Genomic DNA, 119444 nt, shown 5'->3' on the forward strand with positions numbered 1-119444 from the left:
CTCTGCCTCCCGGGTTCACGCCATTCTCCTGCCTCAGCCTCCCAAGTAGCTGGGACTACAGGTGCCCACCACCACGCCCAGCTAATTGTTTTGTATTTTTAGTAGAGACAGGGTTTCACTGTGTTAGCCAGGATGATCTCGATCTCCTGACCTCATGATTCACCCGCCTCAGCCTCCCAAAGTGCTGGGATTACAGGCGTGAGCCACCGTGCCCAGCCTCTTTTCTTTTCTTTTTCTGTTTTTTTTCTTTTCTTTCTTTTTGTCTCTCTTTCTTTCTTTTTTCTTTTCTTTCCTTCTGTCTTTCTCTCTCTCTCTGTCTGTCTCCCTCCCTTCTTTCCTCCTTCCTTTTTTCTTTCTCTTGAGACAGGGTCTCCTTCTGTCACCCAGGCTGGAGGACAGTGGTGCCATGATAGCTCACTGCAACCTCTAATCCCTGGGTTCAGGCAATCTTCTTGCTTCAGCCTCCTCAGGAGCTGGGACCACAAGTGCGCTCCACCATGCCTAGCTAATTTAAAACAATTTTGGGGGCCAGGCATGGTGGCTCATGCCTGTAATCTCAGAAATTTAGGAGGCCAAGGTGGGAGGATCGTTTGAGGCCAGGAGTGTGAGACCAGCCTGGCCAACATGGCGAAACTCTGTCCCTACTAAAAAAAATACAAAAATTAGCTTTTTTGTATTTGTATAAAATACAAAAATACAAAAAAATACAAAAATGATGGCTTATGCCTGTAATCCCAGCTACTCCAGAGGCTGAGGCAGGAGAATCACTTGAATCTAGGACGTGGAGGCTACAGTGAACTGAGATCGAGCCACTGCACTCCAGCCTGGGGGACAGAGCGAGACTCCATCTCAAAAAAAAAAAAATTGGGCCGGGCATGGTGGCTCACGCCTATAATCTCAACATTTTGTGAGGCTGAGGTGGGTGGATCACTTGAGGTCAGGAGTTCGAAACCAGCCTGACCAACACGGTGAAAGCCCATCTGTATGAAAAATAGAAAAATTAGGACAGCGAATGGCTCACGCCTGTAATCCCAGCACTTTGGGGGGCCGAGGGTGGTTCACCAGAGATCAGGAATTTGAGACCAGCCTGACCAACATGGTGAAAGCCTGCGTCTACTAAAAATACAAAAAAATTAGCTGGGTGTGGTGGTGGGCGCCTGTAATTCCAGCTACTCAGGAGGCTGAGGCATGAAAATTGCTTGAACCCAGGAGGTGGAGGTTGCAGTGAGCTGAGATAGTGCCACTACTCTCTAGCCTGGGTGACAGAATGAGACTTTGTCTCAAAAAAAAAAAAGAACAGTTTTTGTAATATGGTATCTTGCTATGTTGCTCAGGCTGATCTTGAACTTCTGGCCTCAGGTGATCCTCTCACCTTAGTCCCCTGAGGCACTGGGATGACAGGTGTGAGCTACTGCAGAATGTTTAAAGGAAACAACCAACTATTTTCCAAAGCAGTTGCTCTATTTTGCATTTCCACCGGCAATGTCTGAGATTTCCAACTGCTCCACATTTCTGTGACACTCGATAGGGTCAGTCTTTTTAATTTTAGTCATTTGAGTGGGTGTGCAGTGACATTTCATTGAGGTTTCGTTTGTATTTCCCTAATGACTAATAGTGTTGAGCACTTTTTCACAGGCTTCCTGGCCATTCACATTTCTTCTTCTTCTTCTTTTTTTTTTTTTTTCTTTTTTTGAGATGGAGTCTCACTTTTGTCGTCCAGGCTGGAGTGCAATGGCGCAGTCTCGGTTCCCTACAACCTCTCCCTCCCGGGTTCAAGCAATTCTCCTGCCTCAGCCTCCCAAGTAGCTGGGATTACAGATGCCTGCCACCGTGCCTGGCTAATTTCTGTATTTTTAGTAGAGATGGGGTTCCACCATGTTGGCCATACTGGTCTTGAACTGATCTCAGGTGATCTGCCCGCCTTGGCCTCCCAAAGTGCTGGGATTACAGGCATGAGCCACTGCGCTGGCCTCTTCTTTTTTTTTTTAAATGGAGTCTTGCTCTGTCACCCAGGCTGGAGTGCAGCGGTGCAATCTTGGTTCACTGCAACCTCTGTCTCCTGGGTTCAAGGGATTCTCCTGCTTCAGCCTGCAGAGTAGACGGAATTGCAGGAACCTGCCACGGCACCCAGATAATTTTTGTGTTTTTAAAAGAGATGTACTTTCACTATATTTGTCAGGCTGGTCTCGAACTCCTTACCTCAGGTGATCTGCCCACCTCGGCCTCCCAAAGTGCTGGGATTATAGGAGTGAACCATCGCGCCTGGCCTTCATGTCTTGTCTTTAGTGAAGTGTCTGTTCAAATCTTTTGGTCATTTAAAAAATTAGGCTATTTGTCTGCTTTTTAAATTTAATTAATTAATTAATTTTTTTTTCTCTTTTGAGACAGGGTCTCACTCTGTGGCCCAGGTTGGACTGCCGTGGCGCAATCAAAGCTCACTGTAGCTTCTGCCTCCCCAGGCTCAGGTGATCCTTCCACCTCAGCCTCCCGAGTAGCTAGGACTACAGGTGGGTGCCACCATGCTGGGCTAATTTTTGTATTTTTTGAAGAGATGGGATTTTGCCCTGTTGCTCAGGCTGGTCTCGAACTTCTGGGCTCAAGCAATTCACCTGCCTTGGCTTCCCAAAGTGCTGGGATTTACAGGCTTGAGCCGTCACGCCTGGCCCCCAGGCTGGTCTTGAAATCCTGAGGTCAAGTAATATGCCTGCCTTGGTGTCCCAAAGTGTTGGCATGACAGGCATGAGCCACCATGCCTGGCCTATTTTTAAAAATAGAGTTAGAGCTGTGAACAGTGGCTCACGCCTGTAATCGCAGTACTTTGGGAGGCTGAGGCAGGCGGATCATCTGAGGTTGCGAGTTCGAGACCAACCTGACCAACATGGAGAAACCCTGTCTCTACTAAAAATACAAAATTAGCCAGGCATGGAGGTGCATGCCTGTAATCCCAGCTACTTGGGAGGCTGAGGCAGGAGAATTGTTTGAACCCGGGAGGTGGAGGTTGCGGTGAGCGGAGATCGTGCCACTGCACTCCAGCCTGGGCAACAAGAGTGAAACTCCGTCTCAAAAAAAAAAAAAAGTAGAATTAGAGACAGGGTCTTGTTATGTTGCCAGGCTGGTTTTGAACTCCTAGCCTCAAGTGATCCTTCTGCCTTGGTCTCTATTAATCTGATGTTTTACAAAGCGTCCAGCTGCTTTGAGGAGGACAGGCTGTGGAGGGGCCAGTGTGGAAGCTGGAGAGTGGGGAGGGACTGTAGCTTCCACAGAAGTGAGCTGGTCACAGGCCGACACACTGCCTGGTTTCTGGGAAAGTCAGCGTCGGCTTCCCCAGCTCTTGGCCTGCTGCCTGGAGAGGCTGAGACACTCCTCTCTTGCTCTTGTGTGGAGGCCGTCAGCTCAGCTTCCAGGAGTCTGGCACTGTCTCGAGGCAGCGCCTTGTCGCTTGGTGCCCTGAATCTCAGCTTCTTTCTTCATCCAAAGAGGGAGGGATTTTTATTTCGTTTTGTTTTATTTTGAGACGGAGTCTTGTTCTGTTGCCCAGGCTTGAGCACAGTGATGCGATCTCAGCTCACTGCAACCTCTGCCTCCCAGGTTCAAGCGATCCTCCTGCCTCAGCCTCCTGAGTAGCTGGAATTACACACGTGTACCACCATGGCTGGCTAATTTTTGTATTTTTTAGTAAGGACGGAGTTTCACCATGTTGGCCAGGCTGCTCTCAACCTCCTGACCTCAAGTGATCCACTCGCCTCAGTCTCCCAAAGTGCTGGGATTACAGGTGTGAACTACTATGTCCAGCCAAAGAGTTTTATCCGTCCCGTAGCCCAGAGGCCAGCCCAGACCTGCCACCTGTGGTCTGCATCAGCACAGTTGTATTGGTTGCTAAAATGTCGAAATACTCCACTTCTGGTTAGTAAAGAGCCCACGTAGCCCACAGATGTCTGCTACCACCGAGTCCACTCCTTGGGGACCCCTTGGACTTTCCCACATCTCAGCAACTAAAGGTGGGGCTCTAGGACCCTGACTCCAGCCCCTATGGCCACATCTGTGTGACTGGATGGTGCTTGGGGAATATCTTCTGGGGACAGCCCAGGCCTGGCTGAAGTGGGGAGGATGAGACTAGGAGGCTGATGCTGAAGGATTGAGGGAGGATTTTTTTTTTTTTTTTTTGAGACAAAATCTCACTCTTGTCATCCAGGCTGGAGTGCAGTGGCGCGATCTTGGCTCACTGCAACCTCTGCCTCCTGGATTCAAGCGATTCTCCTGCCTCAACCTCCCGAGTAGCTGGGATTACAGGCACCTGCCACCACATCCAGCTAATTTTTGTATTTTTAGTAGAGACAGGGTTTCACCATTGTTGGCCAGGCTGGTCTCGAACTCCTGACCTCAGGTGATCCACCTGCGTCGGCCTCCCAAAGTGCTAGGATTACAGGCATGAGCCACTGCACCTGGCCAAGGGAGGATTCTTATCAAAGTGAGCCCGGAACTCTAGACTTTTAGCAGTGGAACATATCCAAATCACACAGTACCGAAGTATGTTTGCAGCAGTGAATCCATAGGAGTCTGTAGCAACCTCAATCCTTGCCTTCTCAAAAATGAATTTTTGTTTTGTTTTGTTTTTTGTTTTTTTGAGACGGAGTCTGACTCTGTCGCCCAGGCTGGAGTGTGCAGTGGTGTGATCTCGGCTCATGCAAGCTCCGCCTCCTGGGTTCATGCCATTTTCCTGCCTCAGCCTCCCAGGTAGCTGGGATTACAGGTGCCTACCACCATACCCGGCTAATTTTTTGTATTTTAAGTAGAGATGGGGTTTCACCATATTAGCCAGGATGGTCTCGATCTCCTGACCTCGTGATCCACCCATCCCGGCCTCCCAAAGTGCTGGGATTACAGGCTTGAGCCAGCGCGCCCGGCCGAGACGGGGTTTCTCAATATTGATCAGGCTGGTCTTGAACTGCTGACCTCAGGTGATCCACCCACCTCGGTCTCCCAAAGTATTGGATTACAGTTGTGATCCACCGTGCCTGGCCCTTTATTATTAATGTTATTATTATCGTCATTATTATTATTTTGAGACAAAGTCTTGCTCTGTCGCTCAGGCTGGAGTGCAGTGGCGCAATCTCAGCTTGCTGTAACCTCCGCCTCCCAGGTGTAAGCTATTGTTTTGACTCAGCCTCCTGAGTAGCTGGGTCTACAGGAGCCTGCCACCACACTCAGCTAAATTTTTTTATTTTCAGTAGAGACGGGGTTTCACCGTGTTAGCCAGGATGGTCTCGATCTCCTGACCTCATGATCCGCCTGCCTCAGCCTCCCAAAGTGCTGGGATTACAGGCGTGAGCCACCGTGACCAGCCTGATTTTTGTATTTTTAGTAGAGACGGGGTTTCACCATGTTGGCCAGGCTGGTCTTGAACTCAACCAGGCGTTATGCTAATAGACCTCACAATATCCTCACAAATATCCCAGCAGCCTGGCCTCCCTGCTCCAGTCCCTGCCTCCACAGTCTGCTCCCCACCTGCAGCCGGAGGGAACCGTGAACCCCTGAGTCAGGTCAGGGCCCTCTTGGCTCAGAGCCCTGCTCTGGTCTCCGACTGCCCCCTCGCCCACTCTGCTCCAACACCTTGGGTGGCCTGGTGTGCCCAGGAGGACGTACAGGGTCTGTTCCCTCCATGCTCGCTCTGGACACAATGGGAGAGGCTTGGGTTTTTCAGGGACGGGACTCAGACAGGCCTGAACAGTGGTGACTGTGGCCTAAGCTGGGACCTGACCCTCCTCCAGGCTCCAAATATCCTCCCCTCCCCTCCCCCACGGGCCGCTGGGCATCTGCCCTGTGACCAAAATCCAGTTTCCCCTTTTTTCTCCTGGGCCCAGGCCCAAGGAGCGGTGGATGTGACGTGTGGATGGGGGAGGGAGGCTTCCTGCAGCTGTCTCATCTCCCAGCACCCTAACCTCAGGTTCCTCCTGCCCCAGCCCCAGGCTCCAGCTGGGGGCTAGAAGTCCCCGTCTCCTTGGGGTGGCCTCCCTCGGGCCTTGCTCCGAGCCACTTCCTCATTCAGCAGGAGAGCCAGCCACCTGCCTCTCCCCAAGCCGCCAGCCACGCCTCTGTGTCTGTGCCACTGCCTTACTCTCACCTTCTTTCTCAGCTTTGCCGCTGTTTTCTCCTTTCCCATCTTTCATCTTTCCCCCCTACCCCGACTCTCCCCTAGTCAAAAACCCGCTTTTGGGTCTTGGGTTCCATTTCCACCTTGATTTGCTGTGCAGCCTTAGGCAAGTGTCTCTACCTCTCTGAACAATGGGGATGATAAGAGCATGTGCCCCAGAAGGGCATTGCGGGGACTGAATGATTTAGTGCTTGGGACAGAGTGCCTGCATGTCATTAGTGCCCACATGCTGATGGCTCTTTTAATATCCTTTAAACAGCACAAGGTTCTGATTAAATGATAATCATCATAGCTGATGCTTTAAAAAAACTGATGAGTGTCAGACCCTGTTCTAGGAAGTTTAATTCATTTAATCCCCACAACTGTAAAAAGTAGGTCCCGTTTTACTCCCAATTTTACAGATGAAGAAACTGAGGCTCAGGAAGGTTGGGGCTGGGTGCGGTCGCTCACACTTGGAATCCTAGCACTTTGGGATGCCAAGGTGGGTGGATCACCTGAGGTCAGGAGTTTGAGACCAGCTGGCCAACATGGTGAAACCCTGTCTCTACTTAAAAAAAAAAAAAAAAAAAATATATATATATATATATATACACACACACACATATATTAGCTGGGCGTGGTGGCAGACGCCTATAATCACAGCTACTTGGGAGGCTAAGGCAGGAGAATCACTTGAACCCAGGAGGCAGAGCTTGCAGTGAGCCGAGACCGTGCCATTGCACTCCAGCCTAGGCAAAGAGAGGAAAACTGCATCTCAAAAAAAAAAAAAAAAAAAAAAAAAAAAGATGGAGTGACTTGCTCGAGGTTGCCCAGCCAGGTAGAGGCAGAGCTGGTTTCAATCGGCCAGAGGAGGGTCATGACACTGACTCTCCTGTTAAGACGATGTCTGACCCCTGATGGGGATGGAAATGAAGTTTGTACTTCATGTACCCCTTGCCCTTCACGTCCAGTTGTTGGGGGGCTGTGACATGGCCCCTGGGTGTCTGGGCCTGATTCTTTCTTGGGTGTTGTTTCTGTCTCTCCTCCCCTGTCCCCTCCTCCCTCCTGCCACCACCCGCCTCAGACTTCCTCCTTCACTTGCTTGGACGCTGCGCCACATCCCACCGGCCCTTACACTGTGGTGTCCAGCAGCATCCGGCTTCATGGGGGGCCTTGAACCCTGCAGCAGGCTCCTGCTCCTGCCCCTCCTGCTGGCTGTAGGTGGTGAGTTGGGGGCTTCCGCACCTGCCTCCCGGGTCCCTGGGCTCAGCTTGGGGCAGGGCAGGGAGCGGGGTGAAACGAGAGAACGAAAAGTGGGTGTTGGGATGGGAGCAGGTCCCCAGCTTCCCAAAGCCTGGGGGTTTCTCCCAGAGCTGGAGCTCCCAAGTTTCGTCATCCGCTACAAGCAGTGGGGAAGAGACATCTAAGGGTGTTGCCACAGGACACATTGTGCAGAAGTAACACACATAGTCCAGTGGCCCAGACGCCAGCCCTCTGAGTCCCGCCAGACACACTCTCCCCCTTGCTAACCTCCTGGCTGTCAGGATCCACCCTCCCCAGCTTCTAAACGTGCCTCCTTGACTCCCATCATAACTCTGTGCCTCAGTTTACCTTCTTTTTCCTCCTTAGGTCTCCATCCTGTCCAGGCCCAGGCCCAGAGCGGTAGGCCTAGACCCAGCGGTCCCTCTCCCTTCCTCCCAAAGACCTCCCTGTCTCCGTCCCTCCCTCACTGTTTCCAAACCTCCCTGCCTCTGACACCCTCCCCACAGTTCCCAGCGCACACTGACCTCCCCTGGCCCCTGTGCTGCAGATTGCAGTTGCTCTACGGTGAGCCCGGGCGTGCTGGCAGGCATCGTGCTGGGGGACCTGGTGCTGACAGTGCTCATCGCCCTGGCTGTGTACTTCCTGGGCCGGCTGGTCCCTCGGGGGCGAGGGGCTGCGGAGGGTGAGTGGGGCTAGCAGGGGACATCCTGAGGACTTGCCTAGATGGGGGTGGGCAGCTGGGTAAGCTCCCAGATCTCAAACACCCAAAGGGATGGTAATGGAGGTGCTGATTTGGAAATGACAAAACACCCTCAACTCACCACTCTGCCTGTGTCTGCACCTCACAACACCCCTCACCTCCAGGGGCGACCCGGAAACAGCGTATCACTGAGACGGAGTCGCCTTATCAGGTGAGAAAACCAGACTGTCCTCCTCACATTTCACTCCTGTCTGGGGATATCTGCCCAATACTCCTTCATGCCATCAGAGGGACTTCAAAGCCACTCTCCCTGAAGCACCCCCAAACCTTGAGGGCACATGGGACATCTGTCCAAAACTGACAAGCTTATGGTCAACTTAAAATGTGTGAAGAGGGGCTGGGCACAGTGACTCAAGCCTGTAATCCCAGCACTTTGGGAGGCTGAGGCGGGTGGATCACTTGAGGTCAGGAGTTCGAGACCACCATAGTGAGACCCTGTCTCTACTAAAAATACAAAATTAGCTGGGCATGGTAACGCATGCCTGTAATCCCAGATACTTGGGAGGCTGAGGCAGGAGAATCCTTTGACCCGGGAGGCGGAGGTTGCAGTGAGCCAAGATCACGCAATTGCACTCCAGCCTGGGCAACAAGGGGGAAACTCTGTCTGGAAAAAAAAAAAAAAAAAAAAAAAAAAGGTGTCTTTACCTTTGTAAAGCACTTGCCAGAAGTCAGGCCAGGACTTTTCTGGAAGAAACCCAGCCCTAGGACGACTGATTTCTGGGAGATGCTCTCAGTAGGGCAGAGAATATCATTCAGCCCTACTTTGGTAACTCTAAAGGGAGGAGTCCTACAATTTCTTTTTGGGGTTTGAGGACCCTGCATCCCTTTGAGAAACTAAGAAAATCTAGAATCCTCAGAAAAATCCACACAAAAAATACAGAATTGTGTATATAATCTGAGAGCAGTGTAAGTGTTTTCTATAATTAAAAAAAAGTTTTTTTGGCCAGGCATAGTAACGCACACCTGTAATCCCAGCACTTTAGGAGGCTGAGGCAGGTGGATCACGAGGTCAGGAGTTCAAGACCAGCCTGGCCAACATGGTGAAACCCCATCTCTACTAAAAATACAAAAATTAGCCAGGCACCTGTAATTCTAGCTTCTCGGGAGGCTGAGGCAAGAGAATCGCTTGAATCCGAGGATTGGAGGTTGCAGTGGGCCGAGATTATGCCACTGCACTCCAGCCTGGGAGACAGTGAGACTCCGTCTCAAAAAGAAAGAAAAAAAAAAAAAAAAAAAAAAAGACAGGGATCTCACTATGTTGCCCAGGCTGGTCTCAAACTCCTGGTCTCAAGTGATCCTCCCACCTCAGCCTCCAAAAATCTTGGGATTACAGGCACAAGCAAACGTGCTGGTTGAGTATTCTTGAAGTTCTTCGTTCTTTCTTTTCTTTAATTTTTTTTTTTTTCTTGAGATGGAGTCTCACTCTGTAACTCAGGCTGGAGTGCAATGGTGTTGTCTCAGCTCACTGCAACCTCCACCTCCCAGGTTCAATCGATTCTCCTGCCTCAGCCTCTTGAGTAGCTGGAACTACAGGCACATGCCACCACACCCAGCTAATTTTTGTATTTTTAGTAGAGATGGGGTTTCACTATGTTGGCCAGGCTGGTCTCAATCTCCTGACCTCGTGATCCACCCACCTTGGCTTCCCAAAGTGCTGGGTTTACAGGCGTGAGCCACCGCACCCGACCTTAATTTTTTTTTTTTTTAAAGTAGAGATAGGTTCTCACTATGTTGCCCAGGCTGGTCTCAAACTCCTGGGCTCAAGAGATCCTGTTACCTCGGTCTCCCAAAGTGCTGGGATTATAGGCATGAGTCACCATGCCTGGCTGAAGCTCTTTTTAAAAACTATGGTGTATACAAGAGAATCTAGTCATCTATGCTCCTCTCTGTCAATGTTCCTTTTTAACCCTTTAGGGGGTCATGAGATCCTCTAAGACCCCTCCCCTGAAAATGCATGCCCAGACTAGTCATTATATATAATTTTAGGGTTTCTGTGTGAGGCTTGCCCCTGGGGGCCACTTAGATCCTCTCCCCACCCCAAGTGTGAACCCCGCTGTGTGGAGTCTGATGTATTGTCTGCAACCAGCTTTGCCTATTCACCTCACTTGTGGATAAAGTTTCTTTGTGAAGTCTAAGAATCTCAGGTTTGGCTCTGTGATATCCAGAAGACCGAGGGGCTTTTCCAGTTACTGGTGGCAGTGAAATTTTAGGGCAAAGCATTACCCTTTGTATTCATGTATTCATTCCCTCTGTGGATGTGTCCAGCACCTATAAGTGCTCGATGCTGGGGACACAATGACAGAGTTTATGTCATAGTTAAGACAAATGAACTAGTTGAATAGTTGAAGCAAATGAACTAATACAATAATTTTGGGAGGCGCAGTAAAGGAAATAAACAGGCTTTTGTGACAGTGACTGGAGTGTGGGGGGAAGAAACTACAGAGGGGAAATTGAGAAATGCCTCTCTGAGGAGGTGACGTGAACTGAGACTTGAAGGGAGAGGAGATCTAGGGGAACAGAGTTTCAGGTGGCGGGAACAGCACATGCAGGGGCCCTGAGGCCAGGGCGCACTGATGAGGCAGAGGAGAAGGGGGGAACATTGAATGTGCTTGAATAAAATCCAGATCTCTTCCATGGCTATAAAGCTGAAGAAGCTGCCAGGGGCCTTGTAGGCCACTGGGAGAAGGCTGAAGGCTGGATTTTATTTGGTGGGTCCCTTCCACTGATGGCCCGCATCCTTTTAGGAGCTCCAGGGTCAGAGGTCAGATGTCTACAGCGACCTCAACACACAGAGGCCATATTACAAATGAGCCTGAATCATGACAGTAAGCAACCTGATACCTGGATCCAGCCATTCCTGAAGCCCACCCTGCACCTCATTCCAACTCCTACCGTGATACAGACCCACAGAGTACCATCCCTGAGAGACCAGACCTCTCCCCAATACTGCCCTCAAATAAACATGAAGCACAAAAACATTATGCCAGATCCTTGGGCTGATGGGATGGGGGACATGTGGGGGTCCCGAGGGGGCCTTGGATCCAGAAACAGTTCATGGGAGGGAGGCTTTGGGAACGCTGGGGTTCTTTGAGGAAGAATACAACTACAGGTGTTTCAATTGTTTTATTACAATCCAAAAGTTTGGGCGGGGGTTTCCTGTGGCACCACACATCATCCAGGAGGAGAGGGTCGGAAGTCAAAGGTCCAAGGTGCAGGAGGGTCAGCCCCTGCCCGGCATGTTGATGTAGACTCTGCCATCTTCTGGGGGTAGGGGAAAGAAAGCATGAAGCCTGACCACCCACATCTCCACTTCCCTGGGGACCCCCTGCTTCAGGGGTTTCCTCAGGGGTTCCCCCGGGCTCCTCCCCCAGGGTTTCCCCAGCACCTCCTCCAGGGCTTCCCCAAGGGCCCCCTCCCTGGGACCCCCCTCCCTAGGGACACCATGCACCCTCCAGGCCCCGCCCATCCCTGCCCTCACCTTGGGCGGGGCTGCGGCGTGGGCGTGCGCACAGGAACACCGCCCCCACGATGAGCAGCGACGCCACCGCATCCGCCGCCACGAGGCCTGCCAGGAGCGGCAGAGAGAGGGACCCACATCCGGAACAGGAGCCTGGAGAGCGGGGGCCGGAACAGGGAGACAATCAGGCTCTGCGTCCTGGGGCTGTGCTTTGGCCACAGGGAGACAGGCAGTCCCCTGTGAGGGGTGGGTCCCAGGTTCCCTAGGGTTGCGCTTGGGGAATGAAACAGGAGATAGAGATGCGGAGAGGCTGGGTGTCCCAGGGCCCTCGGGGCTGTGCGGCGGGCACACGGGGGACTCCTGAACAGAGGCTGGGGGTCGCTGATTCTGGGACTTGGAGAAGGACACGGATTGTCTGATTTGGGGATGGGAGGTGGGATGGTGACCTGGAGAGCCACTGGGGTGTTCTGGGAGCCTCTGGCCAAGCTTCTGGGATGGAAGTGATACCTGAAGTGCCAGGGTAAAAGGCAGGGAGTGATCTCTCACCTGGGGTCATCTGAGCTGCAGCCACTGTGGAAAGAGAAAGAAGGCAGATGAGGATGGAGAGAAGGTCCACAGAACAGAATGCTCAGTCCGTCGCGGTGGCTTATGCCTGTCATCCCAGCACTTTGGGAGGCGGAGGCAGAAAGATCACTGGAGCCCAGGATTTCGAGACCAGCCTGGACAACATAGTGAGACCCCGTCTCTACCAGAAATACAAAAATTAGCTGAAGGTGTTGGTTCGCACCTGTAATCCCAGTTACTCGGGAAGTTGAGGTGGGAGGATCACCTGAGCCCAGGAAGTCAAGGCTGCAGTGAGCCATGATTGCGCCACTGCACTCCAGCTTGGACAACAGAGCAAGACCCCATCTCAAAACAAACAAACCAAAAAATACGGTGTACAGAAGGAAAGGTAGTGTCCTGAGAAGTAATCTCCATGTTGGAGAGATGCAACAGGGCCACATGGGAAGGGGACTCCCAGAGACATGGAGAGTGACAAGAAATTGGAAGTGGCAGCAGAGACCCAGCCACGAGAAGGGGATGCTAACAGGCAGCCCCTCCAGAACTCCCTGCCTTACCTCCTCCCGACCCCAAGGACCCAGGCCCTGAAGCCAAATGGATCTCCCAGAAGGGAAGGGGTGCAGGGAAAAGAACCCCACTTTCAGCACCCGTCCCTACAGACGTCACCCAAGCACCCATCTCACAAACACTCTGCCTACCATCCCCTGTAACCACTGGCTTCACCTGGGAGCAAAAGCAGGAAGAGGATGTGACCCGGATGGATCATGGTGGGCTGGGGTCTGGCAGGGGTCTGGTAGAGGACTGTGGTCCAGAGAAGTCCCGAGGAACTGTGGGGGAGCAGAGAAGTAGCAATAGCGGATGTCACCCTGCTGGTGTCAAGGCCATCTGCTTCCTGTGTCTGTTGAGGGGGTGTCTCCGTTATTGCCTTTGGTGAACTGACTCAGGGGGAGGGTCAGAGAGACCAGGGAGGCTGCTGGCCTGGCCAAGTGGGAATGACAGGTGGCCAGCGGTGCAGGCTAGGGAGATCTGGAAATATTTTGGAGGTACGGCCAACAAAATTTGCTGATGAAATGGATGTGGGTGTGTTTGAGAGGGATCCTAGACAGCCAAGCCTTCTGGCGTGAAAAGCTGAGAAGATGGGAGTGTCTGCTGGCAGAGATGAAAGGTGGGGAAGTGGGTTTGCGGGGAAAGTGACGAGGTTTGGACACACGGAGTTGGAAATGCCTGATAATCTCCCTGTGGAGATGCTGAATGACCTCACTGCATTTAGGAGTTCAGGGGATAAGGCTGGTCTGGAGATGTAAATTTGGGGGTTGATGGCTTATGGATGCTACTTAAAGCCACAAGACTGGGTGAGATCACCAAGGAAGTGAGTGTAGACAGGATTCTGCCCCCATCCCAACACACACTGAATGCGGGAAGAGGAGGAACTTTGCCAGGGAAATGGAGAAAGAGGGAGTAAGGGAGGGGACACCGGAGAGCTTGGCATCTTGAAAGCAGGGGAGAGGCCACTGTGGTGGCTCATGCCTGTAATCCCAGCACTTTGGCAGGCCAAGGCAGGAGGATCACCTGAGGTCAGGAGTTCAAGCCAACATGGTGAAACCCCATCTCTACAAAAATACAAAAATTACCCGGGCATGGTGTCGGGCTCCTGTAATCCCAGCTACTTGGGAGACTGAAGCAGGTGGAGGTTGCACTGAGCTGAGATCTCACCACTTTGCCACTGCACTCCAGCCTAGGTGACAGAGTGAGACCCTGTCTCCAAAAAAAGAAAGAAAAAGAAAAGAAAAGCAAGCAAGCAAGCAGGGGAGAAATAGGGCCAATGTGGTCAGTGCTGCGAAAGGTCACCAAGTGAAACTGACAGTGGCCTCCCACTGGAATGTCAGCTCCAGGGCTGGGAATTCCTGTCTACTTATTTCACAGTACCCAGCAAAATGCCTCCTCTGCTGCAATGAATTATTTTAAATGATGGATGAGTAAATGAAACCAGACCTCTGAAAAGGGTAATGTAGAGGAGAGGAAGAAATTGAGCCACACCCTATACCCTTACCCACAGGCCCTTTCTCTGGGAGTCTAGACCCCTAGTCCTCCCCTCCCTCTGGACCCAGTAATATTCTCCCTGCCCCCACCCCTATCTCCATTCCCACTCCTACCCCTACCTCCATGGGCAGGACCCAGGAGACAAAGCCCAGCACCCCCTTAGACAGACTCAGAAATCTAGGCCCCAGCCAGGCACCATGGCTCAAGCCTGTAATCCCAGCACTTTGGGAGGTCAAGGCAGGTGGGTCACCTGAGGTCAGCAGTTCGAGACCAGCCTGGCCAAATGGTGAAACCCTGTCTCTCCTAAAAATACAAAAATTAGTCAGGCGTGGTGTCCGGCGCCTGTAGTGTCAGCTACTCGGGAGGCTGAGGCAAGAGAATCACTAGAATTCGGGAGGCAGAGGTTGCAGAGATCGCGCCATTGCACTCCAGCTTGGGTGACAGAGACTCCTTCTCAAAAACAACAAAAAAAAAAAAAAAAGAAAAAAAGAAAAGAAATCCAGGCCCCCCCAGTATCCCCCTCCTCTTGGAGCCCAGTACCCTCGGCTCCTTCAGACCAAAGATCTGGACCCCAGCTCCTCCTTCCCCAGGGACCTAGTAGTCCGCCTCCCAAGTCCACCCTGCCCATTCAGGGACTGCGTTCGCCGGAGCGCGACCCGGGGACTCCCAGGCTTGTGGGCGGGCCCTGCCCAGGACTGGGCGGTGCCAGAACCCCTAGTTTAAAAACTCGCGGGTACCGGACCTAAGATCGGGGACCCGGCGGCGGCTCCGCGGGGGAAACAGCGAGGCTGGCGCAGCGCCGAGGCCGCGGCCCTGGGGGCCCGCAATCCACGCCAAGGAATCCCCGAGGTAATGGGTGCGGGTAGGGCGCGCTCTGCCCCCTAAGAGAGTGAGGGACTGAGGATGGAAAGACTCCCGAGGCCCTGAGGGACGGAGCTGGAGCGTCAGTCCTGTGTCCCGAGAGTGAGGGTCCTAGGTGTTTGGAGGAGGAGGGGATCGTGGGTCGTGACGGAGGGGCGGCTGGGATCCCGGACTTCTGGGTCCTGGGGGTGCAGGGGTCTGGGGATCTAGGATCGCGGTGCCCCGAGGGTGAAAGGGCTGGGAGGCTGGACCCCTAGGTCCTTGGAGGTGCCAGGGGTTGCTGGCAGCCGAGACTCCTAACCCTAGAAGGAGGGACTGGGCTGAGTGCTGGGGGGCGTGGTTGCTTAAAATCGGCGCGGGTCTCGGTGGGGAAGGGTCCGGAGCCTGGCCTCAGGGGTCTACGCTGGCGGTGACCCTGCCTCTGCCCCGCCCTGGGATTTCCGGATCGCCACCCGTGCGGGGCTGAGCAGGAATTCCCCTTGCGCGGGGATTCCACGAGCGCCACGCTCGGCCGCGCACCCCGCCTCGGAGCAGGACACCTGGGGCACAGGCCTAGGGGGAAGGGGAGGATGGAAGATTCCCTTGCGTGAGCGCCGTGGCGTCATTGCGCCGCGTCCGGGCGGTTTCCGAGCCGCCTCCTCCCGCCTCCGCCCGCAGCAATCCCCGCTTAACCCTTCCTCCGCCGGAACCCAGGCTCGGAAGGGTGAGGGTTGGCTTTCTGGGTCGTGAGAAGGAGTTTGGCAACCGGGGCTCCCAGGTCCTCGAGAGGAAAGAACTGAGGGTCCAGACTCCTGGGGCCTGAAAACGAGACTGTATGGATGGGACTTTTTTTTTTTTTTTTTTAGTGGAGTCTCTCTCTGTCGCCCAGGCTGGAGTGCAGTGGCGCGATCTCTGCCCACTGCAACCTCAACCAACGCCTCCCGGGTTCAAGTGATTCCCCTCCCTCAGCCTCCCAAGTAGCTGCAATTACAGGCGCCTGCTACCACGCCCGGCTAATTTTTATATTTTTAGTAGAGACGGGGTTTCACCATGTTGGTCAGGATGGTCTCGAACTCCTGACCTCAGGTGATCCAACCGCCTTGGCCTCCCAAAGTGTTGGGATTACAGGCGTGAGCCACCGCTCCCAGCCCGGGGTGATGCCTTTGACTTCTCGAGGAGGGGCACTGGGGACTCCTGATTTCCGAGTCAGGTTCTAGGGCAAAAAAATGTTGGGAACCTGGATGTGCATCTAGGGAGTGATGCCTGGCGCCCGCCCCCCACCAACCCGCTGACTTCAAAACTGGGATATCTGGGGGTGGAATTTTTTTACGGAAGTTGGGTAGTTGCTGCAGAGGGGTGCCCTCCTCCCCCTTCCTCACTTTCCGCGACGCTGGTGGAAAGTTGGGTCAGAGGGAAAGTGCGGAGCAAAAGGAAGGAAACGGCGGAGGCGGATGCCCCACCCCAAATCTTCTAATGGCTTTGGAGGAGTCAGGCGGCATCTATGTGCCAGTTTTTCCACGCGGGAGGGCGAGGAGGGTGCTCAAACCCACTCCCCCCGCGCCACCCCCGCCGCATTTAGGTGACTTAAGGACCCTTGATGACTTCTCCCCCACCCCCCGCCCTCTCCCGCACAGTGAGCAGGGGTGAGCGCAGTCACTGCCCAACGCAAACCGTGAAGAAGCTTCTGGAAGAGCAGAGGCGCCGCCAGCAGCAGCAGCCGGACGCTGGCGGGGTGCAGGTGAGGCCAGGGAGCCACAGCTCTCAGGAGGCCCCATGCTGTCCCGTAGGGACTCAGCGGCTTGCCGGGGGCACTCGGGGCTGATGAGAGGGGTGGTCCTGACCGAAATGTCCTGTAGATCCGAGACAGACCCGGAGGAATCTGCCAGATAGTCACCTGGATTCCTTTTTGCTTTTGTCTCTGCAGGGACAATTTCTCCCTCCCCCAGAGCAGCCCCTGACCCCATCTGTGAATGAGGCTGTGACTGGTAAGTTCTCTGGGCTCCCAGCCTCCCCATCCCCCTTCCCTAAGGGACTCAGACATCCCAGCTCTCAGAACTTTGGGACACCTAGGAGTCAGGCCCTCATTCTTCCCTTCTTTTTTTTTTTTTTTTTTTTTTTGAGACAGGATCTCACTCTCTTGCCCTGGCACTGGATGGAGTGCAGTGGCACTACCTGGCTCACTGCAGCCTCAACCTTCTGGGCTCGAGTGATCCTCCCGCCTCAGCCTCCCAAGTAGCTGGGACCACAGGCAATGCCACCTTGCTCGGCTAATTTTTTAAATTTTTGTAGAAACGGGGTCTGGCTATGTTGCCCAGGCTGGTAGGCCCTCATTCTTGCTGGAACTCAGTAGCAGTCTGATTTCCTAGGTTCTCTGAGTCCAGTAGTCTATGCATATAGTCCTACAGAACCCCAGGGCCCAGGCTCCAGCCTTTTTAGTGCCCCAGGAGTCCAGGCCCTCGATTCCTCAGTGTCCTAGGAATCCAGATCCCAGGCACTTGGTGTCCCAGAAGTACTAATTCTCAGTACCTTGGGAGACACCAGGCCCTCTACCCCTGGACATGAAGTCCCCAACTCTGGTAACCAGACCTGCCCCTGCCCCTCCTCTTACACGCAGGCCACCCTCCCTTCCCAGCACACTCGGAGACTGTGGGTTCTGGACTTAGCAGCCTGGGTCTCCCCATGGGCTTTCCAGACTGGGACCCCAACACGCATGCTGCCTACACAGACAGCCCCTACTCTTGCCCTGCTTCTGCTGCCGAAAGTTTCCTGCCTCCTGACTTCTACCCACCCTCGGACCCAGGGCAGCCGTGCCCATTTCCCCAGGGCATGGAGGTGAGATACAGAGTGGGTACAGGATGCTGAAGGGCCCCTAAAAATTTGCATTTGCACTCCTGCAGTATTCTGAGATGTCTGGAGCTCAGTTACGATCCACTTTTCCAGGCCGGGTGTGGTGGCTCATGCCTGTAATCCCAGCACTTTGGGAGGCTAAGGCAGGCGGATCACTTGAGGTCAGGCGTTTGAGACCAGCCTGGCCAACATGGTGAAACCCAAAATACAAAAATTAGCTGGGTGTGGTGGCGCGCGCCTGTAATCCTAGCTACTCGGGAGGCTGAGGCAGGGGAATTGCTTGAACCCAGGAGGTAGAGGTTGCAGTGAGTGGAGATTGCACCGATGCACTCCAGCCTGGGTGACAAAGCAAGACTCTGTCTCCGGAAAAAAAAAAAAAAAATCCCCTTTTCCAGATGGGCAAAACTGAGGCCTAAAGGTCGAAAGTCACTTGGCATAGATGGGATACCCAGGGGCTCTGCAGGCAGGTGTGTGTGTGGTGGCTTGGGATGGGAAAGTTCTCAGCTGACTGGCTCTCCCCACCACCTGCACCCTTCAGGACCCCCCGGACACCCGGTTCTATGCAGAATCTTCCCTACCACAGGCAGGACCCTGGAGAGTTTCTACACTCCCTTCGGGACCCCCACAGTTCCCTGCTGTGGTCCCTGGACCATCGCTGGAGGCGGCCCGAGCTCACATACTGGCTTTGGGGCCACAGCAGCTGCTGGCCCAGGATGAGGAGGGGGACACGTGAGTATAGGGGATGGGGTTGTCTGCAGACTCTTGGCTTGGCGGGGGCTGTTCTCACGCCTGTCCCCTGTCTGTCCTCAGGCTCCTTCACCTGTTTGCGGCTCGGGGGCTGCGCTGGGCGGCGTATGCTGCAGCTGAGGTGCTCCAGGTGTACCGGCGTCTTGACATTCGTGAGCATAAGGGCAAGGTGAGGCCTGGGGCCTGAACTCTCCTGGGTTCAGGGGAGGAGGGAGCCTGGGGCCTGGACCCCTGGATTCTAGAGAAGAGGGGAATCAGGGGTTAGCTCCTGGGGCTGAGGGGAGACGGGGCTGGGAGCCTGGTTTTCCGACAGGAGGGAGCCAGGAGCCCAGCCTGACCTCTCCTGTGACTTGCAGACCCCTCTCCTGGTGGCGGCTGCTGCCAACCAGCCCCTGATTGTGGAGGATCTGCTGAACCTGGGAGCAGAGCCCAACGCCACTGACCATCAGGGACGTTCGGTCTTGCACGTGGCCGCTACCTACGGGCTCCCAGGAGTTCTCTTGGTACGGCCAACTGGCAGGCAGGGGTTCGTCTGGGGGGTAGACTGGTTGCCCGGATTTTGGCTTCCAGGGTCAGGAGGCCAGGGGATAACCTTACCCAGCACTCTGTCTTCTCTTCCTCCCAGGCTGTGCTTAACTCCGGGGTCCAGGTTGACCTGGAAGCCAGAGACTTCGAGGGTAAGTTGGGTGTAGGCAGGGCTGGTGTGGTTGGTATGACTGGGCGAGGTGGGTGCAGCAGATGCAGGTCCCTCACTGTCTCCATTCTGCAGGCCTCACCCCGCTCCACACGGCCATCCTGGCCCTTAACGTTGCTATGCGCCCTTCTGACCTCTGCCCCCGGGTGCTGAGCACGCAGGCCCGAGACAGACTGGATTGTGTCCACATGTTGCTGCAAATGGGTGCTAATCACACCAGCCAGGTGAGCTGGGATGTGGGCGGTCGGTCCCTGGGAGATTGTGTGGAATGTCCGGGAGCGCCAGACAAATGCTGACTTTGCCTCTTCCTTGCTGCATGCCCTTGAACATGTTACTTCACTTCTCTGTGCCTTGGTGGTTTTTTGTTTGTTTGTTTGTTTGTTTGTTTTGAGATGGAGTTTTGCTGTTGTTGCCCTGACTGGAGTGCAGTGATGTGATCTCAGCTCACTGCAACCTCCGCTTTCCGGGTTCAAGTGATTCTCCTGCCTCAGCCTCCCGAGTAGCTGGGATTACAGGCATGAGCCACCATGCTTGGCTAATTTTTTGTATATTTAGTAGAGATGGGGTTTCTCCATGTTGGTCCTGCTGGTCTTGAACTCCTGACCTCAGGTGATCCACCTACATTGGCCTCCCAAAGTGCTGGGATTATAGGCGTGAGCCACCACACCCGGCAGGGTTTTGTTGTTGTTGTTGTTGTTGTTGTTGTTATTGTTTGTTTGTTTTGTTTGTTTTTTGAGACAGGGTCTCACTCTGTCATCCAGGCTAGAGTGCAGTGGTGCAATCTCATCTCACAGCCACCTCTGTCTCCTAGATTCAAATGATTCTCCTGCCTTAGCCTCCTGGGTAGCTGGGACTGTAGGCGCATGCCACCATGCCCGGCAATTTTTTTTTTGTTTGTATTTTAGTAGAGGTGCGCTTTCATCGTGTTGGCCAGGCTGGTCTCAAACTCCTGACCTCAAATGATCCTCCCACCTTGGCCTCCCAAAGTGCTGGGATTACAGGCGTGAGCCACCTTGCCCGGCCCCTAGTCGTTAACTGGGAATAATAATACTGATCTTAGGGTATGTTATCAAGCACTTACTATTCATTTATCAAGCACTGAGTTTCAGATTAGCTTATTGAAATATCACAAACACCCTTTGACATGTGTAGTCTTTCTATTTTCTCTATTTTACTGATAAGGAAACTGAGGCACGGGAAATCAAAAATCTTTTTTTTTCTTTTTGAGACAGAGTTTTGCTCTTGTCGCCCAGGCTGGAGTGCAATGGTGCAACCTCGGCTCACTGCAACCTCCGCCTCCTGGGTTCAAGCGATTCTCCTGTCTCAGCCTCCCGAGTAGCTGGGATTACAGGTTCCCACCACCACGCCCAGCTAATTTTGTATTTTTAGTAGAGACAGGGTTTCTCCATGTTGGCCAGGCTGGTCTTGAACTCCCGACCTCAGGTGATCTTCCTGCCTTGGCCTCCCAAAGTGCTGGGATTACAAGCGTGAGCCACTGCACCTGGCCTCAAAAATCTTTTTGAGACAGGGTCTCACTCTGTCACTCAGGCTGGAGTGCAGTGGCATGATCACAGCTTATTGTAGCCTTGACCTTGTGAACTTAAGTGATCCTCCCACCTCAGCCTCCCAAGTAACTGTGATCACAAGCATGCACCACCACCCCTGGCTGCTTTTTTGTAGAGGTAAGGTCTAACTATGTTGGCCAGGCAGGTCTCAAACTCCTGAGCTCAAGCAATCCTTCCACCTCTGCCTCTGAAAGTGCTGGGATTACAGTTGTGAGCCACTGCACCCAACCTAAAAAATCTTACAGCTTGTGAGTGTCAGAGAGGGGATTAGAACCCAGGTAGTCTGACTTTAGAACGTAGCTTTTAATTATGTTCTATTCCTTTCTTGTGACAGTAGCTCCTTCATAGGCTGGCTGAGATAATTAAACATCCACAAAAAATGTTTATTTATTTATTGAGATGGAATCTCACTCTGTCACCCAAGCTGGAGTGCAGTGGTGTGATCTCAGCTCACTGCAACCTCTGCCTCCCGGGTTCAAGCGATGCTTCTGCCTCAGCCTCCTGAGTAGCTGGGACTACAGTCATGCACCACCACGCCCGGCCGATTTTTTTGTATTTTTAGTGGAGACGGGGTTTCACTATGTTGGCCAGGCTGGTCTCGAACTCCTGACCTCAGGTGATCCGCCCACCTTGGCCTCCCAAAGTGCTAGGATTACAGGCGTGAGCCACCATGCCCAGCCAAAAAATGTTTTTTTAGTTAAAGAATATTGAACACCAATAAAATATAGAAAATCGTAGAATGAACTCCTTGTGTCCAACATCAGTGACCAGCGACTCATGGCCAGTCTTGCCCCCATCCACTCTCTCACTGTCATGTGATTTTTTTTTTTTTTTTTTTTTTACGGATCTCGCTCTGTCACCCAGGCTGGAGTGCAGTGGCGTGATCTCAGCTCACTGCAAGCTCTACCTCCAGGGTTCACACCATTCTCCTGCCTCAGCCCCCCGAGTAGCTGGGACTACAGGCACCCGCCACCATGCCCAGCTAATTTTTTGCATTTTTAGTAGAGATGGGGTTTCACCGTGTTAGCCAGGATGGTCTCAATCTCCTGGCCTCGTGATCCGCCCGCCTTGGCTTCCCAAAGTGCTGGGATTACAGGCATGAGCCACCACGCCCGGCCTCTCACTTTCATGTGATTTTTAAGCAAATTCAAACACATATTTTTTTCAATAAATCTTTGTATATCTTTAAAGAATAGCGGTGTTTAGCAGAGTTAGCTAGACGGTGGGGATGGACTGTAGGAAGGACGGGCATGGCTGAGTAGAGATAAGGCATTATTGGCGGGGTCTGGAAATGAATGATGGCAATCTAGGCTCTTAACGGTTGCAAAGTAGAGCTAAGTGATCATTTGGGCAATACAGAGAAGGTGGAATTGATACTTTGGTAATTCATTCCTTTCTTCACTCAGAATTTTGGACACATATGATGTGGCTACCAGTGTGCTGTGATGGGGCGTAAAGTTGCTTTTTGTTTGTTTTTTAGAGACAGGGTCTGGCTTTGTCACCCAGGCTGGAGTGCCATGGTGCTATCACAAATCACTGAAACCTCGACCTCCCGGCCTCAAGCATTCCTCCCACCTCAGCCTCCCAAGTAGCTGGGACTACAGGCGTGAGCCACCTCACCCAGCTAATTGTGTTCTATTTTTTGTATAGATGGGGTCTTGCTATGTTGTCCAGGCTGGTCTCGAACTCCTGGGCCCAAGTGACCCCCCAGCCTTGGCCTCCCAAGTGCTGGGATTACAGGTGTGAGCTGCTGTGCCCAGCTACCTATAATGTTTTAATAAGAAAAGACCACTCTCTTGTACTTTTAGACATTACAATTTAATCGAAAAGAGAGGAGATGATAAGTAAACAAAGAACGGAACATAATTACAAATCGGGATGAGAGCTGCCTCGGAAATATAGGAGCTCCTAGACAATGAAAAGACTGGCTTTATGTTGGATGCGGAGCTCACGATGAAGGTCGTTCTGAGGAAATTACATTTAAGTTGAGTGAGAGATGATGAAGAGGAAGAATTAACTGTGTGGTAGGGTTCTGGGAGAACTCAGAAATCAGGGAGTATTTCTCTGAAAACAGGACAAATAAATTTTTCTTTCTTTTTTTTTTTTTGAGATGGAGTCTCGCTGTCACCCAGGCTGGAGTGCAGTGGTGCAGTCTCGGCTCACTGCAGCCTTCCGGGTTCAGGTGATTCTCCTGCCTCAGCCTCCCGAGTAGCTGGGACTACAGGCGTGTGCTATCACACCCCTCTAAGTTTTGTATTTTTAGTAATAATAACAAATAAATTTAAAAAAAAATAAAGATGGCTGGGTGCGGTGGCTCATGCCTGTAATCCAAGCACTTTAGGAGGCCCAGGTGAGTGGATTGCTCGAGCTCAGGAGTTCGAGACCAGCCTCGGCAACATAGGGAGACCGCATCTCTACAAAAAAATACAAAAATTAGCTGGGCTTGATGGCGCGTGCCTGTGGTCCCAGGTACTCAGGAGGCTGAGGTGGGAGGATCACCTGAACCTGGGGAGGTCAAGGCTGCAGTGAGCCATGGTGTTGCCACTGCACTCCAGCCTAGGCGACAGAGCAAGACCCTGTCTCTCAACAACAACAACAATAGTAATAATAATAATAAAAGATAAGAACTCTTTCCCTGTAATCCCAGTGCTTGGGGAGCCTAAGGTGGGAGGATCACTCGAGCCCAGTAAGTTGAGGCTGCAGTGAGTCATGGTCACACCACTGCACTCCAGCCTGGGCAACAGAGCGAGACCCTGTCTCAAAAAACAAACAAAAAAAATAACTTTTGTATTTTGAGACGGAGTCTCGCTCTGTTGCCCAGACTGGAGTGCAATGGTGTGATATTGGCTCACTGCAACCTCTGCCTCCCACGTTCAAGCTATTCCTGTGCCTCAGCCTCCCAAGTAGGTGGGATTATAGGCACGTGCCACCACGCCTGGCTAATTTTTGTAATTTTACTAGAGACGGTTTCACCATGTTGGCCAGGCTGGTCTCAAACTCTTGACCTCAAGTGATCCGCCTGCCTCGGCCTCCCAAAGTGCTGGGGTTACAGGCACGAGCCCCTGTGCCCTTCAAAAAAACAGGAACTTTTTAAACCTCAGTATCATTACTCTGTCTTTAAAAAATTAAAGATTTTCTTGCAATACCAAATGTCCTGGCTGTAGTCAAATTTGCTTTTGCCTATAAAATGATAATTTTTTTCATTAAAAAACAAATCAAGATCCAAGTAAGCAAACATATTATGATGTTACATCTTTTCAAATCACTCTTAATCTAGAGTTTTGGTTTTGTCTTTGTTTTTTGGATGAGCAAACTAGGTGGTTTTGCCCTGTTATCAGCACATAAAATGTTTAACATTCATTATCATTTGCAAACTCCTTAAAGACACATAAAAAGGTTTCATTTTAGAAAATGTCTTTTATTTTCCCCCAAATATGACGGGAACAGCTCAATATTGTGGTGCAGTATTGCAATATTAGCTAGTCCACTGATTAATGCTGCCAACTCCTGTGCTTGTAGATAAAGTACAGTCTGTGTGGGTCGGGATGCAGTTTAATGTGTTGAATGGAGGGCAGGTAGCCAAGGCAGTTGCTTTGAAGAACTGGAAAAGGAATCTTTTTCCCAGACACTGGTGTGAAAATTGTCATAAGAAATGTACAGTTCTGGGAGGTGTATGGTGTGAATAGTACACCCTGAGATGGGTGTTGTGCAGTGCACAAGACATACAACTGAATAAGGCACTCTTGGTGGGGCTTGCAGAGGAGGGCCAGCATCCTATTTACTTATTTATTTATTTATTTATTTATTTTGAGATAGAGTGTCACTCTGTCACCCATGCTGGAGTGTAGTGGCATGGTCATGGCCCACTGCAGCCTTGAACTCCTAGGCTCAAATGATCCTCCTGCCTCAGCCTCCCAAGCAGCTGGGGCTACAGGTGCGCACCAGCACACTTGGCTAATTTTTCTATTTTTTGTAGAGATGAGGTCTTGCTGTGTTGTCCAGGCTGGTCTCCAGTTCCTGGCCTCAAGTGGTCCTCCTTCTTCAGCCTCTCAAAGTGCTAGGATTACAGGTGTGAACCACTGCACTCTGCCAAGGATCAGGGTGTCTAAAGGCTCCTGGATTCAGTGGGAAGGTGTGTGGGTGTGAGGCTGGCCCTGACCTCTGCCATTCCCCTCCCACTAGGAGATCAAGAGCAACAAGACAGTTCTGCACTTGGCCGTGCAGGCTGCCAACCCCACTGTGGTTCAGCTGCTGCTGGAGCTGCCCCGGGGAGACCTGCGGACCTTTGTCAACATGAAGGTGGGAGCTGGGGCTGGGAAGTACAGTTTGTGTGGGTTACAGTAGAGGGGCAATGGGATGTTAGGGGTCCTGGGGGCTGTGGACATGGAGGGGACGATGTGTGGGATTTGCAGGGGAACGTGTAGGAAGCAGACATAGATTGCCCCGGAACGTGTAGGCCATGGACACAGGGTTGCGTGCAGCGTGGCTGTGGCTGGGGGAGATCTGGGATGTGAAAGGACAAGTACAGGACGTGGACAAGGCAGAAATTGAAGTGCAGTTTAGAGGCCTGGGCCAGCCAAGCCCAGATCCCCATCAGCCCTCCCCTTACTTTTCCAGGCCCACGGGAACACAGCCCTCCACATGGCGGCTGCCCTGCCCCCTGGGCCAGCCCAGGAGGCCATCGTGCGGCACCTGTTGGCAGCTGGGGCGGACCCCACACTGCGCAACCTGGAGAACGAGCAGCCCGTTCACCTGCTGCGGCCCGGGCCGGGCCCTGAGGGGGTGAGTAAGCACTGAGCCTGCCTATAGAGTGGCCTCTGAGCTCTCGGGCACAGGATGACCTCCCTGCCCCACCCAATGCTCACTTTCAGAGAATGACTTCTAATCTCGGAAGGTGACTTCAGCCCTCAGGCAACTCTGACTCTATAATGTGCCTCTGACCTCAGTGTTTCATCCCTTACTCCAGAATGGTGACTTCTCTGATCTCTACCCCAACCCTGACCTCACAGTGTGACCTGTATTCCCAATCCTGAATCTTGCTTGACCTCAAGGTGTGACCTTTGATCCCCAAGTGTGACCTCCTACCCCCTTCCCCTTAACCTTGGCTCCTGACCTCAGATGTGACTTTTGGCCTCTTACCTGTTCCCTTCAATTCCCTCTCATTGCTCACCCTCAGGTGGGAATCCCTAGCCAGTAGCCCCTTTCCCTTCACTGAAGTTCTGCTTCCTGACCCTTCCTCAGTGTATGAACCCAGGGCTTGACCTTCTGCCCACATCTTTATTTTTATTTTTATTTATTTATTTATTTTGAGGCAGTGTCTTGCTCTGTTGCCTAGGCTGGAGTGCAGTGGCATGATCACAGCTCACTGCAGCCTCGAGCTCCTGGGCTCAAGGGATCCTCCCACCTCAGCCTCTCTAGTTGCTGGTACTACAGGCAGGCAACACCACACCCAGCTAATTTTGTTTTTTTTTTGAGATGGGATCTCACATGTTGTCCAGGCTGGTCTCAAACTCCTGGCCTCAATTGATCCTCCCACCTTGGCCTCCCAGTGTTGGGATCACAGGCATGAACTATCACTCCCAGCCTCCTTCCCTAATTTTTTTTTTTTTTTTGGCGACAGAGTCTTGCTTTGTCACCCAGGCTGGAGTGCAGTGGTGCAATTTTAGCTCACTGCAAGCTCTGCCTCCCAGGTTCACGTGATTCTCCTGCCTCAGCCTCCCAAGTTGGGACTAAAGGCACACGCGCCACCATGCCTGGCTAATTTTTGTGTCTTTGGTAGAGGCGGGGTTTCACCATGGTGGCCGGGCTGGTCTTGAACTCCTGACCTCAGGTGATTTGCCCACCTTAGCCCCACAAAGTGCTGGGATTACAGACGTGAGCCACTGCACCTGGCTCTTCCAAAGTCTTGACTCTGGACCCCTGACCTGCAAATCCAACGGGCCCCACTCAACCTCTCTTCTCTAACCCCTCCCTCTGCATGGCGTGCCTTCCCCACCTCTGCTTCCAACCTGACAGACTTCTCTCCCTCTTTTGCCTTGTCTACAGCTCCGGCAGCTGTTGAAGAGAAGCCGTGTGGCGCCGCCAGGCCTGTCCTCTTAGGACTCAAACCCAGACCCTGGACTGATTTTCCAGTCCCCACCGTCCTGCGGGACAGCCAGCGTATGCTAATGTTGCAAAACCATGATAATGTATGTGGAATATCCTGCCATTGGGGTCTTACATTAAAACCCCAGAATGGCTGCAGAGGGGTGAACAGGCCCCAATATTTGGGGTGCTGTGATACCCCTCTTCTACCCACAAGGAGCCCTCTTGATGATTTCTGTGAAATCGAGGCCCCTTGTTTGTTTCTGTGAAACACCCTGCACCCTTAGTCCTTTCCCCGCTGAGATCCTTCGGGTTCTCTCCCATAACTCAGCTCTTCGTTCCCAGAAACCCAAATGTAATCCCCCTACGTGGTGCTTGGGGCATCTCAGTACCATCTCAGTAAAGCTCCTACGATGGCCTCCTCGCCCTCCCCAGGACCCAAACCCTTTGGGTCCTCACCCTGAGAGAGGAGGGACCCTCTGAGATCAGGGACCCTTAGGTCCCACTGCTCTCTGATTCAGAACTCAGCTGGGCCCCGCTCCAGACCCCAGCATTCCTGGTCACTCCCTCCCTAATCTGAGCATCTCTCAAGCTCTTTATTAAACTCAATTTGGGTTAGGTTTGGTGGTTCATGCCTATAATCCTAACACTCTGGGAGGCCGAGGCGGGTGGATCAGTTGAGGTCAGGAGTTTGAGACCAGCCTGGCCAACATGGTGAAACCCTGTCTCCACTAAAAATACAAAAAAAATCAGCTGGACATGGTGGTGTGCACCTGTAGTCCCAGCTACTTGGGAGGCTGAGGCAGGAGAATTGCTTGAACCCAGGAGGTGGAGGTTGCAGTGAGCCAAGATTGTACCACTGCACTCCAGCCTGGGTGACAAAGCAAAATTCTGTCTCAAAAAAAAAAAAATTAAAATGAAATAAAAATAAACTCAATTTGGACTAGAACCATTGTTGTCTGATCTCTGGTACAGGAGAGTGGCTGTGATGCCCACCGAGGGGTCATATTGGGATGAATGTGCCTGAGGAGGGAGGATGTAGCAGCCACCATGGGTGCCAGGTCCATATCCCATCACCCTCACCCTGGTGACACAAGTAGGACTGGCCTTTGGGAGGCCAAGGTGTGAGGATCACTTGAGGCCAGGAGTTTGAGACCAGCCTAGGTGTCAGCCCCAAAATATTGCCTTCGGGCAATCTCAGACCACTGGTGCAGCTCTGCCCTGGGTATGGGTGTGGCAAGTGTTGAAAGCCAGGGGGTCCGTGCCCACTTCCCACTCCAGCAGCCCTCGGCCAGTTACCGATAGGAGATGGTCCCCCACCTGTCTGTTGGGCTAACTTGGAAATGCATGGCCTATGCGGGCTCCAGAGTTCCCCAGTGGATGAATCCCCAGTTCCCCACAGTGGTTTGGGCTTGATAAAATACCCTTTATCATCTGCTGTCTTCTCTGTGTCTCTTCTCGCCTCCCCTACCAATGTTCTCCATCCCTTCCAACTTTCCCTCCAGTCCTTCCCTCCACAGCTGCTTTTGGAGAAACCCAAATTAAGACCTCCACAAAACCCCATTCTCAGCCAGGTGCAGTGGCTCACACTTAAAATCGCAGCACTTTGGGAGGCCAAGGCGGGGAGATCACCTGAGTTCAGGAGTTTGAGACCATCCTGGCCAACATGGCAAAAACCCATCTCTACTAAAAATACAAAAATTAGCCAGGCGTGTTGGCATGTGCCTGTAATCCCAGCTACTCAGGAGGCTGAGGCATGAGAATCGCTTGAACCTGGGAGGCAGAGGTTGCAGTGAGCTGAGATTACGCCACTGTACTCCAATCTGGGCAACAGAGCAAGACTGTCTCAAAAAAAAGAAACAAACAAAAAAACCCAAGACTGGGCGCTGTGGCTCACGCCTGTAATCCCTGCACTTTGGGAGGCCAAGGTAGGTGGACCACCTGAGGTCAGGAGTTTGAGACCAGCCTGGCCAACATGATGAAACCCTGTCTCTACTAAAAGTACAAAAGATTAGCCAGGGGTGGTGGCGGGCGCCTGTAACCCCAACTACTCAGGAGGCTGAGGCAGGAGAATCTCTTGAACCCAGGAAGCAGAGGTTTCAGTGAGCCAAGATCGTGCGACTGCACTCCAATCTGGGCAACAAGAGCAAAACTCTGTCTTAAAAACAAAACAAAACAAAACAAAACAAACAAAAACAAAAAAACCCCAAAGCCCCAAACCCCATTCTCATACCCGCTCCACAGCCTCTACTCTGGCTTCTGCTATATAATCGCCCAAAGAGCCCCCATCCCAGAAAGCCCTCGAACCCATCATGGCCTCCGCAGCTAGGAACCTTTCACGAACCACAAACCGGATGTACGTATTAGCACACTCCAGAGCTCTGGCCAGTGTCTCCACCCTAAAACTTAAGGCTTAAACCAACACCCTTTTAATTGTTTCTTTTCTTTTTTCTTCTTTTTTGAGATCGGAGACGGAGTCTCTCTCTTGCCAGGCTGGAATGCAGTGGCGCGATCTCCTCTCGCTGCAACCTCCGCCTCCTGGGTTCAAGTGATTCTCCTGCCTCTGCCTGCCGAGTAGCTGGGATTACAGGCACCCGCCACCACGTCTGGCTAATTTTTGAATTTGTTTAGTAGAGATGGGGTTCCAGCATGTTGGCCAGGCTGGTCTCTAACTCCTGACCTCAAGTGATCCGCCCACCTCGGCCTCCTGAAGTGCTGGGATTACAGGTGTGAACCATCGCACCCAGCCCCTCTTAATTGTTTCTGACTGAAATCTAGGCCGGGTTCAGCTGGCTGTTTTGCTGTCTCCCTTTTGTTCCTTATGTGGATGCAGTCAACCTGAGGCCCAACTGGCCTGGAAATCCACGATGCCTTCACTTACGTGCCTGATAGCTCAGCGGAGATACTGGAGCTTCCAGGAGTGGCCAAGAGTTTCTCCATGCAGTCCAGGAGGGCAGGTGGATCTCTTCACTTCAGGTAGTGGCTCAGTTCTCCAAGAGGGAGAGGTTCAAGGAAACAAGCTCCTGCTTGTATCATGCTCGTTGACATGTCATTGATCCCAGATCAGTGTGGGAGGCATTACACAAGCGTCTGAATATTGGGAGACAGAGTTATCTGGGGGCTGGGCAAGGTGCCTCACTCCTGTAATCCCAGCACTCTGGGAGGCCGAGGTGGGGGGATCACCTGAGGTCAGGGGTTGGAGACCAGCCTGGTCAACATGGTGAAACCCTGTCTCTACTAAAAATACAAATTAGCTGGGCATGGTGGCCGGTGCCTGTAGTCCCAGCTAGTTGGGAGGCTGAGGCAGGAGAATTGCTTGAACTTGGAGATGGATGTTGCAGTAAGGTGAGATCACACCACCGAACTCCAGCCTGGGCAACAGAGCAAGACTCCTCTGAAAGAAAGAAACAAGGAAGGGAGGAAGCGAGGAAAAGAGGGAGGGAGGGAGGGAGGGAAGGAGTCATCAGGAGCTCCTGATGTTAGGTTTCCCATATCAGCTGTCTTATACCAGCAGGTATGTGCCCTCATATGTATTCACACATTGGCAGCGGGTCTAGGAAAATTTCCTACAAATATGCAGTATTTCGTTGATTCTAAGAAGAACTTAATTGAGATGGACGTGGTGGCTCATGCCTGTAATTCCAGCACTTTTGGAGGCAGAGGTGGGAGGATCACTTGAGCCTAGGAATTTGAGACCAGCAACCTAGTGAGACACACTCTACCAAAATAAACAAACAAAAACAAATTAGCTGTGTGTGGTGGTGCACACTTGTAGTTCCAGCTACTTTGGAGGCTGAGGCAGGAGGCTCACTTGAGCCCAGGAGTTTTATGCTGCAGTGAACCATGATTGCAGCACTGCACTCCAGCGTGGGAGACAGCAAGACCCTGTCTCTAAAGTAAGTAAATAAATAATAATAATAAAATAAAAAATTCCGAAGGACTTAATTGGGATAATCTTATAGTCAATTGTGTGACATAGTTTATACTTTGCCTTTTTTTCCCTTTTGTGGTACCTAAAATAATGCTATTTTTTATCACTGATGGCATCTGAGGTTTTGTTGACATATAAGATGTATATCTCAATTTGTATTGTTATGGAGTGTATGGTTGTGTCCCTCTAAAATTCATTTGTTGAAACCATAAGCCCCAGTGGGGTAGTATTTGGAGATGGGCCTTTGGGAGGTAGTTAGGTCATGAGGGTGGAACCCTCATGAATGGAACTAATGTCCTTGTTAGAAGAGACGGGAGAGTCCAGGCGTGATGGCTCACGCCTGTAATCCCAGCACTTTGGGAGGCCGAGGCAGATGGATCACCTGAGGTCCAGAGTTGGAGACCAGCCTGACCAACATGGAGAAACTCTGTCTCTACTAAAAATACATATTAGCTGGGCATGGTGGCGCATGCCTGTAATCCCAGCTACTCGGGAGGCTGAGGCAGGAAAATCGCTTGAACCTGAGAGATGGAGGTTGCAGTGACCCGAGATTGTGCTATTGCACTGCAGCCTGGGCAACAAGAATGAAACTCCATCTCAAAAAACAAAAACAACAACAAAAACAAAAACGAAAACAAAAAAGCAAAAAAGAAGAGACAGGAGTCAGCTTGCTTCTCTGCTGTCTATTCTGCCATATGAAGATGCAGTAAGAGGATGGCCATCGTGGGCAGGGCACGCTGGCTCATGCCTGTAATCCCAGCGTTTTGGGATGCCGGGATGGGAGAATAGCTTGAGCTCAGGAGTTTGAGACCAGCGTGTGCAGTATGGTGAAACCCTGTCTCTATTTAAAAAAAAAAAAAAAAAAAAAAAAGCCAGGTGTAATGGTGCACACCTGTGGTCCCAGCTACTTGAGAAAGTAAGGCAGGAGAATTGCCTGAGCCTGGGAGATCAAGGCTGCAGTGAGCTATGATTGCACCACTGCACTCCAGCCAGGTGACAGAACAAGACCTTGTCAAAAAAAAAAAAAAAAAAAAAAAGAAGAAGAAGAAAGAAAACCATCTGCAAACCAGGAAGAGAGCCCTCATCAGACTTTGGAGCTGCTGGCACCTTGATCTTGGACTTCTCAGCCTCTAGCACTTGTGAGAAATGAATGTGTATTGTTTAAGCCACCCAGCCCACAGTATTCTATAACCCAAACTAAGATGCATATCAACACACACACGTGCACACACCCACCCCACTAACATGATAAAATGTCCCTCAGAAACTTTGTATATATATATACATTTTTTTTTAATAAGAACAGGGTCTCACTCTGTTGCTCAGGCTGGAGTACAGTGGTGCAATGTCAGCTCACTGCAGCCTCCACCTCCTGCCTGGACTCAAGTGATCCTCCTGCCTCAGCCTTCTGAGAAGCTGGGACCATAGGTGTGTGCCACCACACCCGGCTAATTTTTTTCATTTTTATTTTTGTAGATACAGGGTCTCACTATGTTGCCCAGGCTGGTCTTGAACTCCTGGGCTCAAGGAATCCTCCCACCTCAGCCTCCCAAAGTGCTGGGATTACAGGCATGAGCAACTGCATCTGGCCATATATACTTATTATTATTATTTTGAGACCGGGTCTTAATCTGTCACCCTTGGCTTTCTGCAGCCTCTACCTCTTAGGCTCAAGCAATTCTCCCACTTCAGCCTCCTGAGTAGCTGGAACTACAGGCACTCACCACCATGCCTGGCTAATTTTTTTTTTTCCTTTTTTTTCTTTTCTTTTTTCTCTTCTTTTTTTTTAGACACTGTGTCTCACTATGTTGCCCAGGCTGGTCTTGAGCTCCTGGACTCAAGTGATCCTTCCACCTCAGTCTCCCAAATTGCTGAGATTACAGGCATGAGCCACTGCACATGGTAAAACCTGAATTATTATAAGAAAAATTGGCTGGGCCCGGTGGTTCATGCCTGTAATCTCAACACTTTGAGAGTCCAAGGCAGGTGGATCATCTGAGGTCAAGAGTTCAAGATCAGCATGGCCAACATGGTGAAACCTCGTCTCTACTAAAAATACCAAAATTAGCCAGGCATGGTGGCAGGTGCCTGTAATCCCAGTTACTTGGGAGGCTGAGGCAGGAGAATCATTTGAACCTGGGAGGTGGAGGCTGCTGTGAGCCAAGATCGCACCACTGCACTCCAGCCTGACAAGACTCTGTCTAAAAAAAAAAAAATTTAAAAATTAAAAAAAGAAGAATTACCAAGATCATCTTCAGTGGGAAAAGAATGGTTTAGGGGTGCAAGAACATCAGATAAGTAACAGCAAAATTATTTTTCCTGCTGTAATTTGAATAACAACATTTTAAAATGAAATACTCTAAGTATTACCGTTAAACTTTACACACTGACCATATTGAGCAAAACTGCCTTACTTTTCCTGTTTTACCTGCTTGGAGCTCCTTACTTACTGTTAGCCTGTTGATCACTCTTCGTTGTGAAAACACAAAGGCAGCTTTCAATCCCTGTGGTGCCTGTGGTGTTAGTGATAGATTTCCGCTGGGCTCATCCAAATATAACCAAAGATATAACCAGTATCAGAATGATTGTGCAAACTGACTTCTCTACAGAAACTGGCATTGCGTCCAACTTAACATGTTAAGCGTCTTCTCTTAACATCTAACAGGTGTATATTTAATATACACGAGCTATATTTACAGTTATATATTATGAAGAACCACAGCTAACTCACAGGCCCTTTGGGAGAATTAGAAATAGATGCTCCCTCCCCAAACCATCTGTCAGAAAATCGTGCGAGATACTGACATTAGAACATGACACTTTACTGCCATCTGCTGGGAAGCTGTGGTAAAAAAGCAAATCTACAATGGGAGGTGAATGGTATCACTTGGATTTTATTTATTTATTTATTTATTTATTTATTTATTTATAGACAGAGTCTCTCTATGTTGCCCAGGCTGAAGTGCAGTGGGTATTCACAGGTGCTATCCCACCACTGATCAGCATGAGAATCTTGACCTATGTTTCCTGGGCCTGTTCCCATTCCCAGGAAGTCATCATATTGATGCTGAACTTAGTGTGGACAGCCAATTGGCATAGTGCACTACAATCCGGAAGCCCTGGGCTCAAGCAATCCTTTTGCCTCAGCCTCCCAGGTAGCTGGGACTACAGCAATGTGCCACTGTGCCCAGCCACGTGGAATTTTGAAGCGCACAATCGGAACACCATATGGGGCAACCTTGGAGTATTAAACAGGAGGTTAGCAAACTGGCCAGGAGAGTGGATGCCGGAACCAGGCTTCTTGGGTTGAATTGTTAGCTCTGACTCTTCCTAGATGATGACATAGAGCATGTGATGTAACGACTCTCAGTCTCATTTCCTAATCTGTAGATAAGAATAGTCATAGTAGCGACTCCATTAGATGGAAATGTGAACTCCGAATATCTGAGACAGGTCTCAATGAATTCATAAAGTTTATTTTGCCAAAGTTGAGGATGTGCACCTGTGACACAGCCTTAGGAGGTCCTGACAACATGTGCCCAAGGTATTCGGGGTACAACTTGGTTTTATACATTTCAGGGAGACATGAGACATCGATCAACATATGTTAAGATGTACTTTGGTTCTGTTTGGAAAGGTAGGACAACACAAAGCAGGGAGGAGTCTTACAAGTCACAGGTAGGTGAGAGACAAACGGTTGCATCCTTTTGAGTTTCTGGTTAGCTTTTCCAAAGAAGGCGATCAGAGTATGCCTCTGTCAGTGAGCACAGGGATGACTTTGAATAGAAAGGGAGGCAGGTTTGCCCTAAGCAGTTCCCAGCTTGACTTTTCCCTTTAACTTAGTGATTTGGGACCCCCAAGATTTATCTTCCATTCACAGAAGTAATGATTAAGTGTGCCAGTGCATGTAAAGCCCTCAAAGTAGTGTCTGGCACAGGGTGAACACCATATGAGTGTTTGCTACCTTAATACTTTAAAATTTATTTAACAAATACTTGCTAAGTGGCAGGTGCAGTTGTAACATCTCCACAAATATTAACCCTTTTAATCCTCCTAACAACTCTCTTGGGACAGATAACAGCATATGTGGAGGGCTAACCCCAGCCAGCATAATGGGACATGTGAGGGTATAAATTCCAACACTGGGCATGGTGCTGCACGCCTGTAATTCCAGCTACTCAGGAGGCTAAGGTGGGAGGATCTCTTGAGGCCAGGACTTGGAGAGCAGCCTGGGCAACATAGCAAGATCCCATCTCTAATTTTTTTTATTTTTTATTTTTTTGAGATGGCGTTTCCCTCTTCTTGCTCAGGCTGGAGTACAGTGGCACAATCTTGGCTCACTGCAACCTCCACCTCCTGGGTTCAAGCGGTTCTCCTGCCTCAGCCTCTCCAAGTAGCTGAGACTACAGACATGTACCACCAAGCCCGGCTAATTTTGTATTTTTAGTAGAGACGGGGTTTCACCATGTTGGTCAGGCTGGTCTCGAACTCCTGACCTCATGTGATCCGCCTGCCTCAGCCTCCTAAAGTGCTGAGATTACAGGCGTGAGCCACCGCGCCCGGCCTAAATTTTTTTTTTTTTTTTAATTATCCAGGGGTGGTGGTGTGTGCTTATAGTTCCAGCTATTCGGGAGGCTGAGGCAGGAGGGTCACTTGAGCCCAAGAGTTGGAAGCTGCAGTGAGCTATGATTGCCCCACTGCACTCCACCCTAAGTGACAGTGTGAGACCCTGACTCTTAAAAAAAGGGAGGTGGGGAAAGGAAAGAAAAAGAAATTCTTCTGCATTTATATGGGCAGTAGGGGGAGAAAATAAAACGAAGTTCAGTAGGCACGTGCAGATATAGATCCCTTTCTGGGGCACGTGACTGGAATTTCCACACTCCAGAGGGTTTCTATAGACTGCCCAAGAAGGAATGAAGACTTCGGGGAATGGGAAGGGTGGTTCACGATTCATAATATCTTACAGGACTCTCGAAGATTGGGGTGGGCGCTGCGTGTGATTGTGTGTGAGGCTAAGCAGATGGCAGGGGAAACTCGCTGGAGCCCAGCCTCCTTGGGGTCCACCCTGGTACCCAGCAGAATGAGAGTTAGAAGGGGCTGCCAGTTCAGCACCGCGGAGAGCTCCGGGACAGGCTCTGATCCCGGGCCTCTGAGCCCAGCCCCCGGCGCTCCCAGCCCTTCCCACAGGCCCCGCCCAGATTTAAAGCTTCGTCATCCCGTTTAAAGAGGCCAAGGCGGCCTGGGCGGGGATGACACCGCGTCCAGCTGTGGTTACAGACTAATTCTCCCACAGAGACTCAGGCTGGCCTGGTAGGGAAGAGGACTTTATTGGGATGTTAGTAAGGAAACATGAGAGGGTGAATTCCAGGGAATAGACACTAGGACCAAGGTGTCGGTCACCTTAAGGATCCATAAATTAACTTAAAAAATAAATTAAGATGAGGAGGTGCCACATGGGGAGGCTGCTGGGACTATCTGGGAATTCTTAGGGATGGAATTTGGAATTGGAAAGGGGAAATAAGAATTTCCAGCCCTCTCACAAAAGGGTGTGAAATGATCACTTCAAGACTCCCGGCTGCCCTAGGCTGGGAGTTGGGGTTCTGGGGCTCCAGGAAGAGGGGAGGTCTGGGTTCGGCTGAAGGGGTGAAGGGGGCCGGGTCAGGGTCGTTCCTCCAGGAAGCGGTAGGTGGGGTTCTCATAGCCGTGCCGCTGCAGTTCGCGGAGCTGCTGCTCCTCCAGGGTCAGCATGGGGTCCACCTGCAACGGGCAGGGGAACGACAGGACAGTGGGGTGCGGGGGCGGAACTGCCCGCAGGCCTCTCAGCCTGCCCACACCCGGGCTCAGGAACTCTTCCCACACGCCGCCCTCGTGGGTCTCACCTCCACTACGCCATGGCTGATAGCCCCGTAGGGCTTCTTCCTGCGCAGGAGCAGCATGGAGAGGACGATGAGGGAGCCTCCGCCCGCTCCCATGATCAGCAGACCCGACACAGCCTCACGGGACACCCCTGTCCCAGCTGGTGCCTGCAGGGAGAGGAGATGGGGCAGAGGGCGTCTTTGAGGGACCTGTGTGGCTTTGGGAATCACAGCCTGGCCGCTGACCTCTGGCCTCTTCCCCTAGGTACCCGGCTGTTCCTCTTACCAGCTCATCCCTCTGAATCTCCGATGAGTGGAAAGGGAAACCCCTTGGAACAGACGCATTCACCTGGTGGAGCAGGAGGTGTCAGGGAGCCAGAAGCCTGGCACCCGCCTCCTCCTCCCCAGGGGCCCAAGAGAGCGTCCCCCAACCCTCTCATTTTCTAGGATCTCAATTCCATGTCCTCAGCTCCCTCTTCCCTCAGGACAAGGAATCTAAGCCCCCAGCATCTCCTCCCTCATACCCAGCAGTATAGGCCCCGCTCTTGTTCCCCTTTGGGAGCCCACAGGTCTGACTAACTTACCTTTTGCTCATACTGTTCCAGCGGGGACATCTTCTCTTTCTCAGGGGATGCAGCGTCTTGTTCTGTGGACCCTACCCCCAAGTCTGATCTCATTCTTTTTTTTTTTTTAAGACAGAATCTCACTCTGTCACCCAGGCTGGAGTGCAGGGGCATGATCTCAGCTCACTGCAGCCTCAACTTCCTGGGCTCCAGTGATCCTTCTATGTCAGCCTCCTGAGCAGCTGGGACTACTGACATGCCCCACCACACCCAGGTAATTTTTAAATTATTTGTATGTACAGGGTCTCATTATGTTGCCCAGGCTGGTCTCAAACTCCTGGCCTTAAGGGATCCTCCTGCCTCAGCCTCTCAAAGTGCTCGGATTACGGGTGTGAGCCACCAGCGCCTGGCCCTATTTCATTCTTTAGGGTTCAGAGGAGGGGCTTGGAAAGTATATCGGACTCTACCCCAGGGAGTCTGAGGTTCCCAATGGATGGACCCTGTTTCCTTCTGGGTTCAGGGATTAGTGGGATTTGGAGGCTGGGGTTAACTATGAGACACTCACCTTTTGGAAGGGTCATGGGGGTGTCTGCCGGAAGCCAGAGGAAGCAAGGCAGTGAAAGAGTGAAGAGAGGAGGGTTATCAGCAAAGAAAGGTGGAGAAACATCCTCCCAGGGACCAAGAATGAGGATGGGGGATCCTACAGAGGCCTCCGCAACCTCAGACGTTCCTCCCCATCCTCTCTCAGTCACTGTGGTGGTGAAGACACCCTCAGACTCTAGGGGATTACAAATTAAGCTGGGGCATGTTCCCCAATGTCTGGGGTCATCTATATGTGGGCTCACTCACCATCCTTGGAATCTGGAGGCTGCAGCCCACCCTTGTCCTCACTGCTGCCCCCAGGGGCAGGGGCTTCCAATTCACTGGGACCCAGGTATTCAGAGTGGAGGAGTTCCTCTGAGGGGGAGATGCAGAAAGGTGGCTGAGGTAGTGAGCATTGGGGTGAGTGAAGGGCACCCTAACAGTAGAGCAACTGGGGGATCATGCAGACAGCAGAGTCAGCCCCAAGTGTGGGACAGCCAGAAGTGTGATCTGAGAAAGTGGGAAGCTGGAGGGAGGCACTGCTGGCAGGAAGGATGGAGGCTGAAGTTTCAAGATTATGGCTTTTTTTTTTTTTTTTTTTTGAGACAGAGTCTCACTCTTGTTGCTCAGGTTGGCGTGCAATAACGTGATCTCAGATCACTGCAACCTCCACCTCCCAGGTTCAAGTGATTCTCCTGCCTCAGCCTCCTGAGTAGCTGGGACCAGAGGCAAGTGCCACCACGCCTGACTAATTTTTAAATTTTTAGTAAAGATGGGGTTTCACCATGTTGGCCAGGCTGGTCTCGAACTCCTGACCTCAAGTGATCCGCCTGCCTCAGCCTCCTAACATGCTGGGATTATAAGCGTGAGCCACTGTGCCCAGCTCAAGATGATAGCTTTCTTAAATACCAGGAGAATCAGGGTTATGTGTGAGATATCCAGGAGGAAACCACAATAGATCTGGGGGCTGTGGTAGGTCACACTTTCCGGTATGCATATAGGTTACTTACCTTGAATCTGGACTGGATTTGTAACTTGTTTTAACAAATAGAATGTGCACCCAAGCCTTAAGACCTAGCAACTTCCACTTTGATGTCTTGGAGAGCATGAACGGCCAAGTAGGGAATCCAGCTACCCTGCTGGTGAGACCACATGGAGAGGCTCCATGGAGAAGAGAGGCCCTGAGCCTCCTTGGAGAGGGAGAAAGGTCTGTTTGTGCTAGACTCCTAGCCCCCAGATGATCTGCTAGCTAAATACAACTGCATGCTTGACCACTGGCAAGACCACTAGAAGAACCACTCTGCTGAGCCCAGACTGGATGGCAGAATCATGAACGAAGAAAAATGGCTGTTGATTTTCACTGCTAAGTTCTGGGCTGGTTTGTTACAGAGAAATAAATGAAATTGGGGGGGATCAATATTTAGGAGTCAAGATCTGCCCTCAGAGTTCTGGAATGGGGGCCAGGGTAATAGGCACTCACGGATTTGGGGCCGCAGCTCCTGAGCCAGGTGGGGGTTCTGGTCAAGCAGGCCCAGGCTCTGATTCACCCTCTCCTCAATCACCTGAAGGTGGGTCTGCACCTGTGGGGAGTGGACATGAAGGATGAGCTGGGCAATGCAGGCTGGAGATGAGGAAACTGAGGCAGTATGAAGGAGAAATTCAATAGCGGCCAAGGAAAAGCGGCACATGCAATGGACAGGACGTGTGGCACAAGGGTCAGGAACTGGGCCATAGGAGAAGGAAATTGAAGAATGAGGTCCAAGGAACAGAAAGCGGGGTTTGAGGGGATTCCAGAGACAGGGATGGAGGACTGGAGGGTCACACAGATGACATAGTTCAAGGCAAGATTTGGAGTTCAAGAGCACAGAACGGAGTTCCATAGACAGAAAGAAAACATCTAGGAAAGGGGAATTCAAATTTGAGCACACAGAACAGGGGTTCCAGGGAAAACAAGTGGAGTTATGGAGAAAGGAGGTTGAGGGACAGGAAGAGGGTTCAAGGAACAAGGGGATTCTCGACTGGGCACAGTGGCTCATGCCTGTAATCCCAGCACTTTGGGAGGCGGAGGTGGCGGGATCACCTGAGGTCAGGAGTTCGAGACCAGCCTGGGCAACACGGCAAAACCCTGCCTCTACTAAAAATACTAGATTGGTGCAAGTTATTGGGGTTTCTGGCCAGGCACGGTGGCTCCTGCCTGTAATCCCAGCATTTTGGGAGGCCAAGGTGTGCAGATCACCTGAGCTCAGGAGTTCGAGATCAGCCTGGCCAACATGCTGAAACCCAGTGTCTACTAAAAATACAAAAATTAGCTGGGGTCAGGTGTGGTGGCTCACACCTGTAATCCTAATACTTTAGGAGGCCAAGGGTGGATCACCTGAGGTCGAGTTCGAGACCAGCCTGACCAATATCGTGAAACCCCGTCTCTACTAAAAATACAAAAATCAGCCAGATGTGGTGACACCCACCTGTAGTCCCAGCTACTCGGGAGGCTGAGGCAGGAGAATAGCTTGAACCCGGTAGGTGGAGGTTGCAGTGAGTCCAGATCACGTCACTGCACTCCATCGTGGGCAACAGAGTGAGACTCTTGTCAAAAAAAAAAAAAAAAAAAAAAAAAAAAGCCTGGCATGGTGGCAGGCTCCTGTAATCCCAGCTACTCAAGAGGCTGAGGCAGAATTGCTTGAACCCAGGAGGCAGAGGCTGCAGTGAGCAGAGATCATGCCATTGCACTGCAGCCTGGGTGACAGAGCAAGACTGTCTCAAAAAAAAAAAAAAGAAGTTACTGCGGTTTTTGCCATTACTTTCAATAGCAAAAACCGTAATAACTTTTGCACCAACGGAATACAAAAATTAGCCAGGCATGGTGGCACGCACTGGTAATCCCAGCTACTTGGGAGGCTGAGGCAGGAGAATTGCTTGAACCCAGGAGGCAGAGGTTGCAATGAGCCAAGATTGCACTACACCACTCCAGCCTGGGTGACAGAGTGAGACCCAGGATCACGAGGTCAGGAGATCGAGACCATCCTGGCTAACACGATGAAACCCCGTCTCTACTAAAAAATACAAAAAACCAGCCGGACAAGGTGGTGAGCACCTGTAGTTCCAGTTACTCGGGAGGCTGAGGCAGGAGAATGGCGTAAACCCAGGAGGCGGAGCTTGCAGTGAGCTGAGATCTGGCCACTGCACTCCAGCTTGGGCGACAGAGCAAGACTCCGTCCCAAAAAAAAAAAAAAAAAAAAAGACCATAGGATCAAGGGCAGGGGGAGTAAGAATCCAAGGGACAAGAAATAGGCGTCAAAGGCACAGTGTGTGAGGGTCCATGTTTCAGGGTCAGGAAGCAGAGTTGAGAGACTGGGAAGGGGCAGAGAAGTGGTGTTCAAGGGATAGGAAGGGCTTCAAGAGACAGAAAAAGGGTCTAAGGGACAAGACAAGAGCCTGAGGTGCTGGCGTCTGAGGAATAGTGGTGCATTTGGGAGCTGGAAGGATGTGAGCACCTGGAAACGCATCTGCTGTGCCTTCTCAGGATCCACGGCAGCCACGTGCTGGTAGTGGCGCAGCGTGTGCCTCTGCTCCTTCTGCTCCGCACGCAGGTAGTGCCGCAGGGCCGTCAGGACACGCTCCGCCTGTGGAAGGGACACAGGCTGCCCAAGCCCACCCTGATCCTTGTCACCCTCTGCTCTCTGCTCTCTGCCCCCATGGTCTCCGCACCTGAGGCGGATCCCCCTGCAGGGCCGCGAGGAAGCCCTCCAAGGCAGCCCGGCGTTGGTCGTTGATAAGGGCGATGACACGGGTGGCATGGGTCTCCACCAGGCGCTGTCGCTCACCAGACACCTGCTCCTCCAGGGTTTGCAGAATGGACTGGAAGTGCTGGGGAGTGGGTGGGCACAGGGTCAGGAGAGGAGAAGATGGGTCAAATCCTGGTCAAAGAGAGCCTGGAAAGGCAGGGCTACATGGGGTTAGGGGGTGTTCCAGGGGTCCAGGCCTGGGCAGAACCAAAGGTTACAGACTGGAAGGGGTGGGCTACAGGGCCAGGCAGAGTGGAGGTGGGACTAGGCCCACTGGGAGCCAATGTGAGGATGTAAACTGTAAGATTGAGTGGAAACAATCTGGGAGCAGAACTGACCAATGTTAAGGTGAAAGGGACAAAGCCTTGCAGGGCTCCTGGCCTGGGCAGGGTCAAACTAGAGACAGGCTGTGCATAAATGACACGATAGGGTGGGACCAAGAGCTGGAATGGGGGCTAACATGAGTGGGGTCTCCATGGGGTAGGTCAGGTTGAAAGAGGTGAGATTGGCTGGGCAGAGCCAGAATCGGGGGGCAGGGCCTGATAGAGACATGAATGCATTAAAGAGAGACCAAGAAGGCCCTGGCTGCATCTGCAGGGGCCCCGGCTTGGGACAGGACTCCAGAGCCAGCCCTGAGAGGCAAGTCAAGTGTAGATGGGGCCAAATATGGCCAATCTGAGGAGCAGAGCAGTGTCAGGTCAGATGGCGGCTAAGAGGGGCAGAGCTGCATGTAGGCATGGGGACAGGAAAGGCTAAAATAGGTGGAAAGGGGTGGAGCTGGATGGGCAGGACACAGCCAGAGCCAGGTGAAACTGAGTATGCTCCAGGTGGTGGACAGGCATGAGTAGGACCCACTAGGGCTGTCCTACCTCATTCAGGGCCTGTCTGTCGGCTTTAGGCAGGTTCTTGGACTGGTTGTCGGCCATGGCCCATTCACGCATCACCTGCATAGGGAGGGGAGCTTCAGGATCCCAGAATCCACCCTGATCCGCCTGGCAAGTCCCCCAACCCCTCTTTAAGATTTTAGAGGTCCCATGGCCGGGCGCGGTTGCTCATGCCTGTAATCCCAGCACATTACAGGGGCCAAGGTGGGTGGATCACGAGGTCAAGAGATCGAGACCATCCTGGCTAACATGGTGAAACCCCATTTCTACTAAAAATACAAAAAATTAGCTGGGCACGGTGTACCAGTAGTCCCAGCTGGGGACTCGGGAGTACTTGGGAGTAGAGGCTAAGGCAGGAGAATGGCGTGAACCCAGGAGGCGGAGCTTGCAGTGAGTGGAGATCGCGCCATTGCACTCTAGCCTAGGCGACAGAGCAAAACTCTGTCTCGAAAAAAAAAAAAAAAAATTTTAGAGGCCCTAGATCCCTTAAGTCTCACTGGCTCTTGGGTTCCCAAGAGGGAAGATCCAGAAGGAGTTTAAAGTGAAAGAGAGGCCAGGCGTGGTGGCTCATGCCTGTAATCCCAGCACTTTGGGAGGTCGAGGCGGGTGGATCTCCTCACGCCAGGAGTTCAAGACCAGCCTGGCCAACATGGTGAAACCCTGTCTTTACTAAAAATACAAAAATTAGCTGGGCGTGGTGGCAGGTGCCTGTAATTCCAGCTACTCAGGAGACTGAGGCAGGGGAATCACTGGAGCCCAGGAGGCAGAGGTTGCAGTGGGCCGAGAGCCCACCATTGCACTCCAGCCTGGGTGTTAAGAGCGAAACTCTGTCACAACAATAACAACAAAAACCAATAAAGTGAAAGAGTACCATAGACCAGAGTTTCCATAGAATCTGGGGGCGTCTCAGTAGGATTCTAGATGGGCCATGGATCTCTGGTCATCTTAGGGGATGGCGTTGAGAGCTCAAGGTCAAAGGGGCTTAGGGAGCCTTTGGAGGTAGTATCAATGTGTCCTGGAGGAGTTTCCTGGTATTTAGGGGGCTCTGTACTGTAGGGGGTCCTGGGGCCCCCGGTATCATCACCTCATTAATCTGGCGCATCCTACGCTCCTCCAGGTCCATCTTGGCCCTCAGGAACCCCTCGTGCTCACTGATTTCCCCAGGCATGCCAAAGTAAATATCCACACCATCTGTGGGCCTCGGGGTGGGAGTGACTGCAAGACCAGGGATCAGGAGGTCAGTCTGCAGCCCCCCTCCAGGTCGCCTTTTCTACTTAGAGAACCACATTTCCTAGAGTGCACCGGAGACCATCATGCACCCAGTTTAGCCACCGCTGCTGCCTGGCATTATGGGAGATGTAGTTCTGGACTGGGCCTAGCCTTTTCTTGCAAAGCTTAGGAATCCATTACACCATCTTCCAAGCTTTCCTGAAATGATCCTCAGGACCTACCCAATGGCCCCTCTACTCCAAAGTACCCCAAGTACCCCCAAACCACTCCCTCTCTTGGCAGGTTAGCTCTTCTACCTCTGTTTTATCCAAAGATACTCTCATCTTTTCTCCTCAGTTGGGCCTTTCCCCCATAGGTCCCTCCCAAAAACAGCCCCCGGCAACACTCCCCCAGATCTTTCTCCCTCTATGGTGGAGAGGCCCCAGAGGTTCAGAGACTGCCTCACCTTTGCTGACCACTGCAAGTGTATGGGAGCTTGGGGGTGGGACCCTTTCCTCCTCCTCTTCCTCTTCAGCCTGTGGAGGCTCCACGAAGTAATCGTCTACTGGCTGTGGGAAGGATTCCTCCTCTTCCTCATCCTCAGCCCCCTCTACTCTGCTCCCCGGGGGCCAGGACCGGGTGGAGGGGTCACTGAGGGAGCAGGAGAGGACTCAGGCAATAAGAACCCAGGCCCAGGCTCCCAGGCTTCCATCCCCTGCCTCAGAAACCTTGGGATGGGCATGGAGGGTTCCCTCTCACTCACCCAACTGCTGTCCCAGATGGGTCGGGGGTCCCTGGAGGGGGACAGCACACATACTCCACACCACGGAACCGATCCGAGCCACAGGGTAAAAGCATGCCCGAGCCGTGCAGGATGAGGCCCTGGGAGCTGCAGGCCTGTAGGAAGAGTGGACCCAGAGGCCAGGATTGTGGGGTAGGAGGGGTAGATGGGGAGCTGGGCTGCCTGGGTTGGGGGTTGATGAGGCTGGGAGCCTGGGTTCCTGTTTCTGGAGGAAGGGGTTGGGGAATGAAATTCTTAGATCCCAAGTGGGAAGAGGATGCTGGTGGCCCAGACCCTCGGTTCTGGTGGAGGAGGGTGTTAGGGGTCCTGGTTCCTGGGTTCTGGGGGCTGGGGACAGGTGGGCCAAGGTCCTCACCTCCTGTGCCTCCTGATGCCTCCGTGTTGAACTCTCGCATTGGTCCATGCGCTCCTGGTGCAAGAACCGGCAGCCTTCAGGCACCAGCAGGGCCTCGCTCACAAATTCACCAGCTGGGGAAGCGCGGGACACCAGGGTGAGACCCTCCTACAGCACCAACCCCACCCTCCTCAGAATCCAGATATTTTATCCTCAGAGGCTTCTCTGCCCCACTTAGGACACAAGCACCCACTCCCTTAATGTGGGCCCGAGAGAGGGGCTCAGAATTTTGCCCCTCGGAAACTCCCACCTCAGTTCCCCTCTCCCGGCCTGGGACTCACGCAGGCAGCGGAAGGGCACAACCTGGTGGTGGGGGTGGGTGCAGCTGCCGCTCCGGGCACCCCCGCACCAGCGCTCCATGGGGATGGCCTGGGTAGCCTGCTCTACACGTGCGATCTGCAGCTCCGGGTACATCTGGGGGGATCAGATGGGGGCAATCAGCCCACAGCCCCGCCTTTGCCAGCCACCCCTCTCCAGTAGTCAGGTCCCCTTTCTTCCCTCCCTCCCTCCCTCCTTTCTCTCTCGCTCTCTCTCTGTCTTTCTCTCTTTCGGAGATTTGCTCTTGTCGCCCAGGCTGGAGTGCAATGGTACAATCTCGGCTCACTGCAACCTCCTCCTCCCGGGTTCAAGCTATTCTCCTGTCTCAGCCTCCCGAGTAGTTGGGATTACAGGCACGCACCACCATGCCCGGCTAATTTTTGTATTTTTAGTAGAGACAGGGTTTCGCCATGTTGGCCAGGCTGGTCTCGAACTTCTGACCTCAGGTGATCCGTCCGCCTCTGCCTCCCCAAGTGCTGCGATGACAGGCGTGAGCCACTGCGCCCGGCCAGGTCCGTTTTCAAGGCTATCTTTTTTCCTGTGCTGTTTCTTTCTGAAGGTCCCTCTAAGCCCACCTCTCTGGTCACCCCTCCCCGCAGTCAGATTCGTCTCCCCAAAGGTCTCACCCTCCTTTTAGCCCTGCCTTTTCCTCTATTTCGCCTCTCCAAAACTCTCCCTTCCCATTACAGACTTGTCTTTTCGTGGCCACGCCCCCCAGCTCTCCGCGCTTTCATTGGGCTCCACCCCTTTCCCCATCTTGCTGGTCCTTAAGGTCTCTTTCTGTCTTAGCCCCGCCTATCCTTTCGCCACTCCCCACTACACCTCTGCTCTTTACAAAGACCACCAGATTCCTAAATTCCACTTCTTCTCTGGCTATCTCGCGGTTCTCCCTCTTTCCTGACTTAGTATTTCAAAACAGCTCCCCTGCCCTTGCATAGTTGCGCCTCTTTATTGGCCACGTCCCCCAGCCTCCACGTCTTAGATCCCGCGGCACCTTGGACCACACCTTTTCCAAGTGTAGCTTTCTACGGGCGGCCCAGCCTCGTTTGGGGCCCGCTTTCCCGCTGGCCCCGCCCCTCCCGCTCGGCCCCGCCCACCTGTCTGCAGTACTCCAGCACGCGCTGCGGGTCCCGGAGACAACGTCGAGAGCGCTGTGGGTCTGGTTCCCAGCGACCGGTGCGCAGGTCCCGGTGAAGGGTTAGGCGCCCGCATAGTCCAGCCACCTGGGCCGACCCCGGGGCCTGGATGGAAGTGGAGGGGATAATGAGGGCCCGGGGGGAGTTGGAATAAGGGTCCCCTGGTTCTTTGCTCCCTAAGACCGAGACCCCCAGCACCAGCCCCCTCCCCCAAGCACCGTTGTGCACACCGCCTCCATGGAGGCACTGTTCCCTGGGAAACAGCTCCCGTAGGGCGGGGGCGCCCTAGCTCTCCCGTTGCTATGGCGACCCGGGTCCCCCGGGATTCTTTCTGCCTTGTTGCCGCGGAGACAGACTCCGCCCCGACCCCAGCTCAGCAGCTCTGGAGTCCGAAGGGGTTAAACCTGAATCGCGGAGGAGGCCTGAACCCAGGCGTTCTGGCCCCTCCTCCCTCCATCCCTTGCTCAGGCTCCGGTTGCAGGGTGCAAAGCTGACAAGGCCTGGCTTCAGGGGCCTACAGTCCTGGACACTAGGTCCTTGAGGACTGGAGAGCTACATCTGGTTGGGGTGGGTGGTGACTGAAGGACCGGCCTCCTGGGTCCTGGGAGGCTGCAAGGGCCTCCATATGGGTCCAGAGAATACAAGGGGTCTGGATTATTGGATCTAAGTGCCTCGCTGCTTGGTGGGTCCTATGTCCAGGAGGGAGGGGGTTGGGACCTAGTCACCTGGGTCTGGAGAGGGGGCTGGACTTCTGGGACCAGGGGCTCTGAATAGACCAGTTCCTATGCTCGGGGTGGGAGGGGGCTGGGACGTCGGAGGATGGGGGAGCTGGGGCCTGAAACCCTGGGTTCATAAATGCAGTTGGGGGCGCCTGGGGGCTGACCACCTGGCTGGAAAGACCGCGCTTTCTGCCCTGTACATGTCCGCGCTGGCGTCCAGAGACCCGGTCCCGCCCCTTCCCCCATCCCCCAGGACCCGGCCCGGCCTCACCTCGGCCGCGCCGGGGCTCCCACCGGCCAGGCTCCCGATGGCGGGCTGCGCGCGCAGAAGCAGCAGCAATAGTGGCAGCAGCAGCGGCAGCGGCGGCTGGCCCGGGCGGCGACTTAGACCGCGAGCAGCGGGGCTGGCTGGCCCCATGTCCCGGCCCTTGCGCCCTCACGTCCCTTGCACTCCCGCCCGGCCCGGCCCCAGCGGTGACAGGAGCTCCCAGCGCCACCGCCGCCACCTCCTCCTCCCGCCGCCCCCGGGCTGCGCCGGCGCCGCCAGCCACGCCCCGCGCCGGCCCCGCCTTCCTGGCCAGGACAATAGCGTGGCGGCTCCGCGCAGAATGGAGCAGCTCTGGAACCCCGGGCGGGAGCCTGCGCCAGGCCCCCGCCCCTGGAGATTCCAGGCGTCCCGCCCCACGAAGGGTCCAGCCAGGAGTCCGGCTATGGGCTCAGCCCGTTGTGGATTTTGAGTCCTCCCGCAGGACTCTCACCCTCCTTAGACCCAGACACTCACAGTTTTGTCCTTCTCCAAGGATGCAAGCATCGGAGACCCCCGTCCCCTAGTAAATTCCTCTGTTGAGAGCTCAGGAATACAGGCCTCCAAAATGTCCCGTCAAGATGGCAGCAGTTGAGACCCAGTCCCCTCCTCTTTCAGATCCAGAAGTCTGGGCACCTTCTCTCTCAGGACCAGAGACCAAGCCCCCAGCCCATTGTCCCTCAGAACCAGGAGTTCAGTCTTCCTGCTCTGCTTCCTAAGGGTCCCAGGGGCCTGGATCTTTAACTCCTAGCTCAAGGATCCATGAACCAAAGCCCCCAGGACCTTTCTTTAAGGATCACCCAAGCAGGCACCAGCACCATGCCCACTGTGGATGCAGTGCCCCAGGATTAGGGTCTGGATCTCCACCCTTGCTGTAAGGACCAGGGGATTGCCATTTTCATGCCCACAGTCTCCTCTTCTCTGTCCCACTTCAGGGCTCACTCGTTCGTCTCCTCTAATGAGAGTGTAGAATTCTGTCTTTCCCAGGACGCCTGGGGCAGCCCTGTCACATGTGTGCAACTGTGTGGACATCTATGCATGTGTCTGTGCATACATGCCAATGTATGTGTCTTTTCTGTTTGCAACTCGTGTGTGTGTGTGTGTGCACGTGTGTGTATGAAGATGTATATTAAAAGAGTCCATGACTGGGCACAGTGGCTCACGCCTGTAATACCAGCACTTTGGGAGGCCTAGGTAGGCGGATCACTTGAGGTCAGGAGTTTGAGACCAGCCTGGCCAACAGGATGAAATCCTGTCTCTACAAACAAATACAAAAATTAGCTGGGTGTGGTGGTGCGCACCTGTAGTCCCAGCTACTTGGGAGGCTGAGGTGGAAGGATGGCTTGAGCCCAGGATGCAGATGTAGCAGTGGGCTGAGATGGTGCCACTGCACTGGGCCATAGAGCCAGACCTTGTCTCAAGAAAAAACAAATAAAGAGTCTAGAGTGCTTTGCAGGTAGCAAGAGGCTGAGAGGTGGCTCACAGTTTTACTTCTACAGCCACCTCATAGGCTAGGGTAGAGGAGGGACCTTGGGACAGGTCTAATGGACCCCTTCCTTGATGGAGGGTAATAATGCCAGTAGATTCCCTAAGACACACTTGCCTCTTTGACTTTTTTTAATTATTAAACATAAATATTTTTATCCCAAGATTCCCCTTTGCCCCAACAGTGCTAATTCTCACCGTATCCCCACTCCTTGGGTCCAAGTCTTTCTGAGTCTTTACGGAAAGTAAAATCAAGATGGTGGCCATCTTGGGTTCCTAGGGAGTACACGGCCATCTTGGCTGTATTTCCATTGGCCGAGCAAAGTTCCCCTCAGGGAGAGCCACGGTGGGGCCTGGTATGCTCTTCATCTTCATCTATCCTATGCTACCTTTCTTCTCAATGCAGATGGTCATCTTGAAATATCTTCTTTCAGTGGCTAGAAAAAAATTCCCTCCCAGCCCCAAACTCCCAGCACCCACTGCCCTGTCCCCCTCTCTCCTCAAAGGGCCTACCTGCCATCTTGAATCTCTTTTACACTGGGGCATAGGTGGGCCTATTGGGTGGCCATGTTGCTCCCACTTGGGGCATCCCCTTTGACTGAGCTGACTGCATACAAATACTCCTGACAAATGTAATGATCTTTCCCTCCCCTCGTGTTCAATTTTGGAGTAAGGTCGCCAACTTGTCCTGGCTCCTCAGAAATCAGGACAATCCATTATGGAAAGTTGGAGATCCCAGGACTCTTCCACTGGAGAGATGTCACACATGAGTCTGGAGACGCGGGTGGCTAGGCGTGGGGAAGACAGCATATGGGAAAGGGGGAGTCCCGGGGGCCAGATCTGGGGGCCCAAAGGATGCGGGTTTGATGTAGCTGGTGAAAGCTCGAGGGTGGGGTGTGGTGAGGTAGCCTGCCCGGGTTCTGTAAAGTCTGCAGGGGGGTACCATGCCCAGGTGTGGGTTGAAGTCATAGAAAGTGGGGGTCCCTGGGGGCCCAATGGGGGAGGGTGGTGGCAGGAAGAGGCCTCCTCCAGGGGCTTCACCAAGGCTCAGGCTCACACTGACTCCTCGGACCTTGTAGTAACCGTTGGTTGGGTCCTGAGGGGACAAATGGGACTCAGTAAGGTCTGTGAGCATGCAGGGGAGATGAGGGTCACTGATGGGTGACACTGAGGGTTACACACTGAAATAGACCAGACCTTGAGAGAAACAAAAAGAGACAGGAATGGGCAGAGACACAGAGACACACATGGACTGGGAAAGAGAGAAAGTGAGACAGAAGAACAGTGACAAGAGGCAAAGGGATAGGACATAGGCAGAGAATGGTAGAGACAGAGGGATATAGGCCTGCTGAGGGGTGTCAGTGTGGAAGATGCAGAGGGAACAGGAGAGAGGCACTCACCTGCCCAACAGCCTCTAGGCTTTGATTCAGTGTCATGCCCTGTGTTGCTGCTACAAGGCATGTCACTAAGATAGAACTGAACCCTGTCCTCACAGAATCCCACACCAAAGGAAAAATGACAAATCATGAGACAGTACCCAGAGGGGTCAGGGCTGTGCCTGGGAAAGTCATAGGCAGTGACAGGGGCTGTGATGGCAGAGCCCTCAGCATAGCGAGCGGGATAAGGAAGCCCAGATCAGAGTGGTCATGGTTGTGATGGGTGGAACACAGGCAGAATGATCGGGCTGTCATGATGGAAGCATGTTGCGGGAAGTCAGGGACCCTGAACAGAGGGACCAGCTGGAGCCACGGCAGAGGAACATAAATTGTGATCACTTTAATATGGACATTTATCAGTTTCCAAATATACTTTTATAATTTTTATGCCTGTCTTTAATCTCTTAATCCTGTTATCTTCATAAACTGAGGATGTATGTCACCTGAGGACCACTGTGATAGTTGTGTTAACTATACAAATTGATTGTAAAACATGTGTGTTTGAACAATATGAAATCAGTGTACCTTGAAAAAGAACAGAATAACAGCTATTTTTAGGGAACAAGGGAAGACAACCATAAGGTCTGACTGCCTGCGGGGTTGGGCAAAAAGAGCCTCATTTTTCTTTTTGCAGAGAGCCTATAAATGGATGTGCAAGTAGGAGAGATATCACTAAATTCTTTTCCTAGCAAGGAATATTAATATTAATACCCTGGGAAAGGAATGTCTTCCTGGGGGGAGGTCTGTAAACAGCCACTCTGGGAATGTCTGTCTTATGTGGTTGAGATAAGGACTGAAATATGCACTGGTCTCTTGTAGTACCCTCAGGCTTACTAGGGTGGGGAAAATCTCTGCCCTGGTAAATTTGTGGTCAGACCGGTTCTCTGCTCTCGAACAATGTTCTCTGTTATTTAAGATGTTTATCAAGACAATATGTGCACAATATGTGCACTGAACATAGACCCTTATCAGTGGTTCTACTTTTGCCCTTTGTCCTATTCCCTCAGAGGCATGTAATCTTTGTTAGACCCTTCTAGTAGTTCTGCTTTTTGCCTTTTGAAGCAAGTGATCTTTGTACCTACTCCCTGTTCTTACAGCACCCCCCCCCCTTTGAAACTCTTGATAAAAACTTGCTGGGTCTGAGACTCAGGTGGACATCACAGTCCTACCAATATGTGATGTCACCCCTGGTGGCCCATCTGTAAAATTCCTCTCTTTATACGGTCTCTTTTTATTTCTCAGCCAGTTGACACTTACAGAAAATAGAAAGAACCTATGTTGAAATACTGGGGAGGATTCCCCCAATAGAATCATGGGCTTCCTGGAACAAGAAATGTCTGAGCTGAGACTGGAGGACTAAAGGAGGGAATTAGGTAGACATGGGAAGGAAGGTAGGAGTATTTCAGGCCAAGAGAATGGCATGTCGGCTGGGTACGGTGGCTCACGCCTGTAATCCTAGCAATTTGGCCAAGGTGGGCAGATCACTTGAGGTCAGGAGTTCAAGACCAGCCTGGCCAACATGGTGAAACCCCATCTCTACTAAAAATACAAGAAAAATTAGCCAGCTATTTGGGAGCCTGAGGCAGGAGAATGGCTTGAACCCAGGAGGCAGAGGTTGCAGTGAGCCGAGATTACACCACTGCACTCCAGCCCGGGCAACAGAGTGAGACTCTGTCTTAAAAAAAAAAAAAAAAAAAAAAAAAAGAGAGCGAGAAAGAGAGAGAATGGCATGTGCTAGGTACAGAGGAGAGAGAGAAGTGCTCTGGCCTGGGGATGGCCTGGAGTCAATGTGGCTGTCCTGAGGTAGGACCCCAGAGGAAGGACAAGTTTGGGGAGATATGGGGCCAGTGTAAAGGGGCTGAAAGGGGGCTTGACCGTGATGAGGAGAGCACAGGCATAGTGAGCCCCATCTGGGACTGGGACAGATGTGTGGGCAGAGTCTGCAGATAGGCAAACTGAGGCTGGGAGCCAAGTGAGCTGGTCCAGGGGGCAGGAGGAGTGGGATGAGGAGCTGAGTCCCAGTTCTGAGGACAACAGAAGGAAAAAGGAGGGGACAGGCGTGGGAGAGAGATGGAAACACAGTGAAGGGAGCCCCGCCTCTCCCAACGGTGAAGGGAGCCCCACCCCTCCCGATACTCACCTTGGTCTCCAGAGTCCCTTCCTCCTCCAGAACCAGATCACTGTGGTCAGTGTGCACAATGGGGCCCTGGGGTAGGGAATTTAGTGAGAAGGAATAGTCAGAGGATCTCCCCGCCCCAAAGCCAGACCCCAAGGACCTTCAGCCAGCCAGTGGAGGCCAGGCAGGAGACAGTAAGAGCACCCGAGAGCTGGGGACTGCACTCAGGACAATAAAAGGGCTGTGAGAAGCCAGCACCGTGGCTCATGCCTGTAATCCCAGCACTTTGGGAGGCCGTAGCGGGAGGATCGCTTGAGGCCAGAAGTTTGAGACCAACTCAGCTAACATGCTGGAACCCTGTCTCTGCTGAAAATGCAAAAAATAGCCAGGCATGGTGGCAGGAGCCTGTAATTTCAGCTACTCAGGAGGCTAAGGAACGAGAATCGCTTGAACTGGGAGGTAGAGGGTGCAGTGAGTCAAGATCATACCACTACATTCCAGTTTGGACGACAGAGCAAGACTTTGTCTCTAAATAAATAAATAAATAAATAAATAAATAAAAGGCCAGGTGCGGTGGCTCACACCTATAATCCTAGCACTTTGGGAGGTCAAGGCGGGCGGATCACGAGGTCAGGAGACCGAGACCATCCTGGCTAACATGGTGAAACCCCGTCTCTACTAAAAAATGCAAAAAAAAAAAAAAAAAACATTAGCTAGGCGTGATGGCGGGCACCTGTAGTCCCAGCTACTCCGGAGGCTGAAGTAGGAGAATGGTGTAAAACCGGGAGGCAGAGCTTGCAGTGGAGCTTGAGTTTGCGCCACTGCACTCCAGCCTGGGCGACAGAGCAAGACTCCGTCTCAAAAAAAAAAAAAAAAAAAAAGGGCTGTGAGGATATAGTGGGCCTAGGGAATAATCGGGTCAGGGGCATGGACTTGGGTGACATTTGGGTGTGGGGTCACTGTTAAGACTAGAGCCCTCAGGCTGGGCCTGAAGGCTCATGTCTGTAATCCCAGCACTTTGGGAGGTCAAGGAGGGTGGATCACCTGAGGTCAGGAGTTCGAGACCAGCCTGGCCAACATGGTGAAACCCAATCTCTACTAAAAATACAAAATCAGTCAGGTGTGGTGGCAGACGCCTGTAATCCCAGCTACTCAGGAGGCTGAGGCAGGAGAATCACTTGAATCAGGGAGGCAGAGGTTGCAGTGAGCCGAGATTGTGCCACTATACTCCAGTCTGGGTGACAGAGTGAGATTCTGTTAAAAAAAAAAAAAAAAAAAAAAAGACTAGAACCCTCCTACTTAAAAAAAAAAAAATGGAGACAGGGTCTTGCTCCATTGCCCAGGCTGGAGTGTGTGGTGCAGTCATAGCTCACTGCAGCCTCTACCTTTTGTGCTCAAGGGATCCTCCTACCTCAGTGTCCTGAGTAGCTGGGACTATAGGTGTGTGCCACCATACCCGGTTCATTTTTTATTTTACTTTATTTTGTATTTTTGTAGAGATGGGGTCCCACTATGCTGCCCAGGCTGGCTTCGAATTCCTGGCCTTAAGTGATCCTTGTGTCTCCACCTCCCAAAGTGGTATTACCAATGTCAGGCACCATGCCCGGCCTTAGAGTCCTGTTTGAATTTGGGGGCCCTCTTGGAACTGGGCTATTATTTGGGTCTGAAGGCACAGTCGGGTCTGGAGACCCTGGCATCCTACCCGGTCCTCGCGGCTGCCTGTCTCCTCTTCTTCAGGGCCTCGCGAACTGCAGCCGTCGCTGCTGCCGGGGATTCGCATCAGGTTCTTTTGCTCGGAGAAAGAGGCTGAGGCTGACGAACAGCGATGGGTGGAGTTAAGCGATGGGCGGGGTCACAATGTGTGCAGACCAATAAGCGGGAAGAGAGAGGACTGGGAACCAAGGCGGATCGGGTGGGGATGTTGGAAACCGATAAGAATCCTTCCCACCTAGGAATGTGACCCTGGGAAGGTCTGGTTAGGGCTTAAGGAGGGAACCAGAACCTGAAGGCGAGCTAAGCCCGGAGCAGAGTTGGAAATGGGACTGGAGCCAAGGCCCAAGGCCAGGTCAGGTCACTGGGCAGGCAGGGTGTGTGTGGGGCTGGGGCCTGAGGAGCTGGGGCGGGGCTCAGGCACTAACCCTTGCCGTGGCGCCAGCAGCAGAGGGCCACCCCAGTGATGACCATAAGGAGAGTCGTGGTGGCAGCGGCCACTCCGGCCACTATCCGCACAGTGGGCAGCAGGTCTGCAGGGAGCAGAGGGGACATCCTGAGAAGGCTGAGGGGGAACCAGGAAGCGGGGGCTCAGGGATTGAGTTTGGGATCCCTGGGTTCAAAAGGTTGCACATTTAGAGATTCAAAGGCCCTTGAATTTGGGGTTCTCCAAGTTTGAGAGTGAGTTTAAACTCCTGGCTTTAGGAAGTCTTGGAGTTTGAGGGGTCCTTTACTTTGCAATTTGCTTTGCAATCGTTGGAGTTTCTCTTTTTGGGGTCCCTAGGTGTGAGGAGTCTCTCGGTTTAGGATTCAGAATGTGAAGGCATTTGTGGTTGGGGGGGTCTTGGGAATCAATGACCCACAGTTTTGAGACTTCCAAGGTTTGGAGGTCTCTGCATTTGAGGTTTTGCAACCATCGGCTGGGGGATCCCTGAGTTTGTGGGGTTTAGACTCCAGATTTGGGGTCTTAGGGCTGGGGTCTCACCTCTACGACCCAGGCTGGCCCGGGCACCTCCCTCGCCCAGCCGGTTCCGGGCACTGCAGTTAAAGTTCCTGCTAAAGTCAGATTCCTGAGTCCCCGAAATGTGTAGCACAGAGATCAGGCCCGGACCCTGTCCCCCGCGGCTGTCCGGGGCTGGGAATGTCTCCACCAGGAACCGGCCCCGCGACCCCGCCTCCAGAAAGCCCTCATCCCAAGACCAGACCTGGGGGCATAAAAGAGGGAGGACACCGAGGAGACTGAGGAGGGGAGGAAGAAGCAGGAGGGATGTCTGGGAAGTCAGAGATGGTCACAGTAATTTCAGGGGGCCAGGTGGGAGGTCAGGGATCACGGCTGGATGGGTCACGGGAGGAGTGACATTTCCTTACCACGGCATCTGGGGCGGGAGAGGCGAAAACCAGACACTGGAGGCGAGCAGGGCCCCTCAGGAAGGCAGGCTCAGAGTGCAGGGCGGTCACTACTGGGGGAGCTGGGATGGAGACGGTGGGTCACTCAGAGGAGAGGCCTTGCCCTCCCCAAAGGCTGTAACAAAGCCGGGTCTGGCCAGCGCACTCTCCGCTAACCTTAATCAATCAGGCCATGCTGCCTCCAAACTCCGATTCCCCAGAAAGCCTCGCCTTCAATAGGTCAGTCTCAGGCCCCGCTGGGTGTATAGCTCCTTCCAGGCCACTCCCACTGCATTAGCCCTTGCCCCCTCTGTCCACTCCCTATCCCAGGACGGGCTAGGTCCCCTAGGAAGCCCCGCCTTCTCACCGTTCACAGTCAGCCGAGCCTCCGCGGCGCCGCCCCCCTGGCCCGAGAGCCCAGGCTCAGCCCTGCACACATAGTCGCCTGCGTCCTCCGGCCCCACCGACGGAAGGCTCAGTGTGGCTCCAGAGCCCAGCACCTGCGACAGGGAAGGGGCGTCAGAAGCCAGATTTGCAAGGAAGCCTGGTCCCCCGCCAGCCACCGCCTCAGATTTAGGGCTGCACCTGCGCGCCACCGCGGCGGGTCCAGGTTACCCGTGGAAGCGGGTTCCCGCGCCAGGCACAGCTGAAGGAGGCGTCTTCCCCGACGTCCACTGACACGGGCTCCGGCTTTGCCTGCAGAATCGGCCCAACTGAACGAAGGAGATGAGGGGTCACAAGGCCGGGGAGGAATAGCCCCTGACCCGGGATCAGCCCCATAGAAACACCACACCCTCTAGGGCGCAAGAATATGCCCCAAGTCCACTCTCTCCTCCTCCTAATACCCCACGCCCACTCTCCCAGCCCCGCCCCTCCAAGCCCCGCCCCTCAGCAACCCTGAAAGCCTCGCCCACCTTTGACCACACCCACAGCCCCGCCCCAGCTCACACAGCACATCCAGCGCAGTGCTGCGGTTGGCGCTACCCACGGCGTTGCTGACCTCGCAGGACACGGGCTCAGTCAGGAGCGAGGCGTCTGCCACGACCTCCAACCTTGGCCCGCGGGCCCCGAGCACCGGGGAGCCCCCTTTTGCCCACCTGAGGAAATGGTGGCGCTGTTAGCGTTGTCCCTGCTCTCTGTCACACTTACTCAGGTCCCAGCCCTTCCCAAGCTCACTCTTGGGGCTAGGGAGAGGTGGTCTTCGTCCTCACCTGTAGCCTGTGACAGGAGGCTGGGCTGTGGCCTGGCACAGGAAAGTGACCTTCTCTCCCTCCTGCACAGTGTGTAGTGAAGCAGACAGAGTCACCTCTGGGGGGTCTGTTAGGGTGGGACAATGGTCAGGTGGGCAAGGACCAGGAACACCTCTGCCACTGGCCTAGGGGTCCAGTCCCTGGTTCCTCCACCCCAGGAGTCTGGGCCCCTAATCCCCTTCTCCCTTTGAGTCAGGAGTCTGGGCTTTCAGTTCCCAATTCCCCCAGTTACTTCTATCCTCTCCTACTCTCCCAGATGTGAGAGTCAAGGCCCAGCTTCCTCTTTCCCCAGGGACCCCAGCCATCTGTCCTCTCCTGCTCGGGGTCTCACTCCGTTGCCAAGTGGCACGATCTCAGCTCACTGCAACCTCTGCCTCCCGGATACAAGTGATTCTCCTGCCTCAGCCTCCCAGGCGGCTGGGATTACAAACATGTGCTACCACACCTGGCAAATTTTTGTATTTTTAGTAGAGACAGGTTTCGATATGTTAGCCAGACTGGTCTCGAACTCCTGAACTCAGATGATCTGCCTGCCTTGGTTTTCCAAAGTTCTGGGAGTACAGGCATGAGCTACCATACCCAGCCCTCTCCTGCTCTCTTAGATCCAGGAATCCAGGTCCCAGTTTCCTCATTCCCCAGGGGCCACAGTCCCCTCCTTCCTTATACCCAGGAGTCAGGGCCCCACACCCCTCTTTCCCAGGGCCAGCTGCACTCACACTGCAGGCTTAGTGTGATAGCTGTGTCCCTTCCCGCAGGCAGGGCCTGGCTCCGGGCCCTGCAGACCAAGGTGGCTCCGTTGTCATGGCTGGAAGGGGTCAGGGTTAAGGTGCTCTCCACTGACCCAGGGGTCCCTTCCTTCAGCAGGGTCTGGAGGTATGGATAAGAATAATAATGCCATCTACCCCTTACATCAGGGGTGTTCAATCTTTTGGCTTCCCTGGGCCATATTGGAAGAAGAATTGTCTTAGGCCACACGTACTAACACTAATGATAGCTGATGAGCTAAAACAGTTACAGAAAAGGCTCATCATGTTTTAAGAATGTATATGAATTTGTGGTGGGCCACATTCAAAGCCGTTCTGGGCTGCAGGCAGCCCACAGGCAACAGGTTGGATAAGCTTGCCTTACTTATATATGGTTCACTATGTGTTGGGCACTCTTCTGGGCATTTATAGGTATTTATTTATTTAATCCTCACAATACCCTATGACATGCATGCTATTATTATTCCAATTGTATAGATAAGGCAACTGAGGCACAGAGAGGTTAACTAACTTAAGATCAATCAACTAGCAAGTGGCTGAGGCATGATTTGAGCCCAGGTAGTCTGGCCCTAGAATCTTTACCCTGCATTATATTTCAAGAGTCCAAACCCTTGAACCCCTGCCCTCCCATGTCTTCTTCTCTTCGGGATGAGCCTGCAGTCAGAGTGCACCCCAAGTTTCCCTGAATGGGCAAAGGCTAGCACAGGAATTTGGACCTGACCTGATGGAAGGTGGTTCCATCCAACCGGATCCCATCTCGGAACCACAGCAATTCAGGGGTAGGGCGGGCATCCCCACGGCTCCGACATGTCAGGTTCACAGGAACTCCAGCAATGAGAGACACAGAGGGGCCGCCCAGCACCTGGGGGGCTTCTGGGGGTACTGCAAGGTGGATTTGGGGTCAGAGATGGATCCTGATCCTCTCAGCTCCAATTGACCACTCCCCTGGGCTCCCTGGACTCTGCTACTCACAGCTAGTACTGGCTGCCCCCTTGGGCTCCCAGGGGACAAGTGGGTGAGGTCCTTACCCAGCACGTGCAGTTGGGCTGGTCTCGAGCGGAGGCCTGCTTGTGTAGCCTGACATTCATATGATGCTTCATCCTCTAGCTCCACGGGCCTAATGTGGAGGTCATGCTGGCCATTGGCTGCATTCCCTGATATCCAGTACCGGGACCACCCTGGAGTCAGGGAGGAGGCAGCACACCATGGTTCTGACTGGTCCACACATTTGGTGGTAAGACGCTATTAAAGAGTGTGTACTAGGCCCATAGAGACTCTAACTCCCTCCCAACCCAGAGTCACTGCAAACTTGGGGGTAATAAATTCAGAAAGGAAAGCAAGAAAATGATTGCCATAAAAGTTAGGTTAGATACTACTTCTGGAGTGAGGGGGAGGGGGCTATGATAGGGGAAAGGAATACGGGGGCTTCTGGGGAGCTAGCTGTGGACTTGGGTATTGGCTGTGTGAGTGTCTATATTATTTGGTAAACCTTCCGTTTATGTTTACTGTACTTTTTTGCATTTATGTTCTCTTTCTTTCTTTTCCTTTTTTTTTTTTTTTTTTTTTTTTTGAGACAGGGTCTCACCATTACCTGGAGTGCAGTGGCTTGATCATGGCTCACTGCAGCCTTGAACTCCTGGGCTCAAGCAATCCTACCACCTCAGCCTACTGAGTAACTGGGACTACAGATGCACATCACCACGCCTGGCTAATTTGTTTAAAATATATATATTTTTTCTAGAGATAAGGTCTTGTTATGTTGCCCAGGCTGGTCTCAAACTCCTGGTTTCAAGCTATCCTCAGGCCTCAGCCTCCCAAAGCGTTGGGATTACAGGCGTGAGCAACCGCACCTGGCCTGTTTACTATTTTGCAATAACATAATAATTCCAAAACTCTATGGGTCACCCCCAAAGAAGCAGCTCAAAAATCAGGACTCCTAAATGTTTACCCAAGTCCATCAATTTCCCAAACTTAAAATGTCAAAATAGAAACTGCAGGTACAGCCGAGCCCAGTAACTCTACCCCTAGCCAGCCCGTCCCAGCGTGGAGAGAACCGTCTTACCTGGCAGGTCCCTTTGGCCCCCTAGGGCCAGCCCACTCTTAGTCCACTGAACTAGCCCCCAGTAGGCGCCCAGAGCACACCGCAGCCGGGCTTCCTCCCCCAGCAGCACCACCAGGTCCTCTGGCTGTTGCAGGAAATGGGGTGACGGGCCTAGGAAAGTTGGGGGCAGCAGGGCTGAGCTTAGCACCTTCAAGAGCCCCCTCATTCAGGACCCAGGGGTCCCAGCCCCCAACTCCCTTCTCCCTAGTGAAGGGGCAGCCCGCAAGCAATCCCCCAACACCCACCCCATATTCATCCTCTCCCCTCGTGCGGTACCTGCGCTCCCTCTGAAGCAGAAGAGCAGAACGAGGAGGGCGGGGACTCGCATCCTGAGCGTGTGTCCCCCAAGGTTCACGAGATCTGCCGTCGCACCGGCCTCCCGGTCAACTTCTTCCTCGGAAGCTCTCCTCCTGTCACTCTGGCCCGGAGCCCCCTTCGCGCTCGACTCTTCGCCCCAGCCTAGAGAACCCCTGTCTCTGGCCTGGAGTCCTCCAAGTGAGCTCATCCGCAGCCTCTGACGCTCTGAAACGCCTGCCAGTTCCGCGCCCTGGGTCTCTGGGAGACCCCTAGAGGGCCCGATCCAACTCGCCCCGCCCGGGTCCGCCTCCCGGGAGCTCCGCCCTCTTCCCATTGAGAAACTCCCGCGGCTGGACGCAGATGAATGGGGGATGCAGGGCGGGGTCCCCCGGCGGGTGGGCGCCCCCAGCTCAATTAGGGTCTGGGAGCCGGAACACCTGGGTTCGAGGAGGGAGTCCCGGCTGGGTTGGACACCTGCGCCCTGCCGAGGTTGAGGGGCAGGCATGGGGGTGAGGAGGAGGGAAGGGAAAGAGTGGAAGAAACTTGCTCAGCCCAGGTCCTGGAGGGACTGCGCTCAGTGGAAACCGAGCTATAAATGGGGGCCCCTGGGGCCTAGCCAGTTTCCGCGCCCTAGGGGAGGCGGGGTCCGGGGCTCCCCTGGCCTGCGGGTCGGGAAGAGGGCACGCCGATACCTGGGGGACTGTTGGGACCCCTGCCTTGACTCCCCCAGCCTCAAAACCCCTCCTCAAAGTGGGGAACAGAGGGCTGTTCCCTTGTTACTGCTGCAAACGTCCTAAGACGGAGGAATCCAGGACCCCGGCCCCTCCTTTCCCAGGACCCCGCAGTCCCGGCCCAGCCCCTCTCCCCACTCGGCCGGCCGGGCCCCTCGGCCTGGTTGCCGGGCGACGGCTGGGAGGCGGCGGTGCCGGGCCGGGGCAGGCAGGGAGGCTGGGAACCGCACAGCTTGTCCTGACGGCTCCATGCAGCCCAGCTGGGGCGTTCCCACGCTGCGCAGCTGGCAGAGCAGGTGGGAGGGACCCCGAGCAGCCTGAAGGAGGGCTGGGGGGCTGGGACCCTGATCTGACATTCCTGGACCTGTAAGAACTGGGGGGGTCCACATTCAGATTCTACGCTGTTCTTAGGCTCAGACTCTGTGTCCCTAAATGGCGGGGTGGGGTTGGGAGTAGGGGCTGGACTTACGGGATTGTAAGGGACTGGTGGTTCAGGCCTTTGCTGGCTGAGACGCTGATGGCCTGATCTCCTGGTTCCTTGAGAGGCTGGAGACTCAACTCCCAGGTCTCCTGCCTGCAGCATGGTGCACTTGGAAGAGGGTGACAGGGGTCAGAATATCTGGTCTTAAGTCTTAGAGTCGGTGGATTTCACTGCCAATCTCTCCCCACCCCCACATGGGCCCAGGAGGATTTGGAAATCAGACGGTGAACATCTGTCCTAAGTCCTGTGTGTGTGTGTGTGTGTGTGTGTGTCTGTGTGTGTGTGTGTGTATGCGGCCGGTGTGGGGGGGGAGGGTGGGGGGGATGCAGGGGCGGGTAGGGTGGCCAGGAGGATTAGAGGCCCAAATTCCTGAGTCCTTGGAGAGAAGGGACTGAGACCCCAGGGTCTGAGAGGGGAGGGATCTGGGGGCCTACACTCCTGGCTTCTATGTGGCATATCTAGTGCCTAGATTTTGAAATACAATGGCATGAGGCCGGAACTCCTGAGTCTTGGGGAGGAACTCAAGTAGTGGGACTGTTTTTCCAGGCACTTGATGCCGCTTCCCCTTCCTGGCTCTCTGGGGCGACGTACATGGAAAGATGGAGAGCCCAAGGTCCCAAGAGCACTCGGAGAAAGAAAACAGACAAGGTGGAGGGTGGAAGGTTTGTGCTAATTAAAGGCCCCAGCAAGGGACAGCTCCATGCTCTGGCCCCTAGGGACACCATCTGGCAAGGGCCCCCAGGACAGAGCCATTCCCCCGCCAAGCTCGGCATCCAGCCCATTTCCCAGGGGGTGTAGGGGGCAGTTGGGAGAGGGGAGGTGGGAGGAGGGCAAGGAGTCAAGCATGTGAGGGAAGAGGGAAGGCCAGCATGGAGGATGAAGCTGGGGGCTGGGGCCAGATGCCTCATCTCCTTCTGGGGAACGAGATGCAGGTGGCGGGGAGGTCTTGGGGAGGTGGGGAGAAAACTAGCATTTCCAATTCCCGCAGGAGATAAGCAGGCAGAAGAAGCTTATCCCAGGCTAGTGTATGTGCATGCGGGGAGGGCAGGCCCACTAGCATATGGTTATAAAATCCAGGGATGTGATGAGGGGAGCCACTCAGAGATGGAGAGACACATAAGAGAAAGAGGCGTGGTCAGAGTGCGGCTAAGAACAAATATTTATGGAGCTCCTGGTGTGTGTGAGACAGAGTGTGGGGTGAGCGGAGTGACAGAGGTGAGAACAGAGACAGAGAAACAGAAGAACAGAGACATGTAGAGACGGAGAGACAGTGAAATAGAGATTGACTGAGATTTAACCACTTAATACAGAGAGAGAGAGTCTCAAACAGATGGAGAAACATAGAAAGATAAATCAGCTGGGCACGATGGCTTGCACCTGTAATCCCAACACTTTGGGAGGCTGAGGTGGGTGGATCACCTGAGGTCAGGAGTTCAAGACCAGCCTGATCAACATGGAGAAACCACGTCTTTACTAAAAATACAAAAAATTAGCCAGGCGTGGTGGCGCATGCCCGTAATCCCAGCTACTAGGGAGGCTGAGGCAGCAGAATTGCTTGAACCCGGGAGGCAGAGGTTGCAGTGAGCCGAGATCACACTACTGTACTCCAGTCTGGGCAACAAGAGTGAAACTCCATCTCAAAAAAAAAAAAAAAAAAAAAAAAAAAAAAAAAAAAAAAGAAAAGAAAAGAAAAAACAAAAAGAAAAAAAGAAAGACAAATCAAGGGCTGGGTGCGGTGGCTCATGCCTGTAATCCTAGTACTTTGGGAGGCCGAGATGGGAGGATTGCTTGAGCCCAGGAGTTCCAGACAAGCCCAGGCAACATAGCAAGACACTGTCTCTGCAAAAACATTTTTAAAAAATTAGCCAAGTGACCAGGCGCAGTGGCTCACACCTATAATCCCAGCACTTTGGGAGGCCAAGGCAGGTGGGTTGCCTGAGGTCGGGAGTTCAAGGCCAGCCTGGCCAGCATGGTGAAACCCCGTCTCTACTAAAAATACAAAAATTAGCCTGGTGTGGTGGCTGATGCCTGTATTCCCAGCTACTCAGGAGGCTGAGGCAGGAGAATCGCTTGGACCTGGGAGGCAGAGGTTGCAGTGAGCCGAGATCGTACCATTGCACTCCAGCCTGGGTGACAGAGCAAGACTCCCTCTCAAAAAAAAAAAAAAAAAAAAAAATAGCCAGAATGGTGATGTGGGCCTGTAGTCCCAGCTACTCAGGAGGCTGAGGCAGAAAGAACACTTGAGTCCAGGTGGTTTGAGGCTGCAGTGAGCCATGACCACACCACTGCAGTCCAGCCTGGGCAATAGAGCAAGACCCTGTCTCTACAAATAAATTTTTAAAAATTAGCTGGAGTGGTGGTGCGTACCTGTAGTCCCAGCTACTCAGAAGGCTGAGGCAGGAGGATCACTTGAGCCCAGGAAGTTGAGGCTGCAATGAACCAAGATCATGCCACTGCCCTCCCAGCCTGGACAACAGAGCAAGATTCCATCTCAAAAGAAAGAGAGATAAATCAAGATGGATAGAGGGAGGGAGAGAGAGAGACATGGAGAAGGAAAGAAGAGATGGGGGAGACGGCAAGAAAAAGAGACAGGAGAAAGCTCATACAGTCCTTGCCAAAGGGCGCCCACTCTGGGCTCACACTGCACCCATACTGGGGGCAGGCAGAATTGGACTCTGCCTTTTACTCCTGCCCACACCCTGTGCACTTCCATGTAAGACACTGTCACACACACACACACACGTTCTCCATGTGCTTATTACAGATCACAGTTCACTCTAACCTTCTCCACTCTCACACCCACGTACACACACGGATATCTTCCCTCTCTCCTACACTCTCCCAGTCTCTCACACTCACTCTTGCATACTCCCCAGCAGAGATCCCTGACATCATTTAGTCGCTAATGTCTACTCAAGAAAGGAAGGGAGGCCAGGTGCGGTGGCTCATGCCTGTAATCTCAGCATTTTGGGAGGCTGAGGCAAATGGATCACCTGAGGTCAGGAGTTCAAGACCAGCCTGGCCAACATGATGAAACCCCGTCTCTAGTAAAAATACAAATTAACCAGGCCTGGTGGTGTATGACTGTAGTACCATCTACTTGGGAGACAGAGGCAGGAGAATTGCTTGAACTTGGGAGGTTCAAGCCATGGGAGGTGGAGGCTGCAGTGAGCTGAGATCATGCCACTGCACTCCAGCCTGAGCAACAGAGCAAGACTACCTCAAGAAAAAAAAGAAAGAAAGAAAGAAAGAAAGAAAGGGACTTCCCAAGGTCATGTATCAGGGCAGGGAAGAGCTGGGGGCCCAGCTGGCTGCTCCCCTGCTGAGCTGGGAGACCACCTAGGTCTGACTTCTCCCATCTTCCCAGCCTAAGCCAGGCCCTGGGGTCATGGAGGCTGGGGAGGCACCAAGGAACACGCCTGGCATGTGCTGACAGGGGATTTTATGCTCCGGCCCAGCTGGCTGGGAGGAGCCTGCTGGGCAGAGGCTGGAGCTGGGGGCTCTGGAGGGCACCTGGGGGAGGTTGCACTGTGAGGATGAGCTCAAGTTGGGTCAGAAAGCAGGGCCGACTCTGCCAGTGCCTGCATCAGCCTCATTGCTGTCCTGGGCTCCTGGCCTGCTGGACTCTGGGCTGCAGGTCCTTCTTGAGAGGCCGTGAGTAGTGAGACAAGGAGCAGGGGTGAGGGGTGGCAGGAGAGAAGATAGAGACTGAGAGAGAGAGAGAGAGGACAATACAGAGACAAAAGGAGAGAGAATGCCTTAGACAAGGAGAGAAAGATGGAAAGATAAAGAGACAGGCTGGGGGCAGTGGCTCATGCCTGTAATCCCAACACTTAGGGAGGCCAAGGCGGGAGGATGGCTTGAGGGAAACAGTCTGAGATCAACCTGGCCAACATAGTGAGACCTTATCTCTAAAAAAAAAAAAAAGAAAAAAAATTATTTTAAAGGGACAGAGAAAGAGACTCAGAGATTGAGACTGAGAGCAAGACAGAGATAGAGAGACACTGACAGGAAGAGAGGAAAACAGAGAAAGAGAGGAAAGTAATGGAAAGAGAGATAAAAAGAAAAGCAGATGGCAGAGACACAGAGAGAGGGACCCAGAGAGAGCCAGACAGACGCAGGTGGCTGGCTGCGGGCACTGTGGGGGTAACAGTAGGGGGACCTGTGATGGCCCTGGGGACGATGCTCAAGGCTCCTCTCCTGCTCCTGGGGCTGCTGACTGAAGGTGAGTGGGATCCCAGCCTTGTACCCAGCGCCAAGTGGCCCCCATTTCCCACTTACCTTCCCTAGACAAACCCTCTGCCCTTTCCTTGCACCCTGCTGTGTCCCCAGGCCTGGCGCAGTTGGTGATTCCTGCCTCCGTCCCCCGGGGCTTCTGGGCCCTGCCTGAAAACCTGACGGTGGTGGAGGGGGCCTCGGTGGAGCTACGGTGTGGGGTCAGCACCCCTGGCAGTGCGGTGCAATGGGCCAAAGATGGGCTGCTCCTGGGCCCCGACCCCAGGATCCCAGGCTTCCCGAGGTACCGCCTGGAAGGGGACCCTGCTAGAGGTAAGGGATCAGAGCCTGAGACCCTCAGCCACCAGCCGAAGCTGCAACCCTGACCTCCGGCTCCCCCTGCAGGTGAATTCCACCTGCACATGGAGGACTGTGACCTCAGCGATGACGCGGAGTATGAGTGCCAGGTCGGCCGCTCCGAGATGGGGCCCGAGCTCGTGTCTCCCAGAGTGATCCTCTCCGTCCTGGGTATGGGTGACAGACCCCCAGGACCCACGAGTCTGGGCTTCAAGCCCTCCCTTACCCCAGGACCCAAGAGTCCAAGCCCCCAGCCTCTCCTCTCCCAGACCCTCGGTACCGAGCTCCAGTCTTCAAATCCTTCTCAGTGCTGGAAGCTTACTCCAGACCCTTCTCCCCAGTTCCTCCCAAGATGCTCTACTTGACCCCGGAGGCAGGCACCATGGTCACCTGGGTAGCTGGGCAAGAGTACGTGGTCAGCTGTTTGTCTGGGGACGCGAAGCCAGCACCTGACATCACCATTCTCCTGAGTGAGTGAGGGTGAACTGGGGGGCAGGGGGCAGCATGAAGCCTCTGGAGTGGGAAGGGTGCGTGTTCCTGCCCAGTGCACTCCTAAGGGCCCCAGAAAAGATGTCATCCCTGGGACGGGGACCCAGGAGAAGGTGTGGGGAGATGCTGAGGCCAGTGTGGGACCCAGTGGATGGGAGGGCACATTGAGGAGGCGGCATCCAGCGCGAGGCTGAGGACCGGATAGAGATATGGGCAGTAGCGCTGGTGCAGACATGAGAAGCTGAGGGATGGGGTGCATGGTACAGCCCAGCAAGGAGTTGAGAGGAGTGGGGAGGCCCAGGACCCAGCACTGAAGACTGCAGCCTTCAGGCAGTCCAGAAAGTCGGGAGGGGATGCGGCTGTGCCCCAGGCCCTTTTCCTCTAGAACCAGGAGGGAGGGGGCATCACATCCACCCTGAGGACTTCCAGGCCATGCTCCCCAGAATCTATCTTGCGGGGAGCCCAGAACCCCTCTAGCCCTCTTGTTGCCCCAAGGTGGACAGACAATATCCGACATCTCTGCAAACGTGAACGAGGGCTCCCAGCAGAAGCTCTTCACTGTGGAGGCCACAGCCAGGTGTGGAAACTGAAAAAACCCCCCAACCATGACCCCTAATTTTCCCCATGGGAACCACAGACCCCCGGGATGCAAGCATGAAGCTTGGGCTACGTATGAACACCTGCGACCCAATGCTTCTTCACGGGGAACTCTCAAAGCTGACTCTCAAAGCTTCTTCACGGGAAACGGGTGGTGGCTCGTGCCTGTAATCCCAACACTTTGGGAGGCTGAGGTGGGTGGATCACCTGAGGTCAGGAGTTCAAGATCAACTGGGTCAACATGGTGAAACCCTGTTTTCACTAAAAATACAAAAATTAGCCTGGCGTGGTGGCGCATGCCTGTACTCCCAGCTCGTCGGGGGCTGAGGCAGGAGAATCGTTTGAACCCAAGAAATGGAAGTTGCAGTGAGCTGAGATCGCACCACTGCACTCCAGCCTGGGCGACAGAGCCAAATTCTGTCTCAAAAGACAAACAAATAAACAAAAAAACTTCATGGGAACCTCAGTTCCAGAGTCCCAGGCACTAAAGTTTTGATCAGTTGTGGGTCTCTCTAGGCTCCAGTTGTCGCTGCTCACTCCCAAAATCTCTCCCACGGAACCCCGGATCCCAGAGGAGCTCGCCATGGGGACTTAGACCAGGTGTGGGGACCAGAGGTGGCATCCCCACCTCTTCTCCCTGACTCCCCAAATTTTGGATGATGACTCTGACTCCAGAACCGTGAATTCTCATCCCAGGGTGACACCCCAGAGCTCGGATAATGGGCAGTTGCTGGTCTGTGAGGCGTTGAGCCCAGCACTGGAGGCCCCCATCAAGGCCTCATTCACCGTGAATGTTCTGTGTAAGTGGAGAACTGGGACAACTAGGGTGCTGAGGATGGGGAGCAGGCACTGGGGGGTGTAGGGGAATCACAGGGATTATGGAAATTCAGGCACTCAGAGAAACATGGGGGTTCAAAAGCAGGTTGTGGGGCCTGGAAAGAGTGGATGGGCTACTCCAGGCCCATTGAGTGACTGATGTCCCCCAGTCCCTCCAGGACCCCCTGTCATCGAGTGGCCAGGCTTGGATGAGGGGCACGTGCGGGCAGGACAGAGCTTGGAGCTGCCATGCGTGGCCCAAGGGGGGAATCCCTTAGCCACACTGCAGTGGCTGAAGGTGAGAGCAGACGCGGGCATGGGAACTGTGGGGAGAGCGGGGGCCGGGAGCTGGCCCTGAGCTGGCCCAGGCCTGTCCCTGTCTCCAGAATGGCCAGCCGGTGTCCACAGCGTGGGGCACAGAGCACACCCAGGCCGTGGCCCACAGTGTGCTGGTGATGACCGTGAGGCCAGAAGACCATGGAGCGCGGCTCAGCTGTGAGGCCCATAACAGTGTGTCTGCAGGGACCCAGGAGCGCAGCATCACACTGCAGGTCACCTGTGAGTCCTGGTGCCAGCTGCCCACCTGTCGGTCTGGGCCTCACAGAACCATCTATGTGTGCCCCCAAATTATGCCTACTGGATGCCGAAGATCTCAGCATCTGTCTCCAGTCCTGTTGTTCTGTCTGGGCTGGTCTGTGAGAAATTCAGCCCAGCTTAGTGTCTTCCCTCTCTGTCCCTGCAGTTCCCCCTAGTGCCATTACTATCCTGGGATCTGCATCCCAGGTTGAGAACAAGAATGTGACACTCTCCTGTGTCAGCAAGTCCAGTCGCCCACGGGTCCTGCTACGATGGTGGCTGGGCTGGCGGCAGCTGCTGCCCATGGAGGAGACGATCATGGATGTGAGGCGGGGGCCAGGCTCCTGGGTCTGAGCATGGGGGGTGCTGAGGGCATGACCCGTGGATTGGGAAGGGGAGGGTCCAGCAGCCTGGGGGCTTTCTCCTTGAGGACCATGGGTCCAACAGAGCGGGAGGTAGAGATGGCTCATGTGTCCCTGCTGGGGACTGGGATGGACTCAGGCCTCTAGCACGATGGATGGGGTGCTGCAGTCCCCACATCTGAAGCTCACTCCCTGCCAGGGACTGCATGGTGGTTACATCTCCATGTCCAACCTGACATTCCTGGCGCGGCGGGAGGACAACGGTCTGACCCTCACGTGTGAGGCCTTCAGTGAAGCCTTCACCAAGGAGACCTTCAAGAAGTCGCTCACCCTGAACGTAAAATGTGAGTGTCTGCCCTTGCCCAGCAATGCCCCCAAGCCTCAGGACCCAGCCCAGAGAAAAAGTCACTCTTCCTGCGTCTCCTCTCAGATCCCGCCCAGAAACTGTGGATTGAGGGTGCCCCAGAGGGGCAGAAGCTCCGGGCTGGGACCCGGGTGAGGCTGGTGTGTTTGGCCATCGGGGGCAACCCAGAGCCCTCCCTCACATGGTACAAGGTTGGTGCCGCGCCAGGGCTATGGGGGTGGCCAGGAATGTGGGGGAAGGACCAGGCCCCCTTTTCTCCTTCAGAATCTTGGGCAATCTTGGAAAAAGATTAAATTTCTTGAAAAGTACTAGAGATTCTGAGGTTTGGCAGGGAATCAGGAAAGACACAAATGCCATGAGAATTAAATGGAATCCTAGGAAAATTCTGGGGAAACAGTGAGAATTCTAGGATAAAAATTGGAATTCTGAATCAAGATTAGGTATTCTAGAGAAAAGGTAATTTCATTAAAATTATGGAAAATTCTAGTGAAAAATCTCAGAATTCAGGTGAAACGTCAGGAATTTTAGGGAAAGACTTGAATCCTGGAAAAAAAGAAAAAGAGAAAGAAAATTTGGAGAAAAGCTAGTAATTCCACAGACTATCGAAAATTCATTAGTATTAAATCGAATTCTTGGGATTTGGAGGTAAGAAAATGAAATTTCATTAAAATGAAAGAGAAGCCTAATTCTAGGAAAATCCTGGGAGGTTGGGGAGCTAGTTGAAAATTTTGCGGGGAAGACTAGGAATTATAGAAATGACAATGGAATTTCATTTTAATAGGATGGAATTCTGGGGAAGTGCTGAGAATCTGGGCAATATAAAGGAATCTGTTAAAAGACTGGGATTATAAGATATAATATCGGGAAAGATTTCAGAATCTATGGAAAGTTTAATTTGTGCAGCAGCAACAATTAAAAAAAAAGAAAGTAATCTATGGAAAGACACTGGAATTAAGGAAAATTTCAAAGGAAATCTTTGGGGACAGTGGGAATTTTAAGAAAAGGAACTGAGGCATTTTGGGAAAGGCCTGGGAATTTCAAGGGAGTTTCCTGCACGTGGTGTTGGGTAAACAGAGCAGAAATAGATTTTGAGGAGTGCGCCGAGGGCCTGCAGGTGGCTGCAGAGGCAGAGCAGGGGTTGGGTGTGGTACAGAAGGCGGATTCAGATCCCCAAAACTGCCGTGCACAGGGACCCAGGGAGGAGGGAGAGACTCCAGGGCGGGGGTCACTCAGTTCCACTCCCCACTGCTTTGCCCTAGCGGGGTGGCGCTGATGGGGGTGTTTCTCCGTATCACCAAAAGGCTTTGTCTGGGCTGGCGGCACCAACCCAGTGGGCAGGGTGTGGGAGTGGGGGTTGGTGGAAGCTGCAGGGCTGCCTGCGGCCCCCAGTCACTCCCGGCCCATAGGACTCGCGCACCGTGACTGAGTCACGGCTGCCACAGGAGCCGCGGCGCATGCAGCTCGGCAACGTGGAGAAATCTGGGAGCACCTTCTCCCGAGAGCTGGTGCTGGTCACAGGGCCGTCGGACAACCAGGCCAAGTTCACGTGCAAGGCAGGCCAGCTCAGCGCGTCCACACAGCTGGCGGTGCAGTGTGAGGGCGCGCACGGCTGAGGCCCGGGGGCGGACTCGGCGGGGGCAGGACGGGGTGGGGGACAGAGCCAGGTGGGGCAGGGACTCAGCGAACCCTAGACTCAGGGGGTGCGGGCGGGGGCGGGGTGGGGGACCCGAGACAGGACGGAGCCTGGGGTGCAGGCGGGATGGACGCAGACCAGGCCGCCCCTAACCTCTGAGTCTTGCTCCTCCAACACCCTCTCCCAGTTCCCCCAACTAACGTGACGATCCTGGCCAACGCATCCACACTGCGCCCAGGGGACGCCTTAAACTTGACATGCATCAGCATTAGCAGCAACCCACCGGTCAACTTGTCCTGGGACAAGGAAGGCCAGAGGTGGGAGTGCGAGGGACCCCGCCCCTCTCTGGCCTCGCCCCCTCCACGCGTGTCCCGCCCCCGCCTAGCCCCTCTCCAGCCTCTGGCTCTGCTCGCAGCCCTGGCCTCACCCCGGGTCCACAGGCTGGAGGGCTTGGCCGCCCCGCCCCGGAGAGCCCCATTCAGAGGCTCCGCCGCGGCCAGGAGCGTCCTTCTGCAAGTGTCATCCCGCGATCACGGCCAACGCGTGACCTGCCGCGCCCACAGCGCCGAGCTCCGCGAAACCGTGAGCTCCTTCTATCGCCTCAACGTGCTGTGTATGTGCCCCGGCCTGAAAGGTCCTCTTGATGCCTTCCTGATCCTAACCTACTCCTTGTGTCTTTCCCCGCCTTTTTTTTTTTTTTTTTTTTTTTTTTGACGGAGTCTGACTCTGTCACCCAGGCTGGAGTGCAGTGGCGCGATCTCGGCTCACTGCAAGCTCCGCCTCCTTCACGCCATTCTCCTGCCTCAGCCTCCCGAGTAGCTGGGACTGCAGTCGCCTGCCACCATGCCCGGCTAATTTTATTTTTGTAGTTTTGGTAGAGACGGGGTTTCACCGTGTTTGCCAAGATGGTCTCCATCTCCTGACCTGGTGATCCCCCGCCTTGGCCTCCAAAAGTGCTGGGATTACAGGTGTGAGCCACCATGCCCGGCCTCTTTCCTTCCTTCCTTCCTTCCTTCCTTCCTTCCTTCCTTCCTTCCTTCCTTCCTTCCTTCCTTCCTTCCTTCCTTCCTCTCTCTTTCTCTCTCTCTCTCTTTCTTTTTTTGATGGAGTCTCCCTCTGTCACTCGGGCTGCAATGCAGTGGCACAATCATAGCTCACTGCAGCCTCCAACTTCTGAGCTCAAGTGATCCTACCTCAGCCTCCTGAGTAGCTGAAACTACAGGTGTGCACTACCACTTTTGGCTAGTTCATTTTAATTTTTTTGTAGCAACAGGGCCTCACTATGTTGCCCAGGCTGGTCTTGAACCCCTGGGCTCAAGCAATCCTCTTGCCTTGGCCTCCCAAAGTGCTGGGATTACAGGTGCATCCCACTACACTAGGCTGATTTTTTGTACTTTTAATTTTAAATAGAGATGGTATCTCTCTAAGTTGCCCAGGCTGATCTTGAACACCTTGACTCAAGTGATCCTCCTGCCTTGGCCTCCCAAAGTTCTGGGAGTATAGGCGTGAGCCACTGAGCCTGGCCTGGGTCTTTGCTTTGACACTATCACTCTATGATTAACCCCATCCTGAAACTTGAAACTCCCTACCTTCATCCTGACCAGTGGTCCTGGGCCAAATCCTATCCTTTCCACTCCCATATTGCCTTTGTCCTCTCTCCTAACCCCGATCCCTATCATGACCCCTCTTTCCATCCTTCAACCTGATGCTGGCTTCTACTCTTTTCCTAAACTGTATTCTAATTTCTATCCCGAACTTTACCCCTGAATTCAGTTCTGAACTTGTTACCTTGTCCACAACCTTAAACCCTGTCGTGATCCCCCAATTTTAACCCTTGAACCTGTGCCTGATCTCCAATCTGTCCTTGACCCTGACCTTGACAACAATTTTGACTCCCTGCGGCTCCCCCTCTGAAGACCGTCCAGAGTTCCTGGGGGAGCAAGTGCTGGTGGTGACCGCGGTGGAGCAGGGCGAGGCGTTGCTGCCCGTGTCCGTGTCCGCTAACCCCGCCCCCGAGGCCTTCAACTGGACCTTCCGCGGCTATCGCCTCAGTCCAGGTGAGGGAAGTGGGCATGGGGAGGGGTCCCGGAAATGGGAGGGCCTGCCAGGTCCTTTATTCTGGCCTTCCCCAGCGGGCGGCCCCCGGCATCGCATCCTGTCCAGCGGGGCTCTGCATCTGTGGAATGTGACCCGCGCGGATGACGGCCTCTATCAGCTGCACTGCCAGAACTCCGAGGGCACCGCGGAAGCGCTGCTGCGGTTGGACGTGCACTGTGAGTCCCGCCCACCATGGAAACCACACCCACCCAAGGAACTTTGCCCAGTGTGGAGTCTCCTCATTGTGGGAGCTCCGCCCACCCGGGGATAGCCACCCATCCTGGAACCCTCCCGCTCTGGCTCTGGAAGTCCCCGCCGCGGTGTAACCACGCCCACTGCGGAACCCCTTCCACTAGAGAGACCCAGTGTGGAATCTCTGCCCAGAGAGGGGGCCCACCTAGACACGGAAGCTGCTCCCGTCAGGAATGGGAACCCATTGTAGAAGGCCCCCCGCCCGCACAATTCTGGAAGCCCACCCAACCCACTCTAATTATCACAGAGGCATAGTGGAGGGTGGAGACAACCTCGCTAACCTTGAGAACTCTCCTCCAACTCTATCGTGTTAAGGGCAGATTGTGTCCACATCTCTAACTTTCCTGGAACCCCTAAGACATCCCTCCCACCTGGGGCCCTCTCCTAGGGAGACCTGTCTGGTCCCAAGTGCCTTCCCCAAGCCTCTGCCTTCCACCAGATGCTCCCACCATCCGTGTCCTCCAGGACCCCACTGAGGTGAACGTCGGGGGTTCTGTGGATATAGTCTGCACTGTTGATGCCAATCCCATCCTCCCAGGCATGTTCAGCTGGGAGAGACTGGTGAGGACCCAGCCTTTGGTGAATGGAGGTGGGGTCAAAGGGTTGTGGTTTCTTGACTGTGAGTTCCTTGGGAGTGGGGACCACGTACATCTGTATGATCCTGTATAACTATATACTCTTCAGGGCATGCTCCCAGAACGAATAACTGTTGGTGGCAAAATGAACGGATGGATGAATGGTAGACAGTCAGGCGAGTGGGTGGGTAGATGGATAGATGGGTGGATAGGTAGGTAAGTGGATGAACAGGTGGATGAATGAGTGAGTGGATGGAGGAACAGATGGACAAGTGAAAGGATGGATAAATGGGTGAGTGGATGGGTGAGAAGATGATTGAAGGAGAAAAATCAGTGGATAGATAGAGGGTAGATGGATGATGGATACACCAGCAGAGGAAAGATATCTATGGAAGGATGATGGATGAATTGACGGATAGATGGGTGGAAAGATCAATGGAGAGATGAATAAATAGGTAGCTGGGTAAATGTCTGAACAGATGCATGTATTTATGGGTGTGCAAGCATGAGTGAATAGTTGTGTGAATGGGTGGAGAGCTACAAAGGTGGATACATGGGTGCAGAGAAAGAAGACAAATGGGTGGAGGAATGAGTGAGTAAACCGATGAGTGGATGGAAAGATAAATGGATGAATGGATAGATAAGCAGATGGATAAATGAATGGATGGATGGATAGATGGTTCCAAGCATAAGTGGTTGGGTGAATGGATGGGTAGGTGGTTGCCTGGATTGGTGGATGAAAAGATGGATTGGGTAAATGGATAGATGGATGACAGAAGAATTATTTTTTTTTTTCTTCAGTACCTCTGTGGAGAGTGATTGTGTCTAGGAGAATGAGGCTACAAAAGGGACAGTTTGGGCAGTGATGGATCTGGGGCTAGACTGGGAGGCCAATTCTTGACTCGGGCCTCCAGGGAGAAGATGAGGAGGACCAGAGCCTGGATGACATGGAGAAGATATCCAAGGGACCCACGGGGCGCCTGCGGATTCACCAGGCCAAACTGGCCCAGGCTGGTGCTTACCAGTGCATCGTGGACAACGGGGTGGCGCCTTCAGCACGAGGACTGGTCCGTCTTGTTGTCAGATGTGGGTATCACCCAAACACCTGACTTTAAGACCTGCCACTGAACCCACAGCCCTCATGTCTCCCACATAGCTCATGTTGACCTCCCATCCCCTCCCAGTTGCCCCCCAGGTGGAGCACCCCACTCCCCTAACTAAGGTGGCTGCAGCTGGAGACAGCACCAGTTCTGCCACCCTCCACTGCCGTGCCCGAGGTGTCCCCAACATCGTTTTCACTTGGACCAAAAATGGGGTCCCTCTGGATCTCCAAGATCCCAGGTGAGCCCAGGCCCAGCCAGGCAGCACTCCAGCCCCAGATCTGGACCTCCAGCCCCATTTCCCCTCCCCGAGTCCCTGCAGAGAAGGGTGCAGAGAAAGAAGATGAATGTGTGGAGGAATGAGTGAGTGAATGGATGAGTGGATGAAAAGATTAATGGATGAATGGATAGACAGGCAGATGGTTAAATGAATGGATGTCTGTATAGATGATTCCAAGCATAAGTGGCTGGGTGAATGAAAGGGTGAGTGGTGCCCTACCTTCTCTCTAGGTACACAGAGCACACATACCACCAGGGTGGTGTCCACAGCAGCCTCCTGACCATTGCCAATGTGTCTGCAGCCCAGGATTACGCCCTCTTCACATGCACAGCCACCAACCCCCTAGGCTCGGACCAAACCAACATTCAACTCGTCAGCATCAGTATGGAGGGGCTGTGAGGGTGTTGGGGAGGGGGTGCTCCTTGGATCCATTCTCACATCCCTGATCGGCCCCGGGCTGCCCACGTTTCTGAAACCTGAGAATGTGTGTATGTGTGAGGCTGGAGTTTTTGCCTGCCCTGAAAATCCTAGTGGAGACTGGATCTTCAGGGAGACCCACAACAAAGGCAAAAGAAAAAGAAAAGAAAAGACAAAAAGATGGAGATAGGGTACTTATTAGCTCAAGTAACTGAAAAATGGATTTTCAGGAATTTCTGGAGCTAGGTTCAGCTGTCATCAGCAACTCTCCATTCTTTGTTGTTGTTGAAACAGAGCTTTACTCTTGTCACCCAGGCTGGAGTGCAGTGGCGCAATCTTGGCTCACTGCAACCTCCGCCTCCTGGATTCAAGTGATTCTCTCACCTCAGCCTACCAAGTAGCTGAGATTACAGGTGCCCGCCACCACACCCAGCTAATTTTTGTATTTCTAGTAAAGACGGGGTTTCGCCATGTTGGCCAGGCTGGTCTCCTGACTTCAGGTGATGTGCCTGCCTCAGCCTCCCAAAGTGGTGGGATTACAGGTGTGAGTCATCACACCCAGCCCTCTCCATTGTTATGTCTGCATGCCTTTGTGTTGGCTTTATTCTAACGGCCCTCACAGCGGTCTGTTAGAATTCCCAGAGGAAACAGAATTCTTTCTCTTCCTAACAGTGGTATGAAAATACTAGGATTAGCCAGGTGTGGTGGCTCACGCCTGTAATCCCAGCACTTTGGGAGTCTGAGGTGGGTAGATCACAAGGTCAGGAGTTTCAGACCAGCCTGACCAGTATGGTGAAACCCCGTATCTACTAAAAAAAAAAAAATAGCTGGGCGTGGTGGCGCGCACTCCCGAGTAATCCCAGTTACTCGGGAGGCTGAGGTAGGAGAATTGTTGAACCTAGGAGGTGGAGGTTACAGTGAGCTGAGATTGGGCCACTGCACTCCAGCCTGGGTGACAGAGCAAGACTCCATCTCAAAGAAGAAGAAAAGAAACCTAACCAAGCCAGGCGCGGTGGCTCATGCCTGTAATCCCAGCACTTTGGGAGGCCAAGGCGGGTGGATCACCTGAGGTCAGGAGTTTGAGACAAGCCTGGCCAACATGGTGAAACCTCGTCTTTACTAAAAATACAAAAAATTAGCTGGGCATGGTGGCGGGCACCTGTAATCCAGCTACTTGGGAGACTGAGGCAGGAGAATTGCTTGAACCCAGGAGGCAGAGTTTGCAGTGAGCCAAGATTGCACCACTACACTCCAGCCTGGGCAATAAGAGTAAAACTCTATCTAAAAAAAAAGACAGAAAAAAGAAAGAAACCTAATCTTTATTTTCCATAGAAGCAACCATTTGGTCTTGAATTTTTTTTGCTGTTTCTTTTGGTTTTGTTTTCACTCACTTCTTTTTAAAATTATTTTTAATTGTAATGTTTAATTTGAGACAGGGTCTTGCTATATTGCCCAGGCTGGTCTCGAACTTCTGGGCTCAAGCAATCCTCCATCCTTGGTCTCACAAAGTACTGGGATTTTAGGAACAGTTTGGTGTTTGCCAGAGGAGTGTTCACAGTGACCTTATAGAACATGACTATACCGTGAACAATGAGAAGCGATTGTATATTTAAAATCATTCCTAGGGAAAACTTGGACAGAATCTTCTGGGATTCTTTTGTATCCTCTGACTGCTTTCCCATCTTTCTCCCCATAGGCCGCCCTGACCCTCCATCAGGATTAAAGGTTGTGAGTCTGACCCCACACTCTGTGGAGCTAGAGTGGAAGCCTGGCTTTGATGGGGGCCTGCCACAGAGGTTTTGCATCAGGTGGGTCCTTGTCGAGGCAGGAAGGAAGGGGAGGCAGCCAATGGGCTGGGGCACTTCCCTGAACTTACTATCCCCGCTATCCTGCAGGTATGAGGCCCTGGGGACTCCAGGGTTCCACTATGTGGATGTCCTACCACCCCAGGCCACCACCTTCACACTGACTGGTCTGCAGCCTTCTACACGATACAAGATCTGGCTGCTGGCCAGCAATGCCTTGGGAGACAGTGGACTGGCTGACAAGGGGACCCAGCTTCCCATCACTACCCCAGGTGGGAAGGAAGGCTTGGGCAGGTTGGAGTGTGCCTCAGAGGATGTGTAGGGTAGTACAGTGAAGTCAATACAATTCCCTTTTTATGATGAGTTACTGAGGCCTAGAGCTGTTAAGCAAATTGTCCAAGGTCACACAGCTAGTAAAAGATAAAGACAAGACTGAAACTCGGGCAGATGAACTTGAGACCAGCTGTTAACCACAACCCATACTGTCTGAATGTGATTAATGACCAAGGGAAATTAGAAAACAGTTCGAATTAAATGAAAATGAAAACATATAAAAATTTGAAGTTGCAGTTAAAGCAGTACTTAGAGGGAAATTTATAGCATTAAGTGCTTATTTTAGTTATTTATTTTATTTTATTTTAAAATTTATTTTATTTTTTTGAAACGGAGTTTCACTCTTGTTGCCCAGGCTGGAGTGCAGTGGTATGATGTTGGCTCACTGCAACCTTCATCTCCTGGGTTCAAGCGATTCTCTTGTCTCAGCCTTCCGAGTAACTGGGATTACAGGCATGTGCCACCATGCCTAGCTAATTTTGTATTTTTAATAGAGACGGGGTTTCACCATGTTGGTCAGGCTGGTCTCGAACTCCTGACCTCATGATCCACCCGCCTTGGCCTCCCAAAGTGCTAGAATTATAGGCCTGAGCCACCACGCCCGGCCTTATTTTTTATTTTTGAGATGGCGTCTCACTCTGTCACCCAGGCTGGAGTGCAGTGACACGATCTTGGCTCACTACAACCTCCGCCTCCCTGGCTCAAGCAATTCTCCTGCCTTAGCCTCCTAAGTAGCTGGGATTACAGGCATGTGCCACCACGCCTGGCTAATTTTAGTATTTTTAGTAGAGACGGGGTTTCACCATGTTGGCCAGGCTGGTCTTGAACTCCTGACCTCAGGTGATCCACCTGCCTTGGCCTCCCAAAGTGCTGAGATTACAGGCGTGAGCCACCATGCTTGGCCACTTTTTGTTTGTTTGTTTTTGTTTTGAGACACAGTTTTGTTCTTGTTGCCCAGGCTGGAGTGCAATGGTGCCATCTCAGCTCACTGCAACCTCCGCCTCCCAGGTTTGAGCAATTTTCCTGCCTCAGCCTCCCAAGTAGCTGGGATTACAGGCATGCGCCACCACGCCTGGCTAATTTTTTGTATTTTTAGTAGAGACGGGGTTTCACCATGTTGGCCAGGCCGGTCTCGAACTCCTGACCTCAGGTGATCCACCCGCCTTGGCCTTCCAACGTGTTGGGATTACAGGTGTGAGCCACCACACCTGGCCTAGTTTTTTTTTTGTTGTTGTTGTTGTTTTTGTTTTTTTTCTTGAGAATAACCTCGAATGCATATTCTAAGTTTTCATCTTAAGAAAGCGTGGCTTGGGGCCGGGCGCGGTGGCTCAAGCCTGTAATCCCAGCACTTTGGGAGGCCGAGATGGGCGGATCACGAGGTCAGGAGATCGAGACCATCCTGGCTAACACGGTGAAACCCCGTCTCTACTAAAAACACAAAAAACTAGCCGGGCGAAGTGGCGGGCGCCTGTAGTCCCCGCTACTCGGGAGGCTGAGGCAGGAGAATGGCGTAAACCCGGGAGGCGGAGTTTGCAGTGAGCTGAGATCCGGCCACTGCACTCCAGCCCGGGCAACAGAGCAAGACTCCGTCTCAAAAAAAAAAAAAAAAAAAAGAAAGCGTGGCTCACGCCTGTAATCCCAGCACTTTGGGAGGCCAAGGCAGGTGGATCACCTAAGGTTGGGAGTTCGAGACCAGCCTGACTAACAAGGAAAAGCCCTGTCTCTACTGAAAATACAAAATTAGCCAGGCATGGCGGCACATGCCTGTAATTCCAGTTACTTGGGAGGCTGAGGCAAAAGAATCGCTTGAACCTGGGAGGCGGAGGTTGCAGTGAGCGGAGATCATGCCATTGCACTCCAGCCTGGGCAACAAGAGCAAAACTCCATCTCAAAAAACAAAGAAAAAAGAAAGAAAGAAAGAAACTAATAAAAGAACAAATTAAACCCAAAGTAAAAGGAAAGAAGAAAATAATAATGGTAAGAGCGGAAATGAATGAATTAGAAAACAGAAAAACAATTGAGAAAATCAATGAAACCAGACGCTGGTTATTTGAAAAAAAAATCAGTGACATTTATAAAGCTGATTAAGACAAAAAAAGAGAGATGATACAAGTTACCAATAACAGGAATGGAAGAAGGGATGTTACCACAGACTCCACAGACATTAAGAGGATAATTAGGGAATATTATGAATGACTTTATTCCAATAAATTCAGCAAGTCGGATGAGAAGGACAAATTCCTTGAATATGATGAATATGTTACAATTCTGATAGGTACAGTATTGTAATGGTTAATCCTTACAGAGCCTGGTTCAGAGAAGCTTGGGTTCAAATCCCCTCTCTACTACCTCCTAGTTGTGTGACCGTAGGCAAGTGTCTCAGTTTCTAAAAATATATAATATATAGCACAGATCTTTGTGGCTCAGTTTCTTTTTCTTTCTTTCTTCTGTTTTTTTTTTCCCTTTCTTTTCTTTTCTTTTTTTTTTTTTTTTTTTTTTTTTTTTTTTTTTTTGGTGCGATAGAATCTTGCTCTGTCACTCAGGCTGGAGTACAGTGGCATGATCTCCATTCACCGCAACCTCTGCCTCCCAGGTTCAAGTGATTCTCCTGCCTTAGCCTTCCAAGTAGCTGGGATTACAGGTGCCTGCCACCACACCTGGCTAATTTTTGTATTTTTGGTAGAGACGGGGTTTCACCATGTTGGCCAGGCTGGTCTCAAACTCCTTACCTCAGGTGATCCAACTGCCTCAGTCTCCCAAAGTGCTGGGATTACAGGCGTGAGCCACCACTCCCAGCTGCAAGCTTCTTCTTTCTGTTTTCCTCTTCCTGACAGCAGGCTTTTTCTCGATGTAAGAAAGGACACTTTCTCATTTCTACAATCTTCTCTCCTCTTTCCCCCACCCCATTCCTGTCTTCCCTTTGAACACTAAAACATAAAGTATGACACTTGCCTCCTTTGCTTTAGAACTTATACTTCTATTAAGGGATCGAGAGCCCAAAGCCTTTTTTGGTTAACTCAACAAATTGATAATTCAGGTGAAAAGGATCTTGCACACCGAAAGTGCTCATCAACAATTAATTTTTGGGCCAGGCATGGTGGTGCATGCCTGTAGTCCCAGCTAGTCAGGAGTCTGAGGCAGGAGGATAGCTTGAGCCTAGGAAGTCGAGGCTGCAGTGAGCTATGATCATGCCATTGCACTCCAGCCTGGGCCACAGAGTGAGACTCTGTCTCTTTAAAAAATAAAATAAAATAAAAAATAAAAAAATTGGCCAGGCACGGCGGCTCATGCCTGTAATTCCAGCACTCTGGAAGGCCGAGGTGGGTGAATCACAAGGTCAGGAGTTCGAGACCAGCCTGGCCAACATGGTGAAACCCCATTTCTACTAAAAAAGTTAGCCGGGTGTGGTGGCAGGCGCCTGTAGTCCGAGCTACTTGGGAGGCTGAGGCAGGAGAATTGCTTGAACCTGGGCAATGGAGGTTGCAGTGAGCCGAGATTGCGCCACTGCACTCCAGCCTGGGTGACAGAGCAAGACTCTGTCTCGGGAAAAAAAAAATTATCTGGGCGCTGTGGCTCAGGCCTGTAATCCCAGCACTTTGGGAGGCTGAGGCAGGCGGATGGAGTCTTGCTCTGTCAACCAGGTTGGAGTACAGTGGTACAATCTCAGCTCACCGATTTAGTGTTAAGTTGAAATCTCGATATCCACTCCCCAGGTCTGGACCAGCCTTCCGGAGAACCTGAAGACCAGCTGCCCACAGAGCCGCCTGCAGGCAAGTCCTCTGTCCCCTGATCCCTCCCGTCTCCCCAACGGATGGGACCTCCTTGTCTTTGACCCTACCTGCTCTGCTCATAGTCACAGCTGCTTAACAACTTAGTTCTGGCCGAGCTCAGTGGCTCACGCCTTTGGGAGGTCAAGGCATGTGATCACTTGAGCCCAGGAGTTGAGACCAGCCTGGGCAACATGGTGAGACTCCATCTTTGCAAAAATAAAAAATAGCTGGCTGTGGTGGCATGTGCCTGTAGTACCGACTACTCAGAAGGCTGAGGTGGGAGGATTATGTAAGCCCAGGAGTTGGAGGACGCAGTGAGCTATGACTGAGCCACTGCACTCCAGCCTTGGGAACAGTGGGAGACCCTATCTCAAAAAAAAAAAAAAAAGACTTAGTTCTCTCCCTGCAGACTTGCAGACCCCTTAGAGTTTCCTCTTTTTTCTTTCTTTCTTTTTTTTTTTCTTTTTTTCTTTTTTTTTTTTGAGACATAGTCTCGCTGTTGCCCAGGCTGTAGTGCAGTGGCAAAATCTTGGCTCACTGAAACCTCCATCTCCCAGGTTCAAGCGATTCTTTTGCCTCAGCCTCCCAAGTTGCTGGGATTACAGGCACCTGCCACCACACCTGGTTAATTGTTGTACTTTTTTAGTAGGAACAGGGTTTCGCCATGTTGACCAGGCTGGTCTCAAACTCGTGATCTCAAGTGATCTGCCTGTCTCAGCTTCCCAAAGTGCTGGGATTATAGGATTACAGGCATGGGCCGCAGCACCCGGCTTTTTTTATTTTTTATTTTATTTTATTTTATTTTTTTGAGACCGAGTCTCACTCTGTCGCCCAGGCTGGAGTGCAGTGGTGCGATCTTGGCTCACTGCAACCTCCACCTTCCGGTTTCTTCTCTTGCTTCAGCCTCCTGAGTAGCTGGGACTACAGGCGTGTGCCACCACAGCCAGCTAATTTTTTGTATTTTTAGTATAAATGGGGTTTCACTGTGTTAGCCAGATGGTCTCTAACTCCTGACCTCGTGATTCGCCCACCTCAGCCTCCCAAAGTGCTGGGATTACAAGGGTGAGCCACTGCATCTGGCCATTTTTTTTTCTTTGATCTTCCTCTTGCCTGGAGTGATAAATTTTTCTCTCTTCCAAATTTAGTTTAATTCTGAAAAAATTAGCTCACTCCATGTCCTGTAAGAAGCCTGCATCAGTTAGCATTTGCTGTATAACAAACCACCCCAAACATGGGTGCTTATAGCAACATTCTTTCTCATGATTCTAAGAGTCTGGCAGAACGGTGCTGGTCTGAGCTGGTTTAAGTAATCTCTGCAGTCAGCTGGCAGCTCCACTGGACTGGGTGGTCTAGGGTTGCCCCCTTCCCACACGTCTGATGGTCATCTGGCCTCTTGGTTGGAACAATGGAGATAACTGGGCATGTGTCTCTTCTTGACTTTTTCACATGAAGGTGGTCACAGGGGTCAAAAGCAGCAAGAGAGTACATTCCAATTTACTAGCTGATTCTGTCACAGTTGCTATTGTCTCATTGGACAAAGCAAGTCACATGGCTCAACATAGAGTCAGTGTGGAAAGGCCCTGCACTCAAGGATATGACTGCCAGGAGAGGATTGCAACCGTTTGGCAAACAATCCCCTTCAGAGCCTGAGAAAAAGGTTGCAAGTGACAGAAATACAGCTGTTTTGTCAACGCATAAAAGAATGGCTTGGCTGGGCACAGTGACTCATGCCTATAATCCTGGCACTTTGGGAGGCTAAGGCAGGTAGATCATTTGAACCCAGGCACTGGAGACAAACCTGGGCAACATGGTGAAACCCCATCTTTATAAAACAAAAACAAAAAATTAGCCAGGCATGGTGGTGCACACCTGTAGTCCCAGCTACTCAGGAGGCTGATGCGGGAGGATTTCTTGAGTCCAGGAGGTTGAGGCTTCAATGAGCTGAGATCACGTCACTGCACTCCAGCCTGGGCAACAGAGTGAGACCCTGTCTCAAGGGAAAAAAAAAAAGGCTTGGTACATGAGATAAAAACTTCCAAGTGTGGCCACTTTCAGGTGCTCAAAAATCTCACCAGTGATCCGTTTGTCGCTCTCTCTCAACTTTGCCTTCATCTGTGGTGGCTTCTTTCTGAGTTTCTTCAATCAGAGGGGCAGAGAAGCCCTCCCCAACCTCTGTCTTCTTGATAGCTAGTAGAATTGTCCTAAATGTTTTGTTTAAAACACACGTTGGGTCAAATGCTTGTGTCTAAACAATCACTGTGGAGAGAGGAACGGAGACTCTTATTGTTCAGGCCAGGCCGTGTGCCCACTATGGAGTCCTGCCTGAACCCAAGACTGAGAGTGGGGAGTGGCTGTTCTCCCCAGGGGAAAAAAGTGCTGTTAGTAGAAGATAGGGGAGATGGCCACCTAACAGATGCCTACTTAGAGGGATTCAGACTTGTCCTCAGGGACACAGCAGCCAAGTCAGCCTGATATTGACTGGGATGGAAGTTAGTGGAAAGAAGTCATTTGAGGCCGGGCGCGGTGGCTCCCGCCTGTAATCCCAGCACTTTGGGAGGCTGAGGTGGGCAGATCACTTGAGGCCAGGAGTTCAAGACCAGTCTGTCCAACATGGTGAAACCCTGTCTCTACTAAAAATAAAAAGCAAAACATTAGCTGTGGTGGCATGCGCCTGTAATCCCAGCTACTTGGGAGGCTGAGGGAGAAGAATCACTTGAACCTGGAGGTGGAGGTTGCAGTGAGCCGAGATTGTGCCACTGCACTCCACTCTGGGTGACAGAGTGAAACTCTTTTTTTTTTTTTTTTTTGAGACAGAGTCTCACTCTGTCACCTGGGCTGGAGTGCAGTGGTGTGATCTCGGCTCACTGCAACCTCCGCCTCCCTGGTTCAAGTGATTTTCCTGCCTCAGCCTCCTGAGTAGATGGGACTACAGATGCCTGCCACCACACCTGGCTAATTTTTTGTATTTTAGTAGAGACGGGGTTTCACCATGTTGGCCAGGCTGGTTTTGAACTCCTGACCTTGTAATCCACCTGCCTCGGCCTTCCAGAGTGCTGGGATTATAGATGTGAGCCACCACGCCCAGCTAACTCTATCTTAATTAAAAAATAAAATAAAATAAAGAAGTCCTTGAGATGGGATTTTTTTTTTTTTTTCCAGAGACAGGGTCTTGCTCTGCTGCCCAGCCTAGAGTGCAGTGGTGCTATCATAGCTCACTGGAGCCTTGACTTACTGGGCTCAAGCAATCCTCCTGCCTCAGTCATAGCTCACTGGAGCCTTGACTTACTGGGCTCAAGCAATCCTCCTGCCTCAGTCTCCTGAGTAGCTGGGACTATAGACATGCACCACCATGCTGCTAAACTTTTAAATTTTTTGTAAAGAAGTGGCCTTGCTATGTTGCCTAGGCTGGTCTTGAGCTCCTAGGCTCAAGTGATCCTCCCACCTTGACCTCCCAACGTGCTGGGATTACACGCATGTGCTGCAGCACCTGACCTTGAGATGGAATTTGAAAGGCAAACAGAAGTTTGCTTGAGAAGAAAGGACATTTGAGGACAAACACTTAGCTATTCCAAAGCTCTGAGGTGTGAATTTGCTTCATTGATTCCGGAAACAGCTAGTGGTTGGTTTGGTTTGTGTGGCTGGACAGTCCAGTACCAGGGTCTAAGTTCGGTGGACATGGCTGGAGGCGTTGGAAGAGGCTGGACCACAGAAAGTCTTCAGTGCCCAGCTAAGGAGCTGAAACTCCCTCCTGAGTCCGGAGTTCAGTTCTGAGTTTGCAGAGTTCAAGCAAAGGGAGGACATTTTGTTAATGACTTGACTTAAGAAGCCACCTGCCCTTGGGTGGCAGAAGGGTTGAGCACAGAGACCCCTCCTCATCTGTTTCTCTGACCCTGGGGGAGGGACTTGGTTCAGGAGTAGGCTTTCTCTGGGAGACCCACTCCTGGCCTATAGACTGTTGTCTGGGATTCACTGAGGGGTATCTTCCACCCCTAGGATCCTCAGGGCTGCCCCTGCTGCCTGTGCTGCTCGGTCTTGGGGGGCTTCTGCTCCTCTCCAACGCCTCCTGTGTCGGGGGCGTCCTCTGGCAGCGGAGACTCAGGCGTCTTGCTGAGGGTGAGGAGAGACCTTCCCTGAGGGGGTGGAGGCCTGAGGGTGATGGGGAACTTCCTGGGGCTGGGGGAGGGGCTTGTATGGGGTCACTGAGCCCTTTATTCCTGTTTCCTTCAGGCGTCTCAGGGAAGACAGAGGCAGAGTAAGTGGGGATATTTTTCTGTAAAGAAGGCTCTGAGGGAGGAGGTTTGGGGGAGATGGGTGGCGGGGGGCAGCACTCAACTGCCCTCCACACCTCCATCCTGGAAGGTCGGAGGACCGAGTCAGGAATGAATATGAGGAGAGCCAGTGGACGGGAGAGCAGGACACTCGGAGTTCCACGGTGAGTGGGGGTGGCCCTGGCGACCCCACAGTCAGGGCACCGACGGCGACTGAAACCCTGCCGTTAGCATCAGGTTGATCATTGCCCTTCCTGGGACCATGGGGTCAGAGGATGGAAAGGGCTTTGTCTGTTTTGCGTGCGGGGAACAGGTCAGCACAACAGAGGCAGAGCCGTATTACCGCTCCCTGAGGGACTTCAGCCCCCAGCTGCCCCCGACACAGGAGGAGGTGTCTTATTCCCGAGGTGAGTTAGGACCCCACTCAGAGGTACCCCCGACACCTGGACTGGGTGCCTTGATCGTGTCTCCCTTCCACTCCAACTCCAGGTTTCACAGGTGAAGATGAGGATATGGCCTTCCTTGGGCACTTGTATGATGAGGTAGAAAGAACGTACCCCCCGTCTGGAGCCTGGGGACCCCTCTACGATGAAGTGCAGATGGTGAGGAGCTTTGCATCAGCAGCCATCCTTCCTGGCTAGTGCTGGGAGCCTACCTCCTACTGCTTGTATTAGTTAGGGCCAGCTAGCTGCTGTAACAAAGAGGCCTGACCATGATCCAGTGGTTTAAAGAAGACAGTTGGCTGGGCATGATGGTTCATGCCTGTAATCTCAACACTTTGGGAGGTCAAGGCAGGAAGATCGCTTGAGCCCATGAGTTTGAGACAAGCCTGGGCAATATAGTGACTTGTCTCTACAAAAAATTTAAAAAATTAGCCAGGCATGGAGGTGTACACCTATAGTCCCAGCTACTCAGGAGGCTGAGCCAGGAGGATCCTTTGAGCTCAGGAGTTGGAGGCTGCAGTGAGCCATGATGGCACCACTGCACTCCAGTCTGGGCAACAGAGCAAGACCCTGTCTGTGAAAAAAAAGACGGCAGCCTATTTCTTTTTCACAGTCAGACACAAGCGGCCCTGCTCAAGTCATCCGAGTCTACATGAATGAGCCAGTTCACTGGGGGTTGAACCCATGAGAAAAGGTGAAAGAATGTGGAGAAGGCACAACCTTGCCTTGTGGCCCAGGCCCAGAAATGATGCACACCACTCTGCTCTCACTCCCCTGATGAGAATAGAGGCACACGGTCACACCTGATGGCAAAGGAGGCTGTAAAATATGGTCTAGCTTGGCAGTGATGTACCTTGCTGCAATTCTGCTGCTGTGGAAGGAAGTAGACATGAATTTTTTTAGATAATTAGCCGTATCTACTCCACTGATTAAAGGAAGAGAAGGAGAGAATTTGGGGGCCCATTTAACTGAAAAATCAAGGCATGCAATTATCATCAGGCCCAGCTGGGCCCAGAATTTTCCTCCCCAAAAATGCTATTACGGCTAGGCATGGTCACGGCTCACATCTCTAATCTCAGCAGGCTGAGGTAGGTGTATTGCTTGAGCCCAGGTGTTGGAGACCAGCCTGGGCAACATAATAAGACCCCATCTTGAGAAAAAAAAAAAAAAAGTTAAGCCGAGCATGGTGGCTCACACCTGTAATCCCAGCACTCTGGGAGGCTGAAGCGGGTGGATTACCTGAGGTCAAGAGTTAGAGACCAGTCTGGCTAACATGGTGAAACCTCGTTTCTACAAAACATGCAAAAATTATCCGGGTGTGGTGGCACACACTTGTAATCCCAGCTACTTGGGAGGCTGACGCAGGAGAATCGCTTGAACCTGGGAGGCGGAGGTTGCAGTGAGCGGAGATCATGCCACTGCATTCCAGCCTGGGCAACAGAGTAAGACTCTGTGTCAAAAAAAAAAAGTTTAAAAAACTAACTGGGCATAGTGGTGCATGCCTGTGGTCCCAGCTACTCAGGAGGCTGAGGTAGGAGGAACACCTGAGCCAGGGAAGTTGAGGCTGCCATGAGCTCTGATTGTGCCACTGCATTCCAGCCTGAGAGACCATGTTTCAAAAAAGAAAGGGAAAAAATTTTCCTAGAAAATCTAGATTTGTATCCTACGAGATTAGAAATCTTCAAAGAAAGAGAATGCCTGTTTTCCAGTGGCCCCAAATGCCCAATGCTGACACTTATTGGTCTAGTTTGGGTCACATTCTCATCGCTGAACACATCCCTGAGTCAGGGGATGGAATATGCTAGCAGGAGAGGCCTGGGTCAGTTCGCCATGGGATCAGGGAGTAGGGGCCAGCCCCACTCAGTTCACTGGGCTGAGAATGGGAGAGGGACAGAGACCTTGCAGGGAAGTGAGGATGGTGGTTGTACAGGCAAAAACAACAGACCGGCACTTTGACCACCAGCCAACCCCCACCCATTGCTGCACAGTTAGGGAGATGGGACAGGACCCCTGATTTCTTGTGTGGCCTTGGCTGATGCTCTGGCACCTCTGGTCCAAGGATTTCCTTCTGTCTCTGTGGACGACCTCCGATACAGGGCACTGTTATCAGATCCTAGCTCCTCACCAGCGTGGTGCAAAGCGCTGTCCATGGTGCTGGACCATATGCGCTCTCTAAAGCGCAGATGGAGGCTGCAGGCTTTTTCTGAAAAGGGCCAGATAGTAAACGCTTTGGGCTGTGTGAGACATACGGTCTTCTTCAAACTCTACACAAACTCTGCCACTGAAAAGTAAAAGCAGCCATAGACGATGCATAAATGAATGAGTGTGGCTATGTTCCTACAAAACTTTATTTTTGGACACTGTAATTTGAACTTCATGTAATTTTTCTGTGTCACAAATGTTATCTTTTTTCATTTTTCCCCAACAATTAAAAAATGAAAAACAGGGCCGGGCACGGTGGCTCATGCCTGTAATCCCAGCACTTTGGGAGGCCGAGGCGGGCAGATCACTTGAGACCAGGAGTTTCAGACCAACCTGACCAACATGGTGAAACCCCATCTCTACTAAAAATGCAAAAAGTTAACCAGGCGTGGTGGTGGGCACCTGTAGTCCCAGCTACTCGGGAGGCTGAGGCAGGAGAATTGCTTAAACCCAGGAGGCAGAAGTTGCAGTGAGCCAAGATTGTGCCACTGTACTCCAGCCTGGGCAACAGACCAAGACTCCGTCTCAAAAAAAAAAAAAAGAAAAAAAGAAAGAAAGAAAGAACGAAAAGAAAAGAAAAGAAAAAAAGAAAAATAAATAAAAACCATTCTTAGCTCTTGAGCAGTAAAAAAAAAAAGCAGGTGGCAGGCCATATTTGGAGCATGGGCCAATCTGCTCTAAAGTCTGCTGAACTAAAATAATCATTTTCTCCCAGCCCTAGAACAAAACACATCCCCAGTTAGGGCCACCTTTCATATTTTTGGTTTGTTTGTTTGTTTTCTTTTCTTTTATTTTTCTCTTCTATTATGATTAGGGAACTGTTTTGGAAATTCATAGGACAATAGAATCATAACTTACATTCCATAGTTGCCATAGCTGATAACGTGGACTTTTAAAGTTTTCACTTTTAAAAATTTTTTAAATTTATTTATTTTTGAGATGGAGGCTCGCTCTGTAACCCAGGCTGGAGTGCAGTAGCACAATCTCAGCTCACTGCAACCTCCGCCTCCCAGGTTCAAGCGATTCTCCTGCCTCAGCCTCCCAAGTAGCTGGGATTACAGGCATGCACCATCATGCCTGGCTAATTTTTGTATTCTTAGTAGAGATAGGGTTTTTCCCATTGCCCAGGCTGGTCTCGAACTCCTGACCTCAAGTGATCCACCTGCCTTGGCCTCCCAAAATGCTAGCATTACAGGCATGAGTCACCATGCTCAGCCTAAAGGTTTTATATTTCTGACATTTACATTATTTTTCTAACATGAAATCATTGGATATCTTGGGCTTGCTTCAAAATAATCCAGTTAGTGTGGGAGGGGAATAAGATAGAAATATAGGTAAATCAATTGGCCAAGGGTTGCTACTGGTTTTTTCTTTTTTCTCTTTTTGAGACAGTCTCACTCTATCAACCAGGCTGGAGTACAGTGGCATGATCATGGCTCACTGTAGCTTTGACCTCCTGGGCTCAAGCGATCCTCTTACCTCAGCCTCCTGAGTATCTAGGACTATAGACACTCACCACCACACCTAGCTAATTTTTTAAAAAATATTTTTTATAGGCTGGGTGCAGTGGCTCACACTTACAATCCCAGCACTTTGGGAGGCTGAGACGGGTGGATCAATTCAACTCAGGAGTTCAAGACCAGCCTGGGCAACAATGGAAGCCTCGTCTCTGGGAAAAAAAAAAAAAAATCAAAAATTAGCTGGGTGTGGGGGTGCGTGCCTGTAGTCCCAGCTACTTGGGAGGCTGAAGTAGGAGGATGGATTGAGCCCAGAAGGTGGAGGTTGCAGGGAGCAACCATTGCACTCCAGCCTGGGTGACAGAGCCGGACCCTGTCTAAGAAAAAAAAAATTATTTTTTGTACATACAGGATCTCACTATGTTGCCCAGGCTGGTCATGAACTCCTGGTCTCAAGAACTCCTCCTGCTTTGGCCTCCCAAAGTGCTGGAATTATAGGCATGAGCCACCGTGCCTGGCCTGATATTATTGAAGTTAGGCGATAAGCACATGGGGTTCATCATAGACGTTCATTATAACACACTCCTTTTTTGTATATTTTGGGGGTTTAGTAAAAGCTAAAACAGTTTTTTTCTGGGAAGTTAAGCAGGGGCGTGTATCCCCCAGATCTTCAATGAAGACCTACAGGGCATCTCTCCATGGTTCTAACTCCACTTTTTGCCTGTCAGAGCCCCTGGGACCTCCGCTGGCCTGAAGATGCATATCAGGATCCAAGAGGAATCTATGACCGGGTGGCGGGAGACTTGGACACTCTGGAACCTGATTCTCTGCCCTTTGAGCTGAGGGGACATCTGGTGTGAGCGCCCTCTCAACCCCCTTGTCCTGCACCTGCAGGAATTTACACTCCACTGGTCCCTCTCATTACAGCCTGGGCCGAGCTGGTTAGGTGAGCTCCATAAAACCCAAAGGGACTCGGCTTTGTCAGGAGAGGATGTGGAGGGGGTTGAGTGACAGAAGATGGTTCAGCTGGTACCAGACTAGAAACAAGGTGTATCCTGGGGTTGGCTTTAGAAACTAAACTTCTCCAAAAGGATAGGGCAGATTGTAAACGGCATCTCAAAAATGAAATGCTGCCAGGTGCGGTGGCTCACGCCTATAATCCCAGCACTTTGGAAGGCCGAGGCAGGTGGATCACCTGAGGTCAGGAGTTTGAGACCAGCCTGGCCAACATGGTGAAACTCCATTTCTACTAACAATATAAAAAATTAGCTAGGAATAGTGGTACATGCCTGTAGTCCCAGCTACTTGGGAGGCTGAGGCACGAGAATCGCTTGAACCCAGGAGGTGGAGGTTACAGTGAGCCAAGATCATACCACTGCACTCCAGCCTGGGTGACAGAGCAAGATTCTGTCTCAAAAAATAAAAATAAAATAAAAATAAAAAATAAAATGCTATTCTGAGGGTCCCTATGTGCTTCATGAAGTAAAGTTTTCAGAAGTGGGAAAAGACATATTAAAAACTCTGTTCATTTTGCATTCCATGACATCTAAAATAGCTAATAATAAGTAGAATTTATGAACCCATGTTGTATCCTACCTATTATTTTATTATTTCCCACAGTTATCTAACACAGGAGACATAAACTATGACATATGTAAACATAAGTTTGCTCTATAAGCATTAAAATAAACAGACAATCAAAAGAAGCTAGAGGAAAAGAATACATACTGTATGCTTTCATTTATAGAAATTCTAAAATAGGTTAAACTAATCTATGGTGGCAGAGAGCAGAGCAGAGGTTTCCTGGGGCCATGAGAGGAGGGTTGACTGCAAAAAGGCACGGGAGAACTTTCTGAGGTGATGGAAATGTTCTATATCACGATTGTGGTGGTGGTTGCACGGACGCACAGATTTGTCAAAACTCATGGAACTGTACACTTAAGATGGATGCATTTTTATTATACATAAATGCTGTCTCAATAAAAGTGATTTTAAAAACAGGCTTCATAATAGAAGCCCAGTAAGAGGATTCCTCCCTCCCTCCCTTCCTTTTCTTTTCTTTCCTGTCTCTCTCTCCCTTTCTGTCTCTCTCTCCCTCTTTCTGTCTCCCTCTCTCTCTCTCCCCCCTCTCTGTCTCTCTCTCTCTCTCTCTTTCCCCTTCCCTCCCCTCCCTTCTCTTCCCTCCCCTCCCCTTACTTTCTCTTCCCTTCCTTTCTTGTCTCGCTTTGTCACCCAGGAGTGCAATGGCATGATCTCAGCTCACTGCAACCACCACCTCCCGGGTTCAAGTAATTCTCTTGCCTCAGCCTCCCAAGTAGCTGGGATTGCAGGCGCCTGCCACCAGGCTCAGCTAGTTTTTTGTATTTTTAGTAGAGATGGGGTTTCACCAAGTTAGCCAGGCTGGCCTCAAACTCCAGGCCTTAAGTGATCCGCCCGCCTCGGCCTCCCAAAGTGCTGAGATTACAGGCATGAGCCACCACGCCTGGCTCCATCTTTCTGTTGAATAGCAGGATAGCTGAGAAGTCCACCTGTTTCCATGAAGAACAGACTTTCTTCAGACCACCACTTCTACTTGATTAACCATATTATCAAAACTTTCTAGTTCACGTTTTTGTCAATATATTTATTTTTCTTTGGTTTTGTTTTTTACAAATACACCCCAACTGTTGAATGACAATGTTATTTTTTATCAGCACAGACTAAAATAAGTTTTTACACCACAGCACTGGAATACACAAATACATTAAGATCTAAATGATTTCCCTGTAATTAAAAGGTGACTTCATTCCTAACAGTAGAATTTTCTAATTGTATATTTTTTCTTTTTTTTCAAATATATCCACAGCCAACAACATGTAATTGTATATTTTCCTTTTCAAAGAAAAAACCTACAACATTTTTTATTTTATTTTATTATTATTTTTTTGAGACAGAGTCTTACTCTGTCACCCAGGCTGGTAGTGCAGTGGTGCGATCTCAGCTCACTGCATTCTCTGCCTCCTTATTTCAAGTGATTCTCCTGCCTCAGCCTCCCGAGTAGCTGGGACTACAGGCGCCCACCACCACGCATAGCTAACTTTTTGTATTTTTAGTAGAGACAGGGTTTCACCATGTTGGTCAGGCTGGTCTCGAACTCCTGACCTTGTGATCCACCTGCCTTGTCCCTCCCAAAGTGGTCAGGAGTTCAAGACCAGCCTGGCCAACATGGTGAAACCCCATCTCTACTAAAAATACAAAAATTAGTTGGGTGTGGTAGTACTCGGGAGGCTGAAGTGGGAGAATCGCTTGAACCCAGGAGGCAGAGGCTGCAGTGAGCCGAACCCATGCCACTGCACTCCAGCCTGGGCAACAGAGTGAGACTCTGTCTCAAAAAAAAAAAAAAAAAAAAAAAAAAAATTATGGAGAAGGATACAACCACATGTTACTAATACTACTGACTATAAAAGTGCATAACCTGAGCCGGGTGTGGAGGCTCATGCCTATAATCCCAGCACTTTGGGAGGCCAAGATATGTAGATTGCTTGAGACCAGGGGTTTGAGAGCAGACTGGGCAAAATGGTGAAACCCCATTTCTACAAAATAATACAAAAATCAGTTGCACATGGGGGTTTGTGACTGTAGTCTCAACTACTCAGGAGGCTGAGGCTGGAGGATTGCTTGAGCCCAGGAATTTAAGGCTGCAGTGAGCCATAATCACACCACTGCACTCCAGCCTGGGCAACAGAGCCAGACCCTGTTTCAACAAACAAACAAAGAGTCTGGTTACCTTTGGGAGAGAGGGGAATGGTTATTGAAACTGACAGCAGGAAGGCTTGGGGTGAGAATGCGCATAATGTTGTTTTCTTTTCTTTTTTTTTCTTTTTTTTTGATATGGTGTCTTGCTCTGTCTCCCAGGCTGGAGTGCAGTGGTGCGATGATGGCTCACTGCAGCCTCCAACTCTTGGGTTTAAGTGATCCTCCCACCTCAGCCTCCTGTGTAGCTGGGACTACAAGTGTGCACCACCACACATGGCTACTTTTTTTCTTTGTAGAGACAGAGTTTCACTATGTTGTCCGGGCTGGTCTCGAACACCTGGGCCCAAGTGATCCTCCTGACTTGGCCTCCCAAAGTGTTGGGATTACAAAGTTGTTTTCTTGACTTGGGTGTTAGTTATCAAGTGTCACTTCCGCCAAATTTACTTTCTGGTCACTCTCTGAAAATTCATACTGAACACGTGATATGGGCACATTTCTTTTTTCTTTTTCTTTTTTTTTTGCGACAGAATCTCGCTCTGTCCCCAGGCTGGTGCAGTGGTGCGATCTCGGCTCACTGCAAGCTCTGCCTCCTGGGTTCACACCATTCTCCTGCCTCAGCCTCCCGAGTAGCTGGGACTACAGGCGCCCGCCACCATGCCTGGCTAATTTTTTGTATTTTTAGTAGAGATGGGTTTCACCGTGTTAGCCAGGATGGTCTCAATCTCCTGACCTCGTGATCCGCCTGCCTCAGCCTCCCAAAGTGCTGGGATTACAGGCGTGAGCCACCGCGCCCGGCCAGGGCACATTTCTTTATGTGTGCTATACTTCATTCAGAATTTTACATTACATCTCGTAGGTGGCATTGTGGTTGGAATTATGATTTTTCTGATATGATGTACAAACGTTGGTACCATTCTGAACAAAAAAGTACACACTCTTCACTTTCTTTACATTAATTAGAAGCCAGGCACAGTGGCTCATGTCTGTAATCCCAGGACTTTGGGAGGCCAAGGCGGGAGGATCATTTGAGGTCAGGAATTCGAGACCAGCCTGGCCAACATGGTGAAACCCCATCTGGATTAAAAATACAAAAAATTAGCTGGGCGTGGTGGCACAGGCGGGAGGCTGAGGCAGGAGAATCACTTGAACCCGGGAGGCAGAGGTTCTAGTGAGTTGAGATGGCATCACTGCACTCCAGCCTGAGCAACACAGCGAGATTCTGTCTCCAAAATAAATAAATAAATAAAAATGAAATTACATCATAGTTTCATTTCAGAAAATGTCAATATATTTTAAACCATACCAAAATTTTGTATGTATGTGTAGATGTGTTATATTAATTAATAATTTCAGATAACTATAAACTTTTTTTAGCCACAGAAGTGCCTGTAAAGACATTTACAAGCTGTTCTGGATGCAGATTTCCACGTCCAGCATTCCTGGTCCCTACCTCTAGACGCCTGTAACGCCCTCCAATCAATGCTGCAGCCAAAAACAGTTATGCAAATTTCCCAAGCTCCCACCAGGGTGCGGTAGTGTCCCATTGGAGAGGAACCAATCCATGAGGGGATTCTGAATGAGCGTGTGTGTGGGGTGTGTGTGTGTGTGTGTGTGTGTGTACATTGCGTTCCAGAGCTCAGGGGAGAGGTCTGTGCTGAAGATTAAAAATGGCTGGCGTGCCCTCTGCACCTAAGCTGTCACCAAACTTCAGTATTAAGGGATAAGAAGCTGTGCAGGGGGTTGAGGCAAAGAAGACTCCAGGAACACAGTGTGGGAAGGGATTTCCCTAAAATTGTTGCTGGAGAATAACCCCGAAGTCAGGGAGTGGCAGGAATTAAGGCTAGTGGGATGGTCAAAGATAAACCACAAAGGTCATCTTATGGGTTTGTGCTTTATCCTGTGGGTGGCAGGAAGCTATTGAATTGCTGCAGCAGCAGTGACAGACAGCATTTATGAGCTGCTCACACATGCCAGACCACATTCTATGTTCTGTATATGTATCACCTCCTGGAACCATCAGAGTCACGCATGAGTCCAGTTTTTTGTTTCGTTTTGGTTTTAATTAATTAATTAATTAATTAGAGACAGAGTGCACCTGTGTTGCTGCTGGAGTGCAGTTATGCGATCTCAGCTCACTGCAACCTCTGCCTCCCCGGTTCAAGCGATTCTCATGCCTCAGCCTCCCAAGTAGCTGGGATTACAGGTGCCCGCCACCACGCCCAGCTAATTTTTGTATTTTTGGTAGAGAAGGGGTTTTTCCATGTTGGCCAGGCTGGTCTCAAACTCCTGACCTCAGGTGATCCACCCTCCTGGGCCTCCCAAAGTGCTGGGACTGCAGGTGTGAGCCACCGCGCCCCAGGCAGGTTTTGTGCATTGGCTGAGCACTCTCAAGGCTCCAGAAACAGGCACAGCACCGGAGCTGGCTGGAATACCTTATTCTTCAACCCCAGTGATTGGTATGGGGTCACCTGGTGACCCAATCAGAGCAAATAAGAGGTGGACTCTCCCACCTCTGTGCCGGAGTTAGAGCCCCTTTGCCTCTTACCACAAAATGGATGATCGCCCACAGAAGGACTGGCTGGGAACTTTATTCCAGAACCTTCCATGGCTACTGTCAAGCAGCTCTTTGTGTTCTACCTGTTTTGCTGGGCACTCAGGGTTCCCCAGTGACCAGGTGTGGGTGGTTCATGTCTGTAATCCAAGCACTTTGGGAGGCTGAGACGAGAGGACCACTTGAGACCAGGAGTTCCAGACCAGCCCCGGCAACACAGAGAGACCCCATCTCTACAAAAAATACAAAAATTACCCAGCTGTGGTGGCACACTCCTGTAGTCCCAGCTACTCGGGAGACTGAGGCAGAAGGATCCCTTGAGCCCAGTAGTTCAAGGCTGCAGTGAGCTATAATCAATCATACCACTGTACTCCAGCCTGGGTGACAGAACAGGACCCTGTCTCTAAAAATTAAAATAAAAGTCTCCTCATCTAGTCTCTCCCTCTCCCACACTCTCATTTTCAACTTCACTTTCCCCCAATCCAGGTTGTGTGCTTCAGATAAGTGACAAAAATGCTTTTCCTTCCTATAGCCATATTTGCCATATTTGTTTCTACCTCCTTGCCTTTAATTTGTCTGTGGTCTCAACTTGGGATACCCACCCTCTTGATTTGATAAAATTGGTGGAGCATCTAGTCCAGGCTACATGCTGGAGGATGCAAAGATAAATAATAGACCTCGGTATCTTCAGTGTTCTGGCATTTCAGTATGATGTGTTTAGGCATGGATTTCTTTAGTGTTTGTTTGTTTTGAGATGGAGTCTCGCTCTGTCACCCAGGCTGGAGTGCAATGGGGGATCTCAGATCACTGCAACCTCTGTCTCCCGGGTTCAAGCGATTCTTCTGCCTCAGCCTCCCAAGTAGCTAGGATTACAGACACGTGCCACCATGCCTGGCTAATTTTTGTATTTTTAGTAGAGGCAGATTTTCACCATATTGACCGGACTGGTCTCGAACTCCTGACTTCCTGATCTGCCCACCTCGGCTTCCCAAAGTGTTGGGATTACAGGTGTGAGCCACCACACCCGGCCTCTTTTGTTTTATCTAGCTTAGGATATCTTTGCTTCTTTGTGAATTTGTATTTTTCATCAGTTCTGGAAAATTATCAGCCATTATTTTTTCCAAGATTGCTTCTCTTCTATTCTTTCTAATTTCTACCTTTTTTTTTTTTTTTTTTTTTTGAGACGGAGTCTCACTCGCCCAGGCTGGAGAGTGCAATAGTGCCATCTCGGCTCACTGCAACCTCCACCTCCCTGGTTCAAGTGATTCTCCTGCCTCAACCTCCTGAGTAGTTGGAATTACAGGCACGCGCCATCACACCCAGCCAATTTTTGTATTTTTAGTAGAGATGGGGTTTCACCATGTTGGCCAGGCTGATCTCAAACTGATGACCTCAGGTTATCCACCAGCCTCAGTCTCCCAAAGTGCTAGGATTACATGCGTGAGCCACCACGCCCCGCCTAATTTGTAAGTTTGAGACTTTCATAAACACCTGATGTATGCCCTCCTTTCATATGTCCAACTGTTTGTCTTTCTGTGCTGGATCATTCTGATACAGCTCCGATGAATGGAGAAACACCAGGTTCTTCCTCTGGAGTCCAATTAGATAAAATGACATGGACACAGGTGGAGTAGTTTTAAGGAGCCAAGCGTTTAATAGGCCTGAAAGAAGGGAGAGGGCAGAAGGAAGAAGCTCCCCCATACAGAGACAGACGGATGAGGGGCTCCAGAGCACGAAGAGGAGACCCCAAGTGGGGTGGAAACCAGCCAGGTATATATAGAGGCTGGGGGAGGCGGTGTCTGATTTGCACAGGACTCAGGGGATTGGTTTGACCGGGCATGTTATTCATGTAGCCCACGAAAAAAGCTGGCTTTCCCACCCTAGTTTTTTAATATGCAAATACATGGCGCCACGATGTTCTACACACATGGGGATATGTGGGGGCGGCCATGTTGCCAGGAATATGTGGGGCAAGGGCAAGAAGGCCTGGGGAATCGCCATGTTTGGGTGGACCCAGTTTCTAACGGCCTACATTTGCATATTAAAGATTGCCGGCCTGGCTCTAAGAGCTGCTTTAAAAACAAAAACCTCCAGGCCGGGCATGGTGGCTCACGTCTGTAATCCCAGCACTTTGGACAGCCGAGGCGGGCGGATTGCCTGAGCTCAGGAGTTCGAGATAGCCTGGCCAACATGGTGAAACCTCGTCTCTACTAAAAAAAAATACAAAAACTTAGCTGGGCGTGGCGGCGCGCGCCTGTAGTCCCAGCTACTTGGGAGGCTGAGGCGGAGGTTGCAGTGAGCCGAGATCGCGCCGTGCATTCATTCCAGCCTGGTGACGGAGCAAGACTCTGTCTCAAAAAAAAAAAAAAAAAAGAAAAAGAAAAAAAAAAAGAAAAAAACAAAAAAACTTCCAGGCCGGGTGCGGTGGCTCACACCTGTAATCCCAGCACTTTGGGAGGCCGAGGCGGGCGCATCACAAGGTCAGGAGTTTGAGACCAGCCTGGCCAACAATGTGAAACCCCCGTCTCTACTAAAATATATAATATGTATATATTTATGTATATATAAATTAGCCAGGCATGGTGGCGTGCACCACCTGCGACTGTAATCACAGCTACTCAGGAGCCTGAGGCAGGAGAATGCTTGAATGTGGGAGGCCGAGGTTGCAGTGAGCCCACATCGTGCACTGTAGCCTGGGCCTGGACGAAAGAGTGAGACCCTGTCTCAAAAACAAAAAAAAAGATGGGTCTTATCCAGAATCTTCTTGAATTGATGTGATGCAATCTACAAGTCCCTTGTCCAGCAAATGCCAAAGAAATCCATTAAATTAGTTACCCATTCAACAAAAATAAGTCCATTCAACAAAAATAAGTCCTGTGCTAAGCAGTAGGGATAAATTAATGACAAAAGCAAACATGACCCCCTGACCTCATGGTGCTCACAGTCTAGCAGGGGTGTGGGGAGAGAAACTGAGTCTTCACTCACAGATGAATAAACATGACAAGAGCTACAAGGCTGGTGTTAAAATGTGAAAGGGTAAAACTCCCCCTCATCTGGGAGGGGCTGCTCAGGGCAGACCTCCTTGAGGGGGTGTCTTAAACCCTGACACCTGAGGGCAGGTGGGAGTTAATTAGGGAAAGAAGGAAGGGTGGAGTTTTCAGGGAAAAGGAACAGTGGGAATGCAACAGCAGGAATCTGGGTGTGTTCCAGGGACAGTGAAAAGCCAAAGAGGGAGGGAGAATCCCAGTTAGAGAGGCTAAGGTGCCCGATTGTAGGGGCCACGGCTCTTCACCTGGGTGAACATTTGAACCACCAGGGGATCCGCCTGCCTCTGCCTCCCAAAGGGCTGGAATTACAGGCATGAGCCACTGCCTTTCTTAATAAACTTTCTTAACAAACTTGCTTTTGCTTTGCACTGTGGACTCGCCCTGAATTCTTTCTTGCAGGAGATCCAAGAACCCTCTCTAACAAGATCGGATGGTGGGTCCCTATCATTACCCCTGAGGTGCAGGGCTTGTAGACAAGCAGGAAAGGGCATATCTGCTTCAGAGGGGATGTGGAGGACAATTGAAAAGCAAAATAACATCAAGATTGCTTTGACCTGAGGGCAGGATTCCAGTAAGTGCCTGCTTTTACACAGGGGTCAACAGATGAACTGGAAATCTCGGAGGCCGTCCCAGAACTGGGGGTAATCAGAAGCCGGTAAGATGGGTTAGCATCCAAAATGGGGCTGTTGGTGGGGCGTGGTGGCTCACGCCTCTAACCCCAACACTTTGGGAGGCTGAGGCAGGAGGATTGCCTCTTGGGGTCAGGAGTAAACGACCAGCCTGGGCAACAGAGGGAGACCCCGTCTCTACAAAAATTTAAAAACTAGCCAGGCATGGTGGTGTGTGCCTGTAGTCTCTACTACTCAGGAGGCTGAGGCAGGAGACTCACTCGAGCCCAGGAGTTCAAGGTTACAGTGAGCCATGATCATGCCGCTGCACTCCAGCCTGGGTGACAGAGCAAAGCACTGTCTCTTAAAGAAAAAAATGGAGTTGCTTTAGCCTCTGCACTCTGTGATTCCATATATTTGACATTCTCGAAAAGACAACTATGGCAATGGAAAGAGATAAGTGGTTGTCAGGGGTTAGGGATGGGGTGAGGGTAGGACTGTAAAAAAGCTTTGGGAATGATGGAACTGTTCTTATCCTGATTACAAATGAGGGCGGTGTTTGAAGGAATCTATGCAAGTGCTAAAATTCACTGAACTGTACACCAAAGGGAAAAAATTATTTTTATTGCATAATCATTTAAAAAGTAACAAGAGGCTGGGCGCGGTGGCTCACGCCTGTAATCCCAGCACTTTGGGAGGCTGAGGCGGGCAGATCACAAGGTCAGGAGATCGAGACCACGGTGAAACCCCGTCTCTACTAAAAATACAAAAAATTACCCGGGCGCGGTGGCGGGCGTCTGTAGTCCCAGCTACTGGGGAGGCTGAGGCAGGAGAATGGCGGGAACCCGGGAGGCGGAGCTTGCAGTGAAAAAAAAAAAAAAAAGTGACAAGAAAGAGGCTCCCCAGGTGATCTCAGTGGGCAGCCCAGGTGAGACACTGATATTGGGGGTGGCAGAGTATATAAGGAGTTTTTTTCTTTATTCTTGAGCACCGGAGAGTGCCGCTGGGATAGGAGCCTTCCTGGGAACCATCAGTGAGGGCAGGACTGGGAGAGGGACACTCACTCATGGGAAAGCGTCAGAGGGATGAGTGACACATCACTCTTAGTTCATTTTTTTTCTTTTTTCTTTTTTTTTTGTTTTTTGTTTTTTGTTTTTTGAGATGGAGTCTAGCTCTGTCGCCCAGGCTGGAGTACAGTGGTGCGATCTCGGCCCACTAGGTTCCTCCGCCTCCCAGGTTCAAGCGATTCTCCTGCCTCAGCCTCCCGAGTAGCTGGGATTACAGGAGCCTGCTACCACGCCCGGCTAATTTTTGTATTTTTAGTAGAGATGGGGTTTCACCCTGTTGACCAGGTTGGTCTCAAACTCCCGACCTCAGGTGATCCACCCGCCTTGGCTTCCCAATGTGCTGGGATTACAGGCGTGAGCCACCAGGCCGGGCTAACAGCAGCCTTTCCTAAAGAATAATCCAGGTCCCTCACAAGCTAATCCCAAAAGACTGTTTTGCCTCAGGCCTCTCTCCTGTCCCAATACATATCTCCCTCACCTCTAGCTGCTTGTGGTCTCCCAATGGTGAGTGTGTGGGGGCTTAGAACCCAGCTTCTCACCCTGTCTGCTGCTATCCTGTCGAAGCCATTCATGAGCCTGGCAGGCCTAGTACCATGGTGGTTAGGGACCGGGCACTCTGGAGACAACACAGTGGTCACCAGTAGGTGGTCTAATACATTGTGCTCTAGATCAAAACTCTGGTTTACAGGAAATACAAGATAAAGGAATACATTAAATAACATCATAAGGATATAATCAGACAAATCTAATATAGGAGGCATTCTACAAGACGACTGGCCTGGGCTTTTTAAAGAAGCCAGTATTGAGGAAGGGGCTATGGCTCACACCTGTAATCCCAGCACTTTGGGAGGCCGAGGCAGGCGGATCACCTCAGGTCAGGAGTTCGAGACCAGCCTGGCCAACATGGTGAAACCCCGCCTCTACTAAAAATACAAAAATTAGCCGGACGTGGTGGCGGGCGCCTATAATCCTAGCTACTCAGGAGGCTGAAGCAGGAGAAACGCTTGAACCTGGGAGGCAGAGGTTGCAGTGAGCAGAGATCGCGCTATTGTACTCCAGCCTGGGTGACAGAGGAAGACTCTGTCTCAAAAAAAGAAAAACGAAACAAAAACCAAACAAGCAATACTGGTTTTTTTAAAAGATCAATAAGATTGATAAAATTCCCTGTTAGAGTAGAAAAGAGAGAGAACAGGGATTACCAGTATTAAGAATGAGAAGTTATCACTACAAATTCTGGAATCATTAAAATAATATAGAGGATATTATGAACAACTTAACATCAACAGATTTGACAAATGACATTTCCTTGAAAAACGCAACATATGAATGTTAACACGGATGAAACAGAAAATTCAAAGAGCTCTATATTTATTAAAGAAATCAAACTCATTATTTAAAAACCTTCCCACAAAGAAAATTCCAGGTCCAGATGGCTTCACTGGTAAATTATCAAAGACAAAAGGAAGAAATAACATAAAACCTTTCAAATTTACATCAGAGCTATATGTGCTGAGATGTCAATGATCCTTCAAGATAATTGTTAAAAAAAAAAAAAAAAAAAAAGGCCAGGCGAGGTGGCTAATGCCTGTAATCCCAGCACGTTGGGAGGCCTTGGTGAGCAGATCACCTGAGGTCAGGAATTCAAGACCAGCCTGGTTAAAATGGTGACACCCCACCTCTACTAAAAATACAAAAATTAGCCAGGCTTTGTGGCACGCGCCCGTAATCCCAGCTACTTGAGGCAGGAGAATCTCTTGAACCTGGGAGGCAGAAGATGCAGTGAGCCGAGATCTGCAGCCTGGGCGACAGAACAAGACGGAGCAAAAAAAAAAAAACCAAAAAGGCAGGCTGAGTACAGAGGATCATGCCTATAAGCTCAGCGTTTGGGAGGCCAAGGTAGGAGGATTGTTTGAGCCTAGGAGTTTGAGGCTGTAGTGAGCCATGATCATGCTGGAGCACTCCAGCCTGGGTGACAGAGTGAGACCTTCCATCTCAAAAAAAAGGAAAAGAAAAAAAAAATTTTTTTTTAAATTTAGCTGGCATAGTGGCATGTGCCTATAGTCCCAGCTACTCAGGAGGCAGAGGTGGGAGGATCACCTGAGCCTGGGAGGTTGAGGCTGCAGTGAGCCAAAACTGTGCCACTGCACTCCAGCCTGGGCAACAGAGTGAGACCCTATCTCAAAAATGAATAAATTAAAAATAAAAATTTCAAAAGCCGTGTGCAAAAACACAAGTAGTGTTTTTTCATGTATGTAATGAATAAAGATGATATATAGGTGCTGGAAATATACAGGTGCTATAGAAACTTTAGAAAGTTCATGCAACTTTCTACGCGTGAACTATCTCTGCAAGGATACCCTGTCGCCTTAGAGTGAAGAAACTGGTGCACAGAAATTCAGGAGTGAGACGAAGACTAACTTTTCACTCTGTTTCCTTTTGTATTGTTTTAGTTTTTAAAAATATGAACAATGCATGTGATTTTTTAAAAAAAAAAAAAAAAGCTCAAAGGGCTGGCGTGGTGGCTCACATCTGTAATCCCAGCACTTTGGGAGGCAAAAGTGAGAGGATTCCTTGAAGCCAGGAGTTTGAGACTAGCTTGGGCAATACGGGCAATACAGCAAGACCCTGTCTCTACAGAAAAAAAAAAAAATTTTTGAAAAGACTTTTTAAGCTCAGGCTTTGCTGGATTCTAACCTGGCTGTTGTCACTCGGCTCTGTGGATCATGTACTAAAGAAAAGACAGCAGAAAAAGATAGTAAAAATCTTGCAGGCAGCATGGTGGCTCATGCCTGTAATCCCAGCGCTTTGGGAAGCCGAGGCAGGTGGATCACTTGAGGTCAGGAGTTCGAGACTGGCCTGGCCAACATGGTGAAACCCTGTCTCTACTAAAAATACAAAAATTAGCTGGGCGTGATGGCGTGTGCCTGTAATCTCAGGCACTCAAGAGGTTGAGGCAGGAGAATCACTTGAATCCAGGAGGCGGAGGTTGCAGTGAGCCGAGATCACGCCATTGTACTCCAGCCTGGGCAACAGAGCAAGACTCCGTCTCAAAAAAAAAGAAAAAGAAAAAAATTTACAGTCTGGTGTCTCAGGGAAAGAGGTCTTAAATCTGCACTTGGCCACCAACTGGCTGTGTGACTTTAGGCAGGTGTCTCCATCTCTCTGAGCCTCCACTTTCTGTTGTTGTTTGTTTGTTTGAGACAGAGTTTTGCTCTTGTCGCCCAGGCTGGAGTGCAGTGGCGTGATCTCAGCTAACTGCAATCTCCACCTCTTGGGTTCAAGTGATTCTCCTGCCTCAGCCTCCTGAGAAGCTGGGATTATAGGCGCATGCCACCACACCCAGCTAAGTTTTGTATTTTTAGTAGAGACAGGGTTTCAGCAGGTTGGCTGGGCTGGTCTTGAACTCCTGACCTTAGGTGATCCACCTGCCTTGGCCTCCCAAGGTGCTGGGATTACAGGCGTGAGCCACCTTGCCCGGCTGAGCCTCCACTTTTAACATCTGTGAATTGGGGGTTGTGTAGTAAAGGTTTAACCTCGCTCAGCTCCTGGGAGGTAACCTCTAAGCCTTTGTATTATCCTGCTTGATAAAAGTATTTTTGTTTGGGAGGCTGAGGTAGGAGAATTGCTGGAACCTGGGAGGCGGAGGTTGCAGTGAGCCAAAAATCGTGCCACTGCACTCCAGCCTGGGTTACAGAGTGAGACTCTGTCTCAAAAAAGTTTTTAAAAGAGTATCTCTGTTTATCTGGGGACCTTGGGCCATGCAGTATCAGCTTGACCTCTGGAGGAGCTAGAGACAAGGTCAGTCATGCAGGCAGTCAGCCATGCCCAGGTGACTGACCCCAACAAAAACCCTGGTCATCAAGGCTCTGGTCAGCTTCCCTGATTGCAATTCTCCATGCATGCTGGGAAAATTGAGCGCTGATCTCTTGACTCCACTGGGAGAGGATGACTAGAAGCTTGCTCCTGGCATCTCCTTGCACCTCTTCCCTTTGCTAACTTTAATCTGTATCCTTTCACTGTAACAAACCATAACCGTGAGTCTCATGGCTTTTCTGAGTTTTGTGAGTCTGTCTAGAGAATGACTGAACCTGACGTGGCCTTGGGGATGCCCAAACCAGGGGTGATTAATGGTACATGCTTCATCATGAAGACAAGCATCAAAGAGATTATATACACACAGCACTTAATGACCACAGCCAGTGCTTACTAAACACAGATTGTGTACCAGGTTGTATATGTCCATTAACTGGATCCACACAACAGCTCTGGGAAACTGATACTATGATTAATTTTTTTTAACTTTTTTGGTGAAATGTACATTCAGGAATGTATGAACATAGGTTATAGCTTTAAAAAAAGACTTATAATGTGAGAGCCGGGTGCCGTGGCTCTATGCCTGAAATCCCAGCTCTTTGGGAGGCCGAGGTGGGAGGACTGCTTGAGTCCAGGGGTTCAAGACCAGCCTGGGTAACATAGTGAGACTCCGTCTCTACCAAAAAAAAACAATTAAAAATTACCCTCGGTGTGATCACACGCACCTCTAATCCCAGCTACTTGGGAGGTGGAGGAAGCAATTGCCACAAAAGCGGTTAAGTAGCTCGTCCTGGATCACAAAGCCCAATGTCCTGAACCCAGGGATCCTTGCCCCAGAGCCCCTGTTTTCCCCAGTATGTGGTGATTACCTAGTAAGTGCAGGCTGTTGTGCTGAGGATTGTTGGGGGCTGTTATTGGGGGTTCGCCTCCCGTTACCGTTACTCTGAACTCTGTCCCCATTTGTTAATAATTAATTGCCCTCAAGGAGCCTGTGATCCTGAGGCTTTGCCCAGTTAATCAGTCACTGCCCCCAGTCTGGGCAAGGGGCAGTTGGTGAACCTGCTGCCTCCAGAGCACCTTCCCTGGTGTGGAGGCAGCCAGGGACCCAGGATGCTCCGGACCTGTTACCCGCTCTGTTCCCAAGCTGGTCCCCTGGCGAGGGGCTGGCAGCCCCTGAGCTTTGATGGTGGCGCCTTCCACCTCAAGGGCACAGGAGAGCTGACACGGGCCTTGCTGGTTCTCCGGCTGTGTGCTTGGCCCCCACTCGTCACTCACGGGCTGGCGGTGAGGAGCGATCCCGAGGACCAGCCTGGAGGCTCCCCGTAGCCTGGTGCTGAGCCCTCGCTGTCTTTCACCCAGCTCCAGGCCTGGTCTCAGCGACTCCTGGGCTCCCGGCTCTCAGGCGCGTTTCTCCGAGCATCCGTCTATGGGCAGTTTGTGGCTGGTGAGACAGTAGAGGAGGTGAGGGGCTGTGTGCAGCAGCTGCGGACCCTCAGCCTCCGACCACTGCTGGCAGTGCCCACTGAGGAGGAGCCGGACTCTGCTGCCAAGAGCGGGTGAGTAGGGAGCCAGGGCCCAGGGAGGCTGGGAGGACGCAGGAAGGGACTTCGCAGGTCGGGACCTGACGCCTGCTGGCTGGGCAGTGAGGCCTGGTATGAGGGGAACCTCGGCGCTATGCTGCGGTGTGTGGACCTGTCGCGGGACCTCCTGGAGCCCCCCAGCCTGGCTGAAGCCAGCCTCATGCAGCTGAAGGTGACGGCGCTGACCAGCGCTCGGCTCTGTGTAAGGAGTGCAAAGATGGGGGTGCCAGGAGGGCGCGGCTGCCCACCGGGCTCCCCTCACCACCCCACCTACCACCCCATTTCAGAAGGAGCTAGCCTCATGGGTCAGAAGGCCAGGAGCCTCCTTGGAGCTGAGCCCCGAGAGGCTGGCTGAAGCCATGGACTCTGGGCAGGTAAGGATCTCAAGCGGGACTGTCAGGGACAGTGTGCCTTGGACTCAGATGCGGCCACATGGCACGCCAGATGTTCAAAATGCTCACGGCCACCTCCAGCCTTGGAACAGCCAGCAGAAATGCAGCTGTAGCTCCCAGGCATGGTTGAAATGGATGGAATCAGGGTCATCTGGGTTCTCAGGGAGGAGCCTGGAGGCTGGAGGCTCTCAGAGGAGGGACTGGGATAGAAGCTGTTTATCAACTAGAAGGAGGTACATCAATGTGTCCTCAGTCAACACAGCCGCACAGGTGTGAGCTGGCTGGGTGTAGGTTCTGATTAGGCCAATGGGATCTTAGTTTGTTCATACAATCATTATTTCCTTTTTATCTCTATATTCTATTTCAACCCTACTCCATCTTTTTTTCTTTCTTTCTCTCTCACTCCTTCCTTTTTCTTTTTCTCTTCCCTCCCTCCCTCCCTCCCTCCCTCCCTCCCTCCCTCCCTCCCTTCCTTCCTTCCTTCCTTCCTTCCTTCCTTCCTTCCTTCCTTCCTTCCTTCCTTCTCTCTCTCCTCCCTCCTCTCTCTCTCTCTCTCTCTCTTTCTGTCTTACTGTGTTGCACAGGCTGGTCTCTAACTCATGGCCTCAAGCAGTCCCCCAGCCTCAGCCTCCTGAAGTTCTGGAATTATAGGTGTGAACCATCACACCCAGCCTCCTATCTTGTATAATGCATATCTTTTTGTTTCTATGATTTTGTTTTGCCAGGTGTATACCATTCGTGGGGGGCATATTTTCCCCAATATTCTATTATACAAATTTTCAAATATACAGAAAAGTAAAAAGAATTGTACATGCACATCCATGTACCTGCCACCTTTAACTATACTCGTTTGAAATCATATCTATCCTTCTATTCCTCTATCCATCCATCCATCTATCTTATTTTTTGGTGCATTTCAAAGTAAATTGCAGACAGTATGTTTTCCCCCTGAATGCTTCAGGATGTGAATAATGGGCTCATTAATTAGAGCCCAATAATTATTCCCAGTACTTTTTTCTTTCAAGATAAAACAATGAACTACACACATTGTAAATGTGCCCCTTAATGAACCTTGACCAAAACACACACTTGAGCAATCCAAATCCCTATCAAGATTTAGAACATGGCCGGGAACAGTGGCTCACGCCTGTAATCGCAACACTTTGGGAGGCTGAGGCGGATGGATTACTGGAGGTCAGGAGTTCAAGAACAGCGTGGCCAACATCGTGAAACCCTGTCTCTACTAGACATACAAAATTAGCCGGGTGTGGTGGCGTGCGCCTGTAATCCCAGCTACTGGGGAGGCTGAGGCAAAAGAATCACTTGAACCGGGGAGGCGGAGGTTGCAATGAGCCAAGATCATGCCATTGCACTCTAACCTGGGCAAAAAGATCAAAATTCTGTCTCAAAAAAAAAAAAAGAAAAAGATTTAGAACATTTCCATCACTGCGTAGTTCCCTCCTGCCCATCTCCATCAATCGAGAGAATGTTTTAAATTTACACAAAAGCATCTTATCAGCTATCTCACTCTACTTCTTATTTTTTCCACTGATATTAAGATCCACACAAAGTTTTGTTTTGGTTTTGGTTTTGTTTTTATACAGGGTCTCTCTCTGTCACCCAGGCTGGAGTGCAGTGGCATGATCACAGCTCACTGTAGCCTCGAACTCCTGAGCTCTAGCAATCCTCCCACCTAAGCCTCCCAAGTAGCTGGGATTACAGGAATGAGCCATCATGTCCAGCTAATTTTTAAAACTGTTTGTAGAGAAAGGGTCGCACTGTATTGCACAGGCTGGTGCCTCAAGAATCCTCTTGCCACTGGCTGCTGCATGGTTTACCTCTCCTGGGGTGAACCCCTGGGCGGCCTCTGTGTCTCCACCCTCCCAAACAATGCTACAGTGGACATGCTGATGTTTCTTTTTCTAATTTTTCATTTGTAATTTTTATTTATCTATTTATTATTATTATTATTTTAAGACAGAGTCTTGCTCTGTCGCCCAGGCTGGAGTGCAGTGGCGCGATCTCGGCTCACTGCAAGCTCCGCCTCCCGGGTTCACGCCATTCTCCTGCCTCTGCCTCCCAAGTAGCTGGGACTACAGGCGCCCGCCACTGCACCCGGCTAGTTTTTTGTATTTTTTAGTAGAGACGGGGTTTCACCGTGTTAGCCAGGATGGTCTCGATCTCCTGACCTCGTGATCCGCCCGTCTCGGCCTCCCAAAGTGCTGGGATTACAGGCTTGAGCCACCGCGCCCGGCCTTTTTTTTTTTTTGTCAGGGGCAGGGGATGGCATCTGGCTCCGTTGCCCAGGCTGGAGTGCAGTGGTACGATCTCGGTTCACTGCACCCTCCACCTCCCAGGTTCAAGCGATTCTCCTGCTCCAGCGTCCCGAGTAGCTGGAACTATAGGTGTGTGCCACCATGCCCAGCTAAATTTTGTATTTTTAGTAGAAATGGGGTTTCACTATGTTGGCCAGGCTGGTCTTGAACTCCTGACCTCGTGATCCGCCTGCCTTGGCCTCCCAAAGTTTTGGGATTACAGGCATAAGCCACTGTACCTGGCCTTATTTGTAATTTATAAAGTATGTCAGAGAACACATAGAAACAAGATTTCATGGTTCAGAAACTCAGCTTTGGAGAGTAAGGAGTTCATCTCTTCATGAGCTTTAGTTTATTCCTGTGGGGAGAGTGACAGCAACTTCTCGGTGGTTTTAAGGATTAAAACAGGCTGGGTGCGGTGCCTCATGCCTGTAATCGGCATTTTGGGAGGCTGAAATTGGAGGCTTACTTGAGCCCAGGAGTTCAAGACCTGCTTGGGCAACATAGTGAGACCCCATTTCTATAAAAAATTAAAAACTTAGCCTGTGTGCTGGTGCACACCTGGTGTGGAGGCTAAGGCAGGAGGATCACTGGAGCTCAGGAGGTCAATACCAGCCTGAGTAATACAGTAAGCCCCCGTCTTTACAAAAACATTCTTAAAATTAGCTGGATGTGGTGGCAGGCACCTGTAATCCTTGCTACTCAGCAGGTTAAGTTGGGAGGATTGCTTTAGCTGGCAAGTTTGAGGCTGCAGTGAGCTAAAAATTGTGCCACTTCACTCCAGCCTGGGTGACAGAATGAGAGACCCCGTCTCTAAAAAAAAAAAAAAAAAAGAAAAGAAAAAGAAAGAAAGAGGGCCAGGTGCCGTAGCTCATGCCTGTAATCCCAGCACTTTGAGAGGCTAAGTGGGGGTGGATCACTTGAGGTCAGGAGTTTGAGACCAGCCTGGACAACGTGGTAAAACCCCATCTCTACTAAAAATACAAAAATTATCCAAAAGTGGTGGCACTTGCCTATAGTCCCAGTTACTCAGGAGGCTGAGGCAGGAGAATCACTTGAACTTACACTACTGCACTCTTGCCTGGGAGACAGAGTGAGACCCTGTCTCAAAAAAAAAAAAAGGAAAGGAAAGAAAGGAGGGAGGCAGGAAGGAAGGAAGGGAGGGAGAGAAGGAAAAGAGAGAAAGACCCAGGCTCTGGAAAGGCTGAGGTTCAAACCTCATGTCTGCCCTGAGTTAGCTGTGTGACTTTTGACAAGTGACTTCCCTGCTCTGTGCCCCAGTTTCCCCATCTAGAAAATGGGGGACAATAACAGTTGCTACATCAGAGGGTGGTAAAGATTAAATGAGTTAAATATTTGGTGGGTGTCTGAAATAGCTCCCTGAGGGCCTGAGACTATGCCCCAAGTCAAGGGGGAGACAATCCTCTGTCGGGGGAAGAGGAAACGAGGCTGCTGCCCCCAGCTTTTCCCTCCTCCAGGAGGCACCATTCTCCCCACCATGGGAGGGCTGCAGCTTCCAGCCCAACCTGCCTCCAAATTCCATGAGCAAGCCTAGGCCTGTCATCCGTATCGACCTTATTGGATATAATAAAGCTTTCAGCCCCACCTGTTCCTCTTTCTTCCATTTCCCAACTTCTCTGAACCCAGCCGGACTCCCTGGAGTCACCAGCAGCTCACATTCAGCCAGATGAATCTGCATAAGACTCTGAGTTCGGAATAATTGTTACTTCCATGTTACAAGAGTATCCACTCCCAAAGTGTTTGCTGAACATCTATCTTGTTCCAGACACGGTGCTAGGGGCCGAGGAGGCATGAAGGCAAAATCCCTGACCTCGAGGCACTTCCTTGCAAGTCAGGGGCAAGAGACAATAATTAAAACCAAAGTCAGAATCCCAGCACTTTGGAAGGCTAAGGTGGGAGGATCACTTCAGCTCAGGAGTCTGAGACCAGCCTGGGCAACATAGGAAGACCTTGACTCTACAAATAGTAAAAAATTAGCCAGGCGTGGTGGTGGGTGACTGTGGTCCTAGGTACTTGGGAGGCTGAAGCAGGAGGATTGCTTGAGCTGGGGAGGTAGAGGCTGCAGTGAGCCATGATCACACCACTGCGTTCCAGCCTGGGCAATACAGCAAGACTCTGTCTCAACAAAACAAAACAAAAATCAGTACGTAACAAGTAGGGGAAAATAAGGCTGAGGAACAGGAAAAGAAGTTGCCAATGTATAGCTGGGAAACCATGTTTAGAAAGTGACATTAGAGCAAATACTTGAAGGAAACATGGCAGCAGGTAAAGGCCTGGAGGTGGGAAGTTGCCCGTCATGTTCAAAGAGTAGCAGGGAGAGCTGAGCACGGTGGCTCACGCCTGTAATCCCAGCACTTTCAGAGGTCAAGGTGGGTGGATCACTTGAGGTCAGGAGTTCGAGACCAGCCTGGGCAACATGGTGAAAACCCATCTCTACTAAAAGTACAAATATTAGGCAGGCATGGTGGCGAGCACCTGTAATCCCAGCTACTTGGGAGGCTGAAGCAGGAGAATCACTTGAATCCAGGAGGCGGAGGTTGCAGTGAGCTGAGATCATGCCACTGCACTCCAACCTGAGCAGCAGAGCAATACTCCATCTCAAAAAACAAACAAAAACTGAGGCCCAGAAAGGTTATATAACTTACCCAAGTCACACAATAGGTGGTGGAGCCTGGATTCAAACCCTGATTCTAGGCTCATAACTCCCTCAATTAAAAGTACCTAACTGATATTGCTCATTTTTAGATTTCTAGCAACTTCTAAGCTTTTTTCCACTTCCCCTGCTGCCCTCTAGAACCTCCAGGTCTCCTGCCTCAACAACGAGCAGAACCAGCACCTCCAGGCCTCCCTCAGCCGCTTGCATCGGGTGGCCCAGGTAACCCCTCCTGCTGGGGTCTGGCTCCACTGCCCCTGTGGACACCCAGGACCCTGACCGCCGTCTCTGTCACCCTCAGTATGCCCGGGCCCAGCACGTGCGGCTCCTGGTGGATGCGGAGTACACCTCACTGAACCCTGCGCTCTCGCTGCTGGTGGCTGCCCTGGCCGTGCGCTGGAACAGCCCAGGGGAAGGCGGGCCCTGGGTGTGGAACACCTACCAGGCCTGTCTAAAGGTGTGCAGTGTGTTCTGGGAGGTGCAGGCTGGGGTCCGCACACCCTGACCTACCAGAACGTGCCCGCGTGCCCTACAGGACACATTCGAGCGGCTGGGGAGGGACGCAGAGGCCGCACACAGGGCCGGCCTGGCCTTTGGAGTGAAGCTGGTACGAGGTGCCTATCTGGACAAGGAGAGAGCGGTGGCCCAGCTTCATGGGATGAAGGACCCCACTCAGCCTGACTATGAGGCCACCAGTCAGAGGTAGGCCTGGGCCAGCCAGCCTCTGCAGGAAATAACACCTAATGGTCGGGTGCAGTGGCTCATACCTTCAATCCCAGTGCTTTGGGAGGCTGAGGCTAGAGATTCACTTGAGAACAGGAGTTGGAGACCAGCCTGGGCAACATAGGGAGACCTCATCTCTAAAAAATTTTAACAATAGCCGGGTATGGTAGCACGTGCCTGTAGTTCAGCTACTTAGGAGGCTGAGGTGGGAGGATCACTTGAGGCCAGGAGTTCAAGGCTACAGCGAGCCATGACTGCACCACCGCACTTCAGCCTGGGCAACAGTGTGAGACTCTGTCTCAAAACAAACACACAAACAAACAAAAAACCAAAAAGAAACGCCTGCAGTGGCCTCTAAGCCCCACATGCTGTGGTCCCTGTCACTTCCCTAACTTTCTCTTCCTCTCCCTCACTCCACTGCAGCCACACTGGCCTCCTCCATGATACCCACAGGCTTGGCACTTCCTGTTCCCGCTACCTGGGACATTCCCACTGCAGACAGCAGCATGGCCCCATCCCTCACCTCCTTATATCTTTGCTTCTTGGTACCTTCTCTGGGGGCCACAGGGACTCACCCACGTTACAGAGCAGGTGGCCTAGCCATGTTTGGAATCTAGGCTCATGTCCGAGATCTGCAGGGGCTCCAGGGCACGTTTGTGTACCATCGGCTTAACTGGCACCAAGCCAGGGACAGTGGTGTGTGCCTGTCATCCCAACTACTTGGGAGGCTAAGGTAGGAAGATTGCTGAAGCCCAATATGAGCAACATAGCAAGATCCCATCTGTAAAAACATTAAAAATAAAAAATTATGGCCAGGCATGGTGGCTCACGCTTGTAATTCCAGCACTTTGGGAGGCTGAGGCAGGCAGATCACTTGAGGTCAGGAGTTTTGAGACCAGCCTGGCCAACATGGTGAAACCCTGTCTCTACTAAAAATACAAAAATTAGCCAGGTGTGGTGGCTTGCACTGGTAATCCCAGCTACTTGGGAGGCTGAGGCAGGAGAATCACTTGAACCCGGGAGGCAAAGGTTGCAGTGAGCCAAGATTGCACCACTGAACTCCAGCCTGGGTGACAGAGTGAGACTCTGTCTCAAAATAATAATAATTATTATTATTATTATTATTTCTATTATTTTTAAAATTGAAATATAATTCACATATCATAGAATTCACAATTTTAACATGTATAATTCAGCAGAGTTTAGTATAGTCCCAAAATTGCGCAACTGTCACCACTGTTTGATTCCATAATATTTTCATCACCCCAAAAAGTAACCTCATACCAGTGAGAAGTCAGTCGCTTTCTGTTCCCTCCTCCCCTCAGCCCCTGGAAACCACTAACCTACTTTTTGTCTCTGTGGATTTGCCTATTCTAGACATTTCATATAAATGGAATCACACAATATGTGACCTTGTATATTTGGCATTTTTCATTTGTTCTTTAACTTATTTTTGAGACAGGGTTGCACTCTGTCTCCCAGGCTGGAGTGCAGTGGTGCGATCTTGGCTCACTGCAGCCTTGACTCCCCAGGCCCAAGCCATCCTCCCACCTCAGTCTCCCAAGTAGCTAAGACCACCAGCGCATATCACCATGTCCAACAATTTTTTTTTTTTTTTTTTTTTGTAGACACAGGGTCTCCCTATGTTGCCCAGGCTAGTCTCAAACTCCTAGGCTCAAGCAGCCCTCCTGCCTTGGCCTCCCCAAGTGCTGGGATTACAGGCGTGAGCCAGCATGTCCCGCCTCCACTGTGCATTTTAAAGGCAGAATAGCCTACCGATAAGGAGCCTGGGCTCTGGAGCATCAGACAGCCTGAGTTCAAATCCCAGCCTGGTCACCTCTAGCTGTGTGACCTGGGGACAAGAGATGGAACCCTTCTCAGTTTCAGTCTCCCTACTCTGTAAAAAGGGAATAGGAACAACTGCCTCCTAGAGCTGATTTGAGAATTAGATGAGTGATTAGCTTTTTCCAAAGGAAACAGAATTCCGCACAAAGGGTTTTAACTAAAGGAAATTTGGCGAAGGGGCTGTTTATAGAAGTGTCAGGGGCCAGGCGCAGGGCCTCACACCTGTAATCCCAGCAGTTTGGGAGGCCAAGGTGGGAGGATCACTTGAGCCCAGGAGTTGGAGGATTCAGTGAGGTGAGATCGCGCCACTGCACTCCAGCCTGGGCAACAGAGTGAGACCCAGTCTCTAAAAAACAACAAAACGAAAAGGAAGTGTAGGCAAAGTCAGGGAAGTTATTAGGAAGCTATTTCTTTTTTTCTTTTTTTTTTGAGACGGAGTCTCGCTCTGTCGCCCAGGGTGGAGTGCAGTGGCGCGATCTCGACTCACTGCAAGCTCCGCCTCCCAGGTTCACGCCATTCTCCTGCCTGAGCCTCCTGAGTAGCTGGGACTACAGGCGCCTACCACCGCACCCGGCTAATTTTTTGTATTTTTAGTAGAGATGGGGTTTCACTGTGTTAGCCAGGATGGTCTCGATCTCCTGACCTCGTGATCTGCCCGTCTCGGCCTCCCAAAGTGCTGGGATTACAGGCGTGAGCCACCACGCCTGGCCTAGGAAGCTATTTCGACCCCTATGCTGTAGTTGAAGGAAAGGGGCCACCTTAGGGAGCTGTGGTCACACAGAGAGCACAGTCAGGGTGAGCAGGGAGGGGCTGAGGTGAGACACTCACACTCCTTCCTGCACATGACTCCATGGGGGATGTGGGGCAAAAGTGTCTCTTCCTGAGGGGCAGAGAAGGGTGGAAAACAGGTCTGGGGGGCGATGGGGAAGACCCACAGAGGATGTGAAGTACATAGGGTGGCCCGTGGCCTGCAGCATGCTTGCAAGGCGTTTGCCAGTCTTTTTCCTCTTCCATATCAGTACCCAGTGTCCTCCTTCCTTTTCACAGTTTCCTTAGCCAGTTCCCCATTTATGGACATCTGAGCTGTTGCTAGTGATGTTCTGTTGACAATGCAGCAGTGATAACCTTGGGGAAATGTCATCTCGTGCACATGATGCGACCCTCTCCTGTGACACCGTCGCCACTGTCCCAAAGACTTCATACCCCTCTTATCTCACACCATCCTCACAACAGTGCTCCTCGGAAACTCACAGTGACAAGAGACTAACATGGGGCTGGGCGCGGTGGCTCACGCCTGTAATCCCAGCACTTTGGGAGGCTGAGGTGGGCAGATCACCTGAGGTCAGGAGTTCGAGACCAGCCTGACCAACATGGTGAAACCCCGTCTCTACTAAAAATACAAAAATTAGCTGGGTGTGATGGTGCATACCTGTAATCCCAGCTGCTCAGGAGGCTGAGGCAGGGGAATCACTTGAACCTGGGAGGTGGAGGTTGCGGTGAGCCGAGATTATCACTGCATTCCAGCCTGGGTAAGAGAGTGAGACTCCATCTCAAAAACAAACAAAATCCCCCCAAAAAAACCCAAAAGATGAAAGTGGCTCAGAGAAGGGATGTCCCTTACAACTGGTGCAGATGGAACAGGGTACTGGTTCCAGAGATCCCTCGCTTAGGAGCACCCCACCTACCCCAGTCCCTGGGGCCTGAGCCTCGCTCACTAGGTGAGCTGAACAGAGCATCTCCCTTCAGTTACAGCCGCTGCCTGGAACTGATGCTGACGCGCGTGGCCCGCCACGGCCCCATGTGCCACCTCATGGTGGCTTCCCACAATGAGGAATCTGTTCGCCAGGCAACCAAGCGGTATGAGGTGGAGGGATGGGCGGGAAATAGGTGCCCACAAAAGGGCCCTCGCTTCCTCTCCCTTGCTCGAATGCCAGAGATGGACAGAGGTGTTCTGGGGAGAATTTTAAAAATATTTAAAGCCGGGCGCAGTGGCTCACGCCTGTAATCCCAGCACTTTGGGAGGCCAAGACGGGCGGATCACGAGGTCAGGAGATCGAGACCATCCTGGCTAACACAGTGAAACCCCGTCTCTACTAAAAAATACAAAAAAGTGAGCCAGGTGTGGTGGCGGACGCCTGTAGTCCCAGCTGCTCGGGAGGCTGAGGCAGGAGAATGGCGTGAACCTGGGAGGTGGACCTTGCAGTGAGCCGAGATCGTGCACCTGCACTCCAACCTGGGTGACAGCCAGACTGTCTCAAAAACAAACAAACAACAACAACAACAACAAAAATTTATAGCCGGGCATGGTTGGCACATGCCTATAATCCCAGCACTTTGGGAGGCTGAGGCAGAGGACTGTTTCAGACTAGCCTGGGAAACACAGAAAGATCCCATTTCTATACCAAATTAAAAAAAAAAAAAAAAAAAAAAAGCTGGGTGTGGTGGTGCACACCTGTAGTCCCAGCTATTCGGGAGACTGAGGTGGAAGGATCACTTGAGCCCAGGAGGTTGAGGCTGCAGTGAGCAGTGCTTGAGTCACTGCACTCCAGCCTGGATAACAAAGCAAGACCCTACCTCTTAAAACAAATAAACACATTAACCCCTGCTACACCTGTAGGTCCTTATAGGTCCCAGATGGACAAGATGTCGCCCCTTATTTGCTGGGGCATAAGGAGGTCTGAGAGCTCCAGGGAAGTGGCTGGGAGTCCCTGGGGGACCTTCAAGGAATGCAAACGACTTATTATGTATCATTGAGTTTGGAAATACTTCAATATTTGAATTACTGGAGCTGCCATACGGGTGCATAGTGGCTGACTCTAAGCTCTAGATGCAGCCACGGTCTGGAGTGATGATGTGGTCTTTTCTGCAGCATGTGGGAGCTGGGCATTCCTCTGGACGGGACTGTCTGTTTCGGACAACTTCTGGGCATGTGTGACCACGTCTCTCTGGCACTGGGTATGTGAATGTCTCCCCCACCCCCACCAAGCCCCAGGCCTCACTCCCTCCCAGCCAGAGTCCTTCTCCTATTCCCAACCAAGGCCCAGCCTCCAGATCCTTCCAGAGAGATCTGTCATTCCAGTGTCTGTGGGCCTTCCAAGGCTGTGTCTCTGTGTCTGCCGTCTGTCATTTCTGCTGGTTCTTGATCATGGTGTATTATTTCTTGTGTGTTTTGTTATCTTTACTCCTTTTGCTCCTCAGGGCCCACACCAGATAATTAACGTTTCCTTCTGCCAGGTGCTAAGCAGAACAAAATCACTTTATCCTAAATTCACAGCTTGAGGTTTCTTGAGACACCTCACTGGTGCAAATTTGAACTACAAATACATAAGGGGGTTAACCCATAGCCCCAACTTCGCAGAGGTGGATTTTTCTGTTTTGTTCCTTGATCTGTTTACGACCAAGACCATTTCCTGGGACTGGGGGAAGGTTGCAGTGTTGACTGTTTATTAACTCTTACTCTGAGGGTGTAGCTTTTTGGGTTCTGGTTTAACTTGGGGAAGTTCTCCCTTATAACTCTCACCTCAGTCAGGCTTGAAGTCTGACTCAATGTCCTCCCAAAACTCTGTGAAGTCATCAAATAGCAGCTCGGTTTTGCTTTCAGGGCAGAAGTGGCTTACTGTGTGTCCCTTCTCTCTCTGGGTTCTCATTTTCTTATTTATTTATTTATTTATTTATTTATTTATTTATTTAGAGACAGAGTCTTGCTCCGTTACTCAGGCTGGAGTCCAGTGGTGCCATCTTGGCTCACTGCAACCTTTGCCTCCTGGGTTCAAGCAATTTCTCCTGCCTCAGCCTCCTAAGTAGTTGGGACTACAGGCAGCTGTCACCATGCCTGGCTAATTTTTGTATTTTTAGTAGAGACGGGTTTCACCGTGTTGGCCAGGCTGGTCTCGAACTCTTGAACTCAGGTGATCTGCCCACCTCAGCCTCCCAAAGTGCTGGGATTACAGGCATGAGCCACCATACCTGGCCTCACTTTCTCTTGATTCTTGGATTAGTAAATTCCTTACTCTCTTGGCACCATTGTAATAACTAAGATTTTTTAAAATGCAGGCTGGATGCAGTGGATCACGCCTGTAATCCCAGCATTTTGGGAGGCCAAGGCATGAGGATCACTTGAGCCCAGGAGTTTGAGGCCAGCCAGGGCAATATAGTGAGATTCCACCTCTACAAATAATAAGAACGATTAGCTGGGGCAGGGCGTAGTGGCTCACACCTGCAACCCCAGTACTTTGGGAGGCCAACGTGGGTGGATCACTTGAGGTCAGGAGTTCAAGACCAGCCTGGCCAACATGGTGAAACTCCGTCTCTACTAAAACTACAAAAATTGGCTGGGCATGGTGGTGCATGCCTGTAACCCAGCTACTGGGGAGGCTGAGGCAGGATAATCACTTGAACCCAGGAGGCGGAGGTTGTAGTGAGCTGAGATCATGCCACTGCACTCCAGCCTGGGCAACAGAGCCAGATTCTGTCTCAAAAACAAAATAAATAGGCCGGGTGCAGTGGCTCACGCCTGTAATCCCAGCACTCTGGGAGACTGAGGCAGGCGGATCACCTGAGGTCAGGAGTTCGAGACCAGCCTGGCAAACATGGTAAGACCCCCGTCTCTACTAAAAATACAAAAATTAGCCGGGCATAGTGGCACACGCCTATAATCCCAGCCACTCAGGAGGCTGAAGCAGGAGGAGAATCACTTGAACCTGGGAGGCGGAGGTTGCAGTGAGCGGAGACTATGCCACTGCACTCCAGTCTGGGCAACAGAGTGAGACTCTGTCTCAGAAAAACACCAAAAATGAAAAAACAAAACCCACTCCCCCTGCAGGGCAGGCCGGCTATGTAGTGTATAAGTCCATCCCCTATGGCTCCTTGGAGGAGGTAATCCCCTACCTGATCCGGAGGGCCCAGGAAAACCGGAGCGTGCTTCAGGGTGTCCGCAGGGAACAGGAGCTGCTCAGCCAAGAACTGTGGCGGCGCCTGCTGCCAGGACGCCGAAGGATACCCCACTAGCACCCCTGAGGGGGTCATGTGGTCAATAAAGGTCCTTAGGCACTGCCGAAGCTGCTGTCCTGCACTGACACCGCCTCCTTGTGGAAGGGCTCATCTTGACCTCAGCCAGTCCAAGCTAGGGGTTTTGCAATTCAAGAGAGATCGTTAGGCTGGGAGTGGTGGCTCTTGCCTATAATCCCAGTGCTTTGGGAGGCCAAGGTGGGAGGCTTCCTTCAGTTTAGGAGTTCGAGACCAGCCTGGGCAACATAGCAATATTCTTTCTCTACAAAAAATTACATCAGTAAGGCATGGTGGTGCATGCCTGTGGTCCCAGCTCAGGAGACTGAGGCAGGAGGATCACTTGAGCCCAGGGGTTTGAGGCTGCAGTGATCTATGACTGTATCCAGACTGTTCTCCAGTCTGGGTGACAGAAAGAGACTGTGTTTCAAAAAAAAAAAAAAAGAGATTGAGCGTGG

The 119444-nt window shown here is 51.6% G+C and overlaps 7 protein-coding genes across 11 annotated transcripts; 4 read left to right on the forward strand and 3 right to left on the reverse strand.

The window, feature by feature from the left end:
* The first annotated feature begins 7210 nt into the window (after nucleotides 1–7210).
* Nucleotides 7211–11129, forward strand: TYROBP (transmembrane immune signaling adaptor TYROBP). Its single transcript, XM_007996446.3, has 5 exons — nucleotides 7211–7354; nucleotides 7760–7792; nucleotides 7941–8075; nucleotides 8258–8304; nucleotides 10898–11129. Exons 1-5 carry the CDS (start codon nucleotides 7294–7296, stop codon nucleotides 10961–10963), a joined length of 342 nt encoding a protein of 113 aa, XP_007994637.3. The 5' UTR covers nucleotides 7211–7293; the 3' UTR covers nucleotides 10964–11129.
* A 132-nt stretch (nucleotides 11130–11261) lies between these two features.
* HCST (hematopoietic cell signal transducer) lies at nucleotides 11262–16963 on the reverse strand. 4 transcript variants are annotated; one of them, XM_073016626.1, is made up of 5 exons: nucleotides 16723–16963; nucleotides 12895–12998; nucleotides 12157–12180; nucleotides 11632–11763; nucleotides 11262–11411 (listed from the first exon to the last, which is right to left on the reverse strand). In XM_073016626.1, exons 1-5 carry the CDS (start codon nucleotides 16824–16826, stop codon nucleotides 11374–11376), a joined length of 402 nt encoding a protein of 133 aa, XP_072872727.1. In that variant the 5' UTR covers nucleotides 16827–16963; the 3' UTR covers nucleotides 11262–11373. The 4 variants fall into 4 exon arrangements, with proteins under 4 accessions (XP_072872727.1, XP_072872726.1, XP_037847503.1 ...); XM_073016625.1 differs by having other exon boundaries at nucleotides 11262–11414; nucleotides 16723–16960; XM_037991575.2 differs by lacking the exon at nucleotides 16723–16963 and adding an exon at nucleotides 14954–15052 and having other exon boundaries at nucleotides 11262–11414.
* NFKBID (NFKB inhibitor delta) lies at nucleotides 14739–30400 on the forward strand. Of its 2 annotated transcripts, none has more exons than XM_007996442.3 (12): nucleotides 14739–15060; nucleotides 16686–16789; nucleotides 16976–17036; nucleotides 17666–17883; nucleotides 18482–18627; nucleotides 18709–18814; nucleotides 19002–19148; nucleotides 19271–19322; nucleotides 19415–19563; nucleotides 25087–25203; nucleotides 25522–25686; nucleotides 26950–30400. In XM_007996442.3, the coding sequence occupies exons 4-12, from the start codon at nucleotides 17731–17733 to the stop codon at nucleotides 27001–27003; spliced, it is 1089 nt and encodes a 362-aa protein (XP_007994633.3). In that variant the 5' UTR covers nucleotides 14739–15060; nucleotides 16686–16789; nucleotides 16976–17036; nucleotides 17666–17730; the 3' UTR covers nucleotides 27004–30400. The 2 variants fall into 2 exon arrangements, with proteins under 2 accessions (XP_007994633.3, XP_007994635.3); XM_007996444.3 differs by having other exon boundaries at nucleotides 14960–15060; nucleotides 18437–18627.
* A 5825-nt stretch (nucleotides 30401–36225) lies between these two features.
* On the reverse strand, nucleotides 36226–47674 carry APLP1 (amyloid beta precursor like protein 1). The gene is made up of 17 exons (XM_007996436.3): nucleotides 47435–47674; nucleotides 46406–46549; nucleotides 45272–45404; nucleotides 44952–45064; nucleotides 44558–44691; nucleotides 44261–44445; nucleotides 43670–43800; nucleotides 42571–42645; nucleotides 41625–41783; nucleotides 41411–41539; nucleotides 39400–39499; nucleotides 38187–38294; nucleotides 37903–37926; nucleotides 37359–37429; nucleotides 37061–37123; nucleotides 36799–36942; nucleotides 36226–36676 (listed from the first exon to the last, which is right to left on the reverse strand). The coding sequence occupies exons 1-17, from the start codon at nucleotides 47579–47581 to the stop codon at nucleotides 36578–36580; spliced, it is 1959 nt and encodes a 652-aa protein (XP_007994627.1). The 5' UTR covers nucleotides 47582–47674; the 3' UTR covers nucleotides 36226–36577.
* Nucleotides 47675–49695: 2021 nt separating this feature from the next.
* Nucleotides 49696–60272, reverse strand: KIRREL2 (kirre like nephrin family adhesion molecule 2). Its single transcript, XM_037991567.2, has 15 exons — nucleotides 59992–60272; nucleotides 59677–59826; nucleotides 58643–58792; nucleotides 58336–58496; nucleotides 57567–57717; nucleotides 56812–56917; nucleotides 56549–56697; nucleotides 56186–56313; nucleotides 55968–56100; nucleotides 55583–55683; nucleotides 55200–55419; nucleotides 54643–54747; nucleotides 54207–54316; nucleotides 52529–52594; nucleotides 49696–50048 (listed from the first exon to the last, which is right to left on the reverse strand). The coding sequence occupies exons 1-15, from the start codon at nucleotides 60218–60220 to the stop codon at nucleotides 49713–49715; spliced, it is 2295 nt and encodes a 764-aa protein (XP_037847495.2). The 5' UTR covers nucleotides 60221–60272; the 3' UTR covers nucleotides 49696–49712.
* A 4377-nt stretch (nucleotides 60273–64649) lies between these two features.
* On the forward strand, nucleotides 64650–92051 carry NPHS1 (NPHS1 adhesion molecule, nephrin). Its single transcript, XM_007996435.3, has 29 exons — nucleotides 64650–65449; nucleotides 65557–65772; nucleotides 65845–65967; nucleotides 66138–66266; nucleotides 66781–66862; nucleotides 67579–67682; nucleotides 67869–67996; nucleotides 68085–68256; nucleotides 68441–68598; nucleotides 68836–68980; nucleotides 69067–69191; nucleotides 70407–70593; nucleotides 70821–70950; nucleotides 71074–71246; nucleotides 72550–72690; nucleotides 72766–72906; nucleotides 73422–73543; nucleotides 74472–74643; nucleotides 74742–74898; nucleotides 75168–75319; nucleotides 77051–77162; nucleotides 77250–77431; nucleotides 81206–81262; nucleotides 85256–85375; nucleotides 85490–85514; nucleotides 85622–85694; nucleotides 85844–85937; nucleotides 86020–86132; nucleotides 90361–92051. The coding sequence occupies exons 1-29, from the start codon at nucleotides 65269–65271 to the stop codon at nucleotides 90490–90492; spliced, it is 3846 nt and encodes a 1281-aa protein (XP_007994626.3). The 5' UTR covers nucleotides 64650–65268; the 3' UTR covers nucleotides 90493–92051.
* Nucleotides 92052–105533: 13482 nt separating this feature from the next.
* On the forward strand, nucleotides 105534–119036 carry PRODH2 (proline dehydrogenase 2). Its single transcript, XM_007998482.3, has 10 exons — nucleotides 105534–105737; nucleotides 105813–106009; nucleotides 106097–106235; nucleotides 106321–106407; nucleotides 111556–111636; nucleotides 111716–111871; nucleotides 111950–112116; nucleotides 115729–115839; nucleotides 116852–116937; nucleotides 118805–119036. The coding sequence occupies exons 1-10, from the start codon at nucleotides 105564–105566 to the stop codon at nucleotides 118987–118989; spliced, it is 1383 nt and encodes a 460-aa protein (XP_007996673.2). The 5' UTR covers nucleotides 105534–105563; the 3' UTR covers nucleotides 118990–119036.
* The last annotated feature ends 408 nt before the right edge of the window (nucleotides 119037–119444 follow it).

This window comes from Chlorocebus sabaeus, chromosome 6 (assembly GCF_047675955.1).
Source record: "Chlorocebus sabaeus isolate Y175 chromosome 6, mChlSab1.0.hap1, whole genome shotgun sequence".
Lineage (NCBI taxonomy): Eukaryota > Metazoa > Chordata > Mammalia > Primates > Cercopithecidae > Chlorocebus > Chlorocebus sabaeus.

Coding starts and splice junctions, on each gene's coding strand:
- TYROBP (XM_007996446.3), top strand. CDS start 7,294: ATGGGGGGCCTTGAACCCTGCAGCAGGCTCCTGCTCCTGCCCCTCCTG. Junction 8,076..8,257: donor GGGGCGAGGGGCTGCGGAGG/GTGAGTGGGGCT, acceptor CCTCACCTCCAG/GGGCGACCCGGAAACAGCGT. Junction 8,305..10,897: donor AGACGGAGTCGCCTTATCAG/GTGAGAAAACCA, acceptor GCATCCTTTTAG/GAGCTCCAGGGTCAGAGGTC.
- HCST (XM_073016625.1), bottom strand. CDS start 16,826: ATGGGGCCTCCTGAGAGCTGTGGCTCCCTGGCCTCACCTGCACCCCGC. Junction 12,181..12,894: donor CTTCCTGCTTTTGCTCCCAG/GTGAAGCCAGTG, acceptor CTCTTTCCACAG/TGGCTGCAGCTCAGATGACC. Junction 11,415..11,631: donor ACGCCGCAGCCCCGCCCAAG/GTGAGGGCAGGG, acceptor CCCTACCCCCAG/AAGATGGCAGAGTCTACATC.
- NFKBID (XM_007996444.3), top strand. CDS start 17,731: ATGGGCTTTCCAGACTGGGACCCCAACACGCATGCTGCCTACACAGAC. Junction 18,628..18,708: donor CAGGATGAGGAGGGGGACAC/GTGAGTATAGGG, acceptor GTCTGTCCTCAG/GCTCCTTCACCTGTTTGCGG. Junction 19,323..19,414: donor GGAAGCCAGAGACTTCGAGG/GTAAGTTGGGTG, acceptor TCCATTCTGCAG/GCCTCACCCCGCTCCACACG.
- APLP1 (XM_007996436.3), bottom strand. CDS start 47,581: ATGGGGCCAGCCAGCCCCGCTGCTCGCGGTCTAAGTCGCCGCCCGGGC. Junction 43,801..44,260: donor ACTTGCAGTGGTCAGCAAAG/GTGAGGCAGTCT, acceptor CTGGTCTTGCAG/TCACTCCCACCCCGAGGCCC. Junction 41,540..41,624: donor TGCAGGGGGATCCGCCTCAG/GTGCGGAGACCA, acceptor TCCCTTCCACAG/GCGGAGCGTGTCCTGACGGC.
- KIRREL2 (XM_037991567.2), bottom strand. CDS start 60,220: ATGAGCTCACTTGGAGGACTCCAGGCCAGAGACAGGGGTTCTCTAGGC. Junction 56,918..57,566: donor TATCACACTAAGCCTGCAGT/GTGAGTGCAGCT, acceptor CCACCCTAACAG/ACCCCCCAGAGGTGACTCTG. Junction 56,314..56,548: donor CACTGCGCTGGATGTGCTGT/GTGAGCTGGGGC, acceptor TCCTTCGTTCAG/TTGGGCCGATTCTGCAGGCA.
- NPHS1 (XM_007996435.3), top strand. CDS start 65,269: ATGGAAAGAGAGATAAAAAGAAAAGCAGATGGCAGAGACACAGAGAGA. Junction 65,968..66,137: donor AGTGATCCTCTCCGTCCTGG/GTATGGGTGACA, acceptor CCTTCTCCCCAG/TTCCTCCCAAGATGCTCTAC. Junction 71,247..72,549: donor CTATCGCCTCAACGTGCTGT/GTATGTGCCCCG, acceptor CCCCCTCTGAAG/ACCGTCCAGAGTTCCTGGGG.
- PRODH2 (XM_007998482.3), top strand. CDS start 105,564: ATGCTCCGGACCTGTTACCCGCTCTGTTCCCAAGCTGGTCCCCTGGCG. Junction 106,010..106,096: donor GACTCTGCTGCCAAGAGCGG/GTGAGTAGGGAG, acceptor CTGGCTGGGCAG/TGAGGCCTGGTATGAGGGGA. Junction 115,840..116,851: donor GTTCGCCAGGCAACCAAGCG/GTATGAGGTGGA, acceptor TCTTTTCTGCAG/CATGTGGGAGCTGGGCATTC.